Here is a 121,896-nt window from a genome sequence, read left to right as displayed (position 1 = left end):
TTATTATCACAACCCTCGTCGTTTTGATTAGCATCGTTATATTATTATTTCAGTGTACTATTGAGGATGTTGTTTTTTTTATTTCCGGACAGTCTATTCCAGGAATGACATCCTTGTTATCTACTTTTAATGGGGAAAGTTAGAAACATGTATTTATCAATATCAGAAATGTCACTTTATCTTTAGTATTTCAGAAATTACATGTATGAAATAAGATTATTTTGTGAAACTGTTAGGTAGTGATAGGAATATTTGGTTATCACTGGGTGCATAAAACCACATTTTAACTGCTTCATGTTACTTTTCCAGGGTTGCCAGCAATCTAATGTAAGTACCAGTGCAGTTAATTAAATCATTCACGGTAATGACGTGAATTTCATCAATAAAATTACAAGGCCCCGATCTAACATACATCTCAAATCCAATATTTAACATTGTCACCATCACGAATAAATATTATCATGTCAATCGTGCTTGTGATGATATAACCGTGCTTGTGATGATATAATTTCGATAGCAATGTTTGGAGAGTAAATCATAGGCGGGTAGGGGTGGGGTGCGCACCCCCACCCCCGTTTGTGCTGAAAGTTTGTTAAATGACCATTGAAACTCGGTGAAATTGAAGTGTGCACCCTCCTTTTCTCAATAGGGTGCACCCCCCCCTTTCTCAAAAAGATGTATCCGCCCCTGTAATTGTATCGAGAAGCAAAAGCCCGTGCAATGTGCCTATCTATATACTATAGTCTGATACCCTATATGGGCCGTGGTTTGTCATTGTATATTTATCGAGTAAATGGGGTTTTTCCAGCTTTGTCTATTTACGGAAGGGAAATCCCCAAGTGAAAAATGGCGGCCTACATCATCCACGTACCAAAGATCGTGAGTAGTATTGAAGTTTATTCAGTTATACACTTCTGTAACTATCACTTAACATGCTAACATGCGATAACAATGAATGTATCGTTTATGGTATACATTTTGAGAGGATTGACATGATAATAATATTAAGACACTGATCGCCAGATTATTGTTATTTATAATGCACACCGATGGCGTCCTGTCCAAAATCCGGATCGAAATTAAAGGCTCTATCAAACGCGGTCGACGATCCATGTTACTTTTAGAGAATAAGATCATGAATGATATTGGTAAACATTAACCTCAATTGTCTGCTGTGGCCAAACGTTAACGTACTCTGTTCTGTATTTTCAATTTGCGATTACACTTTTCTCGGGGACTATTTTCTCATTGTGGAAAAAGTATGTGTGCATGACATGACTTGTCACACGCGGATGGATACTTGTGTTGGCTGCTACTGCTGATGATTTGGAGACTTAACGTGTTCTTTCCGACAAAATGCGTTGTTGGCTAAGGTGTCATCTCTTATATACCATTAAAAAAAGTAGGGGATATTCCATTATGCGAGCACACCACTTGTCAATGCCAATGCATATGAGAAAAAGTAAGATATATCCATACAGATGACACATTTCCAAAGGAATGGAATAGATTGTCACATTTTCCCTTAATTTCTCTTCATCATCTGTTTCTTCCTTGGCTTCATCATTTGCATTTTATCAATCTTGTAAATCCAATAGCCCCTACTTTTGTTTAATGGTATATGATTGCAGTTAAAGTAACTTGTAAGATACGAACAGATAAAATGTTTTTGAGTGAAAATAAAGTAACAATATGGGAATTATTATTTGTATTCCTTCATGACTCTAAAGTTTTATGTAAATGTGAATTCTATTCGGGATATATAACCCATTTATCCATGCAGCCAGGCAAGTCTCCATAAGGGTGGTATCCTGCTGATGGTCCGTTACATTCAGTATTTATATTCAATAGAGGAGTGGCTAGGATTAAAGAGTTTCCGTGTTGTGTCAAACCGACTTTCAACATGTTTGCGTCATATGTTATATTTATGTTATGTACCAGTAAATCATTAGGCACGACAAATTGACTTTACAATTCTCATTATTTGTCCTTGTCTAAGTGTGAGGTGTTACTATAGTGAAGTTGGGGTAATCCTTACCTAATTGCCGTGGCAATTCCTGAAGTGTTTGATGTAGTTTTTCACCTGAACCCGTATAACTGTATATATGCCGTGTTGTTTTTTCTTCAGCAGCTAAACCCAAGAGGACACCAAGAGGATACCCCAATCTGAAAAATGAAGACGGGGGATCCTGGCAAGGACAAAGATTTGCACAAACAAAAGGACATTTATAAGTTATTTTATAAGTTATCTGGTGAGCAGTTTGATAAGCGTTATGATAAGCAGTATTCGACTGCATGTAATCATGTCCCCAGAACTAAAAACAATCCTATGGAGAGTGTGGAAAACGGTGGGGACAATAAGCTAGACGCCGCTCAGAGTGACAAAGATCAACCAAAGGGTAAAGAAGGCCAGTCAAAGACTGGAGAAGACGAGACCGGCAAAAATTATCCTAGTGAGAAAGAAACTAACATCGTGCTGATTGAGCCAATGATGCACACTTTTCATTTACATATAAATTTCAGCACAGCTGCTGCATTTGGCAAATCACCTGCCATCGAGAGCATATTACAAAAAATTATCGCAAGGCAAATTATAGAAATTGTGACTGCAGACAGTGTCAAATATTATGCCCACAAACTAGGCTTGATTTTAGAAATACCCGGCGGCAGACTTCAAGAGCCAGATTTCAGTCTACTGCTGAAGCACCTGAGCCTTCTCCACACTGACACTGAAACTCGCGAAGGGCATAGATCAAAGATCTTGGAAGCCTTTGATTTACGACGATTCCGTGTTGTACATGAAGAAGAACTTTCCCGTTGGCTTTATCACCGTTACAGCTACCAGGAACTACGAAACCCAGGGACACAAAGTGAGGAAGGGGATATGACGTACGAGGCTTTGAGATTGAGGTCTTTTCAGGGAGTAGATATTGTGGCTTCGTCTCTGTGCCTTGTGGCAGCAGGGTTCTATGCTACAGGAGATGGAGATGAGACCAGGTGCTTCAGCTGCGGAATAACACACAGGAATTGGACGAGCAGCGACAACCCGTTTCAAATTCATGCATCTATTTCTCCCACATGCAACCATGTCACTGGCACTGACGACAATAATGTTTCAATCCAGTGTACCATACCAGAACATTCAGCAGATGAAGAGTCCCCTCACAGAAGTGATATCCTCGAACAAAGTACTTTGTGTATAACACCATCACCTCAAAAACATTTATCAAAATATGAACATTTTTTTTCTTCACAAAACATGGATATCAATGAGCTGATCACTGAAGACGGTCATCACAAACAACTCGACATCGCTGGTAAGAATTATACATTACCCAAACATTGCCACGGAGTAGCCCTAGAGCGTCATCATCAACATAACACAATATGAAGATTAACAACGTAAGTTTATTAAAAAAGATATTACACCACACACATCATACACACAAACCACACACCACACACACACACACACTGAAAGCCTCCATCTTCACACGCACTGTACACACCTTGCATAATCCCAAACAGTATTCATTCACTCATATTCACACGACTCTCGAAACACCTTCCAAACAATCATTTCATAACACCTCATCTCACATAGACAAGCAATTGCTTTACATACCCACACTTCTACTGCGCGCACGCACGCACCCACCCACGCACGCATACACACACAGTAGTTACTTAACATTATAATAAACTAACTATACCTACATTTTATCACACTGTTTTACTGTTTACCAATATACCCTGCTACTGTTATCACACTCTTTTACTGTTTACCAATATACCCTACTACTGTTATCACACTGTCTTACTGTTTACCAGTATACCCTACTACTGTTATCACACTGTTTTACTGTTTACCAATATACCCTGCTACTGTTATCACACTGTTTTACTGTTTACCAATATGCCCTACTACTGTTATCACACTGTTTTACTGTTTACCAATATGCCCTACTACTGTTATCACACTGTTATACTGTTTACCAAGATACCCTACTACTGTTATCACACACTACTAATTACATGTACGTGTTACTCACTGTGACAACAGATCATACATGAAATACATAATTTCTATAACCATAATCCCAATATGCATATCACAGTAATAAACGTATTTACGTCCAAGCGACCAAATATGACTGGGAATAACATAGAATAGGTCCGACGTGGACGCTCTCCAAAATCGCAACAGCCTGAACAACCTATGTAGAACACACGTACGTGCTGCATGCTTTTTCCCACGCGCAAGCTTATGCTCATACACACGCCTGTTCGCTCGCCTGGACTAAGGGTTTAAATAAACTTGGTTGTGACAAATATGAACAGATGTTTCATACAAACAAATATTACTTTATTTTCCAATCCTAAGTTCACAACATACTATTTTACTTAAATCATTTAAGTAACAGAGGACCCGTGACGAACCCTTGCTTGTCGTAAGACTGACTGACTGACTGAGTTTGGGTTTACGCCGCTTTTAGCAAATTCCAGCAACATCACGGCGGGGCACACCAGAAATGGGCTTCACACATTGTACTCATGTGGGGCTTGTCGTAAGAAGCCACTAACGTGATGGTGATCATCCTCGATGACTGAGTTGCTGTATCCCCATTACCTATATCGATGCTCATGATGGCATTCACTGGATGTTCTAGAGTTCATTATTCACAGATCGCCCTCATATAGCTGGAAACAAATACTAATAGAGGAAAAGTCATATTTGCGGTTTATGATCTACAGTGAAGATATTGTTCTTTGGTTAATTTTAGATACCTGTATTTGACAGTTCTTGGGGAGTGAACCAGTGGAGATTTGGTATATGTACCCAGTATCCCAGTATAGAAGTACCAACCAAGTAAACTGAAGATCTGGGGCTCCTTTCACGAAGCAACCTTTACTAAGATTAACTTTAACTCCCATTCTTTAACATTGCACTAAGGTTACCTTAGCGACTTACGATCACCTTAGTGCTTTGTGAAAGGAGGCCCTGGTTGTTAGTCGTAGCGGATAGTCTGTCTGGTCTACAGAAACAGGCAACCGCGAATTATTTCGACTATTTCCGTGACCACCTCAAATAACAGCACATTCATCATTACTCATTTTTATTTGCACGAGAGCTAACATTAACATTATCTAATGTGAGTCATCCAAACCGTCGGAATTGAATAAATTCTGTTAATTATTTTCTAGCCAGTATTCATTTGCACATGCAATAACTGTATATACTACTCACACTTTGATAAGGATCACAAAACCCACAACTTTACTTAAACGTAGATTTATAATTTGAAATTGTATTCATTTAAAACTGGATAAATAATGATATGGTAACCCCTCTTTGGGCAAACGGCCACTTTCATCTAACCTTATGCACTTGATACGCGAGTAACCATAAACATGGTTTTCATGGCAGATCACGTTAACGGCGTTGACCCCTTAATGAGCCCCTTGGAGAAGAAAGGTTACAATGAAGAGGAAAGTGAGGAGGCGAAACGTTTGTCGATTGATTCACAAGGTTCCCTGATAAATAATGATAATCAGGACGTTTCGTCAAAACAATTGAAAAACAGTTTGAATGAACCAGATACAACAGATATGACAATGCCTCTGAGAGCTCGACTGCTCACGATTTACTTACTAACACGCAGGAAACATGAACTGACCGAACTTTCAGTACTATCTGCCTGGATATTACTATACTTAGGACACAACTCCATGGATAACTGGTAAGTCTTAAAAATTCTCTGACGAATGGTTTTAACGGACCATCTGTGAGTACACAATGCCGATTTTGTGAGGCTTATGTGATTAACATGTGAATGGTGATAGATAGCAACATTTGCAAAGAACGATTGATTTGAGTGAATACAGGTACTGAGAGTGAATGTAAGTACAGAGAGAGGGAAAACAGGTACAGAGAGAGTGAACACAGGTACAGAGAGAGTGAACACAGGTACAGAGAGAGTGCACGAAGGTACAGAGTGAACACAGGTACAGAGAAAGTTCACGTAGGTACAGAGTGAACACAGGTACAGAGAGAGAGTGAACACTGGTACAGAGTGAGGGAACACAGGTACAGAGAGAGTGAACACCGACACAGAGAGAGAGAGAGAGAGAGAGAGAGAGAGAGAGAGAGAGAGAGAGAGAGAGAGAGAGTGAACGCAGGTACAGTGGGAGTGAAGACAGCTACAGCGTGTGAATACACAATAAAGCACATCACGGGTACAGGTTAAGTTAAATCATTGATACTGATGAAAACAGGTATGTGGAATCCTATATATGTTTCCCTAAATCAGTTGTGTGGCCTGAATTCAATGGTGATCGATAGCAACATTTGCAAAGAACTTTTGATTCGGACATGGCATATGTCATGGATTGTAGCATGAAACTACACATGTTAAACTGTATTTCTAATCATGCTATATACGTTCTCTCTTATCGTTCTATTTAACGTTAATAGTTGAATAGTTTTCCCAGTAGGTCAATGCTTTTATTGTACGAAGGCCATATACATTTGAGTTAGATATATTTCTGAAGCAGAACAAAAATACAATGTTGTTAACAATATGATGGTTTGCGTAATATTAAAGCATGGTGTATAAACAGAGCAATTTGGAATTGAATTGTAGGGTTATTGCAGGATAACAACTTCTTAAAACTATATATAGACATGAAGTTATATGGAGGTTAATACTTAGATCTAAGTTGAGCATAGATGGGGCAGACGTACATGAACTGGTACTCGTTTTCAACGCCATTATTACATATTTTGCAAAGTCGGGCTGATTTCTCGATGCCGTCTTCCTTTGTTCACTTTCATTCACTGAGACCAAGTCTGAATCCTATAAGGGTATTTCGAAGAGATTTAGGTTTAATGTTGTGGAGGTAGGTTTCAGTTTCAAAATTCGATTTTATAATGCAATATGTGTCGTATCTTGAGCTCTCCTCAAGACATGAATGCCAATCCTGTTTGAACATGTCAGTGGCGCGAGTACGAAATAATTTCAGAAAGGAATGGCAGTTGCCCACTGTTTGTGAAGTCCATACGAGGCCGAATCCATAGGTGAATAGTAAGTTCTTTATTAATGAAGCCCACGTTTTTTTGCCGATTTCGTTTAGGTGGTAAAACATGTTATACGTTTTCTGCCATAAAGCGATGGGCTGGCAAATGAATCAGTTTAATCCAGTAGCGTAAGCATCTTGTGTAAGATTCCAAGTTGTGAACAGTACATAAAAAACAAAGTAGAAATTCACTTCAATGTCTTTTCGTCAATTTGCATGTTGTTTTGGTCGTGTGTTTTCGGAAGCTGTAGCTGAATAGCGAAGAAAGAATCTCAAAGTGAAAAGTTTTACAGAAAACTATCGTGACACCAAGTGTTATGAAAGTGTGTTTTTGTTAAGATGTCACATTGATTATTATGGGTGACAACAGGTAAAGCGCAGGGTGTCATGTGTACTGTATAACAGATGTAACAGCAGACATTGTTCACATGTCTGCTAACATCGCCAGCTCAAATCATCTCAACTGTCGTCAACAAATCTTAATCAGTACATCGACAAGAATCAAGACTGTATGGCGTAACTATAGACATTTAGTTAATATTCTAAATTTGTGACCTAATATTTTAGATTTGTGACTCCATAATATTGTATTACAAATATGTACTGTCATTCGTTGTAACCTTGCTCATTGTTTATTCTATACATTGATGAATATTTTAGACTTATCTGTGTTCTATTTTGCTGTCTCAAAGGGGACTCACAAACCTTTTGTCACGGCAATTCCTACACAGTAACACAGGTTCTTGTGTAATAGTCAATGCACAACGATTTGATAACGTATATATACATAGTATGACCAGAAATCATTGAGAATTTTAGGAATATGTTTAATTAGATTTCTAGTATAAACAACCTTGACCAGCTATCAAGTGCTTGGTTTCATTCAAGAGAGACAACTCCGTTAATCCTTTTTCATTAGTTTGTGAAGAGTTATCCCCCTTTGTTTACTTGCTAACACACGACATTTTCAGTGCTCCTCAGTATGGATGATTTAGAGAAGAGGAAGTTGATTTTAGAATATTATAACAAGGACATCAGATCAGCTAAAGTGATTTCAAGTAGAACAGGAATCCCTTTGTCCACTGTTTATCGTGTTTTGAAAAATATTGCAAATGGATATGGCATTGAGCACCAGGGAGGCGCAGGTAGGCCCTGAAAATTGACTGTCGTTGACAGGAGGCGGCTTGGTATTCTTGTTTCTAAAACAAACGAAGGAGTTTAGAAAACTTAAGGCTGGATATGATTGATAGAGGAACTGTGGGTGTCTGTAAGGAGACAATTAGAACTGAGCTGCATGCAATGGGTTGGCCGAAAAGTCGAGGAATTCCATCACCGATCATGAAACTTGAACAAAAGGAGCGAAGGTTGAACTGGTGCTTACAGCATAGAAATTTTAACTGGGACAGATGAAAGTTCTGTGAGGCTGTTTCCTAATACACTGCAATTCTGGACCGAACAAACTGAAAAACCTTTGTATCAGCGCCCAAAGTACAGTCCGAAATTTAACGTGTGGGGTGGCATATCTGTGTTAGGGGCAACGCCCCTCTTTGTATTTGAAGGGAATATGAATAGTGAGCGGTACACAGATATTCTTGAGGGACATTTACTCCCATTTGCTCACATGTTCTATGGAAATTTTTGAATTTTCCAGCAGGACAACGACCCAAAACATCGTTCTAATCATTCACAGGCCTTGTTTCGGACCCAAAATATGACATTATTAGATTGGCCAAGCTATAGCCCTGACCTAAATCCAATGGAAAATGTTTGGGGACTTATGAAGGAAAGTGTCAATAAGAAAAATCTGACAAATATTGCTGAAATGAAAGAAGAGGTGGTCCGATATTGGGACAGCATGGACCACGACTTTCTAACTTCTTTGATCAGTAGTATGCCCCACCGCATTGAAGCCTGCATTGCTGCCCATGGTGACTTGACAATATTCACATTTAATACGTGAGTAATGAGTGAATTATTTTTTTAAATTACAATCTTAAATTCTCAATAAATTCTGGTTGTACTGTGTATGTAACGTTGCTGTAACGTTATGAAATAACAGAGGGAGTAAGCACTGGTACTGAGGGATTGAACACTGGTACCGAGGGAGTAAACACTGGTACTGAGTGAGAAAACACTGTTACAGAGGGAGTAAACACTTGTACTGAGGGAGTAAACACTGGTACAGTGGGATGAAATACTGGCACAGAGGGAGTAAACACTGGTACAGAGTCAACACTGTTACAAAACACTGGTACAGTGGGATGAAATACTGGCACAGAGGGAGTAAACACTGGTACAGAGGGAGTAAACACTGTTACAGAGGGAGTAAACACTGGTACAGAGGGAGTAAACACTGGTACCGAGGGAGTAAACACTGTTACAGAGGGAGTAACACACTGGAGTACTGGAGAGGAGTAAACACTGGTACAGAGGGGAGTAAACACTGTTACAGAGGGAGTAAACACTGGTACTGAGGAGGGAGTAAACACTGTTACAGAGGGAGTAAACACTGGTACCGAGGGAGTAAACACTGGTACAGAGGGAGTAAACACTGGTACAGAGGGAGTAAACACTGGTACAGAGGGAGTAAACACTGGTACAGAGGGAGTAAACACTGGTACTGAGGGAGTAAACACTGTTACAGAGGGAGTAAACACTGTACTGGGGAGTAAACACTGGTACAGAGGGGAACTGGTACTGGGGATTAAACACACTGGTAAACCCGGAGCAGAGTAATTAAACACTGAGTATTGAGGGGAGTAAACACTGTGGTACTGAGAGGGAGTAAAAACACCGAGGGGTGTAAACACTTACTAGTACTAGGGGTGACTGTTAAGAACACTGGTACTGAGGGACTGTTACAGAAGTAAACACTGGTGAGAGATGAAAAACTATATTACAGAGGGACTGGTAGTGAGGGAGTAAACACACTGAGTGGAGTAAACACTGGTACAGTGAATGCAGGTACAGAGTAATTAAACACTGGTATTGAGGGAGTAAACACACAGACAAACACCGGTACCGAGGGAGTGGAAACACTGTTACAGAAAACGAGGGAGTGGTAAACAGGTAAACAGGAGGAAACACGAAACAGAATGAGTGGAGATGGAGGTAAACACGGAGAGGAGGAAACGACACTGGAACTGAGGGGTAAACAACAGAGGGAGTAGACCGGCACATGGTCCCGAGGAAACGACCAAGGAGTAAAACCGCTACGGAGGAGGAAACGACACTGTTAAACGGAGTAAAACGACAGAGGGAGTAAACACTGGCACAGTGGGAGAAACGACCTGTCACAGAGGGGGTAAAACGACCGAGGGAAACACGACCAGTAAACACTGGAACACACTGGATGGGGAGTAAACACCAAAGAGGAAACGACCAGTAAAACGAGGAACACGGAGGGATGGACCACACACCCGGCACTGAACAGAGGGACGAACACACGAGGGAACGGTACGGACCACACTGGTACGGATGAAACACTTGGAGGTAAACGACAGAGGGAGCACACCGGAATAAACGACCGTACAGTGGGATGGGAACTGCAGCACCGAGGAGGAACTGACCAGGGGAAACACGACGAGGGGAAACACGTACTGAGGGGAGGAAACACCGGACAGGAATAGGAAAGCACTGGTACCGAGAAAGGACCGGACCGGCACCGAAGGAATGAACACCGGACAGAGGGAGAAACACTGGACCGAGACCCGAAACTGGAGGAAACGACCACAGAGGAACGACCAGGAACAGAAGGAAACACTGGGAAGGGGAGCACAGGATGGGGAAATAAACCTGGAAGGGAAAGACCTGGACAGTAAACACGTTGGAGGAAAAAACTGTTACACCGGAGAAACAACAGGGGAAACACACAGAGGGAGTAAAACTGGAGTGGGACACAGAGGAACGACCAGTAAACACACACATGGAGGGAGTAAACAACAGAGGGAGTAAAACACCCGGAACTTACCAGCACCAGGGGATAAACACTGGAGGATGAAACACCGGCACAGCAGGAGCAAACTGACCTGGGAGGGAGTAAAACGACCGAGAACGGAGTAAACACTGGCACAGTGGGAACCTACTGGGCACCGGAGTAAAACGACAGAGGGAGGAACTGGTACTGGGGGGAGTAAACCGGGAACTGTGGAGGAACACGGTACAGAAGTAAGCACGGAGGGGTGAAACTGGACTGAGGGGAGGAACGCAGGGGAAACTGAGAGACCGAGGGGTGACATTACAGGAAAACGACCGGAGTGGAGGAACAGAGAGTGAACAGTGGTACAAGGGGAGGAACAGAGGGAGTTAACACACAGAATAGTGAATACCGGAAAGGAGACTGTGGTACCACTGGTAATGAGGGAGACTGGGTACCGAGGAGCACTGCGTTGGAGGAATGTTACACAGGGGCGAAAACACACAGAGGGGGTAAACCACAGTACTGGGAGTAAAACTGGAGTGGGATGAAACGACCGTAAACACTGTAAGAGGGAGTAAAGACTGACTGAGGGGAGTAAACAACTGAGGGGGGAGGCACACAGAGGGAGTAAACAGGAGGAAAAGACCACTGGGAGGAGTGGACAGAGGAACATGGTACTGGGAGTAAAACGACAAGAGGGGGACTGGTAGTGAGGGGTGACACAGGAGGAATAAACACACAAACACTGGAACAGAGGAATGCATGCAGTAGTGGGGAGAACTGGCACTGAGATAAACAGGAGTGAAAACACTGGGAACAGGGGAGAAAGTGAATGGCTTACACTGAGGGTAAAGGAACGAGTAAACACTGACTGAGGTGGAATGCAGGACAGAATTTCACAGAGGTACTGGAGGAAAACACTGGAGGAGGGAGTAAACACTGGTGGACAAGAGCACTGGTGAGAACTGGACTGAGTAAACACTGGAGGGAGATGAACAAGGAGGAGGAACTGGAGGAGGAACACTGGTACAGAGGTAAACACTGGTGTGGGGGAGTGGAAACACTGGAACTAGAGGAGGAACTGGACACAGGTACAGAGGTAAGGAGGAATGAAACTGGTAGAAGAGGAATGAACACTGGTGCTGAGGGAATGAGGAATGGGAGTGGAACTAATTAAGAGTGGCACAGAAGGAACGACTGAAGAGGGAGTGGACCTGGAGGGTGAAAGGGAGGAAGGGAGAAAATAGTGGAATGGAGGAAACTGGAATGGAACAGATGGATGGACACTGGACAGTGGAGGAATAGTGGAATGGAGGAAATGGAGGAATGACACAGAGGATAAAGCATGCTGAGGGAGGAAACAGGAAGAAGGAGAACACTGGTACAGAGTAAACAGAGTGGAAGGAAGGAACTGTTACAGATGGAGGTACAGAGTGGAACACTGGGAGGAAAGGTGGACCTGGAGACAAGAGGGAGTGAATAGGGTACAGGAGGAACTGAGGGAGTGGAATGACGAATGGTGGAATGGAAGAGGAGAGGAACACAGGAGGGGAACACAGGTGGAAGGGAAAGGAATGAGTGGACAAGGAATGGAATGGAACAGAGGAACATAGGTGGAACACTGGAGGGAGTGAATACTTGTAATGGAGGAACACAGGTGCAAAGGTGAACAGATGGAGGAATGCAAGGTACAGTGGGAGGATACAAAGAGGGAGTGAACACTGGTACGGAGGAAATGAATACAGGTGGAAAGAGAGGATGACACATGGCATGGAGGAGGAACACGGGAAGAGAGGGGGAATAGAAGCACAGAGTGGACAGGGGTTCAGAGAGAGTGAATGTCTGGGTACGGAGGAGTGAACACAGGTACAGGAAGGGAGTGCACACAGAGTACAGAGGAGTGAACACTGTGCAGAGGGAGTGAACACTGTACATAGGGAGTGAATACAGGTAAATAGGACTGTCGTTGATAATGGAAGGCGGCTTGGAATGGTTTCCTAAAACACAGGTTCAGAGAGGATAACTTGCATGCATAGAGAGTGAACACAGGGTACAAGAGAGAGGAATGGAATGGACAGAGTGGACAGGGGTTCAGAGAGAGTGAATACAGGTAGGGAGGAAGTGGATACAGGTACAGAGGGAGTGAACACTGGCGCAGAGGGAGTGAATACAGGTAGGGAGGAAGTGAATACAGGTGCGGAGGGAGGAACACAGGTACAGAGGGAGGAACACTGGTGCAGAGGGAGGAACACAGGTACAGAGGGAGTGAACACTGGTGCAGAGGGAGCGAACACAGGTACATGGGGAGTGAATACAGGTAAATTCACTGTCGTTGACAGGAGGCGGCTTGGTATTCTTGTTTCTAAAAACAAACGAAAGAGTTTAGAAAACTTAAAGCTGGATATGATTGATAGAGGAACTGTGGCTGTCTGTAAGGAGTCAATTAGAACTGATGAGCTGCATGCAATGGGTTGGCCGAAAAGTCGAGGAATTCTATCACCGATCATGAAACCTGAACAAAAGGAGCGAAGGTTGAACTGGTGCTTACAGCATAGACATTTTAACTGGGACAATGTGATTTTCTCAGATGAAAGTTCTGTGTGGCTGTTTCCTAATACACTGAAATTCTGTACCAAACAAACTGAAAAACCTTTGTATCAGCGCCCAATGTACAGTCCCAAATTTAACTTGAATACAGGTACAGAGAGGGTGAATACAGGTACAGAGAGAGTGAACACATGTACAGGCAGGGTGAACACATGTACAGACAGGGTGAACACAGGTACAGACAGGGTGAACACAGGTACAAACAGGGTGAACACAGGTAGAGACGGGGTGAACACAGGTACAGACAGGGTGAACACAGGTAAAGACGGGGTGAAAACAGGTACAGACAGGGTGTGAACACATGTACAGACAGGGTGAACACATGTACAGGCAGGGTGAACACATGTGCAGACAGGGTGAACACAGGTAGAGACGGGGTGAACACAGGTACAGACAGGGTCAACACAGGTAGAGACGGGGTGAACACAGGTACAGACAGGGTGAACACAGGTACAGACAGGGTGAACACAGGTACAGACAGGGTGAACACAGGTACAGACAGGGTGAACACAGGTAGAGACGGGGTGAACACATGTACAGACAGGGTGAACACATGTACAGACAGGGTGAACACATGTACAGGCAGGGTGAGCACATGTGCAGACAGGGTGAACACAGGTAGAGACGGGGTGAACACAGGTACAGACAGGGTGAACACAGGTAGAGACGGGGTGAACACATGTACAGACAGGGTGAACACATGTACAGACAGGGTGAACACATGTACAGGCAGGTTGAACACATGTGCAGACAGGGTGAACACAGGTAGAGACGGGGTGAACACAGGTACAGACAGGGTGAACACAGGTAGAGACGGGGTGAACACAGGTACAGACAGGGTGAACACAGGTACAGACAGGGTGAACACAGGTACAGACAGGGTGAACACAGGTACAGACAGGGTGAACACAGGTACAGACAGGTGAACACAGGTAGAGACGGGGTGAACACAGGTACAGACAGGGTGAACACAGGTAGAGACGGGGTGAACACAGGTACAGACAGGGTGAACACAGGTAGAGACGGGGTGAACACAGGTAGAGACAGGGTGAACACAGGTAGAGACGGGGTGAAGAAAGGTTCAGAGAGAGTGAATACAGGCGCAAAGAGTGGACAGGGGTACAGAGTGAGTGAAAACTCGATAAAACAGAACACAGGTGCAGGGTAAGTGTTAAAGGCAAGAATTTTAAGGATGTCAACTTCTTTTTTGTGATGGGTCACGACGAAGCATATTCTTACTCCTTCATCAGGTGGATGAAACAATTAGGAACAGACAGCTATATATGTACATGTTAAAGCAACAACAGTTATGAGATAAGGGTAAGTGTTATTTTATATACGGATAAACTGGTACGAGGTAAGATGTTACATAATTTATTAAACATTGGATACTGAATGTTTCCTCAAATATACAAATATCGGTTGTGCATTTACGGAAACCAGGGTGTGAAAATCACAAAGGAAATATATCATGTGTAGGAGATCATTTTAATTTATACTTTAGAAATGGGTTGTTGGTTGGAATATAATAGTGTTATATAGTGTTATGGGTTGTTGGTTGGAATAAAATAGTGTTATATAGTGTTATGGGTTGTTGGTTGGAATAAAATAAGTAGTGTTATATAGTGTTATGGGTTGTTGGTTGGAATAAAATAAGTAGTGTTTTATAGTGTTATGGGTTGTTGGTTGGAATAAAATAGTGTTATATAGTGTTATGGGTTGTTGGTTGGAATAAAATAAGTAGTGTTATATAGTGTTATGGGTTGTTGGTTGGAATAAAATAGTGTTATATAGTGTTATGGGTTGTTGGTTGGAATAAAATAAGTAGTGTTATATAGTGTTATGGGTTGTTGGTTGGAATAAAATAAGTAGTGTTATATAGTGTTATGGGTTGTTGGTTGGAATAAAATAGTAGTTATATAGTGTTATGGGTTGTTGGTTGGAATAAAAATAGTGTTATGGGTTGTTGGTTGCGGAATAAAATAGTTATATAGTGTTATGGGTTGTTGGTTGGAATAAAATAGTGTTATATAGTGTTATGGGTTGTTGGTTGGAATAAAATAGTGTTATATAGTGTTATGGGTTGTTGGTTGGAATAAGATAGTGTTATATAGTGTTATGGGTTGTTGGTTGGAATAAAATAGTGTTATATAGTGTTATGGGTTGTTTATATCTATTTATCGGCAGGTTGGGCGGCTTTCATATACGTGGTTTTGCTAATGTAAACAAATAGGTTGGGTGGCTTATAATTGCGTTCCCGCCCATTTTTCTGAAAGAGTTGACAAATGCCACTGAACCGAAGAAGGCTGTACACTGTTCCGATGTTTTTTTTAAAGCTTTCCATCATTTAATAAAAGTACACAACGCAAAGTCTATAACAAAACTATGAACAGGGATACACCGAGATGCACTCTACATTGAACTCCTGATACACCAGCCAGAAACAACAACCTCAGGGAACAGTTTACCACGTCTCCTGCGACTGTCGACAGATCCACGTAGGTGAAACATAAAGACCCCTCAAAATCCGAATCAAAGAACATCAGACCTCAGTAACCAAACTAGACTCAAAATCAGCCCTATCAGATCCCATCAAAGACAATCCCGACCACAGCCTCCAGTGGGACAAAACCCAAACCCTAAAAACCAGCATCAAAGACTATAAACTCAGGAAACTCCAAGAACCCATCCACATTAAAAGACTCCAGCCATCAATCAACCGTGACCAGGGTTACAACATACCTCCTGCGTACTACCAGCTCATTAAATATCCTCATCATCGATAATCCCCCATTTATCTATACAACGCATCGTCCTCATAATCACCTATGTATGTATAGTACAACCAGAAAATATTGAGTGTTTAAAGATTGTAATTTTATATATTTTTTTCACTCATTACTCACGTATTAAATGTGAATATTAGCAGAACATAACTCCAGATTCAAAGACAGGTGAACAGTTAGTATTTTGACAAGTCACCATGGGCAGCAATGCAGGCTTCAATGCGGCGGGGCATACTACTGATCAAAGAAGTTAGAAAGTCGTGGTCCATGCTGTCCCAATATCGGACCACCTCTTCTTTCATTTCAGCAATATTTGTCAGATTTTTCTTATTGACACTTTCCTTCATACGTCCCCAAACATTTTCTATTGGATTTAGGTCAGGGCTATATGTTTTGGGTCGTTGTCCTACTGGAAAATCCAAACATTTCCTTAGAACACGTGAGCAGATGGAAGTAAATGTCCCTCAAAAATATCTGTGTACCGCTCACTGCTCATATTCCCTTCAAATACACAGTGGGGCGTTGCCCCTAACACAGATATGCCACCCCACACGTTACATTTCGGACTGTACTTTGGGCGCTGATACATAGGTTTTTCAGTTTGTTTGGTCCAGAATTTCAGTGTATCAGGAAACAGCCACACAGAAATTTCATCTGAGAAAATCACATTGTCCCAGTTAAAATTTCTATGCTGTAAGCACCAGTTCAACCTTCGCTCCTTTTGTTCAGGTTTCATGATCGGTGATGGAATTCCTCGACTTTTCGGCCAACCCATTGCATGCAGCTCAGTTCTAATTGTCTCCTTACAGACAGCCCCACAGTTCCTCTATCAATCATATCCAGCCTTCAGTTTTCTAAACTCTTTCGTTTGTTTTTAGAAACAAGAATACCAAGCCGCCTCCTGTCAACGACAGTCAATTTTCAGGGCCTACCTGCGTCTCCCGTGGTGCTCAATGCCATATTCATTTGCAATATTTTTCAAAACACGATAAACAGTGGACAAAGGGATGCCTGTTCTACTTGAAATGATCTGATGTCCTTGTTATAATACTCTAAAATCAACTTCCTGTTCTCTAAATCATCCATACTGAGGATCACTGAAAATGTCGTCTGCTAGCAAGTAAACAAAGGGGGATAACTCTTCACAAACTAATGAAAAAGGATTAACGGAGTTGTCTCTCTTGAATGAAATCAACTGGTCAAGGTTGTTAATACTAGAAATGTAATTAAACATATTCCTAAAATTCTCAATAATTTCTGGTCATACTATATATCACAGGCTTCACTTTCCATTGTGTACTTTGCAGGCTTCAGTTGTTAACGCGTTCATCTAATCCCTTGTGTTGTTATTGTGTCTGGCTTCTAGCCCTTGTGTTGTTATTGTGTCTGGCTTCCAAATCCCCATTGTACTATACAAACATCTGCTCTAACTTGTATATATGCCCCTTCATCCTTATGCAGTCCAACACTTGCTTGATACCGGTGTTACTTGATACCTTCCTTACTGACCCAACTTCTAAATGCCTCTCAAAGAAGTCTTGTCTCCAAGAACAAGACTTTTGTGTATATGATACTGACAGTGTGAGGACACACATGTAGTCACAGACCATTTCCTGGTCACACACAGCGAAGCATTTCCTGCTAGACTGGAAAAACCATGTATCTAAATCTAGCGCTGACGTGTCAATAGAATATACTGAGTTTCATTGTTGCTGCACGTTGCCTATTTACAAGGCAATGAGTGTTTAGATATTGCAGTTTGGGCCAGCTATGAATACATTATGCCTTTTTTGCGAAAGTATTATCCCAGGTGTAACGTTGTTAAACTATTAATCGCTGCCTGATGCGTGTACCTCGTTAATGGATAATGCAATTTATTGGATTTTGAGATATGCACTTTGACTTATTTAATTAAGTTGTCGCGTAGGGTATTGTCACTGGGTCAAAACATTGTTGTTGTGTGTGGCTAAACGTAATGTTGCGTAATGCAAACTGATTGGTATGTTTAATCAACCGATGAAATACCCTGACCTCAATACACTTGTCCGGATGCTAATCAGTGTGAAACACGGCGTCAAGCAGGAGGATCAGATTTACTGGACACAGTTGTCACGCATGTTATGAAGCGTTCCTCATAAAAAATCTCCGTTATCTGCAATTTGGCAAAGGAGGGTAAAACTATTTCAACACAATGGTTACCCGTGACTCTGACAAGAGAAATCTTGAGCAAATGTCATGGTCGCGTTGACCGGGATCCAGCCAACAGTCGAACATTGTTTGATTACGAGGATATAGCCATTGACACTTTCCTCAGCCAGGTATGTATGTTATTGATCACTAAACATTTCTTTCATTGTTATTACTTTACCGATGCATTTTAGCATTTCATGATTTATAAACTCTGAATTGTGAGTAGCGTTATCAAAATAGTTTGTGCTATAACCAAGCGCCTCTCTTCAACCCGGTGAATTGCGGGGGCGGTGGGGTAGCCAAGTTGTTTGATTACGAGGAAATAGCCATTGACACTTTCCTCAGCCAGGTATGTATGTTATTGATCACTAAACATTTCTTTCATTGTTATTACTTTACCGATGCATTTTAGCATTTCATGATTTATAAACTCTGAATTGTGAGTAGCGTTATCAAAATAGTTTGTGCTATAACCAAGCGCCTCTCTTCAACCCGGTGAATTGCGGGGGCGGTGGGGTAGCCAAGTGGGTAAAGCTTTGGCTCGACACGCCGAAGACCCGGGTTCGACTCCCTACATGGGTACAATGTGTAAAGCCCATTTCTGGTGTCCCCCGCCGTGATGTTGCTTGAATATTGCTAAAAGCGGCGTAAAACCAAACTCAGTCAGTCAGTCAGTACTACAGTAGCCTCGCGCATCTTGAACAGAAACGTCATATTTGCCTTGACTTGGTAGACTGACTGACTGAGTATGGTTTTACGCCGTTTTTAGCAATATTCCAGCAATATCATGGCGGGGGACACCAGAAATTGGCTTCACAAATTGTACCCATGTGGGGAATCGAGCGTGACGAGCGAACGCTTTAACCACTAGGCTACCCCACCGCCCCTGACTTGGTAGACACCCTATCGATCTCAATGCATGATACTTTTCAATTTTCTTTATTTCTAATAACGAATATGGAACTAAGGTGGTCCGCACGGACCCGCACCGAATGTGGGCGTTTCTGAAAGCGTCCTCTGAGATAATCGTTATTATGAACTGCTGTTTAAGAGTCACGTGTCAACAGATCCGCACAGTTAGCTCAACTCATGGCCGAGATGTCTGGCAAGGGGCCAGGTATATGTTAATCATTTATATAACCGTCGCGGCACACGTGAAGTTCACAGCTTTGACAGGTTGAACAGTGGATTTAAGGAAGACCCTATGCGAGTGAGCACACAATTGGCTTTATTATCATTTCTATCTTATCAACAAAACGTTTATAATAATGACTCACGCTGTGTAGAATACTCCATAGATCACACTGTACAGCGATTACTTCCACTCGGCTACTGAAAATAACACAGGCGGTCTCAAACCTGTAAACCTGTTGTGCAAGTTGTATAACACAGCGAGGTGACCGGTAACTGTTACTGATTGTATCTAAATGATTAGGATATAATTACACTATTTATTCATTTGAATGTCAAATCCAAGATTTGTAAAGGATTTCCGTCTTCCAAAAACGTGACACGTTGGATTGTATGGTCAACTAGAAGTGACTGACTGACTGACTGACTGACTGAGTTTGGTTTTACGCCGCTTTTAGCAATATTCCAGCAACATCACGGCGGGGGACACCAGAAATGGGTTTCACACATTGTACCCATGCGGGGATTCGAACCCGGGTCTTCGGCGTGACGAGCCAACGCTTTAACCATTAGGCTACCCCATCGCCCCGTCAACTAGAAGTGAGAGATGGCGAATTGGACTGTCCTTTTCAGTGACAACACATACATTGTAAATTATAAATGCTGATTTATTTTACACAGCCCTCGAATTAAACTATAATCAGTAAATGCGTCATTGTTTCACTTGGTTGTCTGGACAAGACTCGACGGCTTACAACGCATTTTTGTGGCAACGGTATTGCTGTGAGTCGTTTGTTATCAAACAAACAAGTACTTATTCTAATTCAAATATGAGAGTGCTCAGGCGGAGCATGCTGATTATGCCGTCATTACTGATTTTCAGTTATTTCACCACTACTTCCTTCTACGCCCAATGACCCGTGAAGATCCGGATTACAATTGATATTCGGTAACCAATGTTTGTCGTAAAAGGCGACTAATTTGCTTTGGTTGACACATGTCATCGTATCCCAATTGCTTGTATCGATGCTCATGCTGTTGATCACTGAACTGTCTGGTCAAGACTCGAGTATTTACAGACCGCCGCCATATTACGGGGATATTGCTGAGTGCGGCGTAAAACTGAACCCCTTCATTCACTCTACGCCCGATGGCACAGAGAATCGCAACTGAATATTTTTTGGCGTTGACGTTTTGTAGTTTCCCAGAGAAATGTAACGTTAACTTGACGTGTTAAGTGTTCCACAAATAATTGCGGATCTATTTCTTCATTGTAAATGACAAATAAGCATGTTCTTAATGATTTGTTTAAATAATCATGTGTAAAATATTTCACTTCGCTTTTTCATTTTAGGGCTCATCAAATCCAGATTATGTAATCACCTCCCACATATGATTGGAATATTATTGACTCTCTGGAACAAACTTTATGTAATCACATAAACGAGAGAAAAACAGAGTGGTGAATAACAACGACCTTCAATTATGAAGAAAAAGAAGTGCACCAAGGACTTGGTTATACTATGGTATGGTACGATACTGGTGATTGAGGTTGACAGACGTATGGCTGTGAGGAGAGTGTTCCTTTTGGCCATCAGAAACCTCAATATTCACCAACAAGCTGAAAGCAAACCAGCGAATGTGTTTACATACTGGAAATCTATGCTGTTTTCTATCATTATATCTGTATTTCCATCAATATCTCTGCGTGGAGACTTTGATGCCCTAGTGCGAAGAAATGGTACTCTTCTTCAGGACATCATGCGATTTGAGGCAATGCGCTGTAAGTCCTTTAATGGCATGACAATCGCAGTGTCAGCCCTGGAGTTAGCGAGACAAGGGTTCTATGCGACAGGTAATGAGGACGAGACAAGATGCTTCAGCTGTGGCATCAGACATAGGCACTGGAGACAAGGGGACAAACCTGCCGATGTGGGGCACAAGGCATGGTGTAGAGATGGCTTTCATTGGAATATCCGATTTGAAGAAAACCCTTTGCCCACGAATTCTGAGATGCAGACTCGCAACCAGCTTGCCTTCCCTACTGATTTTGATATACATCGCAGAAGACCGGACGCATCGAGTAGTTCTCATACAAATCCTGCAGTTCGTCAGAACAATCCTGTAGCAAGTGGAGTCGCAAATACTATCAGCATGAACCAGGATCCCCCTTCGACAAACAGATTCTTATGTCGTGGCATCAATATCACTCAACCCACAGAACGTACAGGAGCAGGTTTTATCTATTCAGGTCAGAAAAAAAAATAACATCATTATAACCAATCAGTTTTTGGGGGGGCTGATGTTCATATACAACCAGCCACGTTTAGAAACTTCCAGCCAGCAAATAAGAACATATACATAATCTATTCAAATAGTGGTATTTTGATAACATTAACCTGCTAAAGCGACACTGACACACAATGAGACAAAAAATGAATGCTAAAATGTCTCTTCCTCAAATACCATTTGAACGAGATAAGCTTGAATTCTGATTGTGATGGCGAATAATAAGTTCATTATGTAATCTTGTATCATTCCCCTCGGGATTGTTCTGTGTTTAGGTAGGAGCACCCTTTCTCCATGACGTTAACTTTATGATAACCATTCCATGATATATTGTGTATTAGCGTCACGAGTATTATGGTCGACACCACCTTTACACTAAATATATTGATGCTTGCATCGAAGGTAACCGAGACTATGTCCAGAGTCATTCGTGTGGGATGGAATTGGGAAACCTGGATATAGAGTCTGTAAGAAGACAACAACTACACATAGAGCTCATGGTCACAATCGCCAGCCAGGTCTGTCTGTCTGTCTGTCTGTCTGTCTGCATGCATGCATGCATGCATGTATGTATGTACAATATACCCTGGTGTTCAGGGGAAAACATGGCATTATATCCAGGGTAGCATTATAACCAGGTAGGACAGTCAGGGGACCTGTGTAATCAACAAGGTGATTGAGCTGATGTCTTCTATAATGAGCCTTGAATGGCTAACCTCAGCTGCTCGGGACTGCAGGTTACTTATAGGTGGCAGGAAGTGTATTGTGACATACTGGAGCGGCTAAGAAGATAAAATGTGCATTTAAAGATAAAAGCATGAAACTTTGCATATTTATGGGCCGATGAACTTTTTAGGATATGGAGGCACTCAAAATAATTTCATTTTGCGCATGCGCAGTAGATAAATGATATTTTGCCTTTTCTGGCTACCGTTATATATATAGTTTTGGGCCTGTCTTCAATACTCTACTAGGACGACTTTTTTTTAAATACTGACCCAAAATACTGAGCAATTGCCATATAGTGCTCTTACTTCGTGTGGGTTGGAAGCTGAGGGAGGTTCTAAGCCTACATCTCTGTATGTTCGAAGTATCACCGATCTCATCCAGAAGGAAATAATTGTTCTGGCTACTTCTGCTGTGAAATATCTCATGAGCGGGATGAAGAGTCTTAACTTCAGACGTCTGGTGCTCGTTCTACGTAGATCGATGCCTAGGACTCTAGCACAGACGCAGTGATAAGTCTTCCTTATCTTCATTGCAAAATATTGAAGATAATCATGCGATGTGAAACTGTCAGTCTGGTTGACTTTTGGCAATAAAATCCAAACAGAGACGAAGATGCACTGTTGCATTGGGACCTACAGCTTCTTTGGATAGAAGTGTTTCTATCGCATCTGTGAGCTTGGGTTGTAGGGTTTCTGCATAATCTATTTGCGGAAGATAGGGTGGAGCAGTGGCGTCGTGTTCACCAGAATGGTATATCTGTTCCTTAAGATTTTGTGATGAATGGGTCTTCTAGAAGATCCCAGTTTGGCCAATACTTCCATGTGAGTCCCACTCATGCTGAGCAGATCTGGTAGGAGATAGAATCCTGGTACTTCTGCTGGTTGACCATGGACAAAGGCATACGTTCTTTGTCGGACTCTGGATATTTGAAGTGTGATATCATCGCCTTGCTGATGGATCTGGACATGGCGAGGTCCAGGAAGACTCGTCTGATAATAGTATCAGGCTGAGCAAGCTGGGAAGACCCTTCGTTCTGGTAGCTCTGGTTCTTGATGACTTACAAAGTTGCTCCAATTGGTGGTAAGGTGAAGGAGGACGATCCTTCGATGGGGAAGCTATAGGTAGCCCGTCTGCAATCCAAGTTAGCTGATTGATGTTGGCCCTTCATGGTGTGAGTCTAACCCTGTTGGCACTAATTTGAGAGAGTGAAGAGACAGAGACTTGGTCACGATATTGACCATTAAACAATAAAACCAATTAAGTATGATTTCCACAGGAAAAAAAGACTGCTCCCTTGCAAAAGACAACCTGAAGTATCTCCCTTGCTTGCCCTTGAGCCATGAAGTTGGGGAATAATCACATAGATTTTGATTGTTAAACATATCCAAGACGTTTTATCCTCCCAGCATGTAATGTGGGGGGATATAGTCGACGCCTCGTCCATCTGTCCATCCGTAATCATTTTGTTTCCGGAGCTTAACTAAACAAAACGTTCAATATTTTTTAACAAACATTGGTAGATATAATATCAAAGAGAACATAAAGTAGTGCCTTTTGCAATTTACAGATTTTTGTCATTTTTGCTTGGGTCCCATAGAAACGATTTTAACTCGAAAACCGTTCAATATCTTTCTTCAAGACATGGTAGATATATCAAACAGAAGCCAAAGTGGTGCCTTTTGCTATTCGCAGATTTTTGGCATTACTATTTTTCTCAGTTTGGGACTTCAAACCGTTCAATATATTTCTACAAGACTTGACAGATATAGCAAATAGATCTTGAAGTAGTGCCTTTTGCTGTTTGCAGATTTTTGGCATTTATATGTTTCATGATTTCCATGGAAACGATGAATCCAAAAATATCAAGTTGGACTTTAATAAGCAGCTGTCAGATGATTTGTGTTTTTAAATTCATGGGGGTTCTTTTTATGAACCTGTAAATCACTGGTTATGAAAATTATAGGTGTGTAATGAATGGCAATATTCAAGATTTAAGGGGCAAAGCTGAAAATAGTATGTCAAAGTTTATGTACTGCGCATGCGCACAAGATACAAAATTTAAGGTGCCTCCATATCTGAAATTATTTCAGACATGTTCTTTTATATGTTGACCAATTTTGGTGCTTGTATAATCAAATGCACAATTCTTAAGAAAACTTGGTCTTAGCCGCTCCACTGTGTTATCCTATCTGGGATTACAAGACTACTTAATGAGTTTGGTTAATTAATTTGAGTCATGTCAATTAACCAAATATGTATGTATACTACATGCAACCAGTGTAATTGGCATTATAATCAGGGGAAAATGACTTTTGTTCTAAAGCCCATTGGCAAATGTGATTATATCCAGTTTGGCTTTATAACTAGGGTATTGTAAAGGGAGGAAATCCGTTCTGGAAAAATATGGCAATATATCCTGGGTGGCATTATAACCAGGGTGCACTGTACGTGTATTAACTAACAGTTCTTTACGTTACTATAGGAAATCGATGAACGCCAGGACACTTTTCGCCTAAACTGTCAAGAGCATGGTGAGTTATCAAGGAACGTCATTTCTGAAAATAACAGTATGATTACAATCGCCTAAACACCCCAACTGGTTACATCGTGTCAACATCCTTTCTAAATAGTCATTCTGGTGCAAACCACACTAAACTCTCATGTAGAACGCTTGGGCCTATCATACCGAATGGTTTACACTCTTTCAGAACTGGTAGAGATGTTCAGCAGATGCCTTAAACTTGGCTTTAATCAACAGGAAGTCGAACGTGCGGCGCTTCGAGTTCTGAATAAAACAGGTAATTTTTCTCATCTGTCTAATTGCTTCATGGCTCTACCATTTGGCACTTGAAAGTGAAACAGCAGGTGGGAAAACAAAACCTGAATTTCACATTCATATAGAACATTTAACATTTCATTTATTTAAAATGCTTTATATGACATTCAAATTCATAACGGCAACCAGTTTGTAAAACAACTTCTAACAATGATAGTTTGTATGTCATTCCATTCCTGCAGGAACATCATCACCAACTTTATTGCTTCTTCTTGATGACTTGTTGAGGGATAGAGGTTCTACAGTACAGTTTGGAGACAACGCAACATGTAAAGTGTGTCGGAAGGACGCGGTCAACACCATCTTTCTGCCTTGTGGACACAAGCTAACCTGCAGCAAATGTGCCTCTGAAATACAAGATTGCTTGCAAATTAGCTGCGGAGAAAGGATAAGGGGCTACTTACATTTCGAGTAGGCATCCCCATGGGCATCAATTGTGCTCCCCTTCTTGCGGATCTGTTTCGTTATGCATATGAATCGGCATTTCTGCTTGGGTTGACAAAATCAACATAAGCAAAACTTCTTGGCCAAATGACTTTAAGATTCATGTGCACATATATCGATGATTTTATATAGTTCAATAAACATCTAAGAGCCATTTCCCTTCCACTGATTACCTACCTGAACTTGAAATTAAGGAGACAAGTGAGACCGCCTCGTATTTAGATCTATGCAGACAGATTCAGAGTGATAAAATCCTGTTCATTCCTTTTCGAGAACACCTGGTATCACCACTATTGCATAGTGATTCATGGACACATGCTCTGTCATCGTATCGCATGGCAACAATCACTGGATAGTCTGGCCCAGGCTAGATTTGTTTACAAAGAACATTGTACAGCTGCAATACTGGGGAAAAACAAACATATTCTCATGATATAGTCACAATTGTATATGGAAAGCGTTTTGTCGCTTATAGTGTGCAAAATATCATTTGTCTCTGTCGTCCTTATGCTCAGTATCAGTGGTATCAAGTGCTTGAAAATACCTAAGCATAGCTATGTGCATACTTCTGTTCAAGTACTTGTACACGGTGACAAACAAGTAAATGGTAAACAAATTTGATTTAAGATTTGCTGTGTATATGTTGTTTATACCATTCACCTGATGAAGGAGTAAGCATATACTCCGAAACGTCGTGTTATTCACAATTAAGAAGTTGACATCCATAAATATTGCTTTTCTTCTGTTTATATGTTATTTATTTGCTTCTAATATACTTGTATCATTCTGTTGGTAGGGGTGGTCTGGGAAGGGATAGGGCGTGGGGCAGGAGGGGTAAGTTTTTCCTTTAGTGTTTAATAGGGGTGTGATGTTCGGGAGAGAATCCTTGTAGTATTCTGCGAGTCCTCAAATAAGATTTATCTAAGGGGGTTGAAGTCAAAATAGGAAATCTCATCGGACCTACTTGTTTCGAGTGTGTTTACTAAAATACTACACTCTCGAAGGGAATGTAGTACAATTCAATTTCCAAATTGTTCCTTTCTGTACCAACATAACACTTATTTGTTTACATCCATCATGAATAAATTAAAAAGCATACTAATTCCACAATCCATGCATATAGTGTCAGTGTTAGACATATGCACGACACTTTCTTTGAGCCTAAGATACAATATACTATGTTAAAAGAGCTTGTATGAACTGATAAATTGATCTGAGGATGACATAATTGTAATCACTACAAGACAAATCTTATGTATAACAGCTTCTATTTGGTTTACCACCACGTTTCTGGGCTAGCTCTTGCTTATATGTCAAAGCTAATGCTCTCTACAACAGGTCTTGTGCCCCATGGTAATGTCATGGTAATGTTTTCTTTCTTCATGTGTAGTTTCTTAAAACATACGTATTGTTTTAGGCTCAGATCCAGTTGCTCATAAAGTTTTGTCCTTGCATCACCAGAAGATGTCAACACAGCAATTGATGTATTCCATGCAAAATGTCTACGGATGATACCGATACGACAGGACATGCTTACTCTACTTGCGAACACGGGGGACATCACTGAATTTCAATGATTATTTTATATACTGTACAACACTATTTCGCCTAATTTACCCAATGGACAATTTCGGGGGATAATCAAGGATGGACAATTGAAGCTGTATGTACAAGATGTATCATATCATATAACATTAATTCTGTTAAGCTGTGTTGTTATCTTCACAGTTGCCTACTGTGGTCTAGTACCATATATGGTATTACATCAGTTTTGACAGAGGAGCGATCCTGCACTCTTATAACGAGAAGCTACATGGTTCGTTATCCTGTTTTTAATATCCTTGGATTGAAACTGTTCATTTTTCCCAATGTGACCACTTGCAGTCTACAAATGGATTTCTCTGCTACATTGATCAGATGGTGATTGTGTCACAGATGTATATATACGTATGTATAGATGTGTACATATATATCTACTAAAATGTATCTGTTTCCTGACATGTTCATATGTGTGTCTATGTATCTACATATGTAAATACGTGTGTGTTTATACGGTGGACTTATTTTACCCTCTTTTACTTTCCTTTATTACACAGCATATTATGTAGTCTCAACCGTGTACAATATTTTCCAGATATATTCATCCAGGGTTAGCCAATGCACACATTGCTTTACAGCCCATTCACATGTGTTTCACGGCTATTTTGCCCTTCACACCAAATGGAATCTGTTTGTAATGATTGTCAAAACTCGGTATTCTTTTGAACTGATGAATAATGTTGGGCTGTTTAAGTGTAAAATTTATATTAAAATATCGAATATAAACTCACACGCAAAAGAAACGCAAGTCTAGTATAAAGTATATATGCACTTATTTTTAACCGTATATAATACAAATACCAACAGCGTCAGATATACAGAAATTTGAGCAAGAACAGTTCATTGGCAACAAGAATAGATGACGTCATTACATTTTGTTACAGCAAAAGAGTTGCGCAGATTCTAGTCATTGCCATGACGTCATTCAATACCTGGTGTGGCCACCATTAGCATTGATCACTGCAACACATCTCCTGTACATGGAGTGGATCAGGCGATTCGTAAAGGCCCTGGGGATCCTCCTGCACACATCTCGAACAGCTGTACGAAGTTCATCAGCAGTTGTAGGCACTGGTCGCACTTCATTCAGGCGCCTTTGAACCTCATCCCACAAGTGCTCGATAGGGTTCAGGTCAGGGCTGAGAGCTGGCCACGGTAGGACACGGTGTTGTTGAAGAAAGTCCATGGTAACTCTTGCAGCATGTGGACGAGCGTTATCCTGCTGGAAAAGGTGGTTACGATGTCGGGCGAAAAATGGAACAACATGGGGTCTGATGACTTGGCCAATGTAACGCTGAGCTGTGACCCTATGTCCTCGACCTTGACTCACATTCTGGAAGCACATTGGTCCAAGTCTCGCATTAAGTCCAATTCTGGCCCAAATCATGACACTAGGTCCATCCCATGCGACCCGATGCAAAACGATCTCCCTGATGTCGCCAAACTCTGACCCTTCCATCTGCATGTGACACACAAAACCGACTCTCATCAGAGAACATGACACGTCTCCATTCACGTTGACGCGAGTCTTGATGACCCTGTGCCCACTGAAGTCGTGCTTGTCGATGCTGTGGTTGGAGGACAGGACGACGTGCTGGTCGGCGACATCGTAGGTTGTTGGAACGCAGACGTCGGATGACAATGTCACGGCTGATGCGTCGATAATGCGTTCCTATGGTGTCTCGAGCAGTCTGGCTTGCTGTCAGGAAAGGATCTCGCTGGTGTTGACGTGTAATGTGTCGATCTTGTCGAGGGGTGGTGACCCTAGGTCGGCCGCTTCGGGGAAGGTCATCTGTAGTCTGCGTTGAGTTGTATCTATGCTGGAGACAGTACAGTAGATCGTGGTTATGTTGACATTAAAGTGACGGGCAACATCTTGGACAGACTCTCCAGCTTCCAACCGTCCGATAGCCTGGTTCTTCTCAAGTTGATTTAAACGTGGCATTGTTGAACAAAGAGTGACTGGCCAAAGATTTTGGTTCAGTTTTATACCCACTGGAGATGGTGACAACTCGTGCATGTTTGATTGCATGTGGAAAGTGTGTATGGTGCCCACATCGCCATTGAAGCGGTGCGTTCTGGCGATTCGTTTTTTCCTTCTGTTCCCACACTGGCTTTGCAAAACGCAACAGCAAATGTTAACAACACCATCAGCCATCTTTATTTATCAACGTTGTTATAATTTTAGGGGTCTGAGTTTAATTCCCCCTTTGAGTAAGAAACTTGCGTTTCTTTTGTGTGTGAGTATATAAAGTAACAGTGCTGTCAATCTGTGTTACTAAGTTGGGATCAAACGGGAACGTCAAATTCCCATTTAATTAAGAGAACATTATATATTGTATTGTGGACACTAGTTATGTGCTTCTGTTTTATAACATTTTTGTCAATTCTAAAGCTCTTTTAGCTAATAAAATTATGTCGGATTCCAGTATTATTTGTTATTGCTACGGCAATACTGTATCATTAGTACCACACTGCTCGTATGTATGCAGGTTTACATGTTACAGAAAGTGTATCGTCAGAAGTTTTATAATTTCATAAAATCTCGTTATAACCGTGGTTACTGGTTTAGGAACATTTTTAATAACAGATTCCTCTTACAGCATAAGGTCATGAATATCACCATTAACATACAGATGAAGACCACCAAGTCATAGGTACACACAGATGAAGACCACCATGACACAGGTACACACAGATGAAGACCGCCATGACACATGTACACACAGATGAACACCATCATAACAAAGGTGCACACAGATGAACACCACCACGACAAAGGTACATATAGATGAACACCACCATAACACAGGTACACACGGATAAACACCACCATGACATATATACACAGATGAACACCACCATGACACAGGTACACACAGATGAACACCAGCATGACACAGGTACACACAGATGAACACCAGCATGACACAGGTACACACAGATGAACAGCACCATAACACATGTACACACAGATGAACACCACCATGACACAGGTACACACAGATGAACACCACCATGACACAGGTACACACAGATGAACACAATCATGACACAGGTACACACAGATGAACACCACCATGACGCAAGTACACACACAGATGGACACCACCCTGCTATTGGTACACACATACGAACACCTCCATGACACGGGTACACACAGATGAACACCACCAAATCATAAGTACACACAAATGAACATCACCAAGTCATAATTTCATAAGTACACACAGATGAACACCACCATATCATAGGTACACACAGATAAACACCACCGTATCACTGGTACATACAGATGAACACCGCCATGTGTCATGGTTGTACACAAGTTTGCACTGCTAAGGCATGGACGCATGTAATCCAAAACAGTCCAACATACCCGAATATTGTATTTTTAAAAATATGTTTGGGGTAAAATTAGAATGATTCATATCAAGAAATCTCACCAAGAAAGCGTTTTCCGTTTATTACGGTGACAAAATAATCTGTACGTAAGATATTTGCATAAAAGCGGCCCACGCAAATATCAGGAAAATAACTGCAATCGAGGTGGACTATCACAGCCAGGCGCAGCACAGCCAGCAGGTCACCGTGACTTCCTCCACAGTCAAGCTCTCACACACAAGCAACGAGTGTCGCGTCAGTTGATAACAGCTTGCGTCGTCTACAAAAGAAGGACGTTGGAAAACCCAGTCAAAGTATAACGCTGACGTGGCCACTGAATATAATTTAATTCTACACTGTAAAGGTAAATGCACAGGAATTTGCTTACGAATACGAACTAATGCGTCAAACATTGCAAGAAAATAACTGCATGCGTCCCCCATTTTCGATTATGAACTGCAACTGAAGTATATAGATATAATACAAATATACAATTTACTCCCACGATTGTCATATATGGCGCTCACGTAAAGATTTTAGCATCATCATTTGTATTTTAGATTAAAGCATTGTTTTCTAAGACGAGAAACAATGAATATGATAATATTTCACTTACAACAATAATAAAAACATAAGTTGAAGAAAATGTACCAAGGAAGACATTGATGTATGAATCTGTTTGCAGAGCTGAGCATAAATTGAGTTGATGAATTAACCAAGCTGATAACCCATCATGTATCACTAACACTCCCTGTCCATTTTTTTTATGTCTTGTCACAGGAGAATCTACAGAAGCCTGTAGCTTTGGAAGTGTGAGTATGGTTTTACGCCGTTCTTAGCACTATTCCAGCAATATCGCGGCAGGCGACACCAGAAGTGGGCTTCACATATTGTATCCATGTGGGGAACCCATGTCTTTGGCGTGACGAGCGAACGCTTTAACCACTAGGCTGCCCCACCATCCCCCTTTGGAAGAGGGTCTCGAGGCTCCATATCAACTACAGATTTCAGGACAGAAATCATGTCCTTAATGACACTCATGCATTTGTTTTGTTACGAATACGGTTGAACTAACAACATGTGCCTCAACCAAACAGACATATTAAGTTTTTTAAAAAAAGGGCACAATAACGTTTTGAGAATGGACCACTAAATGGTAAAACGTCAACACTAACAGAAATCTGTGCTTATGAAAGTGATTGATTTTCATGCTCTAAACTGTGGACAACAGACAGTCAGGCGGCGAGGACGAAGGGTATAGTGCATTAGGCTTCGGTCTGTAGCGACTACGCTTCAAAACCTGCGAAAACAAAAGATGCCACCAATTTAAAAAGTGAGAATGGATGTGAAGTAGCTTCCACTGAACAATACTTGGGCAGAGTTACTATTACATAAACAAATTCAGGTAGCCAGTTCAGTGATCTATTCGCTCACATTTGTAGGACATTTGACATCATCCGAGTCAAACTGACGACACATTCTTAAGGCCAGATGGAGCAGTATCGATTCCGTTAGTGTTTAAACTGACATGATACAGTCAACCCTACACACTATAACAATCGACCAAATATATCCAAACAAACCAGGACTCTTCAGCTTTGATGAGTCACGTACATTGTCTATTTATAATGCCAACAAAGTAACTGTACATTATCAACGTCCGTGGAAGCTTGCATTGCAATAACCACAATCATAACCCCTAGATGTTATAGCCCGGGCAGGCTATCGGGACGCTAAGCTACATACTGAAGACAACAGTTGAGTTGGACGGCCATGTCATGTTTGCATTGACATGCTTGGTAGATTTATTTAGCAGTGATGTATCAGTGAATTGTACATATATTGCGAGCTGTTCCCGAATGAATAGCAATTGAGGGAAAAGAGTACAAGAGCTCGTATCAGTACAGGCAATCCGGACGGCAAAATATATACTGGAAACAAATAATTGTGTTGGAAGAGCATGCCATGTTTGCATTGACGTTTATTTATAGGCTTATTCGCCGGTTATAGTGACAAAATAATGGATAGATATATTTGGCAGTGATGTGTCAGTGACGTGTATTTATATCTCAGAAAAGGAGTACAAGAGAGGTGGAGCTCGTATCGGCAGGACGCTTATGGATACGGTTTGTGTAATCACATTAGCTTCCTTCTAAGTGAGGGCGGTGGGGTAGCCTAGTGGTCAAAGCGTTGGCTCATCACGCCGAAGACCCGGGTTCGAATCCCCACATGGGTACAATGTGTGAAGCCTATTTCTGGTGTCCCCCCGCCGTGATGTTGCTGGAATATTGCTAAAAGCGGCGTAAAACCAAACTCAGTCAGTCAGTCAGTCCTTCTAAGTGATAGTCTAGCTTCCTTTTAAATCCGAACAAACAGGTGCTGTCATGACAATTAAGGAACAAACGTTCGACATGGTATTGACCATGTGTGTTGGAGGTGTTTGTCATTGATCTGTTCGCAAAGGTATAGACCATTTGGGTTCAAGAGAGAACGTTGAATGATTAAATAACTCGAAATAGGGATAAGTACACCACACATAAATAAGACACATGGTCCTTAAACCCCCTGTACCCAACAGGATCTGAAATCTGACGTTTTATGATCGTTCACGGAAAGAGTTGTTTAAGAAACCATTATGTAATAATGTAATATCGTGCTATTTTCACGCTTCACGGTGAGGGGTGACAAGCGGCTGGTGTAACAACGCCGGCACGCACTTCAGGTGCAACTCAGCAGATGATCCCAACTAGTCAAGAAACCGTCGTTTGTCACCTCTCGCTGTGAAGCGTGAAAATAGCACAATATTACATGATGGTTTCTTAAACAACTTTTTCCGTGGTCGATCATCAAATGTCAGATTTCAGATCCTGTTAGTTACAGAGGTTTTATGACTATGTGTCTTATTTATGTTTTGTACACTTATCCCTATTTTGGGTTATTTAATAATTCATCGTTCTCATCTGAATCCAAACGGACTATGTTTTTAACGTTCTGGTACATCTAAGTATTAAAACATCTTGCAAAGAAACATTAACTTCAATATTGATTTGTAGATGGACAGCAGTAATAAATACAGACACTTCCTGGACGACGAGCTGGTCTGTATACCTCGTGCGCTGGTCAATTGGCGAGTAAATATACATGCTCATCTAGCACGAGCACCGCGCGAGCCACAACCTCTTACTCTAGAGGCGCTTACCAGAATCAGAACCACCAGTCCTGGCAAGCACATGTGTCACATCCAGATGTGGAACTTCGAGAAACGCCTGAAGACCCTAAAGGACATAGCATCATCACTGCTACAGGGGGTCTCGGAGATCCAGCTTAAGGATATGGCAAATGCCGGATTCTTTTACTCAGGTAAATACATTTTTGAAAGCACTGCTAAGTCTTGTAACGTTATAACTCTAAGACGCTCGTTGAGCTCTCATAGAAAGAACACGCTTGTGATTCTTAAAATAGTTTATATGTTTTTTATATGTTTATATGTAATCTTTTGTCATGAATGTTGTTGTTGGTTTGTTGTTTAACACCGCACTAAGCAATATTACATCTATATTGCGCCGGTCGGTAAATAGTAGAGTCTGGACCAGAAAATCCAGTGATCAACACCGATCTACGTAATTGGGATACGGTAACATTTGTCAACCAAGTCAGCGAGCCTGACAACCCGATCCCATTAGTCGTCTCTTACGACAATCATGGGTTGCTAAAGACCAATGCCAACCTGGATCTTCACTGGTCGAGTCACGATATAAATGCTATCTATTAGCTTTTGTGTACAGGCCAGGGGAACACACTTATATGCGCCCATTGTGGTAACATTCTTCATGACTGGGTTGAGGGTGACTGTCCCTGGAAGCGCCACGCCGAACTCAACTCCAAGTGTCCTTTACTGACAAGAGGTTGCAGTTTGGACAAAGCAGGGGTTAGTTCATGCTCACATTCTTATGTCTTGTATCTGAATTAGTGTATCTTTATCTGAATTAGTGCTTCTTTATCCTGAACTATCTAGTCTAGTAAGGCTTTGATCGTGTAATTTGGTTGTCGACAGTATATTAACAATTATCTTCGTGCCTACAAATAAACAACATGTTGCAATCCAATAAATCCTTGGGCATAAAACACATACGTAATTTGACAGAAAGAAACTTTTTAACTAGTTTTAACTAATAATTGATAACTAAATCTCTAAAGACATGAGACACTATTGCACGATATAAAACCTACTTGAACGAAAATATAAGACCCAGTATAACAGACCATTTTATTCATGCTGGCTATAAGAATGCTATTGGGTTTTATGTCATGTAGCGGCACCAGCGTATCCCCAACCCACCCTTCCTTGCCTAATACCCACCCACCCCTTCCCCCATGATTTCCGTGAATTGATATATCTCTCTCGTCTCAAACCTTTCGTTTTCCACTTGTGTGACTATGTTTCCACGGTGTATCGCCTATTGACTGTGCATTACATGTACATGTGACGATTACATAAGATGAACACTTCACTCTAATTCCTGGGGAATGAATTTATGAATATTGTATTTGTAAACAAAACTGCGTATTAAAAGTCATAACTGGGGATCATCCATAGTGCAATGAAGTCATTGTGTCCATCTTTCAGGAAGTGACGTCCCTGCGAAAACGACACAGTTCTGGCAGTGCAGGCTGACCAAGTAACGCCAAACATTCCGGATGACATCCTTATCTACTTATGTATGCTTCAGCTGCCTTTAGTAGTTTTATGTTAATATATGCTACGTTGCTTCCTAATACGTGTACAAAAGCATGACGTTTAGGGAATGTAAATATTACGTAATTGACAAAGTGAAATTTACATACCGAGCACGAGACATGAACCCTGAACATAGGGATACAGCTGCTGAAGCAAAAGTATAAAGCAAATTTTAAAGCTATGAAGCTTGGAAATTTAAGGGAAGCTAAAAAAAAGTATGCTCTGTTGAGTGAGTGAGTGAGTGAGTTTGGTTTGACGCCGCTTTTAGCAATATTCTAGCAACATCACGGCGGGGGATAACAGAAATCGGCTTCACACAATGCTCTGTTGATATGTGTGAAAAATAGAATATACTCTTTAGGCAGAGAATGCTATATTGATATGCCAGACGCAGATAATATGCTCTGGTATGTATGTCAGACAGGGGGAGTATGCTCTGTTGAATTATTAAGCACAAACAATATGCTCTGTTGATTCGGCAAATACAGATGGTATATATGCTTTGTTGATTCAGCAGACACAGAAACTATGTTCTAGTGGTTCGTCAGACACAGAAGCTGTGTTCTGTTGATTAGTCAGACTCAGAAGATACGTTCTTTTAATCCGTCAGACACAGAGGCTATGTTCCGTAGATTCTTCAGACACAGAAGGTATGCTCTGTTGGTTCGTCAGACACAGAAGGTATGTTCTATTGGTTCGTCAGAACACAAAAGCTATGTTCTAGCTTCGTCAGGCACAAAAGCTATGTTCAGTAGATTCGTCAGACACAGAAGATATGCTCTGTTGATTCGTCAGACACAGAAGATATGCTCTGTAGATACGTCAGACACATAAGGTATGTTCTATTGATTCGTCAGACAAAAAAGCTGTTCAGCTATTGATTCGTCAGGCAAAAAAGCTGTCTTATCTTGATTCGTCAGAAAGAGAAGGTATGTTCTGTTGATTCGTCAGTCACAGAAGGTATGCACTGTTGATTCGTCAGTCATAGAAGCTGTGTTCTGTTGATTCGTCAGACACAGACGGTGTGTTCTGTTGATTCGTCAGACACAAAAGCTATATTATATTGGTTCGTCAGACACAGAATGTATGTTCTGTTAATTCGTCAGTCACAGAAGTTATGTCCTGTAGATTCCCCAGACACAGAAGCTATGTTCTGTTGATTCTTCAGACACAGAAGGTATGCACTGTTGATTCGTGAGTCACAGAAGCTGTGTTCTGTTGATTCGTCAGACACAGAAGCTATGTTCTGTAGGTTCTACAGGCACAGAATGTGTGTTCTGTTGATTCGTCATACTCAGAAGCCATGTTCTGTAGATTTTTCAGACATAGCATGGATGTTCTGTTGATTCGTCAGACACATAAGGTATGTTCTGTTGGTTCGTAAGAAGCCATGTTCTGTAGATTTGTCAGTCACATACGTTATGTTCTATTGGCTCATCAGACACAGAAGCTATGCTCTCTTAATTCGTCAGACTCAGAAGGTATGTTCTATTGGTTCGTCAGACACAGAATCTATTTTCTATTGATTCTTCGGACACAGATGCTATGTTCTGTAGTTTTGTCAGACACAGAAGGTATGCTCTGTTGATCCTCCGGGCACATAGGCTTTGTTCTGTTGATTCGTCAGACACAGTGCATATGTTCTGTTAATTATTCAGACACAGAAGGTATGTTGTTGTGCTTCGTCCGACACAGAAGGTTTGTTCTATCGTTTCGTCAGACACAGGCGATACTATCTCTTGAGTCGTCAGACACAGAAAGTGCCCTCCGTTGATTCGTCAGACTCAGAAGCTATGTTCTGTAGATTCGTCAGACACAGAAGGCCAGGTTGATTCGTCACAGAAGGTATGCTCGATGTGTTGTTCGTTTGTCAGACACAGAAGGTATGTTTTGTTGATTTGTCAGACGCAGAAGTTATGTTCTATTGCTTTGTCAGACACAGAAGTTATGTTCTATAGTTTTTTAGATACAGTAGATATGTTCTGTTGGTTCGTGAGACGCAAATTATGAAATCAGAAGTTATGCTATGCTGATATGTCAGACACAGGGAATGTACTCTGTTGATGTGTCAGACAGAAAGTATGCTATGCTGATTGTTGGATACAGGGAATATGCTCTGTTGATATGTCAGACAGAAAGTATGCTATGCTGATATGTCAGATACAGGGGATATGCCCTGTTGGTATCTCAGACACAAGGAATGTGCTCCGTTAATGTTTCAGACACAGAAAGTATGCTATACTGATATGTCAGGCACAAGGAATATGCCTTGTTGATATGTCAGACACTGGGAATATGCCTTGTTGATATGTCAGACACTGGGAATATGCTCCGTTGATATGTCAGACACCGGGAATATGCCTTGTTGATATGTCAGACACTGGGAATATGCTCTGTTGATATGTCAGACACTGGGAATATGCCTTGTTGATATGTCAGACACTGGGAATATGCTCTGTTGATATGTCAGACACTGGGAATATGCCTTGTTGATATGTCAGACACTGGAAATATGCTCTGTTGATATGTCAGACACTCGGAATATGCTCTGTTGATATGTCAGACAGAATTTATGCTATGCTGATACGTCAGGCACAGGGAATATGCCTTGTTGATATGTCAGACACTGGGAATATGCCTTGTTGATATGTCAGACACCGGGAATATGCTCTGTTGATATGTCAGACACTGGGAATATGCTCTGTTGATATGTCAGACAGAATTTATGCTATGCTGATATGTCAGGCACAGGAAATATGCTCTGTTGACATGTCAGACAGAAAGTATGCTTCAGACACAGAAAGTGTGTTCTGTTCATATGTAAGACACAGAGAGATATGACAGATAAAACCAGTATGCCCTGATTATTAATGTGTCATCTACAGATATTTTAGATAAAGAAAGTATGCTTTGTTGCTATGTGGGAATCTGATGTTATGCTCGTTGACAGGTAAATAATTTCTCTGCTGTTATGTCATATGTCACATACAGTGTATGCTCTGTTGATATGTCAGTCTCAGAAAGTATGCTCTCTTAAAGTTGACACCCTATTCTTAGGCTCGCAGTACTATCTTGGACATGTATTATGTAGCTCTAGCAAATAAACTCTGCACTTTCTTTTCTTGTGACAGTTTTCTTTTCGAAGGGATGGATAACCCGACCCCTAACCTACCAGAATAGTCTGTGACGATACGGGTTGGAATTGGTGTTCCACTATTCGTCTCAAGAGTTGACTGACGGGTTTGGCTGATGCATGGCGTGGTATACCAACTGAGTAAATCGATGCTGATGGTCTCAGTCACTTGTCTTGTCCACACTCTATTATGAACAGACCCCCCTCATATAGTCAGACAATTACTAGGTTAGTAACCCCTCTCCACATCCCCCACATCCCCCCTAAAAAGAAACAAACAAAAAAACCAACAAAAAACAAACATAAAAAACAAATACAAACAACAGTGACTGATTTGTTTGTCACAATATGCAAGCAATTCAAATATGAAGTTTTCATCCAAAACAGTGTTCCACAGGAGATATTGCTTGTGCGAGATCAAACGAGATATCGTTTTGACAGTAGGTTTTGTACAATGCCTTGACAATGCTATGACGTCATGAACTTGAAAACGTCACAATGCTATGGCATGGCCGCCCTGCAAGTCTAATGATAGTACCGTGTTCAGAGATGTACATTTTTCATTGAAAAATAATGAAGAGTGGTTTTCGATGATAAATAGAATCTCACCCTCGTGTCTACTGATAACAAATATATCAACACTCATATTTGTAACTATTTGTAACTGATATCAGTAGACACTTTGGTGACATTCTCTATATAATCGAGTATTACGATGTGTGTGAGCTGAGTTAAGCGCAGCCTTTAACAATTTTTCACTTACATCATGGTGTGTCAACTGACTTTAGGATGAACACCCGCAATGCAGATCTCAGACGTTTACCACTTACAAAAAAAAAAGCACGAGCACGGATTTGTCTCCGAAAGAGTTGGAAATCGGGGCGAAATATGAACACCGTGTGAATTTAGTGGATCGAGTGGTCACGCCAGATCACTTTGTTCTGAGCGTGTCATCGTACGATGACGGCGTGGATTCATCTCACTGCCAGTCACAAGTCTGTCTAGTCCAAACACGAATATTTACAGGTCGCTATCATGTAGTGTGAATATAAAATAACAATATGTTAAACAACCATCTTCTTCCAATTCCTTGTCACTAACGAAATGGCCAAAACTTATGCCTGTAAATGCAAAATAGAAAGCGCGTTACAGCCAAAATTATAAATCAATTTATTTGAATAATGGAATAATGATTAATGTCAACAGATGTTGTCGAGAAGAATAACAGGGCCTGCTTTCCTGGCAGCAAACGCCATTCACACAAGTGTTTGTTTGTTCCAATATTAAGAACTGTTGCTATGCGACGATTGAAAAACCCAGCAAGTTACTGTAAGATGATCGATCACATTGTTTAAGTCACGACAATAAAACAGCCAAACTGACCTATTTTTAGGACAGTCTGACCCGTGACAAGGAAACCGAAACGTGTGAAAATAATCATTAAAATTATTTGAATTCTGACCTGACCCATAGGATTCCTCTTGGATTCCATATATTTCTTGTGCCTCGGCAAGAATACATTAAATGTAATACCACTTGAAGTAAATGAAAACAAAAAGTAAAAATGGTTCTTCCAGCCTGAAAATGATGTGGTTGGGTGCACAGTCGTAGTGATAACTGGGACCATGAAGATACCCTTCATTTTGAAAGTTAAATTTAGGATGTATTGTTTATGTTTCAGAGAGTTTTAAGAATAAATATGATCGGGGGTGTATGAGAAGAAACGGATAATGATATGGAGCCAAATATACGATAGTAAAATCTTTCATTGACGCATATTAATATATCTCGGCCAGGCGTTTTAGCCAAGAGAAGATGTGCCTTGACATTGGTGGTATTTGTTTGGGCTTATGATGCTGGGTGTTTCGAATTCTTCAATGTTTTATGTGCGTGAATACGTTACAAATGGAGGTCTTTCAGACATATGATACGATGGTTTGGACATTCAGTATCTTTTAATGCTATAAAAGCTGTCCTCAAAAGACAGTTAAACAAACATTAGCATAGTTGCCTTATACTGAAGCAATGTTGAGAGCAGAGAGCTGCATAGCATATCTCATACTTCAGAGAACACCAGCATTCTGCTTTGTGAAGGAGAATTATCTCAAACATGTAAGCTTTTTATCATATAATTTTCGTAAAGGGTGTTTAATGGGTATTCATATGTGTGTCCATACTAATGGAGGCTTACTTCAAAAGGAACTAATATACTTTGACTTCATATCAGCTCTCGTGGCGTATGTGTTTATCTCAGTAACAAGTAGCATACATGATTAGCGAAAAAATACTCCTTACACGCATTTGTAAACGTCTGTCATTATATATTTAAAGGAAGTATCCATTTCCTTTAATAATACAAACAATACATTTCGGCTTTAGAACTTTTAAATGTCAGTTTTATGGAGCGACAAGAATGGATTATTTAAAAAAGATATTGTTAAACTCCCAAGTGACCTACGTTGAGATCCCAACGAGACCCATTTTGAGCATACCCGAGTTTATAGGACATAATGATAGGCTAGACTTCAGGTTGTACACACCACCTTATCTCGTCGGGTGAATAGCGAGATCTGCGACCTTTGATAATGTGCATACGGCTTAACCAGCAGCATAGTATTATGTATTATGGGCCAGTTGAATTTTAGACATGTCTGGTTTGCACATGATCGATCAACAGCTGTTGGAAAACACAACTGAATCCAGGAGCGTTCTATTCATACTGCCAGCGCAGGTAATGGTTTTGTTGAGGGCAAGGATTGGTGAACACAGTTATGTTTTCGGGAGGCTCAATAACACTTTGAAAGCCGGCAACCAGCAGTCACACGTGAAGCGTTCACAGTTATCGCCGCGGCCATCACATGATTCATAGCCTGTCGTAGATTGGTTGGTTTTCTTGGCTGTGACGTGCCCATGAAAGCCTTCTGATACCGTACTAGTCACAGTATTGGCTGACAGAACGATGTAATCTATAAGTGACTCATTTCGACCAAGCTTTCCTTGAAAATGGGAGGGTAGACCCGTATCGCTTTCCAAGAAGTAGTTGTCGTGTAGGTGAAATAAGTGTTTGGACCACTAATACTTGTTACATATTAACAGTTTATGTCCTGAAAATAACTTCATTATTAACGTTTTCAAGAGACACACATGCTCTATGAATAAGGACACTTGCATGGATATATTTATCCCGTGTTGCTCTGGTAAGGTGATAAATAACAAGATTTGGCCAGGGTGTCTCAACAAGAGACCGGGAAGGATACCACAGCCACGTCACATACGAGGATCTAGGCAGCCCTGACGCTTTGACATTGTACTCTTTCTTTACGGTAGGTCAATCTTGTGCATTGCGTGTTACAGTGTATGACGAAAGGGTATTTTTAGTCAGTGAAATGGAATTATTTATAGCGCAGTGAATTCAAAAGGCGCTTCGGCCTAATGTTCTTTGTGCGTCATATGCTTGCCTTTTCTGAAGCAATGTTGAAGCAGAGAGCTGCATATCTGTGACAAATGTTGCACTAGAAATGATAGCTTGACTCCTGGATACATGTTGATTTGCTGCAGAAATTAATACCTTATGTTCATAAAATTAACATCACGTGTCACAACTTAAAGTATAAGTGTGTGTTGTATGTGTGTGAATACATGTACACACCTGAAGAGCAGTTGAACTTGTTTATATACATATATTTATATGTATGTATGTGTTTGTGTGGACTGTCATTCTGTCTGTGTCTTTTTCCAAAAATGTTTAAATATATGATATCATATTTCTGCTTATTGCGTATACTTTGTAATGTTATCTAAATATTTAAAAATGTGTGTATATATCCATTATGAAGTCGGCTACCTGAGGAGGATAACTTTTTTCAAAGCGTTTTTGACAATAAAATATCATCTCTGAAATGTTTCTGATTGCTAGGGAGGTCTGCAACATAGGCAATACCATACAGCGTTGACGCTTAACAGTGTAATTAACCTATTTGTTCGTGCACCTTGCTAATGAAAATGTTCTTGTATATGTTCCACATGATCATTTTGTGTGCAGTCAGGCAAGGTAAGCCTTCTTGGATAATTGCTATAGCAGACAACAAACGATTGGCAACTATCCATCGAAAGAGATTATTACTTCCCACAAAATAACATCATATGAAGTGGAACGAGTCAATGTGTGCCAAAGGCGATATTTTGAATTAAAATACTGGAATAGCTACAAGTATGTGTCGCATCACATCTGAATTAGCTTTATGAAAGGGTTATTCAGTAAAGTTACAACATGAGAAATTTTCAAAATAGGATTTTCTGCTAACTAAATATTCACACTTCTTTGAGAGGCATTTTAAAAGTGGTATAGGTGAAGGAAAACCAAGTTCTATGGATAGTCAACTTCTTTATTGCAATGAGTGCGACGTTCGGTTATCTTGCTTGATAAGTGACTTACTTGAAGACGGTGTTAGTACCTAAACCGAAACGTCGCACTCATTGCAATAAAGAAGTTGGCTATCCATAGAACTTGGTTTTCCTAAATATTCACACTTCGTACAAAATTTCAAAACCTCTTCTTTGGCGAAACATAATTACTCTTCAAACATATATTATAATTGTATAAGAATATTTTATTTAATACCGTAACAGATACAGTCAAACAATATTACAGAAACGGAATAAACATTGTTCATTATTAAGCATTAATGAATAAAAGCAAGACAAATTCCAAAAATATTATGCACCAGATACCAGATATACCTAGGTAAATACGTGAGTACTGTAATGTAATTTACGTTTTTTCTCGAGATAAGAAAATTAGTTTAAATGTGTTTGTTTCCTGGAACAAATACTATGCTATTTAAGACGTAGTACTCACGTGCGTATGCACGTTGCCCCAAAACGGAAAGGTAATATTTTTTACTTCCAAACAAAACAAGGTTATCTGGGTCATCATCATCAAGCAGATTAGCGAAAAAAAATTAAGAATTACATCTATATATTTTACACACTAAAGGTAAAAAGGTAAACGCAAAAAACGAAAAGTCTTAAAGTTGTTCTAAATCTAAAAATACATAGTAATTATCAGATATACAGAATTTAATACGAACAAATACACACATTTAATTTCACCAGCTAAGAAACATGCTGGGACTGAATATATTATGTACAACATATAGTAATTAGCATAGCTTGGAATTAGATCTAGACTTGTATTATTAATAGGCCTACACTGAAATCTGAAAATAATATGCTGTGATTTACAGGTATACCTGCGACTATTGTGCGAAAAAGCAAGAACAAAAATAAGTTTAACTAAAGATAAGAAAAGACGCACGTCTACATACAAATGGTGGAAAATGTGTTGTGTCTGATTCAAGTGAGGCCTTCGCTGTTTGCCAGTTCGGTAGCCAAAATCATGTTCAGGGATAATTTTCCGATTGTCTATCTCAAAAGTATTTCGGTTACATCACAGCATAGTATGATCACAAGAATTGGCCAGGAAATTATAAATGTTGGTTGGATGGAAACTCAAGAAAAGAACTTCGACAGACCACAGCTACAAATTGAATCTGCGGATGTTGGGTCTAAGCAACACAGTGCCTTAGATTAAAAGGAAACCCATCTTCTCGACACGATAATGAAAATTAGACTAAAAGAGGTGAAGCTTTCAACTGCTGACAATGTTTCTGCTTTTCTTATTCTAAATAACGCGTATTATATAATGAAGAAAAGGAACAAAAGAGCATTTAAAAACTCAACTAAACAGAAAATGAAACAAATAAATGTTGCTACATTTGCCACGTCGGGATATCATTGTTGGGATCATGCAAACACTCAATAGGCGTACAGTTTCACGTCGAAGATGTCAATGCTTTCATGTGACAACACTCCACAACATAAAGTCACTCATTATCGAGTGAGATAACTACTGTGGTGGATACTTATGAAACTAAAAGTGGAACTAAACTTCCCTAAACAGCAAATCTGGATGATACATCAGCACAAACATGTATGTGGGTATCACTGATATTTAGATAGCAGAGAATATACAGACACCCCTTAGTCCTACTAGTACTAGTCAATTTTGAAAGCCGCAAACAAATAAGATCGCGGTATTTACTTCCAGATGTAGATATAATTACAGACATGTTCACGTAAATGAGCGAGTGTGAAGTTAGGCCCCTTTCAGCAATATCAAGGCGGAAGATTGCAGGAGTGTTATTACTAGTTTTACCCACCGTACTACGAAAATGATGAAAGGAAAATTTTGTGTATGTTTCAGCCATATGGAGGGGGTCAGTAAATATTTGAGTCTTGGCTAGACAGACTTGTGATTGAAATCGTGATCATCGATCTATACAGTTTGAATACAATGACAGTCTGATCTCCTTAGACGCCTCTTCGAACAAGCTAAAATGTTCAAATCATGGTTGAGCCCGTACCACCCTGTAATCTTCGCTGTGTTAAAAGGGGAAAAGTCACACTCATCTAGATACATATACTGACCAGTAAAAGAAACACAATTTCAGAAATCAAAACAATTTTGTTAAAGTATTAAATCCAAACTCATGCTGAAAAAGTATAATTTTAATGAATTCTGAATTACGTTTTTATTGCTGGTCAGTTTATTACAACCTCCTTGTTGTTAAATTGAATTCGAAAGTTTCGAAAGACACAAGGAAATCGATGTATCTGATGTGATGCCGCCTCAAACGTCACTAGCGCACACTGGAGTGAAATCCTAGTGACAGGTACTGCTCATTACACACCTGGTATTTCGGGTATATATATTTTAAGCACAAACTCACAACAGACTCAGATGACGAATAGTTAGCTCACTTCTTAAGGAGTATTGTCAACTTTCAATAATATAATTATTATGTGTATGCCATCTCAAAAGATGTTAAAAACAGTATTTTTTCAAATTACTATAGTTTATTAGTCATGGGGTGATGTAGTGACCACAGCACGTCAAAGAATAGAGTGTTTTGCTTTTGAGGAGCCTAAATGATGCATATATTTTTTGTAAAAAATACCAAACATGTCGACCTGTAAAAAGAACTGCTGTGGAGACGTTTGGAGGTCGGACGTTGTTCCTGTTTGGTGACCATTTTTGAAAATACATTTCATCGAAAGTATACATGTGAATAGTAATATTAAACAAAACTATTCACTGTATCAATATTGGTGTTTTTGTAAAGGATATTTAAATAAGATTTTTGAAAGGTAATTTTGTATGGCCAATCAACTGAGAAAATACTTTTCATTGAAAGTATACATGTGAATAGTAATATTAAATAAAATTATTTACTGTATCATTTTTGCTGTTTTTGTAAAGGATATTTAATAAGATTTTTGAAAGGTAATTTTGTATGGCCAATCAACTGAGAAAATACATTTCATCGAAAGTATACATGTGAATAGTAATGTTAAATAAAGCTATTCACAGTATCACTAATGGTGTTTTTGTAAAGGTTATTTAAATAAGATTTTTGAAAGGTAATTTTGTATGGCCAATCAACTGAGAAAATACATTTCATCGAAAGTATACATGTGAATAGTGATGTTAAATAAAACTATTCACAGTATCACTAATGGTGTTTTTGTAAAGGTTATTTAAATAAGATTTTTGAAAGGTAATTTTGTATGGCCAATCAACTGAGAAAATACATTTCATCGAAAGTATACATGTGAATAGTAATGTTAAATAAAACTATTCACAGTTTCACTAATGGTGTTTTTGTAAAGGTTATTTAAATAAGATTTTTGAAAGGTAATTTTGTATGGCCAATCAACTGAGAAAATACATTTCATCGAAAGTATACATGTGAATAGAAATGTTAAATAAAACTATTCACAGTATCACTAATGGTGTTTTTGTAAAGGTTATTTAAATAAGATTTTTGAAAGGTAATTTTGTATGGCCAATCAACTGAGAAAATACATTTCATCGAAAGTATACATGTGAATAGTAATATTAAATAAAACTATTCACTGTATCATAATGATGATTGTCTGAAGGATATTGAAATTGGAATTTTTGAAGGGTACATTTTTGGGCCAATAAACCGAGAAAATTAGTTCATCGAACGTATACATGTGAACAGTAATATTCGATAAAACTATTCACTGTATCATTAATGTGGATTTACAAAGGTAATTTGTTTATGGCCAATTAACCGAGAAAATATATTTCCTCGAACGTATGCATACATGTGAATAATAATTTTCGATAAAACTATTCACTATATCATAATGATGATTTTATGACGGATATTGAAAGTGGATTTTTGAAAGGTAAATTTTTATGGCTTATAAACCAAGAAAATACATTTCATCGAACGTGTTCACGTAAGTAGTAATATTCGAAAAGAATATTCACTGTATCATAATGATGGTTGTCTGATGGATGTTGGAATTAGATTTGTGAAAGGTAGTTTTTTATGGCCAATTTACCGAGAAAATAGAATTCATCGAACGTATACGTGTGAATGATCACATTCGATAAAACTGTATTTTGAAAGGTAAACTTTCATTGCCAAATAACCGAGAAAATAATTTGATCGAACATATATATTTGAATAAAAAATAATTTCAGCAAATCAGCTCAATCTAAATAACACTATGAAATTATGCCAAATGTTGCCTGCAAACTGGGCAACGTTCTGAAGGTGTTCTGAAGGTACCGGCCACTAGATGACCGCAGGGGTGGAAGTGGATACTGCGGGGGTTCTCCCGACAGATCCTGCACAAGCTCGATTCCATAAACTGCGGGTGTTCCAGTCCATGTCCACTAAAAGCATTGCCGAAAGCCTCTGGGGTGTTACCCAGCTGCGTCACCTGCAAAATACAATTTCCAGAAAAATAGTATAGTTAGCTTTATACCCAAACGTCTCATGTGAATGTGTTACAATCAGTACGATTTCATTCAGCTAAATTCATGTTACCTGTAAGGAGGTGAAAGTGCCAGATCTGTCGCCGACGGGGAAATTATATCCCCTGTTAATATCTCTAAACAATCTGCCTTGATCTTCATCCAACTCGCGGGGCCCAACGAAGCCGGGGGAGCCTGCAACAGGGTGGATTCACACATTATTATTAAAGGTGTCACAGTTGTGTTTTACCTCCAAAATATCGCCACATATATTTCTTATGTTTTGTTCATTTTCGCTCGAAAAAGACTCGAAAAAAATGTTTATCCAACACATTCACATAAAATAAGTCTTACATCGGATTATAACGACCACGTACAAACTGTACCTTCTCGTTTAGGATCTTCTCCAGGGGTCTTTTGCGGAGCCTGGCGTCCCTCTCTCAACCTTACTCCGAGCGCTGCCGGACTAGCTTCTATAGGGTAATCAGGCACTGCGTGGTTAGCCTGACGGGGTTCATATGCATTGTTAGCGACGTTTCCAGGTAGTTGCCTTGCGGTTGGTCGCATCTGTGGTTGATGAAGATCGATATCTGTGGTCGGGTATCTGGGAAGGTTTCGAATAATATTCCACTCAGAAGCCAAGGGACAATCAGCAAAGGTGATATTTCCACAAGGTAACCCATTTCTGTGTCGACAATCAGTTTGGTGACGTTCTGGGGCCTGTGGTCCTATCCTTTGGCGGATGCCACAGCTGAAGCACCTGATCTCTCCTGAACGCTCTGTTGCATAGAACCCTGCTGCCGCCAGATGTATAGTGGATACAGTTGCTGTGTCTACTCCAAGGAAGGATTTCAATCTAAGAGCTTCATAAACCATGATTTCCTGCAGGGTGGCGCCACGTCTAGCAACCAGAGCTTCAAAATTCCCATTTAGTGATATCGATGGGTTTGTATATACCACGATACTAATGTGCTGGAACGCTCTTAGCTCCGGCATATAAAACATCGGAAACGCCATATTTTTATGTGATTTTGTAAAATAACTTGAGAGCTTATCAAAACAGGTGATATTAACAACAATGTCGGGCAAGTGTCCACCACCGACTTTTTTGGTGATAATATTTCCATACTTCAACTCAAAAACATATTTGCTTTTTGGTGGTATTACATAAAGGCATCGGATATAAATATACATAAGTGTATGACTTTTTATCCTCATCGTTGTTTCCTGCAAGAGAAAATTAATTTGGTAAATGTATGTATGTGAAGGTTTATGCAGACAGTATAATCTGTCCTGAAGTCAATGTAAAACCAGAAATATTGTAAATCCAGGAGTGAGTGTGTGTGTGGTGGGGGTGGGGTGGGGGTGGGGCAGAATTGGCAGAATTGTTTCAATACCTGCTGTAGACCCTACCATAACGATGTCGCCATTTGTTTTGCGTGTGTGATAGTCAGAACCCAGTAACTACAGGCCGACGTGTTGAGGTGGCGTGAGAACTAAACACACAACCTTACCTTCGAGGGTCTGGCGCCGAATGACTCATCGGCTGACGCAGCTCGCGACAATACAAACCACTGAGATCACCTGACTTGTTCAACATTAATAGAGCCGGGGTTTCCCACAAAGTGATATTTTAAGAAGGTGTTTCCCAGATACATCATCGATGAACATCATTCGTCACCACGACATGATTAACGGGATTCAAACATAGGAATTGTCTTAATGACGACTGACCCACCCAAATACATGGTAATACGATGGGGTAACATACTGGTCCACCTTTGTAATATCGAAGACCCATATTCTGTCATTAACACAACCCCCTTTCGTTGGTGAAAATGTTTTCAAGCCAAGGATTCACTTTGAGCCCATACCGAGGTGTAAAATAATACATGTTACATGTTTTGCGCCTTCGTGTGCGAGGAAACTTATTGTATCAGCAACACTGAGTATGTCTTGCTATTTTTAGTACCAGCACACGTATATTGACGTATCTCGACGAGGGCGCTTGATATGGCAACCGGAGAGCTAGTCGACAGTTTTTCGGAACAATCATGTCATGTTTCCACAGCATTGATTTACACCTTTTTCCTATCATAAACTACCGTTGATTGCTAGATCTAAACAGCAGTGATAATGATTGTGTTTTGTATATATGTTACACGTCACTGCTTAATATACAGTCATATACATTTTCTAGTCTATTGTTGACAGTTATCGCCTGGAAACTCTTTAAGAAAGTAATATTGTTTCTTACTTTCTTATTAGTCACCAACTTCTAAATGCCAATCAAACAGATTGGACAGATGCGCCTGGTTTTTGTAACGATTACATTGTTTGAACACTCCACTCGTCTCATGGCAATAAAAACAATGCATAGGTGTTTTGCTGAAACAGAACCGTGCGTTTTTCACGGAGGCATTAATAGTTCTGTGAATGACAATGACGTCATTGCCGGTAAGGAATTGTGTCTCTTTTTTTCAGATTGTGTCGTCCCTGCGAAAACCAGGTCTTGCAGTCCCTGCTGCTGACCAAGCCACGTCAACCATTCCGGATGACATCCTTATCTACGTATGTATTTTTCCGCTGCCTTTTCCTTTCGTGGAAACATGTTAAACGCTGAATTTGCAATGTAACGTGTGTACAAAATTATCAATGATTTATATTTAGTCTCCAGCAAAACGACATTCCTTACTGAGAACGTGGTGTGTCCCATGGCTCTCACACTGAGATACAACTACAAAATACTAGTTAAGACAAAGCAAGCATTTCGGTTTCCACAAATGCATCGGACAACTTCACATGCCTGCTATCAAGCATTAGTTCTTTCATACGATTTGAAACGTGTGACACAATGAGATCTATAAATGGGGTAAAAAGATATCGGAATGTAAAGAGTGAACGAAAATATGTTTTGTGACCCAAATCATATTTTGCGATATAGGTGTATTGTTTGTTTTCGATAAAACACTAAATACTACAATTTTACTACAATGTAATCTTCACTGCACATTTTGTCCAAAACATCTGAGCACTGAACAGAAAAAAGACCAATTCTTATACCTCTGAACACATACGACCCATTTGCTCTCTCATTAATATTGCGAAATGACTGTTATCATATGTGGTCATTTACCCTCAAGTGTAGATAGATTGAGAGCATCCGAACTTATTCACTTGAAATACTTCCGGGAATAAGTAGAACCTTTTGGATCCAGGAATTCCCCGTGACCGATGTTTTTTCGAGTTTCAGATACTTTTACACTAATAAAGAACATCAAAATGATCAGAATTATCGAGGAAATACAAACATATTTTTATGAACGCGACATGTGCAATGTGTATGTATGAGTATGTGGTACAAATGTACGTGCACATCTGCAATCCTACCAAGGATTAAAATACGTTGTTGATTTGATCACGCTTTGTGATTATGTAATTTCCCACTGTCACTGACAACGCACGTGTATAAAATGCTTATGAAGATATAACATGTGCCCCAAATTGTGACAGGTTCGGATGTAACCAGAGAGATTGCTGTTGTGCCACATTTAGATGCAGACAGTAGAGCTCTATTGATATACAAGATACAGAAAGAGCGATCTGCTGATATGCCAAACGCTAAAAGTATGCTCTGTTGATATGCCAGACACTGAAACTATGCTCTGTTGATATGCCAGATACTGGAAGAATGCCCCGTTGATATGCCAGACACTGGAAGAATGCTCTGTTGATATGCCAGACACTGAAACAATGCTCTGTTGATATTCCAGACACTGGAAGGATGCTCTGTGGACATGCCAGACAAAACATATGCTCTGTTGATATGCCAGTCACAGAACAAATGCTCTGTTGATATGCCAGACACAGTGAGTATGGGTTTGTGTATATGCCAGTTACAACGTACTCTGTTGATAAGCCAGAACACAGAAAGTATGCTCTGTTAATATGCTAGACACAGGAGATTTGCTCCGTGGACATGCCAGTATGCTCTGTTGATATGCCAGACATAGAAGGTATGCTCTGTTGATATGACAGTCACCGAAGACATATGTTAATATGCCAGATACTGCGTGTTCTGTTGGTATGCACGACACAGGAATTATGCTCTGATGATGTACCAGACACAGTTTGAACTGTGTGTATACCAGACACAAAAGGTATGCTCAGTTGATATGTCAGACAGAAAGTATGCTCTGTCGATATGCCATACATAGCGTGCACTGTCGTTATTCCGTTGAAGTTGATATGTGATCCTTAGATGATGGTCATTTACTCTTGCACACATATTTTGTGGCTTTGGCAAATAAAACTATCAGAAAATGCACCCGAAGCTTTTGTTTTTCTTATGTCAATCTTCTTGAACGGAAGGATGGATAAACCGGTTGTAACATAACATGATAGCACATGACGAGACCAGTTAGAATTGGTCTTCTGTGACAGACGGCATCGGATGATCTGGCTCGCTGACTTGGCTGTTGCATGTCGTGGTATATATACTTTGTCTGACTGTCTGGTTTTACACCACTTTTAGCAATATTCCAGCAATATTACGATGGGGAACACCAGAAATGGGTTTCACACATTGTACCCGTGTGGGAAATCGAACCCGGGTTTACGGCGTGACGAGCGAGCGCTTTAAGGGCTAGGCTACCCCACCGTCCCAAGCTTATATACAAACTGCGCATTACGATGCTCATGGTGTCAATCACTGGGCTGAAAGGTCAAGAGTAGATTATGAACAGACAGTCGTCATACTGGTGTCATATTGCTGAGTGTGGCGTTAAACAACAAACATCCAAAGAAACACAATGGAACAAGCATACTATTGGCCAGTACATTCAAGCAGTTGTATGTGTATAATATGTATATTTCATCTTTTCAAGTATGTATGAACGATGCCACCTTTAACTTGTTCCACATATATCATGGCGTGTCAGCTAACGGTTTGAGCAATGACATGTGATGTAGGTCTTAGACGTTTACCACTCGGGCAAAAATCACTACTACAGGTTTGATACAGACAAAACTAGAAACATAACTGCGGCGATCCGGGAATCGAACCCGCGGTCAGGGGTGTCTGGCCTGCTCAAGGGACGCAACTCTCCACAGCGAATCTCAGACGGCTGTGTCAATCGTTCCCACTGTAGTGAAAAATGACACATCAAATGTCTCGGTATTTCTGTTCGTGAAACCAATAGGATTTACTTCTGCGCCAGGAAAGTGATACGGCATGTCAACGCCATTTAACATTTTAATTCATACATGTATATACATGTGAACACCATTTTACATTTTAATTTATACATGTATATACATGTCAACACCATTTAACATTTAACATAATTTATGCATGTATACACATGTCAACACAATTTAACATTTTAATTCATAAATGTATATACATGTCAACACCATTTCACATTTTAATTCATACATGTATATACATGTATACTACCATTCAGTGTGTAGAATTGTTTTGCAATTATAACAACAATGTGAATTAAAAAGCGTTGTCATTTAACTGATTGTCTTCTATCACTTCAGTATCGAATCCTAGAGTGTAACTTGTGAAGTTGCCGCCCTTTCTAAAACATCGATATATGTCGCGTTATTCATTGTGACATATTTTCGTTATTTTAACAATTCTCAAGCCCTTCTCTCGTCGAGTCTAAAACTTATTGGACCAGATTTAAGAATAGAAATGGAAAGAGGTTGCTTCTCGCTGTAAAAACACGTTTGTTTGTGGAGGTTGGGCACTGTTAATAACGATATCTGAAATAATTCCTACGGCTACGATGGCATATTTTGTCATCTTAATTTTGACAAAAAGCAAGATTCGAATGTTATTTATGCTCTATGACATGAGGACTCTCAGTTACAGTGTCAGTTATTAACAGTTAGTACGTTTCTGTCGAGACGCCATATCGGCTTTACAGGCACGGGCAGTTCCCTGGATGTGTTTTCTGCAGATTGGACAACGCTCCAGAGCTGGGGCACACAAGGCACAGGCAACCAGGTGTCCACAGGGGAGGAAGACGATGTTGGCGGGGTCCTCCAGACAGATCTTACACAATCTGGACTCTCTTCTGCCATGGATTTCTTCGTCGCGTTTCGTAGTTGCTCTTTGAGGTTGCATCTGTTATAAGGTAAAAATGCATCCCCCAAACCGTGAGAGAATTACATCAGATTCGTATTTAGATTTGCAGTTTTGCTCATGAGTCATAACGGTTAGGCACGGTATGGAGACGGAAAGTTTCCATAGAATGGCGTTTAGCCGTAGGCTATGGAAAGAGAGACAGAACACATTCTGTTGAAAGACATAACAGATTAATCTTACATTGAAACAAACAACAAAGGGATGAGTAACCGAACGATTCTTACCGGTACTTTTCCAATCGTAATATTCATGAGTGCAAGGTCGGATACAGGCTAACCGAATCAAAATGATTAGTTCAAACATGTGATCAAGATCAGGCCAGGCTCGAACCATATAAAAAGACAGGTTGGGCACTGAGCGAGTGGTGCGCGCTTTTTAGTGACGGAAGCCAGTTCACGCCACTCAGTTGCCCCGTGTGGTACGAACCTGCCTTGTCTGATGTTGAAGTTGTAGTTAGAGAGATGGACTGAGACTGAGTAAAAACTATGTGAGTGTAAACTTGGGGTTGCGTTTATCTTTGAATGTATGTGTGCCAGTACATGAATGTTATGTGGTTAATTAGGAGTCACGGTCGTCAGAACCCTCACTCCTTGACTTAGCGTCCTGCAACGGACCAAGCGAGTGGAGCGCCAGAGCTACCATCTCCCCGAACAATGTGAAACGACCATAATTAATAGGTAACGGTGGTAGGGTTTACTAACACCCAAACGCCAGTTACGACATGGTGGAGTCTGCGGGTTCTTCTTGAACAAAATGTTTAAGACGATCCATTTCGCTGTTTTCCTTATGGTCGTTCCTACCCTTTTGTTCCCTTGCATTGACGTTTGACGGTAGGTTCCCTTTTCGCGGCTGGGATATGTTATCTGCAGTTTTCCCTCAGGATATTTTGAATTTTTGTAATGCCTCGTGGAAATGATTCAGATTCATCTACGTCCTATGACAGTCTGGTCCAATCTCGTCCCATCACTTCTAACATTTTTACTAATCCAACCCGACTTGGCATAATACAACAACCCACGTCAACGTCTCAACCTCCATCTGCTCCCAATGACCTCTCCCTATCTCTTTCTCAGGAGGATTTAGAATTCTCATTTTCCTCTTTAGATTTGTCATCTACCAATAGTTCTTATTCTGCACCTGACTTCAATATGGGCGATTCCACTTTAATGCCAGAACATTTCACAGGTAGGGACACGTTTCATTCTGCCGAGTGGCTTGACCGTTTTGCTCATTTTGATAACTTTAAAAGGTGGACTGATGCACAGAAAATTGAAGTTTTCCCACTGTTTTTAAAGGACGCGGCGTATCTATGGTACAAAGATTTGATAGAATCGGCAGAGGAAGAAATAGTCCGTTTTGATGAGATTGAGAAATTGTTCAAGGACAAGTATGTCCATCCTACTGACCGTTGGGCCCTTTTGGAAACTTTTGTCAGTCGAAAGCTATCCTCTACAGAATCTATAGATACTTATTTGGCGGACTTGACTGAGACGGCTAGCCTGTTAGGAAAAACAGATGCAGATGTAATGGACGCCTTCGTTAGGGGACTGGATGACAATACCAGGCGACATGTGTTAATGAAACAACCAAATGTGCTAAACGAGGCAGTTTCATTTGCGCGACTGGCTAGATCGGTCATTCCCCAGTCTGAAGACAGTACAAACGTTATGCTAGCAATAGATACGCTGAGATTACAGATTGTTGAACTTTCGGCAAAACTCGCTCCGGTATCGTCACAGATCAATACTTATGAGTCCCGACAGAATCAACGTCCCCAGTTCCCCAGACAATCCAGGTATACAGATCAACCGTGGCAGCCCACTCCTCAATGGACAGACCCCATTCAAGGAGACAACATGGCCCGTGGAAGGCAGTGTTACAGATGCGGTGGTGAGTACGATTTTTCTCATTCTGATTTTTGTCCCGCACGGAATATTCAGAGCCATTTTTGTCACAAGATAGGACATTTTCAACGAGTATGCAGGGCTAGGTACCAGTCAGGTTACCGAACTAGCAGATAGCAATTACAGTCAAGACCACGCAGGAAATTTTCCCATTGTGCTGAACAAACGGTTGACCATACTTATTTGAAACCACAAGCTTGTAATTCTCCTCGTTACAACCAGCCAAAATCTAACTTTTCGCAGACTACATTTGAAAGCGACAACAGGCTTAATACAATTCATGTTGTTTTGGGAGAAAAGTTAGTTCCAACAATTGTAGATTCAGGCGCTGGTTCTAGTGTTTTAAGCCTAGAAGTTTTCAATGATTCAGGCCTATGGAAAAAAATCCCTATTGAAAAGTCAGATGTGCCATCTATTCAAGGGATAAGTCAAAATATAATGCCAGTATTAGGACAAGTTGTACTTTCCATCACTATTGGTGATTTTCAAACAGAACAATGTTTTCTAGTTGTTGCAAATTTTGAGTCTCCCATGATTTTAGGATTAGATTTCTTGATAAGTCAAAAGACTGTCATGAATTTTCAATCTTATACTTTGGCTATTCAGAATGGTTCAACAGTTGTTCCAATGAGGGCGAATGGTACTTTATTACCACCTGTTGCTGGTAAACAATCAATCCCCACGGAGTCAGAACACATTCCTGCTTGCTCGCGGCAAAATGTCACAATTGCTCCCCCATCAAAAAAGGAACACTGCCTAGGTTTTACAGTTCAGTATCGACCGGGCAAACACTGGCATCCCACAGAGATTCTGTCAAGCTTTCCGTATTCAGAATGTTCACCGAATTCAGACAGTGGTCTTCCCCAGTCGGATAACAACAACCAAATATCGATTCCAATCACAACAGATTTGTCATCAGATTTGTATGATGACAGCTCACTTAGAGTAACCGCTGTCCCGACAGGAGATTACTCCACATCACACAGACAATATGACGCGTCCAATCAATTGCCACCGTGTACGTGCAAACGACCACGTTATGACAATCGTAAACGACTGAAAGTTCCTGGTCATGCTAAACGGCTTAGGCGGTTTGTCAACCACAGACACAGGCCAACTAACCCATTTCCAGTTGTCGGTCATTACAATCAAATTAATAAATTGCATAAATCTGGTACGGATACAGACATCATAACCCCCATTTCCAAGCCGTTAACATCGGACAGGCATAAAAAGTCACCTTGGATATACAGGAATACTTTGTATAGCAAAATGGATGCGAGCGTAGAATACTCAGTGGAAAGAAATACTACAGGATTTACTAGGAGAACTGCACTTTACATGAGGTAACTGCACTTTACATGTGGTTACAGATAATCACGAATCCAAAATCCCTGAAGGAGACCTATGATTATATGATACTGCAGTCGTTAAATGAGAAACGAAAGCGTTAGAATTTTTAACAAAATATTTGAAATATTGTTTCTGACAAATTGTTATAAAGCGTTACCTTTTTAGTTACGACACTGCAAATATCATGCTGAGGACTGATCACCCACAAATTGATTTTTGCATGTGTTTTATTTCAGGATTATCACTATATGATGCTATACGCATGGTGCTAGCCCACGCTATAGATCATCCTTTACGATGTTACATGATGCAATTGTCACCAGGTTACAAGGAAATAGAAGTGTGCATATATGTTGAACTGTGTATTGTTTCTTGTCAAATGTCTTGTTGAATATATTCAGAATACTTCAACTGCATACAGTCACGTGTTGGTTGATATTGAAAAATATATTCATATTCACGGGTTAGTGACCAAACGCTGCAAAGGTTTGGGTCACATTTCGTATTACTACTTGAAGAATACATTCCCGGGTTACTGACCAAAATGTTTGGGTCAGGTTATGCATATTCATACTACTTCTACGGGAAGGTTACAGGTCGCGCTGTCCAAAAGGGACGTTGTACATATTCGCGGACCATTACAAAGCGTTTCGCTATGCGTGTATATACGAGAAAAAGAAATGAACTACGATCCAAAGAGATCTGACGATGATGATACGATATATATACAAATACAATGGTATTCAATGAAATACGATGACGAACAATGAATTACAGTTACATGACTCGAAAGGAAGTCAAGAGAATTCAGTGTTCAATGGTTATACCGTACCAATACATATATGTTCCGTGGTGAGAAATCTTCTGATGAAACAGGTTGATGAGAATTTACTACTATTGTTGAATGTTGTTTATTCGCACGAATACTAGTGTGAAACTACCATTACCTGCATGTGACAATTGTTATCATATGTTTAATACAGTCAGTTTCAATTGACAGGAGAAGACGTCATATGAATGCAGTTTTACAGTGATGGAAACTTTTCCTAAGAATATTGATGACGTATATGATTTCATTTCAAGTTTCTATTTTATGTTCATAATCCCGTTCTTTGAATTTTAGAATCCAGGAGTCTCCTTCGACCAGTTTGGGTCTTGTTCACGCTGATGGCGCTTGTCATCATCCAGAATCAAGTTAATTCTGTCCATACAGAATTACGACTTCCATGGGGAGTTGTATTTATCCATACGTCACGTATCGACATTTCACAAAATAAATGGATCCATGTATTCAAGTATAAATTGCCAGATTTGTCTGAAATGGGTAATAGACCAGATTACCAACAGTTTTGTAAAACGCACGCGTTACATTGTTATTCTGTGAATGCTATAGATGGATATATAAAGAAAGCGGAACAAGAATTGCTCGTGTATTGGACGAATGTCAGTAAGGACATTAAAATATTAATTCCGCATGTTAACACTTTTCAAAAGGATTCACGCACGAGACGGGCAATCCTTCCATTTATCGGATCCATTAGTCGTTCAATTTTTGGTACTGCTACAGTCGAAGATGTAGAACGGCTGGCGCAGTATGTCAAACGATTATCAATGCATGTAACTAATACTTCTCGCGTTGTACAAGTGCAAGTTCGTCAGATGTCGTCATTTATAGCTAAAACCAATGACCGTATTTCTTCCTCTCTAACAGGTATTGAAACGAATCATAGGGACATTTCTCAGGTCGCCGAACAGGTACAAGACGTAGAAAAAAGTATTTTCATTTCTATGAAAATTTTGCTAGATCGTCTGACATTTTTGACGACTATTCGACAGGAAATTGATGAAATGTATCTTGGAATACAGCAATTAGTTAACCAACGTTTGAGTCCATCTTTGCTCCCAGTTACGGAAGTAAAGAAGGCCCTAAATATGATTCAAAAACGTCTAAACGCAGAATATCCGTTGTTTCACGTTGCTCACAAGGATCCAGGCTATTATTATCGGGAACGCACTGTTCATTGTTCTAGAACTGGAGATTCAATTTTAATTTCACTCATTGTTCCTTTCCAGACTCATTCAACTCTCCTCGAGGTATATCGAATCAATTCATTTGGCCTACCAATTAATCAATCAAGTTCACACGTCACTCAGGTTATGAATTTACCTGATTATTTGGCAGTTTCGGAAGCGAAAGATCAGTATATTGAATTTTCTACCAGGGATTTTCAAACATGTTTTGGTGAACACAAAAAACATTGCCCAATTTTTCTTAGCGCCAAACCAAACACTGGTTCTCACCTGCGCACTTGCTCTGCTTGATCAGGACGCACCAGGAATTAAATCCTTGTGTGATGTTAAATTTAGATTAAAAGGGCTTCGTTCGATGGCTCTCGAAATCGAACCAGGCCTTGTTTTGCTCAGTGGCATAAAAACTATTATATTAACTTGCAAGGGTCGCATTGAGAAGCGTCCAGCTTGTCAGATTTGTATATTTAAAATTCCTTGCCACTGTGCGTTGAAACTGGATGAATTCGACATAGACATGAGAATTCATCACTGTGAAAAAAAGTCAACAACTTCAAAATTGTATCCACCCAATCTTCTACTCTTATCGGAATTTTTCAATTCATCCGTACTGAAACCTTACGAAACTTTACGGCTTCTTTTAGAAGATTCTGCGTTCAAAATTCCACATTTATTAATCGATTATAAAGTTTTCGATGACATTCGGAAAAAGGAAAATAAATTTCAAGTTGATTTACGCCTTATTTCCAAGCGTATGAAAAAGGCACAAGTGATTTCGGATAATTTAATTGAAGATAATTGGATGAATTCCCTTCCATCGTCTGCTTTGGATGGGTCCTTAACCAAGCCCTAACATTTAACGGCTAGTTTTGCCGCAGGTTTGTCCTTATTTCTATTTATACTGGTTATGTATTTATGGTTAAAAGTTAGACGCCTATTTTTTGCTTTAACGTTACTTACAGCAGGTTCCCCGACTAATGGTTTGATAGATTGGAAAGCATACCACACAACCACCCCTCCGAACTATCCCCAGCCATCTTTTATGTCTTTGATTAAATCAACTATTTCAATGGATGTTTTCCTCATCATATCGACAGTATTTCTGGTGTTTATTTTACTTCTTCGCAGAGTAAAAAAGTTCAATCGACCGGTTACGACCTTAGTTTTACATTTGACGAATTCTTGTCATGAGATTGTTCTGCCACAATTTTATCTCTGAACCCGTGACCTCACGTTGTCAGCTGCAAATTTTTGACTAACTTTCGTATTCAACGAGTTTTCTTTACATATTATTTACTGTTCGATAGCCCCAATTTTGGTAATTCAAACCCCATCTATATATATATATATATATGTCTGGAAAAACGTTTCAATTCAAACAATTCCTTCCAACTATAGCAAGTGTTTTTATGGTTTTATAACATTATGGCATTACAACCGTCCCCTTAAATCAGACGGCAGACCCCGGTTATCCTATTAGCAATAGAAAGCTTTTGTTCTCCGCCAAATGCCAGATATAACGGTCGCAGCAAAGTGTATTTATGTCGATGACGAATTCAACCGTTATCTTATGGTGGACTGTCACCGTGGAAACGCATTGTGCAGAGGACGAAATCAGCACGTAATCTTGATAATGGAGTTCAACAAACTTTTAACGACCAGTCATTTTTCAGTGTTAGAACACTTGTCATTTGGGTACATTGACCATTTGAGTCTACACAATGGTTAAGAATTGGAAAAGCGATAGTTTTCGATAAATACTCCATGTTTTAAAGTTATAGTAATATTTTGTTAAATGTTTTAACAGTAGAGATCATCGTGCTCTTAACCCCTATATAATTACAAAGTCACAAAGAGAATGTTCAGTCATATATTAATACTCATTCTTACGACAATATTGTATAACTTTTCTATAGAGACAATACCTGTATTAGGAATTGATGTCTCATACATTACGGATAGATGGAAGTTATTTATATTACATAATTCTACTGTGGATTCTCTTCAATGTTACTTGTTAGGAAATATTCTTATCCGTGTTTCAATGTATACTTTCAGTCCATCCCTTATTTATCGGTGTTGTTCGTTCTTGTTGTTTTAAACTGCAAAGCATTTACTGAATGTTGTGAGTAACTTGCACCTATTTAACCTATTACAGGTATTACAGATGTCGTCCATGGTTAAAATAACATTTGATTACTATTTATTGATGCCATGCTACATAGGTATCAGAGAATATTCATGCAACATTATGGACTCAAATTGTTATTCGGCACGCAGTCGGCAGTCAAGAATGCTGTAATTGTCTACTGTGACCTGTACACAGGTTGCCATTTATTTGAGCGTGTCATGTTTTAACATGTATTGCTGTCGTATCTAATGTATATTATAATACTAATTATATTCGCCGTGGTTTAACACTTGTTTCAAGTGTTGTAGATTAATGGCCGGACCCCATTCAGACGGGAGAACAGATAAGCTCCTCCCTCGCTGTCGTCTGGTCCACGCCACATCGATTATCTGGCTCCACACTTGCTGTTACCGGCGAACGCTATCGCAAGTTCCAGGTTGCGACGCTGAACACCGCCCACGAAGGCGCAGTATTGACGATAGACACTGCAAGACCTCTACGATGCCCCCCTACAAGTTGCGAAAGCAACAGGGTACATCATCAGTGAAACTACAGAGCTCACTCACGCAGTGTGCAGAACATTTCGTCTCCTCACTTTGAAGACCAAGCCAATTAACTATGCTGTGTGATACACGGCCCTGTGTTCAGACATTAATTTTGTTGTGGCCTCGCACAGAGTAAACAGCGTTCAGTGTATATCAAGTGACATTCAGAACATGACTTTTCCAGTAGACGTTTGCCAGTTTATTCGATGGGACCAGAGACTTATGAACTTTTGTGAATGGTGGTGCCATTGTTTGGCCATATTGAAGACATTTTCACATTTAATATTGACTTTAATTCATTGTTGTGTTTTCATCTCATAATATATATGATGTATATGCTTTGTGGTTACCCGAAGTAACATAGGATCATTCTCTTATTCCTTGGCATGCTCGTTTTTAAGGTACAGTATCCTCGACTTTTTCCGAATATTCCGAAAGTTTGAAATGGGTTATCATTTCCTCTCAGAAATTACCGATCCTGTTTTGCTTCGACGGTGTTCAATGTGTTTAACTTTAACATATCGGACCTGTGCTCATGTTTAATGTATCCGAGCTGTGGGCAGCTCTTGTCCACAGGCGGAGGATGTTATAAGGTAAAAATGCATCCCCAAAACCGTGAGAGAATTACATCAGATTTGTATTTAGATTTGCAGTTTTGCTCAAAAAACTATGTGAGTATAAACTTGGTGTTGCGTTTATCTTTGAATGTATGTGTGCCAGTACATGAATGTTATGTGGTTAATTAGGAGTCACGGTCGTCAGAACCCTCACTCCTTGACTTAGCGTCCTGCAACGGACCAAGCGAGTGGAGCGCCAGAGCTACCATCTCCCCGAACAATGTGGAACGACCATAATTAATAGGTAACGGTGGTAGGGTTTACTAACACCCAAACGCCAGTTACGACACATCTCGTTGGAACTTGAACCGGTAACCTACAGATACATTTTGAGGAGTTTGTAAAAGTAGTATTCAACAAACATTTACTGTTTAATAACATATACAGCTTTATGAAAAAGATTTCTTTGGGTTGCATGAACATGAATGAATGTTGGTATTACCTGTGGTGTAGTATCTGCAGGAGATCTTTCTGCCAAAAAACGGCAGTTTGGGCTAAAGCGAGTATGTTCCCGCCACGGATCGTCTTCTTCATCCAATTTCCTCAGCCTAACTCCACAGCAAAAGCATCGGACCTTGTCCAGGAAACCTGCGGGGAGGTATGTCAATGTGCCAAGATATTAAGAACAAATATGAATGAGCATTACAACATTGTAGAATGTTATCATGGTTAATTCATCATGTTTTGGGACAATGGGGACACCGTTTAAGACAATATAAGTTGCATCTTAGAGTTGTATGCGTTTCTGATTGGTAATTATATTTAATGTCATGCCTTGTTTCTGAAGATCATTAATATGATTATCCTATCTCTTCTACGATTCACAGCTCTTCGACAAAGTTAAACTTTTCACTACAGTTAAACCAATAAAGAATAAGTAATACAGTAATAATGTAGAAGTGAGAAGACTAAACACTATAATGGCATTTGGACGATAGATGTCATCACATTTTGATATTGAAAAGTTTCTGAAAATGTCACACGAAAATGCCTAAGATCTGTGTAACTTTCATAGTTTCTCCCATAGCAACACGATGCATCCTCATGAAACCCCAATACCTTTCAAGGTGACATTAATTCCGATCGAGCAACTTTTTATACAGATACTAAAAAAATCACTGTACATGTAGTATTGTTAGACTTTCTTTGCGCATCCTTAGAACTTAGCATTCTACAAAACAAGTTTTCCTATTGAAAATGTACACTATTGTGGCTTGGTATTTTGAACAGTGAAAGACATTAAACACGTGTTTAACAGTACCTGTATAGTAAAAACCAGCAATAGCAAGTTGCTGCGGTGTCGGAGTCCTCTCGCTCGGCCAGCCTTGGAACGACGACAGTCTATCAGTTTCAAGGTGGTAATCAGGTGCGTAGTAATTCGTTCCAGTCTCTGGTTTAGAAGCTGACGACATTATAGATGTAGGACGGTGATCTGGAGGTATTATGGATGTCGGAGGGATCTCTGGCGACGGATCACGAAGAGTGAAATCCGAGGACGGGTGTCTTGAACTTTGATCCGAGGACGGGTGTCTTGAACTTTGATGACTCATTGGATAGATGCGAACACATCCCCGGATACGGATGCTGCAAACTGGGCAACGTTGTATAACTTGTTTGCACATGACACAAACTACCAGATGCCCACATGGGAGGAATACTATGTTGGCAGGGTGATCCAGACATAGTATGCACCGATTCCACTGTCTGTTATCCTGGGATTCATTTTTGCGCTTCATAGCTGCTCTTTGAGGATGAATCTCGCTGGAACCTGATCCAGTAACCTAAACATAGATTTTGATATTATTGGAAAGAAAATAATTCAACAAATATTCGATATTTATACAACATATCTAGCTTTGTAAAAGAGGTGTTCGGGTTTCAGTAATTCCTTAACATGCATCTCAGTATTACCTGTGGTGTAGTATCTGTAGGACATCTTTCTGTCAAAAAACGGCAGTTTGGGCTATAGCGAGCATGCTCCCTCCACGGGTCGTCTTCTTCATCCCATTCCCTCAGCCTAACTCCACAGCAGAAGCATCGGACCTTGTCAAGGAAACCTGTAATGTGCCAAGATACTCGTAAGAAATATGAATGAGCATTACTACATTGTAGAAGGTTCCGATGGTTAACCCATTTATGCATATCCGTCGTGGGACGGGTACTTCAAAAAAGCATTCCTCTCCTATGATGAAGATAGAAACTTTCAGTATAGACGTGAATGAAGCTGAGTAAATTGTTAGTAGTTAAACCATTCATATTACTTGTAGATTTTAAGTTCTTTAAGCATGGCCTCTTCCAGTGGCAAGGCAGGTCCCTGCCAATTCGGCGAAGTGTGCTATTTTAACTATGTAAGTTCATTAAAATGCGTCTAAAACTTTCGTTGTTCAAATAGAAAAATAAAATGAAAATGGTTTGCATTTTTTTCCATACTCTATTTTCCGCCAAAGTACCGTGCAGACAAGTGAACTTAAATTAGGTAATACATTAGGCTTAGGTGGTGGGAGATCAGCCTCTTAAATCTCAAAATTGACTCTTTTTATTTGAAAGCTTTCATGGAATACAACCAAACTGGCTTTCATATGAAACATAACTCAATACTGAGAATGATACAATCTAGTGATTCATTTTATATTCTACAAGAATTGTTCAAGACATCAAGCAATTTGATTCAGCATCTCCGTAACATATGAACCCAGGACATATGAACCCATCCCTTTTAGCGTATCAACACCTCAGCATTTTTGGCAAACAGTCACCTAATTGGCAAAAACGTCATTGGTATGCATTAATCCATGTTCTCAGATTAATCTACATTATCTGCTGCAAACTGAATGAACTGACCCCGTGTACACCAATTTTCGGATGCTTTGCACTTAACTCCTTCTTCTGTAACTAAAGATTGTAATAATGAACAAGATGTTATTTATCATATCTGCTGGTTTGAACTATAGCGTTGGCGACCCTGAACACCAAGGGCTTGACAGAGATACCCTTGGTCTCATAGTCTGTATATTTGAATTAATTTTGAATATCATGCTTGGTGACAATTCCAAGCAAAACGTAACAGTAACAGAAGATATTCTGAGTAAAAGAAGTCCAATAATTTGAAGGGTTGTGTTCAGACTAACTTGAATATTTGAGACTTGGTTGGGTGAGGTGATTTGATTCAACGGTGCTTGCAATAGATTTTCACTTACCGGTACATTGAATTGTACATGGTTTCATGACAGTTACCCCCAACGACATGTAATACCATGGAATATATATATATAGTCATCCCTCAGTCAGTCAGAGGTCTTTTCGTTTCCTGAGCAAATGTTAAAGATGACTGATAAACAAGCATGCACCACCAACAATTTAAGTATTTGAAATGTTTAAAGTATTTGTCCATTAGTTATTTCAGTTTCAAAAATAACCAATATTTAAAAAAAGTTTACTAGCAGTAAAAAGGAGAATACTGGTTTGTGCTTTCAAAACCTTTCTAGAGCTTTGATCAGCACCCATGAAGATCCAGTTTAGTATCGACCTTCAGTAACCCATGCTTGTCGTAAGAGGCGACTAATGGGATCGGGTGGTCAGGCTGGCTGACTTGGTTGACACGTATCATCGTATCCCATTTGCGTAGATCGATGCTCATGCTGTTGATCACTGGATTGTCTGGTCCGTACTTGAATATTTACAGACCGCCGCCATAGCTGGCATATTCCAGTTTTAAGAAAAATATGTGTTATATGTCTAATGTATGTGAATCAGTTTCAAGTTTTTCACGAAGATTTCAGTCCGTTTTTAAATGTTGCTGAGATTTCAAGTCAGATATAAAAAATACCAGTTATGCTATAAATATTTACAAGGGTTACCGGTTACTCCATTCTGCTCACAGGGGTAGCCTAGTGGTCATGCCGAAGACCCGGGTTCGATTCCCCATATGGGCACATTGTGTGAAGCCCATTTCTATTGTCCCCCGTCGTGATACTGCTGGAATATTGCTAAAAGCGGCGTAAAAACATACTCACTCACTCTGCTCACATAATAATATGTAGTTGCCAGTTAAAGTTAAAAGAGAACAAACGTATCCTTCAATCACCTTTTGAAATTGTTTTAAAATTCATAGCATAGAAAATATAAATGGTATCATATTTCCTAATCTATCATTCTGGCATATGTTTTTTCAAGTTCTGTTAAATCTTGATACAGAATGTCCCAGTTATCACCAAGATTCGTAGTGTTACACGACCGCAGTGAATATAGTTCTGTGGGCTAGTTATGGGAGCAGAATCACCTCAGTCCTCCTCCTAATTGTAGCTTTTAGCTGTCTTTTTAACCCTTTATCTATTTGGCTAACTATAACCTCATCTAGCTTTATGAAAGATATAACCTTTCCTTTCCATTCTTCTACATCTATAGTAAACAAAGGGGCGATAACTCTCATTTACTTGTTTCCAGTGTGCTGGAGTGTCCAAAATCTAAGTCAAACCTCATGTCATAATTGTTTTCCAGTTTTAATTTATATTATTTACTATTTTGTACACTTCAGTGGTATGGTTTGCAAGATTTTATACCATTTTCTGGACTTATGTTCAGATACTACTGTAAACGATATAAACACAAAACCATTTATGTACCAATTTTTGGGAGGTTCACTGATTTTTTAGACTAATTCTACTGGACTATTATCTGCATATTGTCCCATTTATGAGACGCACTTTTGCAGTGTAACAAAGTATGGAAAAATGTATTTACTGGTAAAATGACACTTCATTCCTTTCATTGCTTGCCAAAAGAAACCATGGCCAGCTCACAAATTTTGATGAAAATCTAAGACCCTATGCATAAATGGGTTAATTCCCATCTTTGCTGTTATGACTTGGAAGAGGAAAGGAATAATCCAGTTATCTTAACTTTGTTTCTGGTTAAATTACACAGTGGTGACTGCATGTTTAGTAAAATTCATTATTATTATTTATTATTATTAATGAAAAATCACATTTATCTCAGGTTGATGTTTAATACAATTTAAGAAGAAATGTAAAGTGAGATGGTAAAATTACAGATTCAGAAGATGGTATAAGATTTCAGAGGTTTAACTCTCAGAACAATCAAAATATGAAGTAGAATTAGAGCGGATTATACAACAAGCAGTTAGAGACATTCAAATGGAACACAAAATTTAGTTGTTGTGAGAAGGACTAAGTTCTCGCTGCTAGAAATGAAACAACACAAGTAAGCAGTATACACGTATTACGCAAATACAGGGACAAGAAATCGATGGTTTCAAAACAATCTTCAATAGAAGAATGAAGTTATTTGAGAAGTTACATTCATTAAGTGCACTGATGAGGAAAATTCGGAACTATTGAAGGAAGTTCCCTTTCACAAGTTAAATAAAAAAGGACTAAGAGATAAATTTTCAGCTAGATGGGTGTGTGAATTTAGTTTTACGCCGATTTAACAATATTTCAGAAATATCACGGCGGGGGACACCAGAAATGGTCTTCACACAGTGTACCCTTGTGGGGAATCGAACCCGAGTCTACAATGTGACGAGCGAACGCTTTAACCACTAGGCTTCCCCACCTCCCCATTCCGGTAGATGAGGTATATTGTAAACCTTAAATTACATTGCACGTACAGGACTATTTCGATGTTAAGTAAAGTTGTATTCATGTGGAAAGAAATAAGACGTTATGGAAAGTTCCAAATTACAATTCATTCAAAATTTGCAGACGTTTATTGCACAGCTGTTATAATTTACCACTGTATATATCACATTATCATCAAGCATTTTTCTGTAGTTTGTCATTATAAACAATCTGAGGCATGAAACACTTTTTGAAAAATACCTGTATAGTAAAAACCAGCTGCAGCAAGTTGACGCGGAGTCGGTCCCCTCTCCCTTGGCCACCCTCTGAACGATGCGAGTCTATCAGATCCTTGGTTGTAATCGGGTGTGTGGTAATCAGTTCCGGGAACTGAGGAAATTAGAGACCCTGGACGAGGAGGTAGGTATGGTGAATGGATCTCTGGTTGTGGATCATGGAGATCGTAATCCGATGTTGGGTACCACAGGCGTGACGAAGTAATGTCAGTACTTAAAGGTAGTGGGTCTTCGGTAAAGGGCACATTTCCTCGATGTAAACCATGGCTATGTCGACAGTTATGCTTATGAATAACATTGTCAGGCCTTTCTCCCTGTCTCCAGTTCTTGTACCTCACGCCACAGCTGAAGCATCTAGTCTCATCACCATCTCCTGTTGCGTAGAACCCAGCCTTTGCAAGCTCGATCCGGGATACAGCTATGTCCACACCAAGGAATGACTTCAGTCTCCGGGCTTCAAAACCATGACGTACTCCAGCGGTACTCCATTCCGAGTCATGAGAGCTTCAAAATTACCTCTCAAAGAAATGGTCGGGTACACCCAAATATGGGCATAACGAAACACAAAATCCTTTTGCTGGACTGCATTTTCCAGCAATACATCATAAGAATATGATAGTAGATGAAAGTAGATGTACAACTTGTCGCTGTACACCAATAAGACGACACTTTGATGTTTTCTCATGGCTGTGAGATCTAGTATAATGCGTAAATCCGATTGGTGGGTTTATTCCATGCCTTCTGGAACACAAACCACAAATAATTGATAACGAAATACAGGACGAGCACAACCATTACCACAAATACAAGGTGTTCAAGGATGTTAAATCTACTGGTTCCTACTATCCGAATGTAACATATGTCGTATTTGGCATTACACCGTCCCAGTAAAGTACATATTTTACAACTTGTCCCACCCGGAATTCGAACGCAAAGTCAGAGTCAGGCACTTAATCACAAGCAGACAGCCACCGCTGCTTTTACACAAATGGTGTAGTGGTTAGAGCGTCCGCCCGGAGAGCGAAAGGTCGCGGGTTCGATACCCGACCGCGTCATACCAAAAGACGTTAAAACATGGTACTTGTTGGTCCCTGCCTGGCGCTCGGCATTATTGGGTACAGCAAGGACTGGTCGGCTCGGAGTCAGTATACTGTGTCTGAGTGGGGTATTCATGCTTCACTGCGGCATGGTATTTCAGTGAGCTAGCACTATAAAACCAGCTTAAGTCTGGGCTAGTACAAGCAGCCGCACATACACATACACACGCATGCACGTCGTCATATGAGCGAAATATTCTCAAGCACGACGTTAAACCCAATTTCACCTCACCTTTACACAAATGGAAGTCGGACAGCTAGTGGTCTACATCACGTATCTTGTGTACCCCTCTGACAAGTGTTAATGTAGGATGATAACTGAAGCAGGCCTAGGTCTATGAGTCACACATGTCTGCACAGCAATGGACATACCTACCTATTGACACGCTGGACCTATAAATAGACAACTACTGTTACCCTCTCGATCATGACTAGAAATCAATGTAAAGGACAGAGACTGCCATGCGCGTTCAAGTGATTACCTCAATCAATATTTGTTCCACAAACATTTCTTATCCACCTCTAGTAAATATCCACCAGTACACAAGTTATCATAGATTTGTTCAGTGCCTGTACCTCATAGCCTCGCCTCGAGATAGCCCTCAACAATGACGCTCAGTTTCCTTACCTGTTTCTGATTGGATGATGAGTTCACGCGACACACGTTTCGTGCACTATTTTTAGCTGGGTATTTCAAAGAATAAGTAAACAGGAAGGAGTCACTGTTGCTGATAATATGGACTACAACAGCTAATCATGTACCGCTAACGTCTCATTCGGTTTAATAATGCCATTGATATCCTGGTAATACAAGCACAATGTGACATGAATCAGGAGATAAAGATGGCTGCCCTTAACGCACATTTTACTAGATACAGTTGCAGCGAACTCATCCCCATTGAGATAAACGCACGAAGAAATCATCAGCGTCAGTACAGGGTCCGTCTACACGACATGTGTCGTCATTTAAAATACGAAGGGGTGGTATTTGTCTGGGCCTAAAACATTTGAACAGGTTTCACTGAATAAGACAAACCGCGTTCAACATGTGTAAGATAGATATGGAATGAAGTTGACAAATGGTATCATGTTTAAGAATTACCTGGATCAAAACCAAGCGGTCGTCTCAGTTTCCACCGATATATTTTAGGTATTGCAGAACTTCCTTTGTGACATTAAATAGCACCCAGTCACTGCGTAAGGCCTGCTGCACGCCCAGGAGACTCTTAGTGTAATTGAATAACACGTCATGCATGAACTGATCCTGGGGAAACCCGACTATAAATAGACATGAGTTGTGACTGATAATCATTAATGTACCCTTTACTCCTATCTAGAAACTAAACTTCCTGTTACTTCGGTCAGAGGAGAAACAGCGGTTCTGGATATCTGTCTCATTCGTATGGGGTAAGTTGTGTTTTAAACTATGATCGCGGTCTATGTCAGGGCAGCATATTTATTTCTGTGTTTCTCATCGCCCGACCGACCCTTTTCATTTTATTGCCGACACACTCCCCCCCCCCCCCTCCCCATTTATTTTCATTCCAACACCGCCGACTCGAACCTAAAATGTACCACCTCATCATATTAAATGTTTATCTTGTACTCAGTCGTTGCCACAAGTCCAAAGAACGCGAGAAAATGTAATAAGATCTACAATCAATGAGAACCAACAACATTCTTCAGGTAATTTTGTCTTTATTACGGTATTATCTGTTTCTTCCCTCTCCCCATAAACTGAATCGATTTGCACAGCGGGGGCGTTTACTAGTATACTGGTATTAAGAGATATATCAGAAATATTTGCTGACTTTACAATTATATGTATATGGCTGGACATAACAATAACATAATATTGTTGCGACATCATTTCCAGTGATGAAGATGTAAACGTTACAGTACATACACGTACAGACACAGGACATCGTGTTGGTTAAATTACAATCTGTAGTGACTTGACACACTATGTTGGATGTACTAGGGTTCACTGTGTGACTGCTCTCCGCTGTCAAGGTAACGATAAAGTAAACTGCTCGGTGTCAAAGCCCATTCAACAATTTCGGACAGTTTGCTGAAATCTGATATACCGATATATACATTTAGGTTATGGCAGTATGGGTATCCATATTATACACAATATAAATAATTATGTTGGTAATTCATGGAAATGTCCGAGTAGAAATGTGAAAGGAGTCAGGTTTACAACTACCCACACATTCATGGTGTCTGTAGCAAATCTGATAATTATGTCAAGTGTAATTTAGCGCTTATGATATTAATTTCCAAAATGGCCTCGGCATTGCAAACCATTTCATCATAAACTGCTACGAATATTCTTTCTAATATTCTATTTCGTACTATGTACTTTGGACGTCCAGACAATTTCTTTGACCGAAGTAACTACAAGTATATTTCATTTTCTCTAACGATTATGTATTTAAGTTCACAAACTACAGCTAACAGACAAGGCTACTTTCAGGCCCAGTCGACCATTTACTACCCATCAAAAGTTTAGACTCACTTAAAGCACTCACTAAACGGATTTTGTCCGGGTGGATTTTGTCCTGGATTCCACTAAACGTTATGTATATATGTGTGGTTACATGGAAGATGAATTTTCCCACTAACTTGGGGGAACCAACTGAATATCTTATGCAGATGAATTGCACGAAGATCATGCATCAAATTGCTGAAAAGCATGTGCAAATATCTTGCATGTGAACAGCTGCGGTTTGGTGTAAAGTTTGTTAAGAATTCTCCAATTTTCACTGAGTTTCATCATTTATTGAACTCATGACAATAATCGTTTCAACGTTACGAATTTGTTTTACAATACATCAGATCATGTGTAAATAGTATCTTTAAGCAGTATGGAATATTTTGCAAAATCTAGTTTAGAACAGTTGACTGAAGTAAGTGGCTGCACTGTTGACGGGTAGTATATACCAACAACTTTCATATATGAACCAAGGTACATCGTGAAGTTTTGATTGTTGTGCTGTCTCTTGCGTTGGACTCTTGTGTTGATAATGGGAGTAAGCTGTGTTAAAGTCAACTTCAATCAGTATTCAAGTTAAATCACAATATGATGCTAACAAACCTAGAAATATTATGGGACATACAAATGTAGACCTGCTGATCAATTAGGAGAATGTGATATTTTGCCTTTGCTAGCTTAGGTTAAGTGGTACTTATGATGCCATCCCTATTTAGGGGAACTTCATGATTTGTCAGCCGAACTGTCACAACCGTTATCGAGTATAGTTACCTGTTGCCCATAATAAAGGAACGCCCGCTTGAAGCGATACGATACTGAAATGCCAATCGGGTACAGAAAAGACAGAGACACTATCAAATGTGTATTTACGAATTATAATGTATGTTTTATTTTCTAAATTACAGTATCAACCTTTGACCACGGCTCTGAGCAGAGTTGGATGTTTCCAAGCAGAATCGGTCAACTGACTGACTAAAATGACGATCGGTTATATTCAACGGTCTCATGGTCCATGCAATGGCATGTCTGAGAACAAGACAAATGGAACATGTTCAGATTCTCAATTGCAAAAGCAATTATATAAAACAACAATATATGATTTTGAAATTGTCCAGGTCGGATCTTCACCTGTAAATACGAGGAAAAGCACTGAATATGGTGTAAGCGGTTTAAAACGCCTAAACATACCGACCAGTCAAGAACGCGAGCAAACTGGAACAACAATTCACCAAGAAAGTACAATCCACCAAGAGAGAACTGCTTATATTCATTGTCAACAAAAACGATTTGCGTTGTTAAACAACCAGCGGCCGACTGAGAAGTACATTAACAGCCATGTCATATATTACAATGCTCCGAATTCCAAATCAGGAAGTAAAATCAATGAGGTGGAGACTGACAAATACACAGTTCTAGTTTATGGTGTTGACACAGGTAATCGAAAATCATATACCACTGGTGATAAAACTCATACTAAATGGGAATCTCCAGTATGTATGGGGAGCAGAAAGGTACAAGTGCAGCAGTGTGTACAGGAAGGAAGACATCTGAAACAAGAAGCCAGTGAATTTCATAACGGAAGGTATGTTTCAAAATCAGAACGACTTCGCTTTAGTGATAATCTGATATGTTTTCATATATCTCTCTTTGTTACATCACAAAAAAGAACAGAATTCGAACATAATTATGACAGAGGCTATGAGGATCATCAGTGTGTGAATACTTGGAAAAACAAGACTAATGTGACAAAAGAAAATGAAAATGTCTATACATGTTGGAAGCAACATCCAAGTGGTTCCATGTGCGAAGAACAAATTGGCTCAAACCAACCAACATTGTTCAGTGATCTGGAACATGAACAGATCCAAGGAATGACTGATTCTCACCCCACTGCCCTCCGTCTGTCAATTCAAAAGGAACCAAACTATCACACGGAATTTGGAATCGTGTTTAGTGGGGTGTTGGCTGATACCCAACGGGCATCTATTACAAAGGAACATAGGCCAACGCCCCTTGAATGTGATATAAAAGCGACTTCACGCAGCGTCAGTGAATTGTGTGCACTCTATGATCTGACTGACGTTCATGAAACACATGAAGAATTTGGAAATACAAGTACTACCCACTCTGATACATACCTTTACCACCAAAGCAGTCCCTTTCCAACGAAAGAAACCGAGACAGCTGAGTCTAAATTGCCTTCCAAAGACATGTTTCGTCATTTTGATATAGATAGTTATATTCAGTCCTTGCCAATACCAACTGTTGCACCCTTTTTTTCTTTACAAAGCTACTTTGAAAAGATAGCTAATCACGAACATGTTTCCAATGATGATAAAATGCTACAGGAGGGTTTGAGACTTAGTTCGTTTTCGAATATTAATGTAAATGCGTCTTGCATCCGTCTAGCAGCAGCAGGGTTCTATGCTACCGGAAAAGGTGATGAGACTAAATGCTTCAGCTGTGGTGTCAGGCACTCGTGCTGGCGGAAAGGGGACAACATCTTCGTCATCCATAAACACATATCCCCAACCTGTCTTCATGCACTGGGAACTGACCAAAGGAATATACCGATTCACCCTCCTCCTATACACGATACTGCATCACGACCAGTCGTGTTGGATGATTCAGAAGGCGCTGTTGGTATGGCACTTGTCATGCACAAAACTCTAGACGTAATAACCCAAACCGATGGCCCTCAACCAACCATGCAGGTAAATTCAACAAATGGCGCTCTTTTCGAATCAGCAATACGAAATGTTTTGGAAAATTCTAACCGACATCTCGATACTTCCAACAAATGCAAACCATCAGGTGAATCTGTGAAAGATGACCACACGAGAGCATTTGCGTCTGTTTCTGATGAAGGTGTTCACAGTCCACCATTCCAAACAAGTCCTGAATCTGTCAGTGAAGATGGCAATAATACACCGGATCTGCCTGTGTCGAGTGGAGCAACAGTAATAAGATCATTTGAAAGGATGGAGCCTATTGTTCAATCGGATTCAGCAACCAGGTCACACAATAACTTAGAAATGAATTCGCTACGGTTTGACAACGCTGTCTATCCAAACTACCTGGACATATCAACGAGGCTTGCATCCTTCCTACTGTGGCCCAACGATCATTGTAAGAAACCAGCAGAACTTGCCGAAGCTGGTTTCTTCTGTGCAGGTAAAACAAATTTCTATTATATCAGAAATGGTCAGAACTTTATAGTGAAATTCAGATTAATACCATGATGGACTTAAAACAAATATAGAAAAGAGATACAACTGATACTGCAATGAATGAAAGGATAGCTAATTACTAATAACGCTGTTTTCCTATTATGTATAATGAAGAACTCTTCTCCACAGGCTTCTCTGACTGTGTGCGATGTTTCGTGTGCGGTGTTGGCTTGAAGACTTGGGAGAAGGGAGACAACCCTTGGGTTGAACATGTACGTTGGAGGGCATCCTGTACCTATGTCAGAGTCACCAAAGGAGAAGCATTTATCACACAGACACTTGCAATGGAAGGGCAGAGAAGGAGGGTATGTCAGATTACTCATCCTGCTTAACAACAGCAACTAATGGTTTGATATGCTTAACGCTATTGTTCCTACCGGCACGGGGATTCATGGTGCTTCTGGAATTCTTTAAGGTAGTTAACGTCCTACACTTGCATCACTTTAGCTACTTCTCCACCATTAAGCTAATGTATGCCCAACTATAACCGAAATACTGTTCAAAGAGATGTTAACTAACTAATATATTCGTTCCTCTTTCTGTGCCTATTTTCAGGAACATGAAATTCCAGGAAGTATAAATCAAGCTGGAAACGCGGCTGGTAATGTAAAATGATTACATAATAATTTTCTTAAGGGTTCGATATAGGCCAGTTCGTTAAAATAGTATAAACTGACTTTACACACTGTATGAAATGTAGATACCACTGTGAACACTGTTGTAGCGTAATGACGTCAGATGTTATGATTTTACTGAACGTTACTGTGCTTAGCTTCTCGTGGCTTTCAAAATGGAAGAAACTATATTTCACAAGACGGTAAATATAAATATATTACACATTAGTGGATGTCTTTTTGATTCACGAGGTAGAGTTATTTAGAATTACCCAGAACAAAACACTTAAAGGTTTAGAAAACATGATTGATCATCTGTAACTGCCGTCATGTAGCTGGGATATTGGTGAGAGGGGGTCGGTACTAAATTATAATTCACATGTAATATCGCTCATATTCTTTTTATGCCAACTGAATCACTTCTTTAGCAGACGTTGGAGATGTCCTGGAACGGGAGGGGTGTCAGCGAGCCCTGGAAATGGGATACAGCAGAAACTGTGTCAGCAAACATGCCTTGGACATACTCAGGAACGAGAGTAAATATACTGTTTTTGTTTAACTGTGTATATATAGAAACACGCATATAAAGTCCCTCTAACGTCCTAAAGTAAACAGACTGTGCTGTGTTTAGTATCGTATACAACTGGGAAAGTCATGCAGGAAAGGCACAAAAGAACATCTAAGATTTGAGTTTTCAGAATAAGTGTATATGTAGACAGATCGTGTTATTGAAACATTGGTATGTCTGTGGAAATTTCTACAACACCGTTTACACTGCTTCCTTCCAGACCATACCTTGACACTGGACGTCTTGCTCGTGCATATATTGGCAGAAGAGGATCTGGAAATGTCTGCGTCTACTGAACTGAACTACAATGAGCCAACAGCAGATTCTGGATCGATTGAAGCGATTGCCCCAATCTCAAGAACCACACTGCATGAAAATAATCAGTTAATGATTGGTGAAGCAGTTGTGGGTAGATTTCAGACACAGTCTGATAATGGACATACACAGGGCCCAAACATACCCACCAAAGCTACAGCTGTCGGATCGAAGATTCCGTCAATATCTGTCCTGGGTACAGAGCAGAAACATAAACAAAACAAAGAAGTTAGACAAAAGGATCTTGAAGCTGATGCAGCGAAAACAGAAATACCAAGAGGACATGCTGATGAAACTCTCATATGCCCTGGGCAGAAGCACAGCAGACACGCATATGAGAACACAGTGCCTGATGAGGATGAGGGGTACGGTGAATCGTCCGAAATGTCGGAAGAAAGGGTGTTCCAAAGCCTGCCTGTAATGCCATCTGGAAATAGATCCATTAACAAGCCAAAAAAAGCAATCTGCTAAGAGAAGTGAGTACGAAGGTTACATGGGTTACGATGTGCTTAAACGTCGAAGTAAGAGAGCGAGATGGATTTCGGCTGCACTTATGTGAGGAGCACGAACATTTCATGACGAGAAATAGGTTTAACCACCACATTCCCCCTCTGCTTCTCTTAAATAGGAAACGGTACATATATATGTGAAAGCATCTTAGTTTCACAGAACGTATATTTGCTCTATGAGTACTTGTTTTCACCAACTAGTATCAGACTTTCAGTAATAATGCGCTTCATTGCTGTATCTGCAAATACCTAATTTAAAACAATTTAATATTTCTTTATTGAATGTTTGTGTTTATGCAAAATACCAAATCCATGTGATGAATAGGGCCTCAACTTGAGGTGTTACGTGTGTCGTCTTTGCAGAAAGCACAAAGGAACAGCGTAAGGCTGCAGAGGAAGAGACACAGCAGCTGAAAGAGTCGAACGTGTGTAAGATATGTCTGGAGGACCCTGCCAACATCGTGTTCCTCCCCTGTGGACATCTGGTGGCCTGTGCTGTGTGCGCCCCAGCTCTAGAACGTTGCCCAGTCTGCAGGAAACACATCCGGGGGTCTGTCCGTGTCCACCTCGCAACTCATCTCAAGAACAAGATTCAGCAGTCTTAGTCCCAGTGAAGTCTCAACACTCTACAGGTCTACAGGGCTAGTATAGCAATGTGGACATGTATTCTTCATGTATAGTAAACCGCGGTTATAACGAACTCAAAGGGACCACTAAGTTAAGTTTGGTATATTAATTTCTACTAAAATATAGCGGGGCCCCCATACAGTTTTATCATCCAAAACTGTGTTCCAAAGGAGATATTGCTTGTGTAAGATCATACGATATCTCCTAGGAGATATCATTTTGACAGTAGATTTTGTACAATGCCCTGACAATGCTATGACGTCATAAACTTGATGCCGTCACAATGCTATGCTATCGCTGCACTGCAAGTCTAATGGTAGTACAGTCTTCAGAGATGTACATTTTTCATTGAAAACTAATGAAGAAGGATTTTTTCTGATAAATAGAATCTCACCCTCGTGTCTTCTGATATCAAATATATCAACACTCGGCAAGCCTCGGATATTTGTAACTTTATCAACTCGTGGAGATATATTTGATATCTGAAGACACTCAGGTGAGATTCTCTATATATCTGCCAGTTTGTTATAAGTGTGTTCGTTATATACATAGTTTATTGTATTAAGAATGTATATAGTGATTTATAAACAATGTCTGAGCATGGATATTCTTTTATTCTCGAACACGAAGAGCTGCACTTGATATGTTCGGTTAACAACCCAGAGAACTTGGTCTTGTTACCGAGATGTTCTGAGAAGCTTGTCTATGTTTATTCATCTTAAGACTGAGCCATTAAATGTCTCATTTGTAAAACATATTTTCATTCGGTTCATGGTTGATAACCATTCACTATTCAACAAGATTAATGCACCTTTTTATACTCAGAGTTCTCTTAAAGGAGACTGTTTTGCCGAATGAAACTTAAATGTTCAATTCTGAAACTCACACAAAACAGTTAGTCAGTCAGCTCAGTCTGGAATATATTTGTTTTTGTGACTCATGTGGGATTGCGAGCATTGTAGTTGGTGCGCATGCACGTCAACGTATCCTATTCAATGATCCGTACTCAGTCATACAGACAAGCGATGTACAAGGCTGATGTTCTTGGCGGGTTATCTCTGTGTTGACTCGTTAGGATATTATCAGATATATGAAGGAACTCTTTGTCACTGATTATTCGCATACAGAGTTACGTGGATGTACTTGAAAGGTTTACTTAAGCAATCTTTTTAGTATATCTTTGACTCAAAATCTACATCGTTCACTCGTTTACTCCATTGCTTTTATGGACATGTACATGTATTTCATGGGAGTGAATAGTGGGTAATATGTATGTCGAGCAAAGGCTTATGGCGTTAAGATACTGACGTCTAGGTGAGCTACGAATTCCAAATACAACATGGTTATAAAATGTAACTAGTATCCATGATGAGTTATCGAATTTCAGACGAGTGAAAGATGTAGTTTGAGAGTACAGATTGAGGATATGCATAAATCAAGCATTAATTAAGGGAAATGTGTTTTAATATGCATACATGTAGTTAATGGGTAAGGACAGTTACGAGGTGACAAATAATGTCAGTATACAACTCTCCCACTAAATTCTCAAAAGAACCAATCGAGAAGTAGCTAAATTACCTAACAATTTCGACTACAAAGAAAGCAAATTTTTGGTTTAACTCAAGTGCACAAGTGTCAGGATATCAAAGATATATGTTAAAATGCTATTGACGGTTATAGCCAAACTGAAAACAGCATGTAGCAATGTAGATTTTGTGTCATACAATGGATGTGTACATAGTTCGCTCTTGGGAGAATATTCTGAAAAAGCAGCAATGTAGATGTTGTGTCACACAGTGGATGTGTACATAGTTCGCTCTTAGGAGCATTTTCTGGAAAAAGCAGCAATGTAGATGTTGTGTCATACAATGGATGTGTACATAGTTCGCTCTAGGGAGCATATTCTGAAAAAGCAGCAAATGTGGATTTTTTGTGTCATACAATAGACATGTTCATAGCTTGCGTTTTGGAGCATATTCTGAGAAAAGCAGCAATATAGATGTTGTGTCATACAATGGATTTGTACATAGTTCGCTCTTTGGAGCATAATCTGAAAAACATATTTTCGAAAGGATTTTGTGGTCATTGTGAATGTGAGTTTCATATATATGAGCATCATTTCTTACAATGAACTGAAATTAATATAATCTGATTTGGTGAGCAAGTTTGAATGTAGTTTTTATTTTTCATGATAAGAATATCACAATGACTAAGTCTGGCGACGGAGTCACTTAAAAGACTCTTTAGTTATTTTTCTTTGTAAATATTTCGGATAATTCTCTTGATACTTTGAATTATTCCAGTGAGATATCTCAAATAAGTTGAAGATTCGTAAGCCTTGCACAAATCGATCTTAGTGTGAGCATTGCCATTACATGTGATCATGGGCTTTGTCTTAGTGTATTTCACAGTCCCATGATATATTGAATAGAGACAAACGGACATTAGTTAACCTTCTTTAGTAACAATTATTCATGGTGCCAATATGTTTAAATGTATAAATGTATCAGTTAACCATCCGATAATGCATACGTTTGTATCCGTACACTTTGCGGTTTCGAAATGTGTGTACAAATATCGCTGGTTGCATAATGTAATATAATAATCACATAATATGATAATGTGTATCAGTCTCTGTGTGTGTGTGTGTGTGTGATTATTATGTAACAACTATACTGTATATTAAGTATATGTAGAACTGTGTAGTCAGTATTTCGAAGTGCAACGTTTTATCCACATTTATTGGAACCAGACATGGGATATTAGTATTACAAATACAGAAAGTTAAGCTCTGCTTTGTTTTGACTGGTCTCACCATCCGTGTATGATCAGATATGGTGATATTGAAGACATTTTTTCCACCACCTGTTGATGTTCTATTTACAGCTCATCTTAGTAATATATCAGGATTAGTTTTCTGGAGGCATAGATCATTGGTCAACTCATAGAAAAGTGTCCATGATCAATCGTTTACTCAGGCGTAGGACAAGGTTTGAAACCCAGTAAACACAGATCCACAAAATAATAATGTTTCAAATATCATTGTCTCATATCACGTGTCTCAATCAGTTATACTATTACCCAAGTATTTCCTTGTCAACGCTTGACATCATATCTTATATAATTTCTGGTGGGAATCCCTAATACTATACATGATACCCATCTCGACAGATGTGATATACTATATATACTATGAAAAAGAAACGCATAACCCAGAAATCTGTTGCAAAAATGTTGTATTTTCAAACATGTATAACTCGTCCACAAATAGACTTTAGCACATGAATTTTTACATCAGTTTAGAAGAAGGAAATGTCTATACAACCAAGTGAATAATTTTCGACAACGGAGACGTTGAGCGCGATGGTGAAGACGTAGCACGGTCCCGACGTCGGGTCTCCTGGCTCTCAGTCCAATCTCTCTCAACCTGTTCCGTACAGTTTGACCGGATATCCTCCGACGTCCAGGCACCCTGGCTGCTGTGCTCTCACCCGTGGCAGCTCGATCACGCAAATATAGTACCCTCGTTGTAACGAGCTGCAAGCCGTGATATCGTGTTCAGACTAACTTTCAGACTCCTGGCAACAGACGATTGGTAATCTCCGGCTAGTATTCTTTCAATGGTGATGTTCCGTGTCGCAGCGTCAAGACGTGGCGTAGTGATTTGACCTTGAAACTCCTTCAAAACGAATGACGATTTCCGAAAGTAATCTGGATTTTTATAGCCAAACAGTGCATAGCTCTTTGCCGCACAATTTCAACTGGAAGGTGATTACTGTTGCGTTGTGGCGATGCCTTTTTAATCCTTGTAAGAAATCTCATCAAAATCAACATTTTCAGGTAAAGTCGATGTTTTACTTGTGCAATTGTGCAAAATAATGTTATCAACACTTTTGTTTCAACATTTTTGACGATTGTTTGAACACAATAGGTAATTAATAGATTTTTAAAAATACAAAACGCCTATGCGTTATTTTGTGGATAGTATACATTGAAGCGGCTGTGCTGTTTACGTGTGCAGGCGTGTCAGTTTCTTGTACCTGTCCGAATATATTCCTGGCATTTAATATGGTTGTGGTTGACGTTGACACTCGTCTTCACTAATTTTATATGTACCTAGTATTTTATCTTGTCACAATTAAATACTTTCCTGTCAATAATGCTTTGTTATGTTGTTATAATTCTCACCACATGTGCTTTCATCAACCAAATTTTAAAGAAATTCACATGATGCTTTATGAAAACATATTTATCACACACGCTGCAAAGAATCATTTTTGTAAGGGTGTATGATAAACAAAATGTTTGGGGGTTTTCTTTTTGTTTTTTTTTGGGTTTTTTAAATTCTTTTGTGGTTGTTTTGTATGTGTGTGTGTGTGTGTGTGTGTGTACATACACGAAAACATGGTATTAAACGGTTTGTGACAATCGCTACCAATAATCGATTTACCTTCATGCACTGACGTTCACCTTTATCCGTAATTAGACCAGCAAAAGTGACAAAATCAAACAGAGATATTTGGACAGATATACTGCTCGAGTCTTCCGTATCCAAGTAAATCGTCTTGACGGGAAATGCTTTGAACTTCCATGTACATATCTGTTCTCGAGGTTTATCAATCCACATTCGGTACGCAAATGATATGTGATATACCAATATTAAATGTAAGTGCATAAATCTTGTTACATCTCATAGATCTTAATCTGTATGCTAGAATTATTTTAAATGTCATCTCCAGAATACTTTGATTCAGTCAGGTAAAGTTACCTTTTTGTCGTTGCTGTTATGAGTGAGTGAGTGAATATGGTTTTACGCAGCTTTTAGCAATATTCCAGTAATATCACGGCGGGGGACACCACAAATGGGCTTCACACTTTGTACCCATGTGGGGAATCAAACCCGGGTCTTCAGCGTGTCGAGCGAACGCTTTAACCATTAGGCTACCCGACCGCCCCGTTGCTGTTATGACTACATAAGGTAAAATAGTTTGATTTTGATCCGATTCCGTCACGTTGGTTGGTTGGTTTGTGTGGTCTTCATCAACCCATGTTTGCCGTAAGAGACGATTAAATAGAGGCGGTGGTGGGGCGGTGAGGCTAGCCGACTTGCGTAGATCGATGCTCAGGATGTCAATCAGCGGATTGTCTAGTCCAGGCTAGATTATTTACAGACGTCATATGGCTGGAAAATTGCTGAGTGCGTCGTTAAACAAACGAAAACAAACAACAAAACTCATAGTTCAACTGACGCGGTCTTAAAGCAGATCCTGGACCACTGGAAAGCCGTGTTTACACCAGGTATTGAAACGGAATATTCTTATTCTTCTATTCCCAAACTTTGCGTAAAAGTAAGCCTTTACAGCCGGACAGTGCACCTCTGTGATTTCCTATACAAACCATACAATTAGGTGATCGATGGACCAGAAGATCCAGTGACAGGACAAGCTTTTTAAGTTAGTTAAAAATGATGTAAACGATATGTTCATTTTGAATTACTGATGTTGTGTTCAATTGAGATTTTGAGATTTTGTTGCTTGTAGTAAAGCAAAACGTACCGGTTTATTCTTGTTTTGCAGCACTGTCAGATTTATTGCATTTCCGTTGAAGTCGAAACAGGACACCAAGTAAATGCCACAGTGCTTATGATGGGTCATTGGACTTCAAACCAAATGCAGAAACACTTTTCACTAGATAACATCTATGCTTGAACACGTCAAGTCTTGATTGCCTTTGTAACATTATAAGTCATTGTAATGTGTCAGACACAGCCGAGCTTTCACTTGAGCTTCTAGACAAGATGAGGGCATTAGCAGGTGGATCCTACTGTAAATTGTTTATTCCGTAGATCCGATAATCTGAGGGACGTTACGATCACTGTTGGATGCATCCACGGCTTGGGGCGATGTGCATCAATTGTGTTGCCAAGTTTAAACGGTTAGATAATTTAAGAAGCGAAAGTTAGTTGTGATTGGTACGCTCAACTTCCCAACATAGGCACCTAATTGGATAAAAAGCCAGCCAAGGGAGGTAATAAAATCATCGCCAATTACTGGTATCCATGTGGAGAGTTATCGTAACGTGGATATTATCGAGGATGATTCCGTGTTTCCACTGTGTATTCTGCAACAGGTGCGCTGAGTATTTCAGGAGGTGTCTTCTCAGAGAGTGAGGGCTCGGGCTCTCTATCCAGGGCATAAACGTGATGTAGTGGAACTTAAGCCGTCAAGCGAAAATACAGATATGTTATAATATACGCATATTCCCTATTAATTGCTGGTTTTAATGATTTTATCACTGACGATTTGTAAAATGTATACAAAATAAGATATATGACACTTGGGAGTTTCAGTGTGTCTGGTCCTTTTGATACGGGTATGTATTTGAATCAACTTATCTGCTATTGCCACCGTGAAATTGTGATTGTGATACTCAATCAACGCTTGTCGTCGGAAGTGACTAATGGAGGGATCTGGTCGTCAGGCTCACTGACCTATTGGATGCAAGACTTTTTAAACAATGTATATCAAATATTTCATTTTGCAAAATAGTAAATTAGTTTTATTAATGCGGGGAAATATTTATTCACATGATGTTATTAGTTAACCACAGGCGAATGCTCCACACTTATTGTAACAAAAGCTGCATTCTTCTCTGCTTCTATTCATCTCCATCATGTTATTTTTCTTTGTTTAAAATGCCTGCACTCAACACATGAACTGTTGTGTAAACTGAAGCTAACTTCTATTTCTCATTGTATGAAAAGCAACAACAAAACTTTTTAGCAAAACGCCTGAGGTCAAAACATATGAATGTAACATTGAAATGTATTTTAAATTGAATTTTAACGCAGCTCATAGTCTTCAGGAAACATCGGATTTCAAACAGAAATTTCAAAGGCAATGTAAAAGGATTTATGACAAATCAATCCCCCAAAATACCCAGTCTGGATTATTCGCCGATACCTGCTAAATTTGGAGTAAAGGAGAAGATAGCTATGGAAATTATATGAATGGATCATCGAAATTCATCGAACCTGTAGCTCCCGCCACACACACAGCATAGAAGGGTCATAATAATTTCTGGATGCCTTTACCACATACATGTGATTTAGAATCATACCTGAGAATCTCATTGGTTTGTTGTTTGACGCCGCAATATTCCAGCTATATGGCGTCGGCGTGTGAGTAATCGAGTCTGGACCAGACAATCCAGTGATCAACAGCATGAGCATCAAGCTACACAACTGGGATACGGTGACATGGCTCAACCAAGTCAGCGAGCCTGACCACCCGATCCCGTTAGTCGCCTTTTACGTCAAGCGTGGGTTACTGAAGGTGAGTTCTAACACCCAGTTCTTCACTGATCTGTGTGGTGTCAGAAATATGTGTTAGTAGAGCAGAAAGACCAACAGATCGTAAACGTTTCGGTTGTTGGTCTCCAACGGACGCGAATATGCTGCTGACAATCTCGAGTCAAGAACAAGAGAATATTGATTAACATGTGTGTGTCGGGAACACCTTAATGGCGATTACTTCATATTTTGCAACAGTATTATTCATCCTTCGCGGAGACAGGCATGTCAATATATTGTGTTTATTTTGCATTTTATGTTCCCAGTAAGTATGAAATGTGTTTGAAAGACAATTTGCACACATTATTGTCAATATAGAAAGTGATTTTCCCTGTGTTAGTAAAAGTAATGATAGTGAATCGAAAGACTCAGGTTGAAACAATGTTCAGTTCAGGAACATACATGTCATTATTAATGCTCATAGTGTATTCCCTATGGTGAAGGAACGAACACCCAATATATCAACCACGCGATGTATATACATGTCCGCTGTTTGCCTGCTTACTGCGGTTTACATAGCGTGGTATAGGTCAACGTTACCTGGTCGATGGCCTACAATCGAGTGGGTGATATATTTAGAAAACCGGGAATCCTAGTGATATCTATGTGTAGAACTGACGTGTCGAGCTTGTTCAGTCTACAAGGTCGACGTAACTGCTGTCCCGATTTTAACGATCACGTCACGACACTGATTGGCTGGTTTGACCAACCAGATGACCTGGAACTGTAAGGAGTAACTCCCTCTTCTCAACCTTCAGCGCACAATCCACGTCATCTTATCAGCCTCATGTAAGTTTTTTTCTTCAATATTTAACCTATAACAACGCTGTTGGTACATACAGACCTTACTGATCTGAGTAAACACTGACTTCATCCCACAGCACAACATCACTATCGCGTTTGAGCTGTAGCCTACTGATATTAATGTCTCTGTGTTGTGACTCACAGTAAATGTAAGAGCCAGGTTTTTTCATATGACTGTTATCGTGCGTCACTTTATAGCACAGAGGTCAATACTTCAAAATTATTGGGTCAGTGGGGTAGCCTTGTGGTTAAAGCCATAGCTCGTCCCGTCGAAGACCCGGTTCGATACTTAACATGGATACAATGTGTGAATCGCACTTCTGGTCCCCCCCCCCCGCCTTGATATTGCTGCAATATTTAAAGCAGCGTAAAATCAAACTCACTCAACACGCAAATATATTATCATCTCTCGTATATTGTCATTTACAACCATATCATCAGTAAATGTGCGTAAGGTCTACTGTACACAGTATACGTGTAAGCATTTCTCAAATTACCGGGGCGGTGGGGTAGCTTAGTGGTTAAAGCGTTCGCCCGTCACGCCGAAGACCTGGGTTCGATGGGTACAACGTGTGAAGCCCATTTCTGGTGTCCTCCGTCGTGATATTGCTGGAATATTGCTAAAAGCGGCGTAAAACCATACTCACACACGCTCAACTTACGCTTTATCCGCATTGTATCAAATTACCATCTACTGTATATAATTCATCTGTTAAAGTCGTATATTCCTATGTAAGGTGAGACACATTAAAGAAGTGCATCATCAATGTTTGAATGCATGCTAATCACACGGCCTATACATGTACAACTTCCTGTTTCTACAGGCGATCATTGTGCGAAAACGACCTGTTGGACTTTAACCGGCGTCGCTCAACGACTACAAGGTGAACAAGTAAACTGCCAGTTGCAATGGCGGCGCTACCAACCAGAGGAGATATCTGTATAGTAGACTGAGTCAACGTACACAGCTACGCCCTGTCGCTTTTGAAAACAGTATCTCAGTACGAGGCCCATTTCATGATTCCGTCTGATACCGACTCAAGTGTATTGTCAAGCCTAGAAATGCCTGCGTTGGGTGAAATAGATAGGCAGGATAGTATGTACATGATATTGATTTCAGGTCTTCCTTCAAACGCCTATGAATATCTATCACAAATACCGCGTGGTGGTGTGGGCCGACGTAAATTCAGTATCGTGATCGTTTCAGATGCCCTGCATCCAATGCTTAACCACCACAAATATCCTACTAGTATACTAAGTCAGCTGTTGAATAACATGAACAAGGACTCAGCATTTGTAAATGCTTATGAAACGGAAGGGTATATTCACACCACTCTGAAAGACCGTTTGTTTTGTGTGGGTCTTAAACAGCTTAAACAGGCTTGTAAATCCATCTGTCTTGTCAGTTTGTATAGTCCAATGTTACAATGTAACTCTAAATTAGGTGAAGTGAAACAATGTGTCAACGTGACACATACTTCCCTGGTGTGTATACATAAATTATGTATGTTGCGTGACTTGTGGAAGAAAGTATTGCAGAAGATCCGTGGGTCTGGCATTAGTTTTATCCTATGTCTGGTACACACACACGGCTATATAAATAGAACTGACGGTGGTCTTACGAATGATGATCATCACAAAGATAAAACAATTCAGATATCATGTGTTGTCAGCAATATTGTCCAGCTGCTGTGGTCAGATACTCCCTTTGTGTTTAGGTGTGTGATCAATGTAGATTGGAATTCAATAGAACACCAGGTATTCAGGACATGGCACTTGAGAGAACTGAGACTAGAACTATCTGATTTTGTAAAACTTGGAGAAGGCCATTATGCCACCGATGTTCTCAAGGGGATATTGGAGTATATTCAGAACACACAAGCACTGACCAGACAAGAATATGGTTTGAACCTCCATGTATCTGGAATTTCAAATGATGCTTCTGAAGTTCAACCTCTTGGGGGTTTTCATCAACTGGTACAGATACTTTTGCTCCTTTCTGAAATATCATATATGACTAAGAGTCTTGTAGATAATATTTTGCCAAAAAAGATTACAAATGAAAGCAGTGAATTCAATGATGACAAAGGCAATGATGAAGGTGAAATTGTGCAACATGATCATTTGTCTACACCAGATGTTAGGGAACAAAAAACAGTTGTACACACTGTGGATCAGCTACATGACGTGCATACATACGATGATACCAGCCAATTCCTGTCTAAAACACATGAAGAGGATATGACCTCGACGTTTGACAAAAGGGAGGCGTATAACCTTTTCCAAAACTTAACTGACAAAAGCCTTGAATGTATCTTCCCCACATTTAAAAAGAAAGCAGTTGAAGAGTTGAAATACGTTGATAAAGATTTATTGTATGGTGATAAATTCACAAGATATCTGAATACCTGGCAAGAAGTAAGCGTTGCACCATTCTATTCTCTGAGACACTACTTCAGGAAGATAGAAACCGGGGAAAATGATGAAAAGATGATGTATGAAGCATTGCGACTGGGGTCATTCTGTGGTATAAACATAAATGCATTTTGCATCCGTCTGGCTGAAGCAGGGTTCTATGCTACAGGAGACGCGGATGAGACCAGATGTTTCAGCTGCGGTGTCAGGCACAGGGGCTGGCAACAGAAGGATAATCCGTTCTTAATCCACAGACAGATCGCTCCTTCATGTCCCCTTATCACAGGAGATGACAGGAGGAATGTACCTATCAACCCAAACGCTGAGCCATCTCCGTTTTCAGTCCTATCGGCTGAAGCTAACCCTGTTCCTGGAGGTGATACCAACGAGGACCTGAGTAACCAGTCGCAGATATCAGAAACGTACCCCAACATATCAACAATCAGCTATGTAAGCTGTGATGGTGGGGATAAAGGAGCATCAGTAGCATCATATCTCCCAGATCGTTCTGACAGAGCAGATGCAGATGCAGGACAGGATCACACAACCTATATCCTGAGATTCGAAGATGCCGTGTATCCAAACTACAGCGACAACAAGGTCCGGGTGGAATCTTTCCAGATGTGGCCACAATATCACTGCAAAAGACCAGAAGATCTTGTCCCAGTCGGTTTCTTTTACGCAGGCAAGTAAACTTTCATTCTGAATTATAAATGGTGAAATGTGCACAGTAAGGACCATGTGATTATATTGCTCAGTATCGCTAAAAAGCAAAATATAGAATAATTGTCTTATTCTGTCATATGTATGCAGGATATTGGAGAAATAGATGGGAACAGTACTGGTTGGACTGCAGAACATTGACCAGGTAGTAACATTGTTGATTGGTTAGCATTAAAGGTCACATGCAACGTAAAACACAACTTTGCAGATTCTGATACCTTTCGGTATGGACTTGCCGAAACAAATCATCAAAAATGCAAATTCAACTTATAAAGTTGAAAAATAACGCGATGAAAAAACCGCGCGAAATCGGAGTTCAAACGATTCACTAATTTTCCCCCGACTTTTCTGGGGAGAACTGGTTTCAACAGCTGGGCTGCGCTCATAGCACGTGCGCAGTGAAATAGGTTCACGCAATTTGGAAGCGGGCTGTCCGGTGAATACTCGGTGAAGGCTTTGGTGTGAGCTATTTTCCTAATGTTTTGTTGATATCTCACAGGCGCGAGCTTTATATATGTTATGACAGTAAATTAACTGTTTATATAATTTCATTTGTCTATTTCACCACACGTTCTTCTTACCGAGTCACTTTCTCAGTTCGATACTTAAAAGCAATGCCATTGTTTAGCGTTGACAGAATTTCTAACTGTGATATAGACATGTCGTTGTCACAGACAAAACTCAATGTCTTGTTTCATTGACACCTGTGTGTCTGCCTGCCTGTCTGCTAATGACAATATTCAATACACAACTGCGATCACTGACCACATGCAATTTGAACTTAACACCATTCAGGATATATATATACACCATAAACAAAACGCATTGATTTATGGCCCGAGTTCGGTCTCTGTCACATTATGTAATTACACAGACAGGCAGGTGTGATACTTGAACACATGACATGTTATGATGTCTGTTGATTGCAAAATGTTATACACAAAAAATGAGCATGTATTTACAAAACCCAACATCTCTATATATACACACAAAATGACCCGTGAGGGCATCTGCAAATGAACCAGCCGTTACACTTGAGTGCACACCCACCCGCTCTGACTGGGTTCGGTATCCCGGCTGCTTCGTTTCTTGGGAAGTAAACCCAAGTACACAATATTGCACTTTTGATTTGCGATTGTACGCTTATAATTTTGTTTATATGTTTTTTCATAACCAGCAATGTTTATTATATGTCATGAACAAGTGATAATTGTGTTTTAATAATGTTTGATTTTTTTGTTGCATGTGACCTTTAAACATTAATAACGCATGACACTTTGAACAGGTTATTCCGACTGTGTGCGCTGTTTTGTCTGCGGCGTTGGTCTGAAGACGTGGGAGGAGGGGGATGACCCCTGGGTGGAGCACGTCCGCTGGAGGTCATCTTGTGCCTACGTGAAGGCAATCAAAGGAGATTTGTTTATAACGCAGGCACTGGCAGTTATAGGACAGAAGTTTCGGGTATGTTTCAGTATTCATTCGGGGCGGTGGGGTAGCCTAGTGGTCAAAGCGTTCGCTCGTCACGCCGAAGACCCCGATTCGATTCACCACGTGGGTGCAATGTGTCCCCCGCCGTGATTTTGCTGGAATATTGCTCAAAGCGGCGTAAAACCATACTCACTCATTCAATCAATAGTTATTCGTGACAAACATGAAACCGTATACATATACAACTGGAAATAGACTTGTTTGGCATAGATAACGCGTGGCTTCACGTTTTACAAGATAGGCCACCATTGGCGCCAAAAAAAGCTGCTGAATGACTATTTCACATAATTATTTCAGACTGAGCAGACGAACACCAATATTCCAAGCAGACGTGCCGAGATTGTGTCAGCCAGGGATGGTGAGCATCTTTACATCATTTTAATGTCACAGTAAGAGATATTACATCGAATGATTCAGTAAATGTTTGTCTGACGTAGATTTGCAGTTAACTTCCAGACGAGTTATTTTAAGAGTGTTCTTCCGTTGAAGATAATATGAACATGATAATATGTTTATGCTTATTAAGTCTTTTTTTCTTCAGACTTTGATGATATTCTGGAAGTAGAGGCGTGTCAGCGAGCCTTGGAGATGGGATACAGCAGAGACTGTGTCCGCAAACATGCTCTGTACATACTCAGGACCCAGGGTACTGTCTCTGCAAATCGATTATTTCAAGTGATATTATGTCAACGGGGATAAAAACGACATGGGTGTTGTTGTTTCGAAATTACAATTTTATGACTGGCATATTAATATTACACTTTGAGCTGATAAATGAAATACCGGTATAATTTGTGAAATAATTTTTTAAAACATTCAAATTCATAAAAGTTCCTAGTCCTCGGGGTGAGTAAAGTTTATTCAGGTTCGATGTTTGACTATTCTCAGTTGGTTTTGTTGCAGTTACTGGTATTACACGAGTAACATGTTGTGTTCCAGGGACTGATTCTTTGAAGTTACATCTCCTGGTAGAACGGATCCTACAGGAAGATGTCACGGAGATGCCAGAACCTGCAGCTGCCACCATACAAGCCTCATCAGCGAGTTTACCACGGACAAAGTCACACGGACTACCAGCACCTGGGGGAGAGACTGACAGACCAACATCACCGCCACAAGGAGATACATACACGGACACTCTTTCTGGTCTGCAGCAGGGTCCGGTTGATTCAGATGGCGAGGACGATAGACACGGTGATACAGATAAGCCAAAAACCTTCTCTTCTGGAAACAAGTACCAGAGCATGCCGATATTGAGTTCAGACAGAAGAAGAATTCGCAGCTCAAGCAAAGCAAAAGTTAAATCCCAAAGTGAGTACATATAGTAGTACGTTATCTGCAGTATATGCTACATGCTATTCTAATAACGTACGCGTTTGTATGAGTGAGTGAGTTTAGTTTTACGCCGCACTCAGCAATATTGCAGATATATGGACGCGGTCTGTAAATAATCGAGTCTGGACCAGACAATCCAGAGATCAACAGCATGAGCATCGATCTGTGCAATTGGGAACCGATGATATGTGTCAACCAAGTCAGCGAGCCTGACCTCCCGATCCCGTTAGTCGCGTCTTACGACAAGCATGGGTTACTGAAGATCAATATTCTAACCCGGACCTTCACGGGTACGTTTGTATGAGACGTGGTCTAGTGCTTTGCGCCACTTGCATTATGTTATTCCGATAGGTTCCCCACCAAACACATATTCAATATGTTGTATACTTGACGGTGCCCCGTTAGTCCATCAAAGCCATGGCCAATAGCTACCCTCCCCCACCACCCCTGAATTCATTATGGAAAAAAAAATCATGAATCATTATCTTAAATTAGAACAGAACAGAATTTTATTTCAGTAAGAGGCCTCCGGCCCAAAATACATATACATACATTGATGGATAAGTTATGCACATGTAAATGCATTTCTTTAAGATTTGATGTTTATTATCAACATAGTATAAAAATAGACATACATTATTGATGATATTAACATTTTTTACTCTGCACGATGGATATGAAATCAATAATTGATGGACATTTACTAAAATATTTTGATGTGTACTTATTTCTAATATGAGAGTATGCATCAAAGATATAGAATACATGTCATTAATCTTCAACTACAAAAGTACCATTTGATTTGCAAAACAGGCAATGGATTTCATTATGTGCTACATTAATGTACCTACCAGTTTCAACACCGAAATTACAACACCGAAATCGGGCATATATCATTATTTACAATTTAGCTGATCTTAAATTATATTTCCTATGTGTTTTGGATTCGTATCTTTACAAATACAGGCACGGAAGACCTGGAAGCCACAGAGGAAGAGACACAACAGTTGCGACAGTCGAGTGCGTGTAAGATATGTCTGGAGGAACCCGCCAACATTGTCTTCCTTCCCTGTGGACACCTGGTGGCCTGTGCCGTGTGCGCCCCAGCTCTAGAACGGTGCCCAATCTGCAGAAAACACATCCGAGGATCTGTCCGTGTCCACCTTGCTGATATGGCGTCCGTCACGTCGTCGTAACATACCTCACATTGCAGTCTAACCGCTGTACTTTGTTTGGTGTGACAGTGGTTCAGTCTAGTGAGAGTGAGTATGTTTGTCATGTAACTATCAGTGAGTGAGGGATTTTACTTTTACGATCCCTGTAGCAAATAATGTTCCGGGTATGTCACAAGGAATTCCTGAAATGGGCTACCGAAAGGTTGTTATATGGATTTAAGCATGCATGTATTAATAATTGACGTGTTTATTCCTTACTTTGTTATTGTTTATCTCATTAATGTCTTGTTTCGTTATTTCTATCCCTTTACTATTGCTACTCGCCTCATATATGTCACCTCAGAAACGGGATTTATCTGAACTAGTTATTTAGATTACCACCTTTGTACATGCCAAATTAAAATAATATATGTTTGTACACAGCTAACGTTTTAGATTTTCATGCATAATGATAATATATCATTTTCATATCAACATCTTTCCGATAAAAGAATTCTGGTTTAGTTTTCAGTTGTCTCAACTCAAAACAATATAGATCAAGACAGCTCAATCAATCAGTCAGTCAGTCAATCAGCCAGTCAGTCAGTCATACGTTATGTCCTTATGTTATGCTTTTCAGCTGTGAGGAGGTAGAACTTAACTCAAGACAAGAAATAAATGTATGAATTTATTTATTTAATTCTGGCTATTTCTGTACCGTCAAATTCAAATATTCCCACTTTCTGTCAAAAAAGACTTATTATTATATATCAATCACACAAAGTATATATTATACTCCACGCTCCTTCCTACACAGTGTCTTTACAGCTCGCACTCACCTGATCAATGACCGGCAGTGATTACCATAAACAGTGATACCAGCGGTGGCCGCAAATACCTCAACCCATAGGTCTTACATATCTATGACGGACTGATTTGTTTTACCGTAACGTCCTTACAGTATCAGAATAGGTCTGTACAGTCAGTCTGTTTTACGCCAGGATACTTTGTGTACGGCAGGACAAACAGATTAAGTTATATTTGCCAAGGAAGACAACCTGAACGTATTTTGAAACCAGTTGTGGCATATGACAATCTGTTGCGAGTGTATATATACAATGCTTAATTTGACCAGGTCCAGTATGCATCTTTGAGTGACTGTTTGTGTCTCACCTGCTATTACAAACAATGGACATGGAAATGGGCGTTACACCCAGATGAGAAATCAAACCTGGACCTTTACTTTTATCCCTCGACACTTCACAACACTGACATGTGAACTAATCTCCTAACTTTAATGCAGTGTATGGGTAGCGAAAACATGGCCAATTAAACAGCATGGAAATTGATCAAACAGGTATAATGCTATAATAAAGTTGGTATATCTAAATATATGCATGCATTTGTGATGTTCACAAGAGGATCCAATTGACTATGGGTATGGTGTACACAGTATGTTGGACGATATTTCAGTTATTTTCAAATGCCTCAGGAAAGAAAAATCGTTTCATTCGTAAATAATCACTAACTACATACGTAATAATAGTATAGGTATCCAGGTACAATTTATATGATTTTAATATTATAGCATACAGGCAATCGAAAAGCCCTGAATTAGAAATAATAACTTGTAATTATTGTACTGATTCTGTGGAGGATGAATACCATGTACTATTCATCTGCTATGATAAGATATTAATATGTACCTGCCTACTATATCGAAAACCCTAATTATCAGAAATTTATATCAATGACATTCTTTATAAACTTGCTGATAATATTATATGAGATATTTTTCGCGGAAGTGTTGGTACTGTTTACCGAAAAAGAACATATGTTTTTTCGTCTTCAATTTGTGGGGAATTGCAGAATGTACAGTAAATCCGAAATTTGCAGAGAGCACGTATGAGATCTTTACTTTTTAGTTCTGTGATGTAAGGTTCCAGTTGAAGATCGTATTTGAACTGTGAATATTGATTAAGATATTTTGATGTATTGATATCGTTGCGCCAGCTTTGGTGACCTATATCTGTAAGTCGTTGTAGGAAGATAGACATGAATAACTTTACATTGTCAACCATACGTGTGATAAGCCGGTTCGGAAAAGAATGGTTCGTACATTTGACACCCAGTTGCTCTTGCCCATATCGTCGAAAGATTTAAGCATCTTATATGATTGTAAAGGGTAACGATTATTCTCCATGAGCAGTACTTTGAACCAGAATTGTATTACTTTAGCCTCTGTGAGCACGAACATAGGAAGACGCCCTAGTTCACCAAGGATGGCCTTGTTTGACGCACATTTTCCAAGTTTTAAGAACCTTTTGAAATACGTTGTTTGATTCCGTTCAGTGACCTCTTTGTTTCTGAAGCCCCATATTTCCGACCCGTACAGAAGTATCGGTGCCATTTTCCTATCAAATATGGTTGAAGCGGTGGAATAAGTCAGTAACTGACTTATGGTGATAAACGCAACTTCTGAGATGGTTTTGTGGCTAACATTTGAAGAAACAGATCGAATCTCAGTTATGTACATGGTGATAAGATAGTGTTGCGACAAGATGGGCGGATATGTTGGTGGCTGAACCACTAGACAGTGCATGGAAATTGTGATGTCGTACAAAAAACGACTCGTTGTCATTGGACATATGTGATTCTGTCCATGCCTCTTTCAGAGATGCACTACGTATCTTTTGTTATATCCAGTGTACCTGTCGCGCCAAACTCTGCCGACTTTTGTAACAGAATGCTTGATATCGCCCTGCGACGTTTGCCGATGGATATGCATAGATGGGCATTAGGCTCTACTTGGATGTATCATTTTAAGTGAGTGAGTGAGTTTTACGCCGCATTCAGCAACATTCCAGCTACATGGCGGCGGTCTGTAAATAATCGAGTCTGGACCAGACAATCCAATGATCAACACCATGAGCATCGATCTTCGCAATGGGGATGCGAAGACACGTGTCAACCAAGTCAGCGAGCCTCCCGTTAGTCGCCTGTTACGACAGGTCATTTTTAAGTATTGACCGTATTGCTCATTAGTGTGGATTGGTTTGTCAGACTTTGGCTGATGACGTTGTACCACCTTGGCGTGGATCGTTGTTCATGCTCTTAGTCACTGGTATGCCTGGTCTATACTGTAACTAGGCTGCCGTGATACAGATGGGATATAACTGACGGCCGACAAACAGCGATATCTCAGTCACTCCCTTGAGTGACTGTTGCTGACATGACCGTAACATTTGCGTTGGTCTTCCGCCGGCAATGTCAGAACACGACGTCTATACTGCCTATATGATGTAATTAATGCGCAGCTGTTCTTAAATTGGCATTAGTGACTGGCCGTATTCTTGCAATTTGCGTGTTTGCTGGTATGCTGGTCTCCACAAACATACTTTGTTGCACTGTAATGTCAAATGTATTTCATGAATAAAACTATTCCACTGCAAAATTATTATACCACTATTTTATCATTTATGTCTAAAGTATGCAATATTTTCTCACACAAAACGTTCAGGAACATTGACACACTTAATATGCTAAGGGGTTTCATTAGTGTGATAAACGCAAACACTTTAATTAGTGCAAGATGCAAGTGCATTTCAATGGCACTAAACATGCACATCATTTATATGCATTGAATGTCTTAAATAGTATCGTCCTTTTAACAACCCGTTTAGAAAGGGAACCTTATACTTTGAACGGTGCGTTTATTATATCTGTTTCATCGAGAAAGACCTGAACAACCACAGCGATATTTTCTTCGATTGTAAGTACCTTTGTACGATAAAATAGACGAGACAATAGGTAGTGATGCGGAAAATCTACTACATCAATTATCATGGTTTTACATGTCGTCATGCCCTTATAGATGACAGATGAAAGAAGAAAAGCAAAAACACTACACATTGATTATCAAACCAGAAGAATCTTCACAAGACATTGTGAATAGCATTGAACCTGGATGTTCGTGGTCGCTTACTTTCTTCATGAAAAGAGCAAAACAATTTTATGAGGCAACCATACAACCACATGGCGTCTCTACCATTATCAAAGATATGATTTGGCATGAAAAACATGATAGTTGTTATCTAACGCCGCGATCAGCAATTGTCCAACTATATGACGACTCTCTGTAAATAATCGAGTCTGGACCAGACAGTCCAGTGGTTGACATGAAGATCTCGCAAGAACCGATCCTGGGGAAACCCGACTATAAATAGCCATGAGGTGTGACTGACTATCATACACCTTTTCTTAACTTCCTTTAATTCCATGTTCAAACTAAACTTTATGTTACCGCGGTCCGAGGAGAAACATCGGTTCTGGATATCTGTTCAAGGGTAAGTTTAACTATGAACGCGGTATATGATATGGGTCTAGTTTAGATAGTCGTAACGTTCCCCGTGTGTTGTCAGCCTTGCTGGCAGTACTGCCTGTTTCTCCCTTATCTTAACATGTCAAACTGATTCGATTTGAACAGACGGTTGTGTTCATTAGTAATTGTTGGTATTAATCGCATGTGTGAGTGAGATTAGTTTTACGCCGCACTGAGCAATATTCCAGCTATATGGCGGCGGTCTGTAAATAATCGAGTCTGGACCAGATAATCCAGTGATCAACAGCATGAGCATTGATCTACGCAATTGGGATCCGATGACATGTGTCAACCAAGTCAGCGAGCCTGACCACCCGATTGCATTAGTCGCCTCTTACGACAAGCATGGATTACTGAAGATCAATATTCTAACCCGGACCTTCACGGGTTAATCGCATGAGACATATCAGAAATATTTGCTAAATTTACAATATGTATGAGGCTCGATATTTCATTAACATAACATTGTTGCGACATTATGTACAGCGATGAAGATGCAAACGTTACGTATACAGTACATACAGTACATGTACAGACACGGGATATCATATTGGTCACATTATAGTGACCCGACAAATTATGTTCGAATCTACTAGGGTACACTGTGTGAAAACAACTCTTGCTGTCCCCTGTCTAGGTAACGTTAAAGTATACTGCTCGGCGTCAAACGCCATTCAACTATTACGGCCGGTTCCCTGGGGTAGTTGGGTTTGTTTTTTGTTTGAGCAATATTCCAGCTATAAATAAACAAGTCTGGATCAACGCAATTGGGATACGACGCCATGTGTCAACCAAGTCATCGAGTCTGCCCACTCGATCCCGTTAGTCGCCCCTGACGACAAGCATGGGTTACTGAAGACCAAGTCTAACCGGATCTTCACGACGCTGAGCTACATGAAACAGTTTCTAGTATCAGGATGTTCATACGTTACAAGTTGTTGTGTAGTGGCGAGTTATCGGAAGGTTCTATATTTATCGCCAGATCAGTATAGTTTTGACACACGTCAGATACAAAAATACATGTATAGTTTTGACACACGTCAGATACAAAAATACATGTATAGTTTTGACACACGTCAGATACAAAAATACATAATGTATAGTTTTGACACACGTCAGATACAAAAATACATGTATAGTTTTGACACACGTCAGATACAAAAATACATGTACGCTTAACGGCGAAACTGTACTGTGTCGCGTGCATTGACAACATGCTGTGTCAGGACAGCTAACCACATGCTGGGACAGTCCTTGCCTACAGGTGAGGATTCTTTCTTACATATCATAGTGCATTAAATACGTGTGGTTGTGCATTAAATACGTGTTACGTTCAAATACAGTTATGAAGACACTCTATCGTCTCATCTGTTGGTTACCCGTAACAAATTGACATTTAAGCTCATACATTAATCAAGCACGTGGTCCCCGAGTTTCACCATAAACTCAGTTGCATATATCTATGGTTAGATACATAAGAAACGTTTGGTCCGAGACATTAAAACCGATACACACTGTGTTGTAAAACAAATCTGTTTCCAACACGTTTTTCTTCCTTTGTAAGCAGCGGAATCCCTGAACTTCTACACAGCAGTCGTAACTCAGAATTGACAACTGTAGTTTCTGGTTAATCGACCACATAATTGTCTTGGCTATAAATGGGTTCTTTACATTATGGGACGGTGTGGGTAGCTTGGTGGTTAAAGCGTTTGCTCGTCACGCCAAAGACCCATTCCCCACATGGGTACAATGAGTGAAGCCCTTTCTTGTGTCCCAAGCCGTGATATTACTGAAATATTGCTAAAAGTGGCGTAAAACAAAACTCAATCACTCATTCTTTACTTTATGCCCGAGTAACTGCATATTTTTTTAATAACGATCGCTGGGTCGTAAGTATTTGAAACACATGATGTCGAAACCCAATTGCGATGTCTACCATGGATAGACAAACAAAAAAACCTTTCGAGAGGCCTTATTCTGATCTGATATATTGTTAAGTGTCTCATTGGATGAAGGACTTAGAGTCGGCGGTGGTCGCGACGTGTTACCATTGTACTTTTAAGGGGTTTATCATACTTCACGGTTTATCATCTTTCAGGTTCCTAAGATTCCATAGCTCAACATGAAGTTTTCCACTACCAGACATCAATGTTATGAATGTGAAGACATTGGGGGGATTCTCGGGGACTTCGTGAACCAATCTCTTCTCGAACCTCCCCACCTTAGTCGCGCGGAGTACGTTGAACTGACGTTGAAGCAGAAGATGCGACTGCTGCAGCAACCATCAACCTCCACACCACAACATGGCCGACTGTGGAATACCGAGGACAGACTCCAGACTCTGAATGCAGCTACAGACAACATGGCGAACATACCGGATGCTGATCTCGCCACCATCGCCCGGGCAGGATTTTACCACTCAGGTAGTGTGTGAGATCTATCATTAATTAGACAGTACGTATTAATACGTACTACTTTTGTTATGAAAATGTCATTGCGTTATATCCAAAATATGGAGTCATTGTAATACAGTTTCGATTCGGGTCTGGCTCAAGTAAGCAGCCGTCTTATCCAACTATATTCATCCAATGGGAAAACTACTGATTGGATATATAAACGAGAGAGAGAGAGAGAGAGAGAGAGAGAGGAGAGAGAGAGGGGGAGGGAGGGAGGGAGAGAGAGTGTGTGTGCGTGTGTGTGTGTGTGAGGGGAGAGAGAGAGAGAGAGACATGAAAGGTAACAATGTATGGATGTCAAGTCCTTTATTGTGAAGAACACGACATTTCAGAGTATATTCTTACTCATCCATCAGATGATTGAATGAGTAACAGCATACTCCAAAGGCTCGTGTTCTTCATAATAAATAAGTCCACCATAAACTTTCACCTTTTAAAGCGTACATTACAGGGGCGGATCCAGGATTTCGGAGGTCGGGGTGCACATTTAAATCTAGATCCGCCCCTGCATTGACTCCTGGAAGACACGCCTTTACTGGTTTTCTATTCGTAGGCACTGATAACACCTTAACGTGTTTCTTCTGTGGCTGCAACGCCCACAATTGGCGTGTTGACGACGATCCTTGGAGGCGACATGCGGAGCTGCAGATGACGTGCCCGGTGCTGCGCAGGAACGTCTACACACAGATCAAGGACGGGGTAAATGACTATGATATACGCCAAGTCTATCTTGTATTAATAAACAGAATAGGTAGGGGTATTTAGTTTAGATGTTTCGAACATAATTGTAAAGTCATCAGTAAATTTAGATGTAGACTCGGTACCTTCGGTCTAATCTCTTTTTTTCAATCTTTTCTGCACTTTATTTTCCCTTTAATGCGTTGGTATCTCTTATCGAATGATTCTCAATGGGCCACGTCACAGCTTGACAAGTAGAAAATCCAAACAAAAACGTGTTATTTAAGTGACACAGTTCTGATTTGGCGTTTCCACTGACCAAGCTAGTGTTCTAGATATCCACAAAAATTTAAATCAGCTGTGTGTATGGAAATTTGACTTCAGTGAACTGGATCATGACAAGTTTAGAATCTTTGTCCAGAACCCTAATTGGGTAAGTTGTTTCTGTGATCAGTAATAATAATCATTAAAAATTCTTCTGGTACGTCCTCATCATGTGAACTTATCTTGCAGAACATCTCCTTCAGGCCTAGGAGACGCCTTTTCTCAGAGAGTTGCGCCAGTCCTCCACCGTCGAGCTATACCTCAACATTTCAGTAATCTACAGCTGGTACAGATTTCCCCAGGAATCGCTGGTCTCCCTTGGGCTCCTTTTCAATGTGAATGGGTTTATTTGTTACTATCAAAATTATACTCATGGAAAAGAATAAGGGAACATATGAAGGTAAACAAGTGTTCCTGTACTCTTTTCCAGGTTTCTCCATAAGATATGTATTGCACTGTGAGTGAAATTCTAAAAATAAATAAAGGAACACTTGTACTTTCATGTGTTCCCTTATTCGTTTCTATGAGTATATATCTTCAGAAACAAGCGTTCTAAGCGTCTAAACCAACAAATGCGAATTGCAGTCTGTATTATTAAAAGTGTCTCAAAACCTTATCAAAAGCAAATAACTAAAACATATACAGACACAAGACATGTTTGGTTTCCTATGCTACCCATGGTGATGAATATTTTGGGATTAGTGTGATACCATCTCAGTCCTCTAAGAGTGTCGCCCACGCCCTCGAACTTATTTCCGACAACGCTTATTACCTTCTTTGTAAATGTGTTCCACTATGTCCCTGTTCTGTATGCTCTCTATCATAGCATACACCCTGTGTGTCTATGTTCCATCAAAGTAATTGTCTGTCCTCCTGGCCACCGCTTTCTTAATATGTACTCGAAGGATATATATCTAATTGTGCGTTGTTGATATGATGTTAATAGGACTTGAAAGTGCGTTTTGAATGGTGTGACGATTGTAGATGAGAACGTGTGCGCGTGTGTGTGTGTGTGTGTGTGTGTGTGCGTGAGGAGTGAGTGAGGGGCTGTTGTTGACTGGTATTTTAGATAGAACATGAGAGAGAAGAATTGCGCGCGCAAGAGTGTGTATGTGTATGTGTGACAGAGAGAGAGAGAGAGACATATGAGAGACCGTTTGTGTGTGTTAAAATGCATGAGAGCTTTAAGTTTGATTTGACGAGGACGTGAGTACATGGTAGAACGTGTGCAAAAGCATGAGATGACAGAGAGAGGAAAGAAGAGAAGTGAGAAAGAATGGGAAATAGTGTTGATGTCAGTCTTCATAAGGTATGTATTTGCACTATGAAATTCTAAAAATAAATAATGGAACACTTGTACTTTCTCGTATGAGACAATATATATATCTTCAGAAACAAGCGTTCTAAGCGTCTAAACCAACAAATGCGAATTGCAGTCTGTATTATTAAAAGTGTCTCAAAACCTTATCAAAAGCAAATAACTAAAACATATACAGACACAAGACATGTTTGGTTTCCTATGCTACCCATGGTGATGAATATTTTGGGATTAGTGTGATTCTTTATATATTGGTTTCTGTGAGAGTACTTACTGGCATTTTTCAGTCCTCTAGGATTGTCCAAGTCACTGTACATGTAATATGTGTTGGGGTATCAGTGATACGTGTGGGGGCAGAGAAGGTCTACAAAGTATCATCTGAAAACTAAATAAATATGATTGTTATGAAATGCTATTGCCACTTCTCTGGTTCCACATGTATGTGTGTGATGACTAACGTAATGAACACAATACACCCTCACAATGTCCGGGAATGACGACCAACACCGTTTCACCTTTAACCAGGTTTTGATTCGACATTGCCCTGTTGGTCTGATCCATGTGATGAGCGAAGACAATTGTAGGGGACATGTGAATCTGCAGTTCCAGAATTGATAACATTCCTATCATTACTTGCGATAAAAATTGACATTTTACTACAACCACGTGTGACTGTCAGTATTGGGCTCGGGTATGATTCCATATGAAATATATTGCAGATCATATTTAAATCTTCATGAATGAATTAGTTCTTTGTTTAAGTAAGAATATCAAAATATGTTGGCAAATCAAAAGACGTGAAAACGTTTCCAGAATTGAAATCATTTTGTTTTATAATTTCGTAGCTGAACAAGTTTATTTGTGGATAAAATGTCTGTTGCGACAACTGACTAATGAAATACGCTTAAATGAATTTAACTTTTCTTCCGTAATAAATGATTATTAATTGCAAATGGTGTTCTTGTTTCCTTTTGACGCCATGGTTGCATAAATGTCAGTGACGTCAGATTCTATATTTAGCACACGCGTGTCGAGGGCAAATAGATTCCGTGTTGGTAATGACGTGATGTGTCTCTATACTAGGAGTGTTTGAGGAACATCACATCCACCAAAACACTCACGTCGTCAAGATGTTGTCCACGCTGCTGATGGTTGTGCTTGGTCTGTACACAGGTGAGGATCATGAATAACTCCTAGCAGTTATATGCATGTATTGTATCTTTGTTACCTTAAGTTTAGCCAGTTTTTTAAAACAACTAAAAATTACAGTTAATTTACGGTAAAGAAAACCAAAATATGTAAGGTATATATTCCTAAAAATGTTCAACGATATATTGTCATTATTTCTTTTTCACAATGACTGATTGTCATGAGCAAAGAACCGTCAGAATTTCTGACAAAAGAAAACGACCATCAGATTTCCTTATTTGATTATTCCATGAGCTTCAATCGACCAAAATATGCAAATAAAGTAATAAATCTGACTCTAATGAATTCTAACTTCCGAACTCACTGTGTAATTCCAATTTGGGATCTTGATTTCTTCCTTGAAGAAACAATTTGTCAGATACTCTGCCCTTATACCTGGTGACAATTTCTGTCAGCATACAATTCGACTGAATATCGAAGCTGACCGTTATACGAGCACTCAAGTATGTGTTTATATAGGTAAATATATTGATCATTAGATCATTGATTAGATTCACACATAACTCAATCTGCTATATATCTATACATGCACTCTAGATCAGGGAGGGCGGGGTGCGTTTTCCTTTTTTCTTCTTTCATGCCTGATTGAAGTTACAGTGGAAGTTAACATTTTCATTGAAACATCTCTAATGATTCAACTTATGAGTTAACTCATTTACTGTAACATTGATCAACCGGCGGATCACTTTATCCACATAACATGAAGCTAGCGCTCTCAAGCTATTTGTGGGTGCCAAGGTAAGAAAGACTTATGATGGTTGTTACTGATGCATGAAATCATTTTAAAAACATACCTTCATCGAAAATTTTGTGAAGATACCTGCCTACTGGAAATGTGTAGTCAGACCGAATAATAATGAGAAACACTTTTTGTATGCTGTGCATCATAGCTACGAGCACTCGCACACGCACACGCACACTTCAATCGACCAATACATGTAGTATTTCGTGCTGATACGAACCAAGACTGAAACAAACAAACAAAATACTCGAAAACGCAACCAAAGATGTAACTGGCTGATATACTGATGTGAATTCAAATCATCTTATGAGTTATAAATTGCCAGTGAGGTCTATAGAGCGGAATATAAATGAGTGAGTTGGGTTTCACACCACGTTTAGCACTATTCCATTCTTGTCACGGCGTAGGACACTAAACACATTGTACCAATTCAGGAATCGAACCCCGAACAATCGAACAATATGTATAAACAAGGTGAAATTTGACTTCGAAATTAAGTTCATATTTGATAGATGCCAAACATGTTATTCAGCTGAATTTCGCATTCGTTATGTATTTGTTCATGCCCCAAAATATTGACCAGTGTGATTATATGGATGGGATATTACTAAACACGAAGTCATCTATTTCACTCATTATATAATATATGAACTTACACTTCCTATAAAGTAACATATATCAGAGCTCCAGATAAGATGTAGCTCATGTGGGTACTGTACCCACTGTATTGTTTTGGAGTGGGTATTATGAATGTTGAGTGGGTATTTCATTTTCCGTTACCCACTGCTTTCAAATATGTGCGTATTTCAGTCATTTTACTCACCTAAGTATTATGTGACTGAGTAAGTTTACTAAGCAGGTATGTTCTGCCTTATGTCATACCTAATCAAAACCAACTTAAATATAATGGAAATGATTTCATAAAAAATCACTCATCCTATACTGACAGTACAACACTTGTCCTATACTAACAGTACAACTTGATAGCAATCGATGTCTTTTCATTACGCAAGCGATTTTTATAAATATATTCCGTACACATTTGTTTTAAACTTTTTGCGTATCTAACATTTTCAATTCGTAATTGGCACGCAACAATTATTTTTCAATGCGTAATACGAAATTTTATATGCGTATTTTACCCGGATACGCAGCTTATGTGGGCCTCTGTAATATATATCTCGTCATATCTGTGTATGTTAGAGATCTCATCCGATGTAAAAATGTTTATTACATGACATCCGAACTGTCCCATCGTGTTCACATTGAATAGGAAAACAGAATAACACTAATCCAAGGACTCGGGATCTGGTGGTCAGGCTCGCTGACTTGGTTGACACATGTCATCCTATCCCAATTGCCTGGATTGATGTTCATGCTGTTGATCACCGAATTTTCTGGTCTCCCCTATTATTTACAGACTGCCGCCATATGGCTGGAATATTGCTCAGTGCAGCGTCAAAAAATAAACAACAAATCAACATTTTTCACCCTCCTGCATTAAATTGGGTATCCGCGATTTGGGAGTTCATGTGGCAGTCGTTTTAGAAGCCGCAATTAGCTGTAAAGGAAAATATACACAAAGAACTTAATTAAGCACTCCCTGTATTTTTTAAATGATAGGGTTTCAACACGTACATAAAACTTCTCGTGGTGATCACGATGGAAAAACATCAGAGTTTTTCTGACCCGTGTGATCCTTTGACTCATAAAAAACGACAAATTGATTGGAATCCTTGTTGGTTTTATGATGATAATGGCTCATTTAAAAAACACTGCTTTTCATAGAAAACCATGTCTGTACAAGTATGGCCTTGGAATGTTAATGTTGAATTTATTGGTGAATGTAAAATTAATTCAAAATGCCATTTTGCGTGTCTTACACGATTCAAGGTCAATACCGAGTGTAACCTCAATGTGACTGTATGACAGCCAGCACTCTCCTCCTGATACCCCCTGTCAGCCTCCTGATCCCCTGAAGGGGGAGTCGAAGCCATTTCCCGTGAAAAGCAGCATCCACCAGGTTCTGTACAGGAGGGTCACTTTATTGCACACGACGACCAGTCATGTCCCAGATATGCCCCAAAGAGTTAAGGTCGGGCTCATTTAATCAGGGGGTGCTTAACTAAGATCTTTGCGCATATATGCTCGTGGGATCGAATCCGGATTCAACCGGAAAATGAGTCCAAGTGATTTCAGTACAATTAAGACCTGCATCTCATAAGGCTTTCCTTCCTCCTTTTATGAAAATAATCGTAACGAAATTATATCATGTTTTGAGCTATGAGTTGGTGATAGTATTTGTGTTTACCTGTAATCTTGCGTTACTGTCACAGGTGTGGTAGATGACGAGTCCCCAGCAGCAGGTCAGCGCTCTAAAACGGAATCACAGAGGTCACGTTCCTGGAAGAGGGGGAAGTGTACACAGTGCAAAGTCGGCAGTGCCAACACAGTGTTCCTGCCGTGTGGCCACGTGGTGTGTTGTGCCGACTGCAGCCTCGTCTCCCGGACGTGTGACGTATGCCACGTACCCATCAGAGGCAGTCTCAGGACTAGCTCATCAAATGGGGAGTTACATAACATCTAAGATGAGCATATGTTGCTACGTGTATTGGCAGGGGCTGCCTCTCTAATATAGTATATGCATGCATTTCTATCAGCATGCATTGAAATGTATATGTACGATGTATGTGAACATGTTTAATGTTCAGTGTCTTTTGTATATTTAGTGATATCGGATATGTTGTTGTTACATATAGAAAATAAAATACTGTGCAAGTTAACTGATAATAGTCTTTTTGTTGAAAGTGAACACATCGCACTGCCACCATGTTGTCACATTACCTTGACTCTTGTATGTGCTATGAGCACGCCCCAGTGGAGTTTAGTGCCATATAAATAGACATTATTATTACAATGCAGGTAACATAGGTTATTTTTTCGGGATGTTTAGTTTTCATGAAGTTTTGTTACTAATTGAGAGAATGTTTAGAATAAAACATACCAAGATGGTAGTGGAATGTCGATTTTGTAATCAAAATCGTTTTTCTTTGATAATCTTGCTATTACCAAAACAGACGTACAATGGCATAACTATATATTCATACATGTCACATGGTAAACAACAGTGTGAAGGCTTAGAATCGATTTCAGGTGTTTCAATAAAAAATACTTAAGGAATACGTTTTCTTCTTCATGCTATTTCAACGCTAGTCTACAATCCAATAAATATCTCAATCAATTGTGAATATATAATTATCAAAAACAGATAAGGTGACTGGTACGAGAATGACAATATCACATCATTCCTTTGTTGTCAGCTTCTCTCTCAGTTCCACCTGAATTAGTTGCCACTGGCCCGTGAAGATCTAGGTTAGAAGTATTTAATGCCGAATCCTCACCGAGGGCTGTTCCAGTACTTGCCTAGCTGTCTTTACATAGCACATTGTCCACATAGCTTTACCAGTAAGCGTATTTTTGTACCTGACGTGTGCATCGGCTTCGTCAGCTTGTTAAATATAACCTAACGCTATATATATACATGTATAGTGATCTGGCGATATTTAAGGAACCTTCCGGTAGTTGGCCACAAGGCAACAGATTGTAACGTATTAACAGACTTAGCTCAGCATCCGTGAAGATCCAATTAGAATTGACCTTCAGCAACCCATGGTTGTCGTAAGAGCCGATTAACGGGATCGGGTGGTCAGGTTCGCTCACTTTGTTGACACATGTCATTGTATCCCAGTTGCGTAGATCGATGCTCATGCTCTTGATCACTTGGTTGTCTGGTCCAGACTCGCTTATTTACAGGCCGCCGCCATATAGCTGGAATATTGCTGAGTTGTAAAACTAAACTCACTCACTAACTATATATATACTAGAACATTGCTGAGTGTGGCGTTAAACAACAAACAAACAAACAACTGCTATGTATGCATATTCGTATGGGTTCACGTATTATAATCCTGGATGTATTTTGACGACCAGAGAAAGGTTCCAATATCTGTTTTTGCTGTTTATCTCTGTTTTGTTTTCATTTTGTCATTCGTAAATTTTCTTTAGAAAATATGAAAAATAGGTTATGGAATTTGAGGTATTTGGAATGAAGATCTGTCGAACTTCTCATGAGAACCAATGCACTTATCCAGTCTACTACATCAAGGATAAGCCTTCCCGTGAACTATCACAACTCACTTTCTCATATGCCCTTTATATCACCTGTGTGTGTAGTTCATTGGTTGTACAGGGATCAGTCACTCATGAGGAAGGGAAACCAGAGCTAGTTATACTGATGACGTCGTGCTAAATATACAGCCTCGTGTCTGTTCAATCCTCCAGTGCGAGGAGGTTCGTCAGTCACAACAGTCACACATCTCAGGCAGACTCTACAGGCAACGACGAGTTATCTCCCTTAGGTAAGCATTCGTTTCGATTGCAAGACAACCTCAGTCGTTAAGCTAACGCTTAGTCTCTGAATATATGTAATTTTGGTACAAACAAACAATTCCTTTTAAATTGAAAAGGAGCTCCAGTGAACTTGGAGCTGAGAAAATCTAATTTTGCTCCATTTAGGGGTAAGGCATTGCATAAAGGCCAGGGTGGAAGGGGAAGTAATATGGTTGAGGGACTGTGAGACAGACTACCTCCGTTGTCTATGTATGTATTTCCCATCAGTGGATTGATGAACATGTGTCCATCGCACACCTACATAGAGTGAGTGAGTTTAGTTTTACGTCGCACTCAGCAATGTTCCAGCCATAAGGCTTGGGTCTGTAAATAATCAAGTCGGGACCAGACACTCCCTTCATAGAACATATCGTTCCCTTGACTACATTTATATGATGGTATGTGATGTGGTTTGTGCAGAGAGGTTATGTTAATGCATGTGTGTTTGCCGACGAAAGGCACACCCAGGGGAATGTCGGCTGATCCAGTCAAACATGGATACCGTACAAGAACCCATCATGCCTCTCACCGGAAGTATGGGAAGTGTCGGTCATGTGGGCAGAAGGACATTTGTCTGGTGTTTCTTCCCTGTGGACACGTGGTGTGTTGTGATGTCTGCGGGGCATCCGTGAGCAGTTGTGTGGTGTGTGACCGACCCATTAGAGGGAGTATCAGGACCTACTGAGGTCACTGACCCCCTAACACGGTGCCTGCATGGAACTGGGATAAAACTACAACCATCTATACCTGTGTAGATCGTGTCACTTACTGATCACACGAAAACACGTACCTTATGACTTGCGAAGCTGTTAAAAAAATTATGTCATGAAAATTTGGATGCTGCTTTTTTTATTGTGAAATTACGTTGGCTTACTAGTTCCTGGCCGAAAGCCAACCCTCAACCTATGAAGCGCATGAAGGATATATGTTTCTTAAAATCCACACATTCAAAATAGAATAAAACGATCAAACGTTTCGTGCAAATTTGATTCATTCTGGTTTAAGCTTTTTCATGTTCTGTACTTCTTCCTTTTGAAAAAGCATCTTCTTCCTCCGCCATTAAAATATATTGTGTTTGTAAGTGGAGTCTTAATTTGGTGTTGTTCAATAATACTCATGCTTTCCGATATGTTAAATGATATATATATATATATTCTTGTTGGGTGACATGTACAGAACAAGAAACAAATCTGGAGTTGCACCCTCCAGTACTGAGAATACACCGCCAGATACCATGTGTCACGGCAACAATGTTCGAATGGTCAATTTATTTGTGACATTTACTTCCACACTTGCACTATCTGTGTGGGTTTCCTTTATACAACAACATATTCCAGCTATCTTATCTTTTACGGTCAACTTTGACAATCGAACTTGACATCTGACCACATATGCTTCTATCTTATCTTTTGTTGTGATTGTATCGCGTGTGTACAATCACGGCTCATACCCCGTTTGAATCATTCTTCTGTTCAGATCAAATATGTGAAGAGATTCTGTCAAATGTGTGGAAGCTCATGGGTCTCCAGAAAAATCCCTGAAGTGTTATTCATTTGCTGACAAGAAACTCGATACATTACACAAGCCATATATTTAACCACATCCATTTGGAGATCCACGTCATGTGTATACTTATGACTAGTGCTGATCGATGTTAGAACTGCATATAGAACACATAGTACTATGGAGATTCAGTACACTCTCCACATACAGGACAGTGCACACAGCCCTCTGTTGGAGACTACCTACAGCGTGGTCAGTTGTTTCCTGCATTTATCATTGTGTACATATGTCTACAAAAATCTACCTCGATGTCCACTAACTGCATTGTAAGATATGAATGTAAAACGATCGCAATTGCCATTGCAGGAATAACCCGAACACAAATGCATATTGTGTCATACATGTCCACTGGGATATCATCATTGTATCTCGGTCATCCCGGGTAGTGTAGTCTGTCATACAAACCCTGACGCAGTTATATACACAATACAGTCTATGCTATGCAATTAGAATTGACCTTCAGCAACCCATGGTTGTCGTAAGAGCCGATTAACGGGATCGGGTGGTCAGGTTCGCTCACTTTGTTGACACATGTCATTGTATCCCAGTTGCGTAGATCGATGCTCATGCTCTTGATCACTTGGTTGTCTGGTCCAGACTCGCTTATTTACAGGCCGCCGCCATATAGCTGGAATATTGCTGAGTTGTAAAACTAAACTCACTCACTAACTATATATATACTAGAACATTGCTGAGTGCGGCGTTGAACAACAAACAAACGAACAACTGCTATGTATGCATATTCGTATGCGTTCACGTAATATAATCCTGGATGTATTTTGACGACCAGAGAAAGGTTCCAATATCTGTTTTTGCTGTTTATGTCTGTTTTGTTTTCATTTTGTCATTCGTAAATTTTCTTTAGAAAATATGAAAAATAGGTTATGGAATTTGAGGTATTTGGAATGAAGATCTGTCGAACTTCTCATGAGAACCAATGCACTTATCCAGTCTACTACATCAAGGATAAGCCTTCCCGTGAACTATCACAACACACTTTCTCATACGCCCTTTATATCACCTGTGTGTGTAGTTCATTGGTTGTACAGGGATCAGTCACTCATGAAGAAGGGAAACCAGAGCTAGTTATACTGATGACGTCGTGCTAAATATACAGCCTCGTGTCTGTTCTATCCTCCAGTGCGAGGAGGTTCGGCAGTCACAACAGTCACACATCTCAGGCAGACTCTACAGGCAACGACGAGTTATCTCCCTTAGGTAAGCATTCGTTTCGATTGCAAGACAACCTCAGTCGTTAAGCTAACGCTTAGTCTCTGAATATATATAATTTTGGAACAAACAAACAATTCCTTTTAAATTGAAAAGGGGTTCCATTGAACTTGGAGCTGAGAAAATCTAATTTTGCTCCATTTAGGGGTAAGGCATTGCATAAAGGCCAGGGTTGAAGGGGAAGTAATATGGTTGAGGGACTGTGAGACAGACTACCTCCGTTGTCTATGTATGTATTTCCCATCAGAGGATTGATGAACATGTGTCCATCGCACACCTACATAGAGTGAGTGAGTTTAGTTTTACGTCGCACTCAGCAATGTTCCAGCCATAAGGCTTGGGTCTGTAAATAATCAAGTCGGGACCAGACACTCCCTTCATAGAACATATCGTTCCCTTGACTACATTTATATGATGGTATGTGATGTGGTTTGTGCAGAGAGGTTATGTTAATGCATGTGTGTTTGCTGACGAAAGGTACACCCAGGGGAATGTCGGCTGATCCAGTCAAACATGGATACCGTACAAGAACCCATCATGCCTCTCACCAGAAGTATGGGAAGTGTCGGTCATGTGGGCAGAAGGACATTTGTCTGGTGTTTCTTCCCTGTGGTCACGTGGTGTGTTGTGATGTCTGCGGGGCATCCGTGAGCAGTTGTGTGGTGTGTGACCGACCCATTAGGGGGAGTATCAGGACCTACTGAGGTCACTGACCCCCTAACACGGTGCCTGCATGGAACTGGGATAAAACTACAACCATCTATACCTGTGTAGATCGTGTCACTTACTGATCACACGAAAACACGTACCTTATGACTTGCGAAGCTGTTAAAAAAATTATGTCCTGAACATCTGGATGCTGTTTTTTTTTTTATTGTGAAATTATCGTTTGGCTTACTAGTTCCTGGCCGAAAGCCAACCCCCAACCTATGAAGCGCATGAAGGATATATGTTTCTTAAAATCCACACATTCAAAATAGAATAAAACGATCAAACGTTTCGTGCAAATTTGATTCATTCTGGTTTAAGCTTTATCACGTTCTGTACTTCTTCCTTTTGAAAAACCCTCTTCTTCCTCCGCAAATAAATATATTGTGTTTGTAAGTGGAGTCTTAATTTGGTGTTGTTCAATAAAACTCATGCTTTCCGATATGTTAAAAAATATATAAACTTATATTATTGTAGGGTGACACATGTACACAACAAGAAACAAATCTGGAGTTGCACCCTCCAGTACTGAGAATACACCACCAGATACCATGTGTCACGGCAACAATGTTCGAATGGTCAATTTATTTGTGACATTTACTTCCACACTTGCACTATCTGTGTGGGTTTCCTTTATACAACAACATATTTCAGCTATCTTATCTTTTACTGTCTACTTTGACAATCGAACTTGACATCTGACCACATATGCTTCTGTTGTGATTGTATCACGTGTGTACAATCACGGCTCATACCCCGTTTGAATCATTCTTCTGTTCAGATCAAATATGTGAAGAGATTCTGTCAAATGTTTGGAAGCTCATGGGTCTCCAGAAAAATCACTGAAGTGTTATTCATTTGCTGACAAGAAACTCGATACATTACACAAGCCATATATTTAACCACATCCATTTGGAGATCCACGTCATGTGTATACTTATGACTAGTGCTGATCGATGTTAGAACTGCATATAGAACACATAGTACTATGGAGATTCAGTGCACTCTCTACATACAGGACAGTGCACACAACCCTCTGTTGGAGACTACCTACAGCGTGGTCAGTTGTTTCCTGCATTTATCATTGTGTACATATGTCTACAAAAATCTACCTCGATGTCCACTAACTGCATTGTAAGATATGAATGTAAAACGATCGCAATTGCCATTGCAGGAATAACCCGAACACAAATGCATCTTGTGTCATACATCTCCACTGGGATATCATCATTGTATCTCGGTCATCCCGGGTAGTGTAGTCTGTCATACAAACCCTGACGCAGTTATATACACAATACAGTCTATGCTGTGCAATTAGAATTGACCTTCAGCAACCCGTGGTTGTCGTAAGAGCCGATTAACGGGATCGGGTGGTCAGGTTCGCTCACTTTGTTGACACATGTCATTGTATCCCAGTTGCGTAGATCGATGCTCATGCTCTTGATCACTTGGTTGTCTGGTCCAGACTCCTTATTTACAGGCCGCCGCTATATAGCTGGAATATTGCTGAGTTGTAAAACTAAACTCACTCACTAACTATATATATACTAGAACATTGCTGAGTGCGGCGTTGAACAACAAACAAACAAACAACTGCTATGTATGCATATTCGTATGGGTTCACGTAATATAATCCTGGATGTATTTTGACGACCAGAGAAAGGTTCCAATATCTGTTTTTGCTGTTTATCTCTGTTTTGTTTTCATTTTGTCATTCGTAAATTTTCTTTAGAAAATATGAAAAATAGGTTATGGAATTTGAGGTATTTGGAATGAAGATCTGTCGAACTTCTCATGAGAACTAATGCACTTATCCAGTCTACTACATCAAGGATAAGCCTTCCCGTGAACTATCACAACACACTTTCTCATATGCCCTTTGTATCACCTGTGTGTGTAGTTCATTGGTTGTACAGGGATCAGTCACTCATGAAGAAGGGAAACCAGAGCTAGTTATACTGATGACGTCGTGCTAAATATACAGCCTCGTGTCTGTTCGATCCTCCAGTGCGAGGAGGTTCGTCAGTCACAACAGTCACACATCTCAGGCAGACTCTACAGGCAACGACGAGTTATCTCCCTTAGGTAAGCATTCGTTTCGATTGCAAGACTACCTCAGTCGTTAAGCTAACGCTTAGTCTCTGAATATATATAATTTTGGAACAAACAAACAATTCCTTTTAAATTGAAAAGGAGCTCCAGTGAACTGGGAGCTGAGAAAATCTAATTTTGCTCCATTTAGGGGTAAGGCATTGCATAAAGGCCAGGGTGGAAGGGGAAGTAATATGAGACAGACTACCTCCGTTGTCTATGTATGTATTTCCCATCAGAGGATTGATGAACATGTGTCCATCGCACACCTACATAGAGTGAGTGAGTTTAGTTTTACGTCGCACTCAGCAATGTTCCAGCCATAAGGCTTGGGTCTGTAAATAATCAAGTCGGGACCAGACACTCCCTTCATAGAACATATCGTTCCCTTGACTACATTTATATGATGGTATGTGATGTGGTTTGTGCAGAGAGGTTATGTTAATGCATGTGTGTTTGCTGACGAAAGGTACACCCAGGGGAATGTCGGCTGATCCAGTCAAACATGGATACCGTACAAGAACCCATCATGCCTCTCACCAGAAGTATGGGAAGTGTCGGTCATGTGGGCAGAAGGACATTTGTCTGGTGTTTCTTCCCTGTGGACACGTGGTGTGTTGTGATGTCTGCGGGGCATCCGTGAGCAGTTGTGTGGTGTGTGACCGACCCATTAGAGGGAGTATCAGGACCTACTGAGGTCACTGACCCCCTAACACGGTGCCTGCATGGAACTGGGATAAAACTACAACCATCTATACCTGTGTAGATCGTGTCACTTACTGATCACACGAAAACACGTACCTTATGACTTGCGAAGCTGTTAAAAAAATTATGTCCTGAACATCTGGATGCTGTTTTTTTTTTTATTGTGAAATTATCGTTTGGCTTACTAGTTCCTGGCCGAAAGCCAACCCCCAACCTATGAAGCGCATGAAGGATATATGTTTCTTAAAATCCACACATTCAAAATAGCACAAAACGATCAAACGTTTCGTGCAAATTTGATTCATTCTGGTTTAAGCTTTATCGCGTTCTGTACTTCTTCCATTTGAAAAACCCTCTTCTTCCTCCGCAAATAAATATATTGTGTTTGTAAGTGGAGTCTTAATTTGGTGTTGTTCAATAATACTCATGCTTTCCGATATGTTAAAAAATATATAAACTTATATTATTGTTGGGTGACACATGTACACAACAAGAAACAAATCTGGAGTTGCACCCTCCAGTACTGAGAATACACCACCAGATACCATGTGTCACGGCAACAATGTTCGAATGGTCAATTTATTTGTGACATTTACTTCCACACTTGCACTATCTGTGTGGGTTTCCTTTATACAACAACATATTTCAGCTATCTTATCTTTTACTGTCTACTTTGACAATCGAACTTGACATCTGACCACATATGCTTCTGTTGTGATTGTATCACGTGTGTACAATCACGGCTCATACCCCGTTTGAATCATTCTTCTGTTCAGATCAAATATGTGAAGAGATTCTGTCAAATGTGTGGAAGCTCATGGATATCCAGAAAAATCACTGAAGTGTTATTTATTTGCTGACAAGAAACTCGACACATTACACAAGCCATATATTTAACCACATCCATTTGGAGATCCACGTCATGTGTATACTTATGACTAGTGCTGATCGATGTTAGAACTGCATATAGAACACATAGTACTATGGAGATTCAGTAAACTCTCCACATACAGGACAGTGCACACAACCCTCTGTTGGAGACTTAACTACAGACTGGTGAGTTGTTTCCTGCATTTATCATTGTGTACATATGTCTAGAATAATCTACCTCGATGTCCACTGATTGCATTGCACGTTATGAATGTATAACGATCGCAATTGCCATTGCAGGAATAACCCGAACACAAATGCATCTTGTGTCATACATCTCCACTGGGATATCATCATTGTATCTCGGTCATCCCGGGTAGTGTAGTCTGTCATACAAACCCTGACGCAATTATATACACAATACAGTCTATGGTGTCTAGTCTAGAATACTAGTATGTGGCAAGTCTAGAAAACCACAGTTTATAGAAGTAGAAAGACTCTGGGATTCCTGTTATTAAATTTTATGAAGAGAATTTAAGAACTATTTTTCTGAAATATGTTCATTTCAAAGACGAGATGTTAGTCTCCTGTTAATGGCTGTTAAGGATGTATTCCACGGGGACGCAGGGACGTGTATTTGAGTAGTGCTTCTTTTAAGTCTACAAAATTATTTACAAATGTATCAATTGGAAAACTAATACTTCTTACTTTAGTGATGTTGTTTGATAGCTGATCTGTGTGAAAAATTCACCGAATGACTAATATGTGCCTTAATAAAGTATTATGCCATACGGTCCATGTATTCATGCAAATGCGTTGGGTTTCCAACTATCAACGTCAAATGGTGGATCCAAAAATACATTTTAGATGGCCTCCATTGCACGATCAATAAAGATTAGGCTGAAGTTATCGACGCTTGTGTCTGAATCTATTTATATTTCCAGCTCACACCTGAGTTTTTGAACATAGCTGAAACAGCGTCACTGCAGCAGGGACAGGAGTGATTTGTGTGATTACTTCTTAAAACAATTTTATATCGTTTCGTGGGTCTATGTGTGTATTTTTAATCCTATTTAATCCTAATCTTTGCAATGTATATGATGAAATATGTACATTTTCTTAGCTGGATTGTAATTCACAGTTTGAAAACAGATTTTTTTACGAGAAGATATTAACATCAGAATAATCACGTTTTTATGAAAATACAATCTGGAAAATGTAATAATTTGCCATATATATTATACATGGTCTTGAATAAAGATGCAAATACCAATGGTGAAATATATAAATAGCTCACTTTTATTCAAAATATTTTAGATCGAACTCACCTGAGCTATGTTTGGTTGGCACAGATCTTCATATCATCCTTCTGGTTAAAGTAACCCTTTCCCGCAAACTACATAATGTAAACAGGCAAACATGGAAGGCCGGTCTTGCAAATTCATATTGACAATAATCTTTAAAACTTGATTCATATTTAGAAATAGTCCGTTCCATTCATCTTCTGATTTACTTCATCATGTCAAAGCTTACCAGTTGCCCCATTAAGACTGGACTGGTTCCAATATGTGATCGTAGTTATAAGTTGAACGATGTTGATGATGAATAATGTTATGTTTTTAAATGTACACACGTTAACGATGCCAAAAATTGTATACCCCAATAATATACCTCTTCAAAAGTGTCGGGAAGAAACTTTGTAGATACACTATAATCATTAATAAAGGTGTGTGTGTGTGTGTGTGTGTGCGTGCGTGCGTGCGTGCGTGCGTGAGCGCGCGCGGCTCGAATGTAGAGGTCTTCGGCCTGCGTGTAATGAAGTTCTGTTCTGTTCCGTCCTGACCTGACATGTTCTCTTTCTCATTATTACTTATGCCTTGTTTTGCAGAGACTCGTAAATCAGCTGCGACGAAACCTACCCCAGGACGAAACATCTCGTTAGACGTCACCATCAATGTCTTCCAATTAGACACAAAGATACCAATACCATATTACATGCGTTATATTTGGGATTACACATCCTGTGTACGAATTATATGATTTAGATGAGTCCCATCTTGGATTCGAACCCACCATTTCAGAGTGAGGCACCCATTATCACACGTTGCCAGCGATCCAACCAAATCAGGCTCGTGGGGGTCGACAGTTTAAAATATTTAAAAACATTTTAAAAGGTACTCTTTACTTTATAGACTTATATATGATGGTAACGTCATACAGAATGGATGCACGGATATAACAGTCATTCATTCATTCATTCTTTCATTCATTCATTCATTCATTCATTTTCACTGGTTTAGGGCAAGGAGCGTAGCGGGAGAGAGCACAGGGGGATTTATAGTGAAACACAAACTGTAGTCTCGGATACTCATGTCAATGTCTACTCCTCATGACTAATCCTTACTTACATCTTATCGAATATGGAAATGTGTTTTTTTGTATTTTACAATACCATTTATATCATGCGTGACTCACAGCTAGGACATCCAATTCAAGTCTTTGCATCGTCCATGTCAGTTGTCCCGATTAGGGCTCCCAGAAAGTAGAATAACAAACATGTATAAAGCGTGTGACTGCATAAGTCGAAAACAATTATGTTTTACGCTGTTTATTGCCCATGCAAAAGTGTACAGGAACGTTTGCCTTATCTGAAATGTAGCGTGGCTTGGCTGCGGCGGGTATAGACATGATGAAAAGAAATATAACAAATATACTTTACCGCCCACCGCCACGTTAATGATATAGTGTGAATCAACCACGCATATCAGGCCTGTCATTTACTTCTGGCTGAAATACATTAGGAGTCACAATTATAGAGTAGCAAGTGCTGAAACGCCTGTACGGACATTAGTACTTGTATGTGATCTGTTTATCAACAGCGGGGTGTATGGTCATTGTGCTTTTGGTAGTTTCAATATTTTCCAAACAAATTCTCATCCTTATCAATATTCTTCGTCACATTACAATCAATAAAACTGATACAACCCATTCCAAAGTCATAATAAATGTCAAAAGCAGAGCCCGCTGTACGATTCTCATAAAATATACAAGCAGGTGTTTATGAATCACTATCAAAGTGACTAATTCCCTTTAGATCAAGAACGAGTTTTTTTCTAATTACTAAACTACCACAGTAAGGCAAATTGCCAAGCAACCACAGCTGGCATATAGGAGGTAGAGGCAGAGTGTTCCTCATAATGAGTGTAGCAACTGGCGAACCAAGCAAAACACCTGTATACCAAGCAGCATGCCAATAGGTGGGGAACATTTGCACTTGGTTAATATTTCATAATTCAGTGGTAGGAATTAGGTAATCTATGAATGGTATCACTTAAAAGGATTTCAGCAAAATATATAGATTAAACGCATATTCAAATCTTTAATACATTAAAATGAATTCAATGATTGTTTTCGTTGGGTGCAAATCCAACACAAGTCAATATCGGATTAACACTAATGTGTCCTCCTGAATCTAACCTTCTAAATACTGTATATACTATTTCCGATATAAACCCTCCCTTTATGGAGAAAATACTCAATACAAGCCCAATCTATCGTTCTAAATTATGTACTGATAATATCCGTCAGGTGTCCGATTGATCGATACACAGGAAACAAATGATGGCAATTCACGCTTTGCCATGTCAGGGTCATCTGTAATTTGAATCCCTCGTAAAAGAAATCAGTTCTGGCTAATCATTCACATTCGAAGTATCAAAGTAAGGGAAAGTATTTGAAACCCTCTCGCTATACCTCAAATTTATTCGAAATCGGAAACACTCTCGGAAAAAAACCCTACTCGATAAAGAAGTGTCATCTGATTCCCTATTTTGTTTTTCGCCCCGGCCTTTTTTAAAACATTAGACGATTATTTAAAATTACGTTATAGACCGATGCGCACGTAAAAGCAAATGGATTACCCAAACAAGCATTTTAACTGTCCAGGGCCGCATAATAAACACAACGACATAACAATATAAAACTATAGCGTCATTCAAATCGGGCCAAAAGTAATTTCTTCTTAAATGTAATATTATACGTCAAAACCAGAAATCAACCAGTCTCGATTTTCCGAGGAAACAGAATTCCATTGAACTGAAAAGGCAAAAATACATGAATGGATCACTGATCATCATGGAAATTAGTGATGACACTAGATGTTAGCGAAAAGGGTAAACAAGTCCTGTACCGGTAGCACACGTCGCTCATACAGTTGAATACTTTGAAAATATATCCTATTTGACATTATTCATGGTCTTAAAGTGTTTGTATTCACTACCATGAAGAAGAATGTTTTCACATTTGTCGTCATTCGTTTAATTATGTTTCAACTGTCCACAAACATATGGTAAGTACAATTAGTTGTGAAAACCAGAAATGTTCGAACTCCAATGGAAGCCTAATATGATATTCATATGGCGTCTATCATCGTTGGTCAGGGGAATGTAGAATCATCTGCTGGCTGTCACTGCTGACTTTCGTTGTCAGTGTATGCGCTGTTTCAACTTCTATTTGCGAATATTCCTTCGGCTATGCCACCATGATGGGTTAAGTAGTTGGTAGACATGTGTTAGTAAAGAACCCCAGGACGGCGCCTAAAAGGTATGTACGTCGTGTGCAACGTCATACGTCAGACAGGTGAACAACTGCTCTGCTGTTCCTACACAATAAAGAAGTTAGTCACTGAATTCTTGATGAAGCGTGATCAAGAGATAGTGTTGAGTTTCCAAATAACCTAGCGCTTACTGAGATACGAAAGTAAAATATCACCAAACAAGGTTTGATGGATTCCTTTGTCCATGGATGTCCTCGGTTGAATACGGAGCGAAGTTGGTTCGTTAAGCAAACACAGGGGATGATACCCCTTTACTTTCCCATACACCACTTTATCGGTGTCTGAGAGTCTCTAAAAGGCGCATACTAGTTCGGCTATAACAGTACATAGCTGTCTTTGTGAATGAATACAAATATTGTGGAGGACCTGTACTGAAAACATATTTTTGAAAACAATAGTTCGGATAACTGTTTTTCAAACAGTTACCTTTTCAGTACTAATTTGAAGTAAGAAGGTAGCATTGTTAACAAGTATAGCACAAGTACTATATCTCACTTTTACATGTTGTTCAATGTACCTCATCTTATATTCAATTCCCACCAATTCAAGACAGCTTAAGTTTAGAAAGAAATATTATACACTTGGGAAAAGGTATAGCAACGCCCTATGCCTTTAACAGTATCAGTATGTTACCATTACGCAAACATGCTCCATTGTGTTGTAATCTGGACTGACCTAACAAATCACCAACGGCAATCACAACCCTGTGTAGGATGTCAGTGATGTGCTGTTGCCCATTCAGATTTTGTCTGATCGGTAGAAGGTAAAGTTTACAGTCATGTGGGAGGCACTTCACACCATTAATGAACCCCTACTAAACGGTACATGCAGTGTTCCTGGGGCGCCACACAAGAGCTCGACTACAAGCATGAACAAAAGAAATCGACCGACCATGGGACCTTTCCCGTGACGTCAAATTCCAGTTACGTCGACTTTGACACCAAGCTAGTCGTGCTACCTTGTGCTCCGGGGATAACAACACGGGTCTGATAGGTCGTCTGAATCATTCAGCGGCCGATGTTAGGCGATTTCGGACCTTTTTGTTGCCTCTCACGACAAGCTTGGATTGCTGAAGACCAGTTCTTCACGAAGCATTCTTATAAAATCATTCACAACATTCCCTGATAAGTTTAGTCTTTGAAAAAAAACAAAGTCTGTTCGCAGAGTACGGTATGTGATTAGGTAAAACAAACTATTTCCCGAGGTGGGTGTCAGTGTTTCATCCTACAATACACATTGACCGTTTTCCGAGGTAATGCGACCCACTAAAATGCTATCCTCGCCCACCCTTTCTATTTATCACCCCTCTAGCTAAGAAACGTCCTTTATGGGTAGGAACCTGACACAAGATTTCATTCTACCTAACTGAATGAGTCGGTATAGCCTGGGTGTGAGCTGACCTCCTGTCAACACAGCTGCCGATAACGAGGTAGTATATAGACATTGTACCTTCACACAAATACACTATCTGTATTCTTTTGAAATAACCTACGATATG

The 121,896-nt window shown here is 39.9% G+C and overlaps 7 protein-coding genes and 3 long non-coding RNA genes across 21 annotated transcripts; 8 read left to right on the top strand and 2 right to left on the bottom strand.

Moving 5' to 3' along the window:
* The first annotated feature begins 304 nt into the window (after positions 1–304).
* On the top strand, positions 305–16,161 carry LOC124279761. The gene is made up of 4 exons (XM_046715636.1): positions 305–327; positions 809–879; positions 2,129–3,317; positions 15,997–16,161. Exons 3-4 carry the CDS (start codon positions 2,174–2,176, stop codon positions 16,107–16,109), a joined length of 1,257 nt encoding a protein of 418 aa, XP_046571592.1. The 5' UTR covers positions 305–327; positions 809–879; positions 2,129–2,173; the 3' UTR covers positions 16,110–16,161.
* LOC124279772 lies at positions 5,427–13,820 on the top strand. The gene is made up of 3 exons (XR_006899482.1): positions 5,427–6,099; positions 13,243–13,292; positions 13,716–13,820. It is a non-coding gene; the product is annotated as an uncharacterized LOC124279772 (long non-coding RNA).
* Positions 16,162–21,068: 4,907 nt separating the features above from the next.
* On the top strand, positions 21,069–26,629 carry LOC124279762 (baculoviral IAP repeat-containing protein 2-like). Of its 2 annotated transcripts, XM_046715638.1 has the most exons (6): positions 21,069–21,847; positions 21,911–21,961; positions 22,402–22,517; positions 25,211–25,259; positions 25,437–25,526; positions 25,747–26,629. In XM_046715638.1, exons 1-6 carry the CDS (start codon positions 21,196–21,198, stop codon positions 25,977–25,979), a joined length of 1,191 nt encoding a protein of 396 aa, XP_046571594.1. In that variant the 5' UTR covers positions 21,069–21,195; the 3' UTR covers positions 25,980–26,629. The 2 variants fall into 2 exon arrangements, with proteins under 2 accessions (XP_046571594.1, XP_046571593.1); XM_046715637.1 differs by having other exon boundaries at positions 21,069–21,961.
* Positions 26,630–29,271: 2,642 nt separating this feature from the next.
* On the bottom strand, positions 29,272–30,509 carry LOC124279771. The gene is made up of 2 exons (XR_006899481.1): positions 29,436–30,509; positions 29,272–29,302 (listed from the first exon to the last, which is right to left on the bottom strand). It is a non-coding gene; the product is annotated as an uncharacterized LOC124279771 (long non-coding RNA).
* A 156-nt stretch (positions 30,510–30,665) lies between these two features.
* On the top strand, positions 30,666–52,046 carry LOC124279767 (E3 ubiquitin-protein ligase XIAP-like). 8 transcript variants are annotated; one of them, XR_006899480.1, is made up of 5 exons: positions 32,767–33,117; positions 34,045–34,351; positions 34,777–34,919; positions 35,619–37,867; positions 51,880–52,046. XR_006899480.1 is itself a non-coding variant. In XM_046715644.1 (4 exons), the coding sequence occupies exons 2-4, from the start codon at positions 34,045–34,047 to the stop codon at positions 35,664–35,666; spliced, it is 498 nt and encodes a 165-aa protein (XP_046571600.1). In that variant the 5' UTR covers positions 30,666–31,355; the 3' UTR covers positions 35,667–38,846. The 8 variants fall into 8 exon arrangements, 3 of the variants coding, with proteins under 3 accessions (XP_046571600.1, XP_046571601.1, XP_046571599.1); XR_006899476.1 differs by having other exon boundaries at positions 35,619–38,512; XR_006899477.1 differs by lacking the exon at positions 51,880–52,046 and having other exon boundaries at positions 35,619–36,423; positions 36,485–38,846.
* LOC124279783 lies at positions 41,399–77,979 on the top strand. Its single transcript, XM_046715663.1, has 8 exons — positions 41,399–42,185; positions 50,204–50,290; positions 72,832–75,100; positions 75,286–75,461; positions 75,712–75,757; positions 76,199–76,306; positions 76,559–77,122; positions 77,502–77,979. Exons 3-8 carry the CDS (start codon positions 72,904–72,906, stop codon positions 77,765–77,767), a joined length of 3,357 nt encoding a protein of 1,118 aa, XP_046571619.1. The 5' UTR covers positions 41,399–42,185; positions 50,204–50,290; positions 72,832–72,903; the 3' UTR covers positions 77,768–77,979.
* LOC124279784 lies at positions 43,455–70,010 on the bottom strand. The gene is made up of 8 exons (XM_046715664.1): positions 70,006–70,010; positions 68,298–68,836; positions 64,369–64,514; positions 63,719–64,238; positions 62,900–63,045; positions 48,106–48,946; positions 47,793–47,914; positions 43,455–47,685 (listed from the first exon to the last, which is right to left on the bottom strand). Exons 1-8 carry the CDS (start codon positions 70,008–70,010, stop codon positions 47,476–47,478), a joined length of 2,529 nt encoding a protein of 842 aa, XP_046571620.1. The 3' UTR covers positions 43,455–47,475.
* On the top strand, positions 54,480–62,123 carry LOC124279759. The gene is made up of 2 exons (XM_046715627.1): positions 54,480–55,769; positions 58,260–62,123. The coding sequence occupies exons 1-2, from the start codon at positions 54,779–54,781 to the stop codon at positions 59,456–59,458; spliced, it is 2,190 nt and encodes a 729-aa protein (XP_046571583.1). The 5' UTR covers positions 54,480–54,778; the 3' UTR covers positions 59,459–62,123.
* Positions 77,980–85,768: 7,789 nt separating the features above from the next.
* On the top strand, positions 85,769–112,513 carry LOC124279757 (baculoviral IAP repeat-containing protein 3-like). Of its 4 annotated transcripts, XM_046715626.1 has the most exons (16): positions 85,772–85,929; positions 86,769–87,040; positions 88,529–89,044; positions 90,368–90,543; positions 90,868–90,928; positions 91,112–91,216; positions 91,510–91,881; positions 92,872–93,167; positions 99,539–99,863; positions 100,450–100,595; positions 101,088–101,233; positions 103,300–103,389; positions 106,504–107,877; positions 108,417–108,585; positions 111,229–111,397; positions 111,887–112,513. In XM_046715626.1, the coding sequence occupies exons 2-8, from the start codon at positions 86,962–86,964 to the stop codon at positions 93,099–93,101; spliced, it is 1,539 nt and encodes a 512-aa protein (XP_046571582.1). In that variant the 5' UTR covers positions 85,772–85,929; positions 86,769–86,961; the 3' UTR covers positions 93,102–93,167; positions 99,539–99,863; positions 100,450–100,595; positions 101,088–101,233; positions 103,300–103,389; positions 106,504–107,877; positions 108,417–108,585; positions 111,229–111,397; positions 111,887–112,513. The 4 variants fall into 4 exon arrangements, 3 of the variants coding, with proteins under 3 accessions (XP_046571581.1, XP_046571582.1, XP_046571580.1); XR_006899475.1 differs by lacking the exons at positions 85,772–85,929; positions 86,769–87,040; positions 88,529–89,044; ... (3 more) ...; positions 91,510–91,881; positions 92,872–93,167 and adding an exon at positions 97,214–97,405; XM_046715624.1 differs by lacking the exons at positions 99,539–99,863; positions 100,450–100,595; positions 101,088–101,233; ... (3 more) ...; positions 111,229–111,397; positions 111,887–112,513 and having other exon boundaries at positions 86,769–89,044; positions 92,872–96,516.
* A 1,398-nt stretch (positions 112,514–113,911) lies between these two features.
* On the top strand, positions 113,912–115,304 carry LOC124279756. Its single transcript, XR_006899474.1, has 2 exons — positions 113,912–114,202; positions 114,678–115,304. It is a non-coding gene; the product is annotated as an uncharacterized LOC124279756 (long non-coding RNA).
* Positions 115,305–121,896: the final 6,592 nt, after the last annotated feature.

Source organism: Haliotis rubra, unplaced genomic scaffold (genome assembly GCF_003918875.1).
Source record: "Haliotis rubra isolate DU_JTF1 unplaced genomic scaffold, ASM391887v1 Scf256, whole genome shotgun sequence".
Lineage (NCBI taxonomy): Eukaryota > Metazoa > Mollusca > Gastropoda > Lepetellida > Haliotidae > Haliotis > Haliotis rubra.
The sequence above is the reverse complement of the archived record's forward strand: the minus strand, read 5'-3'. Positions and strand labels throughout refer to the sequence as shown.

Bases quoted from the DNA above. Each gene is read 5' to 3' on its own strand.
- LOC124279761 (XM_046715636.1), top strand. From the start codon at position 2,174: ATGAAGACGGGGGATCCTGGCAAGGACAAAGATTTGCACAAACAAAAG. The intron at 3,318-15,996 runs GTAAGAATTATA...AACTATGAACAG, and splicing joins CAAACAACTCGACATCGCTG to GGATACACCGAGATGCACTC.
- LOC124279762 (XM_046715637.1), top strand. From the start codon at position 21,196: ATGAAGAAAAAGAAGTGCACCAAGGACTTGGTTATACTATGGTATGGT. The intron at 25,260-25,436 runs GTGAGTTATCAA...ACACTCTTTCAG, and splicing joins CCTAAACTGTCAAGAGCATG to AACTGGTAGAGATGTTCAGC. The intron at 25,527-25,746 runs GTAATTTTTCTC...CCATTCCTGCAG, and splicing joins TCGAGTTCTGAATAAAACAG to GAACATCATCACCAACTTTA.
- LOC124279767 (XM_046715643.1), top strand. The intron at 34,352-34,776 runs GTAAATACATTT...TTTTGTGTACAG, and splicing joins TGCCGGATTCTTTTACTCAG to GCCAGGGGAACACACTTATA. The intron at 34,920-35,618 runs GTTAGTTCATGC...TCCATCTTTCAG, and splicing joins GCAGTTTGGACAAAGCAGGG to GAAGTGACGTCCCTGCGAAA.
- LOC124279759 (XM_046715627.1), top strand. From the start codon at position 54,779: ATGCCTCGTGGAAATGATTCAGATTCATCTACGTCCTATGACAGTCTG. The intron at 55,770-58,259 runs GTGAGTACGATT...TTTGAATTTTAG, and splicing joins GCAGTGTTACAGATGCGGTG to AATCCAGGAGTCTCCTTCGA.
- LOC124279784 (XM_046715664.1), bottom strand. The intron at 63,046-63,718 runs GTACTGTTAAAC...ACCTCCCCGCAG, and splicing joins TGCTGGTTTTTACTATACAG to GTTTCCTGGACAAGGTCCGA. The intron at 47,686-47,792 runs GTAACATGAATT...TGTATTTTGCAG, and splicing joins GCACTTTCACCTCCTTACAG to GTGACGCAGCTGGGTAACAC.
- LOC124279783 (XM_046715663.1), top strand. From the start codon at position 72,904: ATGACGATCGGTTATATTCAACGGTCTCATGGTCCATGCAATGGCATG. The intron at 75,462-75,711 runs GTATGTCAGATT...GCCTATTTTCAG, and splicing joins TGGAAGGGCAGAGAAGGAGG to GAACATGAAATTCCAGGAAG. The intron at 76,307-76,558 runs GTAAATATACTG...GCTTCCTTCCAG, and splicing joins GGACATACTCAGGAACGAGA to ACCATACCTTGACACTGGAC.
- LOC124279757 (XM_046715624.1), top strand. From the start codon at position 86,962: ATGATTCCGTCTGATACCGACTCAAGTGTATTGTCAAGCCTAGAAATG. The intron at 90,544-90,867 runs GTATGTTTCAGT...TAATTATTTCAG, and splicing joins TTATAGGACAGAAGTTTCGG to ACTGAGCAGACGAACACCAA. The intron at 91,882-92,871 runs GTGAGTACATAT...TTACAAATACAG, and splicing joins AGCAAAAGTTAAATCCCAAA to GCACGGAAGACCTGGAAGCC.